The sequence below is a fragment of the Leucopleurus acutus genome (assembly GCF_964270905.1).
Source record: "Leucopleurus acutus genome assembly, chromosome: 2".
In the NCBI taxonomy this organism is placed as follows: domain Eukaryota; kingdom Metazoa; phylum Chordata; class Mammalia; order Artiodactyla; family Delphinidae; genus Leucopleurus; species Leucopleurus acutus.
In genome coordinates this window covers 94668881-94813059 of record NC_139143.1, presented here as the reverse complement: position 1 = coordinate 94813059, position 144179 = coordinate 94668881, and the positions used below count along the sequence as shown (strand labels likewise).

The 144179-nt window shown below is 41.4% G+C and overlaps 1 protein-coding gene and 2 pseudogenes across 3 annotated transcripts; 2 read left to right on the top strand and 1 right to left on the bottom strand.

The window, feature by feature from the left end:
* Positions 1–79085: 79085 nt before the first annotated feature.
* CTTNBP2NL (CTTNBP2 N-terminal like) lies at positions 79086–142699 on the top strand (the record flags this gene model as incomplete). Its single annotated transcript, XM_082833654.1, has 6 exons — positions 79086–79116; positions 90901–91024; positions 93908–94015; positions 136264–136494; positions 140020–140127; positions 141218–142699. Exons 3-6 carry the CDS (start codon positions 93917–93919, stop codon positions 142697–142699), a joined length of 1920 nt encoding a protein of 639 aa, XP_082689780.1. The 5' UTR covers positions 79086–79116; positions 90901–91024; positions 93908–93916.
* LOC309972666 (small kinetochore-associated protein-like) lies at positions 102560–103132 on the bottom strand (annotated as a pseudogene). The gene has a single exon. The product of its transcript is annotated as a small kinetochore-associated protein-like (transcript).
* On the top strand, positions 127989–129410 carry LOC309958045 (26S proteasome regulatory subunit 4-like; annotated as a pseudogene). Its single transcript has one exon. The product of its transcript is annotated as a 26S proteasome regulatory subunit 4-like (transcript).
* Positions 142700–144179: the final 1480 nt, after the last annotated feature.

The following is a 144179-nucleotide window of genomic DNA, read 5'->3' as shown; positions in this document are numbered from 1 at the left end:
CCTGAAGTGTAAGCACAATGGCCAGGAGGGTTTGCCCCAGCCTCACAGAAAGGGGAGGAGTCAGGCAGAAGACCTCACACTTGGCCCCTGGTCAGCAGCTCTCCAGAGCTGATACCTACGAGGCCATCAGAGAGACGGGCAGCCCAGTGCTTTATGCCATCTGACCTCAGGCTACCCAGGCCTCACAGCAGCCAGGGGACCCAGTGCCCCCTCACCTTAGAAATAAGAACCACCAGCCAATAGATTGAATTGGGGCTGTAGCTTGTTTTTCTAGCAATTGCTGGTGTTCGTGTTCTCTTTGTCAGCCTAGCTGAAGCTTTTCTATAGCCCTCGGGTTATGGCGATAAATTTCCATTTAACCATGACAGACGACTCTGCTGCTCCCCTCTCCCTCCCCCGGACCCCACCTCCTTGTTCTGAAGTCTCCCTCTCAGAGGTAGCTCGAGGGCCTTCCCTTTATGTGACACAAGTAGGTACTGGCATTTCCAGTCCCCCAAAGCTGGTATCACTCCAGAACAGGCTGACTGTGACCTGGAAGGGGAAAGAGGTTGGGGTGGGAGAAAGATGATGAGAAGAGGAAGATGAGAGCTGGCTTGCAATGTGGGCCAGCCTTCCCCAGGTAAAGTCACTGCTGACACTGGTGAGAGCACAAGAGCCGGAAGAGGCAATTTGAATAATAAGAAGCTGATGGGCAGAGGGGAAAGGAGGAAGAGGCAAAAGATGTTCATTCGTTGCATTGATTCAAGGGGAAAGACAAGTGATTAAATAATTTGCCCCCCGAGGAAGAGGTTCCTGCTTCCGCTTTCCTTCCTTGGCAGGAAGCAGAGATAACTTCTTAGCCCAGTAGCTCTGCCTTGCTCCATCTGAGCTGGGGTTCATAAGAGGGGAGAGGGGTGTCGAGGAGTGGGGCTCTACGGCCAACTCTCAGCGATGCGAGCTAATGGAGGGGAACAGCCCAGAGTGGAGGGTCCCCCTGACGGTCTCTCTCTCTCTCTCGGCTTTGGAATTTACACATGGAGCTCAGGTATGCTCAGCTCGGTTGGGTCTCACTCTTTGAGCCCAGGCCAGGAGACTGAGGAGGGGCTGGGGGTGCAGAAAGGCGGGAGGGGACAGGTAGAAGCTGACATGGGCTGGAACATCTTCACAGTGAGTGGTCTTCATTCTCAGAGTCAGAAGTCATTTGTGACACGGTACAAAAGGGAAAGAAGACAGCCTTTGTGTTGTGCCTGCTATGTCTTATGCTTTCAGTTTGACTAACTTCTTGCACCCCTGACACTTGCCAGGCACAGAATTGCAGGATAAGGAAGACACAGTCACTCAGGCATACCTCAGTTTAGATGGGGAGACATACTGTCGAGTCATTTCCATATGATATGGTAAAGGCTAAGACTGGTGGATGTACCAGGGCTGAGGGCAGTGCCGAGAGTTTCTGGAAGGTTTCCCAGAGAAAGAAGGTGGGCCCTGTAGCCTAGTCCTGGACCTGACCCCATTCGTCTAAATTGGTTCAGAAGATGCCCCTAGGTCTGCTGCTCTAGATGCTCTAGCCCTCGCTCCTTTTGCCAGTTCACAGATCTCCCAGATTTTACCGTTCTCCCTCCTACTCCCTTTTGCAGCTCCATGATCCCTGCGGAGGGCGAGGAAACCTCACACCCCAGGCCCTACCTGCTGGAACAAGGTGTACTCCAGGGACTTGACAGGAGATCAGGATCCTAATTCGAGCCATCCCTCACAAAGATTTCCACAATGGGACTTGGCCCTGGCAAATTCATTACCACGTTTTGGCAGGTAGAAGGCAACTCTTGAAAGCATTCTCTTTCAGTGCACTCTTTAAGATATATATTCTTAGGGTAAAGTACAAATTCAGACTGGGGAGACAAGAAGGTCCAGCTGCCCCTGAGCTTCTCCTGCCCTCAGCAAAGTAGGAGACGTCCTCCCCACCTTTTCTCCTCCCACGTCCTTCTCTCATATTTGGCCGGGTACATCCACTGCCTTTTCAACCAAAGATTTAGTAGCAGCTAATTCAAAGAGTATGAGAAGACCTTTTCTCTTATAGGAAGTATCTCAAAGAGAACTGAAAATCAGGAACTCCCAAGGGGGCTGAAGGAGTGGTTAGGAGGTTGTATCATTTTCCCAAATTTCTAAGAACGACTGCCTGTCCTCCCTTGTCCTGTCATGTGATTCCAGCTCTTGCTTCCCAGGTAAGCTTTGCACCTGCAGGGTCTCTCACCAGTTCCTGGAGAGCCCTGCCTAGGCTCTGCTTCCCCTCTCCATGGCAACACACCTGAAGGGAAAACCTCAAATATCTAGGAGGGAGAGACCCCCTTCTTCCCTCTCACCTGAGCAATATCAACTTTCTGCGCTGATTTTTACACCCAACTTCCTGGACTGAGCCAGGCTGCACTCTCCATTTGCTCAGATGAAGCATATGGTTTGACAGCTCCCTCCACTGTACCCCCTCCCCTCAACACACACGTCATACACACACATAGAAGGGTCCCCGGAAGGCAGCCCAACAAGTGGATCAAATTTAGCCAACTTCAGCAAATTTTAAACACTCATAGTCTCTTTCTTCCCAATAGTTGCAGCCAAAGGTGCCAACGGCCAACTCAGCAGCACAACATTTCTCAAAGTAACTACTTTACACATGTGCACGTACATATATTCACAGAATCCTTCCTTGATCTGAGCTGGGGTTACAAAAGGAAAGGGGGCATGCAGAGTGTGGCCAGCATGGGCATGGCCATGGCCATGGTTAGGAGTAGAGCGATGGGCTGACCCATAGTGAGGGCTTTCTTACACCCATTTATTCTCTTTCTTGGCTGAAAACGATTTAAAATATCTGCCACTTTCTAGAGTTGAGATCCAAGTGCCAAGAGTTGGGGAGCATTGCAAGGTCTCCTTTCCCTTAACATTCACTTTCTGTAGGAACTGAAGATTGCAAGGTACCTGAGACACCACCTAAGCCAAAACCCTGAAGTGCAAAGGTGGAAGTAACTTAACAAGGTCAAAATTATTGTAGAACCTAAAGCAGACCCCAGGTCACCTGGCTCCCAGAACCAGGTCTCTGAACTGTCACACAGCCGTTGGTTCTTCCCAAATCAGGTGCAGGAGGGAGGAAAAGAAAGATAAATACTGACAGATGGACACATTCACAATAATAGACAGGAGAGCTCTTTGGGGAAGCTATATTGCAGAAATCCATCAGAAAGCATTTACTGATCAGCTACTACGTGCTTAATGTTTTTCAAGGCACCGTGGAGAGTGCAGAAGAGGCGTAAAGCAGGGAAACCCCTAATACAGTGCCCTGTCCGGAGTCACATCATAGATGCTCATTAAAGATTTGTTGCGTCTCATGGAGCCCTCATAATAATAACCAATATTTATTGTTTACTGTGTGCCAGGGACCCTGTTCTAAGCTCCATACATGCATTTACCTCATTCCTTCCTCACCACAACTTTAGAGTAGGTATTTCCACCTACCATTTTTCAGATGATGAAACTGAAATGCAGAGAGGTTAAGCCCAAGGTCATATACCTGGTAAATGGTAGTAGGACTGTGCATTCAGCCACCAGATTATAGAAGGCACAAGACATCTACATTCTACGTCCAACTGCGGCACTTAGAAGCTGTGTAACTTGAGATCAGTCAGCAAGTTGCTTTACCTCTCTGAACCTCATTGGAAAAATGGCTAGAACACTGATTCCCTCATGCCACTGCTGTGAGGATTAATCAGCTCTTGCCTAGCAGGACCACGAACACTCACCTTCCACGCGTGTAACATGCTTTCTCCCCTCAGGGAGCTCAGTAGAGGGAAGAAGAACTAACACACACACACACACACACACACACACACACACACACACACACACACACGAAACCAAAAACAAAGAGTGCCTCGACTTCCTCACTGTCATGACCTCCTTCATAAGGCTATTGTAAAGACACACTGTGTTCATACAAAAGAGCACTTAGCAGAGAACTTGGCACAAAGTAAGTGTTTAGTAAATCTTGGCTATTATCATGATTATTGTCACTATATCATCGCCATTATTATTACAATAAGTCCCCTACATCCGAACCTTCAAGGGGCAAACTTTCAAAGATGCGAACATGAGTTCCATCAAGGTCAGGCGTGAGTGAAATTGCAGCTTGCCCTCCGTCTCCTATAGCTGACGTTCCTTCAGCTCTCCCATCTCCCACCTCCTCTCCCTCCTCCAGTCAGTAACTCTTCTTGCCTGTTCCCTCGATACCAGTCCCCGTATGCCAGCTGCTGTACTGTACTACTGTACTTTTCAAGGTACTGTACTGTAAGAGTAAAAATGTTTTCTTTATTTTTTGTTTGTTGGATTTTTATGTATTATTTGTGTGAAAAGTATTATAAACCTATTACAATACAGTACTATATAGCCAACTGTGTTAGTTGGGTACCTAGGCTAACTTTGTTGGACTTACAAACAAATTGGACTTAAGAACGCACTCCTGGAACAGAACTCGTTCGTATGTCGGGGACTTACTGTACAGGTTATAGAAATTTACTACCACTGGACTTCAGAAAACTGGGATGCAGTGTTGGAAAAAGCTTTACAAAATGTCCAGGCTGGGCTGTGGATGATGGCCGAGATTTATGAGGCCACTGAGAAAGATAGTATTGTTACTTCAGACTCACAGAAGCCAAAGAAACAAGATTCCAGCCTCCTAGTGGCCGCAGGAGCATATGTGCAGGCCTTGAGGAACACGCACTGCTTCCGCCTCAAATGTGGTTGGTGGGATAATAGCAAAAGTCCTTCTCAGTGGCCTGGCTTTGAAACCACCAGCCCTGGGAAGTGTCTGGCCTTCCTGGAAGGCATCAAATCAACTGGTCCTATGCTCATAAAAAACTTAGAAAGCTGCTTCCCAGGAGCCTAGCAGGGCCACCCGCTGCTGCACCTCTAGAAGGGGTACCTTTTCCCAAGGAGCCCCCAGATAGGTCCTCAGCAGCACTTTCTGCCCCTCATCCATCTCCCCAGAGCCCCAGCCAAGCTGGCAACCGTTGCTGGTTAGACGTGGGATTTGTGTGCTGTTTACCGTGCTGCCTTATTATCCTTGAACCTGAAAGCTTTACTGGGTATTAAATTCCAGCATCGGGCTGCTGTTTGTGCTCCCAAGTGAAGGATGGAGAAAGAGAGCTTTAATGCTCTGTAAAAAGTAGGGTCTGAATCATTTATGAACAGGCATCACAGGAGCCCAGAGCCAGTGTTAGGACAGGGCTGCTTCCAGGAGGAAAATGTTTGCTGTGGAAGGTCCAGCTCTGCCCTCACCCCAGCAGTCCATAAGCCCTTGTTAGCAGGATCACATGAATTGTTCCCTTCATCATTAAAGGACATCCCGGCAGTTGGGTATATTGTGAGGGGAGGCTGCTCGCTGTATTAGGAAAAAGCCAGAGCCGGCAATTATCTCTCTGTGATAAGAGAGAAGCTCTGTCCTGGCTGCTATGGCTTATTTAGCTTCAGCTTTGTTCTTACTGGAATGTTTTTAAAGCTGCATGTGACTCTCCTGGGGCTGGCTAACCAGGCATTGGGGGAAGCCTGCCGGCAGGTGGGCTGTTTCAAGTGAACAACCCAAGTGGATTGTGGATTCCAGCCACTTTTTTCAGTCTCAGCAGCCAGTCGGGGGAATGTGCAGATGCAGAGTCAAATAGCTCCTATGATTTATTTTTTTTCTTGGAGCTATTAGCTCAACTCCTTAATTAGTAAGGTTATAATCAGAAAACAGAATATTTCGTTTTAGAATCATGGAATCATAGTGCTGAAAAGAACAGGAGAAAAACAGAACAAGACAGAATACCATGAGCATCCGGGGGCAGGTCCTTCTCTGCCCAAACTACCCCCTTCCCTTCTTCATCCTCGAGCCCCTTTATAGGCTGCAAAATACAATGCAACTCTCAGTCCTTTTCATGGCTTAAAGGACTTCATAATTTCCAGCTACCGTGGGCTAACTGCCTACTTCGTATGCATGTGTTTGTGGTGACTGAGACCCTGAAGTGCAGGAAGGGACAGAGCTACCCCCAGAGAGGTCTTGGTAGTGCTGGTCCAGAACCTGGGCCGATGGCTTACTGGTCCCTCAGCACCTCTCTGAGCGATACTGCAAACCCAAGCAAGACCGAGAAGTCTGGTCTCAGAGCACTGGACAGGACTCTTTCCACATCTGAGAAAATGGGGTGATCTCCCTGTTCTGCTGACCTCACAGAGCTGCTGGGAAGCTCACAGAGGTAGTGTTGGTGATGGACCCTTACATCCCCAAAAGCAAGGGTATCACTTGTGCTCTGGCCATATCACCAACAAACTGCAGGACTTGGAGTAACTTCATTTTCCCGCCCTTCAGTTTCCTCACCCTCAATATGAAAGAGTTGATGATTCCTAAGATGTCCCCAACCCTGTGATTCTGGGCTGGCCCCAACCCCGAGCCCTAAGACTCCTGGGCCTAGGTAGCCTTTGGAGGGGCCTGAAGGGATGGGAACAGGGGGAGCATCAGGGGTATCTGTCCAGCCTGCCCCATAGGAGACATCCTTACCCTTAGCAAGAGCCTGGGGCCAGCAGCTGGGCGCTAAGGACAGTCACCCACAGACTGCTCCCAATCCAGTCCCAGGCAGTCTCTCCAACAGTGAAGGGAACGTTGCAACAGCAGGAACGTCAATGGCTCTCCCTTGGGCTCAGGGGTCAGGCTCGTGGGAGAGGTGTGTGGACCAAAGCGCTATCCTCATCTGGTATCTGGTTTTCCCCCAGAGGAAAATACCCTCCTCTTCTCCCTACCTTTTTAAGCTTGAAGTTCCCTCCTAAAGACTCCTGAGGAACACTCACCAAATGCCAAATTCAAGTCAATCTGGAGCTCTGGTGAAGTTTGAGCAGTGTCTCAGGCAGGCAAAGGGAGTGGGGAGAGGGGAGGAGTGTCCTGGGGCTGGAGCAGCAGGTTCACAGACCCCTGAGCCGAGGGTAGAGAGCATCCATCCTGGGGTAAGTCCTAAAGGAGGTAGGTTAGTGCAGCCCAAGATACGAAACCAGGAGAGCTCTCTGACATGCAGAAAGCTGAGAGTCTGGGCAGGAAAAAAGGCTTCGACAAGAAGAGTCTTTTATCAGAAAGCAGAGTAATCCTGGAAAACTGTCCCAGGAAGTGGAAAGGATTGGCCATCTGCCAGCTCGCCCACCTTGGACCTCTGTTGGTCATCTGAGACTGCAGCAGGTGAAGGGGGGGACCTCAGGACGCCAGGGCAGGAGCGCTTCCCAGCCAATGAGCCTAGGTTCCTGGTAAACTGAGTACTCCTCTGGAGGGATGGTGTGGGGAATAGAAGAGGAAGCTGTTGCTTTGAAGACTTTGGGGAAAATATCTACTAACTTCTCCTTTCTGGGCCTGAGTTTCATCCCTTGTCAAATAAGGGGATTGGATTTGGTGTTTCCTAAAGTCTCTTCCAGCTCTGACATGTTGGGATTCTATGATTAATTTTTTAATAATAATAAATAAATGTTGAAACAATAAGAAAAATAATGAGAACAGAAGAGGAAGGTGTGAGAGAAAAACTTGAAGAAGGAGAAAACGAATGGCAGGCCAGCCCAAGGTGAGGAAGATGGTCCACTTCTTATGGCATTTGAACTTTGGAGAGTGGAAAAGGACTTTTGGAGCTGTTGCCCTTTGTTACATTAAAAGGAATTAATTTATCAAGGCCCAGAACTTCTTTATAAGTCCTCAGCCCAGTCACAGGAGGCTGGGTCAATTGGAGACCTTTGCCTCTGGGCCTAGAGATTGCTTTGAAGGTCCCTACAGACCCAGACCCCTAACCTGGAGAGCTCAACTCTCAGAACAGAAGACCCTCAAGCCTCTAATGATATTGTCCACACAAGAGAAGTCTGAGTGGTTCCTGGACCTGTGGCCGCAGCCAAAGTCTGTAGCTCACTGTCATACAGAGTGAAGGAATTCAGAAAGAGGAAAACATATATGGTATATTAACACATATATGTGGAATCTAGAAAAATGGTACAGATGAACCGGCTTTCAAGGCAGAAATAGAGACACAGATGTAGAGAACAAACGTATGGACACCAAGGGGACAAGGGGTGGCAGGGTGGGATGAATTGGGAGATCGGGATTGACATATACACACTAATATGCATAAAATAGGTAACTAATGAGAACCTGCTGTACAGCACAGAGAACTCTGCTTCACTTCGTTGTACGGTAGAAACTAACACAACATGGTAAAACAACTCTACCCCAATTACAAAATAAATAACTAAATAAAAATAAAAAGACAGGAGCAGCAGACAAAGCAATAACTGTAGCAACTGCTGATCCATGGTCAGGTATTGGAGAAATCACCTCCCATCGTATTGAAAACAACAAATAAAAAGCTCCAAATTGAAAAAAAAATAAAAGTCTGTAGGTCATGACTAAGTGGGACAGGGCCAGCCCAGGCGGGAGGATTAATGACAGTGATTGAATATTTTATAAGTGGAATATTGTGTATTTTCCAAAACCAAATGGAATGTCATTTTTTTTTTTTTCAAGAGAGATGGTGGCTGTCACTGTCTTCGTTTCCCATTCAAACCACATACTCCATGGCAAGCAAGATGAATGGGCCTGGGAGATTCCTGAGGAGAAGGGGAGAGACAGAAAGGGAGAAAGAAGATCTTTCTTCATTTTGTCCCCTCCCCGCCAGCCTACCCCACATGGCTCCTCCCTCATCACCCAGTACTTGAACCCACTGTCCCCTGGACAGCTCTAGCAGCTGACTGGGGATACATCCCCTTCCCTGACCCCTGTGTGGTCTCTGTACCACATGGAGATTAAGTCACAAGGTCACTTAATCCATCCCTATGTTTCCAAGAAACACAGAGCATCAGACGTGGAAAATTTGCTCCCAGATCCTCCTTCATGTTCTCAGCCCAAGGTCTTATTTTCTTTCGAAATGCCTCCCTCTGGTCCATCTCACTGCAGATGAAGGTCATGTCCTCTAAATATTGACTTGGGTGGAGAATGAACTATAACTGGCCTCCCTTCCCTAGGGCAGAAGCTCTGCCTATTCTTGATATGAAAGTCTTTGGAGTTGAAGTGCTTCAGAAACCCTGGATCTTGCATTCCCTCCAAACCCATCCTCTTGAATGCATTATTGGCCTGTACAAATGGAACTATTTGATTGCCACTGGAATGGTGAGAGGCCCCTTCCTTTCTCAATACCCTATTACATGCTCCAAGGCCACCCACAGGCTCCACTACTTCGCATTTGCCCTGCAATGTTTCACGCCAGTTGACTTTTCATCTCCAAATCCCTTTTCACATTAAACACAAACCCACACACTCTGTCCCATTTTCCTTTGAAATAAATCATAAGCCCATGCCAGAAACGACTCAGGGTGTTCTCTGGAATTTGTAAACAGCATTAAAGTCTAGTGGGAAATGTCACAGAGTGTTGGTCTGAATTTATTAAGTAATTTCTCAGCTTAAAATATATCTTTCCAGCCTGCTGTCTGACAACATTTACCTCTAATGGAATTTTATCCGCTCTTGATCACTAAGCACACTCCCATCCCAGAGTACAGATTCCTCACCTCTTCCTGTTAGGTTCTCCAGCCGGGTAGATTGCAGACACACTAGCCATGCCCCTGTTTCTCAGAAGAGAAGCTCCAGGATTCTGGGCACCCAGGACTGCCTCACTGTTCTACATTTCTGAGGGCACAAGCTTGCCATCACACTGCAACACCCAGCTCACACCAAGGCAGACCCAGGAATGGCCTGAGGAAGGAATATTAGTCCCCCCAGATCTCCATCAGCCCCCAAGCTACGCCAAACAAACATACTATTTAAGGTAGAACCAGGACTTACTGTTCAAAACAGCTCCAAGGCAAGTCCCCTAGCCTGCCTCCTCCTCTAAAACAGATTGTCATCGTAAGCCCCTTTTAAACAGAAATGTTGGCACTGCCTTTAAGATTTTTGAACTCTGGTTTCAAGCAATCAATCAAATTATACATCTGTAAAGAGCAGCTGTTTTGTACAAAGTTAAAATGAAGTGAGGAAATGAAGAGGCTATCAGCTTGCGTACTTCCTAGATGTGTCCCAGGCACTGTTGTCCTGCACTGTGGCCTCAGGCCTACTTGGTTCCGGGCCCATCCTGACCAGGGCAGGGAGTGTTTCAGCAGCAACAGCCCAGCATCTGCTGGGGCCTGAACTGGTCATGGTAATCTAAGCCCAGTATCCAGGAGAGCTAACCCCTAGGCCTGTCACAACTTTGAATGTCAGCTTTTCCCTACTCCATGGTACATAGAAGATAGTATAACATACTGGTCAAAAATATGGACCCTGGAATCAGAGTTGGAGTCCCCGTTCTGCTACTTAGTAGCTGTGTGACCTTAGATAGGTTACTTGACCACTCTGTGCTTCCGTTTCCTTGTCTGTATAATGATGATGAGATTAGTGCCTATCTTCTGGAATTTTCTTGAGAATTAAAATAATGTATGTAAAATGCATAGAATGATGCCTGGTTATCATTTTTAAATAATTCTTTATTAATGATAATAATTATTTGTTTTATTATTTTTTAAATACTTGCTATTAATTTATAATCTGGCTGGCACTGTCCCCTTTGCTTCTCTTCTTCTAATTAGACCTACAAGTTCCTCATACTCTGTAAACTGTTTCCTGTCTAGTGACTGGGGAGAAGATCAATACATGGCTGTTCACGTTGAGGTGTGACCCAACACCTGCTTCCAGATGGGGCTCTTCTTCTTGTATATCCTGCTCTGAGAATGCAAAGGCATAGTCAGCTCTCAAAAAGTTTGCATTTCTAGAACATAAAGGAAAAGCTGGCCACCCTGCCTTCTTCCCCAGAGACTCCAGGGAGCCCCTCTTCACATGGGCTTGGCCAACAGCTCCCATGTGGTGTGTGAGGAACTAGGGCAAAGGGAGTTGAAGGCCTTTGGAGATACTAAAACTATATTTCTGAGGGTGCAAGCTTTACTGAGGTATAATTAACAAAGTTGTGATATATTCAAAGTGTACAACATGATGATTTGATATATGTCCACATTATGAAATGATTCCCACAATCATTAATCATTAATTAAAAAGTTAATTAATACATCCTTCACCTCACATAGTTACCTTTTTATTTTTTCCCCTTCTTTTGGTGAGAATGCTTAAGATCTCACCAAATTTCAAGTATACAGTACAGCATTATTAACTGTATTCACCGTGCTGTACATTCGATTCTCAGAACTTATTCACCTTATAACTGGAAATTTGTACCCTTTGACCAACCTCTCCCTGTTTCCCCAACCTCCCAGCCACTGGCAACCACCATTCTACTGTCTGCTTCTATGAGGTTGACTTTTTACATTGAAACTAGTTCCAAAGGCCAATCTCAGAACAGAAGTTAAAGCAATGGTTAATCAGAATAATTACAGAAGTGTGGAGAAACTAGTGAAGAACAAGAAATCTGAGTCAAAATATAAATGAATTAAAACCCACTGGGCCAGGTCAAGAAGTTAAGTATATAATAAGGGCCTGATGTAGAGCACAGGGAACTCTACTCAATACTCTGTAATGACCTGTATGGGAAAAGAAACTAAAAAAGAGTAAATATATGTATAACTGATTCACTTTGCTGTACAGCAGAAAGCAACGCAACATTGTAAATCAACTATACTCTAATAAAGACTTTTAAAAAAAAGAAGTCAAGTATAGAATTTGAAATTTTCTATTAGAAATTTTGTCCTGTTCTGGAACATATGTTCTATTTGCATATAGTCATTCTCTATTCTAAGAATACACCTACAAAGGAGATGGAATAGCAGGTGCATGGGCTGAAAAAAGTCTTACTTAGGGTTCCTTTGTATCTGGACCCAAGACAGTACCCCACCTTCTGTTTGACAACATTGCTTTAAACATGTTATGGTTAATTATATGACTTTTCCTCACATCACATTTTAATTTGGGAAGACATCCTTGTTTCTTGAGGAGATTTGCAAATTGGTCTAAACTCACTGGAAATACATTGACAGACTCATAGTGGATGAGTTATGTGTATTCTAAATTCATCCTATTTTTTCAACTTCAGAGGTAGCTTTCTAATCTCGTTTCCAGCATCTAAAGGATATTTTGAGTCAGCTGGGATATGGAATAAGCCATACATTTATTTATTTAATTTACACTTTGGATTTTTAAATAAGTATAAGGAATGACGAGACTATTTTAAACGTTTAATTCTGCCTCTTAAACACTGATTAAAGGAGTAAAGTGTGAGGATAGTGCTACACATCAAGACAAGCTCTCAGGAGGCAGGAGGAAGGCAGGTGGTGTCCTGAACAACCATAGTGAGGAAACCTGACCTGGGTAGTCTAAGTGTGTTCCCCAGGGCTGTAAAAATCCAATAGTGAATAAGCAAAACTCATTCACTCAACAGTGAATGAGCAAAAACAGAAAGAGCAGAGAACTGGAAGACAGGTAGGAAGGTCAAATGCAAACAGGCCAGAGCTGAAAATAAACCTAAGATCAATTATAAATGAATTAAACCTACCAGCTCAAATTAGACAGCCAATTTTGCATTTGACATTTGTGAGTATTCTTGTTAGTTACAACTTTTATTCGTGTGTACGTGTGTGTGTCTATGTTCTCAGAACGTATTAAGTATGTATTTTTTCAACATTCAATAGGAAACTTCCTTTTCTTAAAAAAAATTTTTTTAAAAAAAAATTTATGTGGTATTTCCAGTCTGCAGAGTTGGTTTTGCAAGTCATTCTCAAATCTTGGTCTGCACCAGAATCCCTGGGAGATTTTAAATCAATATGGCTGGGCACCTGCCCGGCTTTTTACAAACTGCTCAGTGAGTCTGAGAACCACCGAAGCTTGTGAACCATCACCCCAGAGAATGGCTCCCTCCACACCCTGTAAGTGATGTAACTACTACTTGGGGCTTTAACTCTCTTACTTCCCTCCTTCATTCATACTTGGGAACCCATTAAAATATAAGGAAAGTCGCATGATCAATAAGAACCCCTTGAGATGTTTTTCCTACCCTCAAGTTACTTATCTGGAGAAACTAGTAGGAAGAGAGAACACATACATGGAGAGTTCATCACTAACACAAGACAACCTGAGATGGGGGATCACTCTCGCTGAGCTGTCTGCGGACTTGACCACATGGTGTAAAAGTCCATCTTGCACGTTAAGCTTGGTCAAACTGCATGTTATGTATGTATGTATTTATTTATTTATTTTTGCTGCACTGGGTCTTCGTTGCTGCGCGCGGGCTTTCTCTAGCTGCACCGAGCGGGGGCTATTCTTCGTTGTGGTGTGCGGGTTTCTCATTGCAGTGGCTTCTCTTGTTGCGGAGCACAGGCTCTAGGCGCTCGGGCTTCAGTAGGTGTGGGTTGTGGGCTCTAGAGTGCAGGCTCAGTAGTTGGGGCGCACAGGCTTAGTTGCTCCGCAGCATGTGGGATCTTCCCAGACCAGGGCTCGAACCCGTGTCCCTTGCATTGGCAGGCGGATTCTTAATCACTGCGCCACCAGGGAAGTCCCCAAACTGCCTTTAATTGTTCAGCTAAGTGCCTGTGATTTACCTATTCCTGTCCGTGTGTACCTCGAAACCTGGAACTCCTCTCCCTATAGGGAAGGAGAGTCTGTGTGAGGAACAGTTGGCTGGATAGGACTGTGCTTTTGAACCATAAAGGAACCACAGTCCAAAGCATCCTGCATCCTCATCAACAATCCCAAAGTGAAAGTCTGAAAATGAGAGCAACTCTCCCAGCTGCTGTGGGTGGAAGCAATGGAAGTGACCAGAGGGGACTACCACTTATTCCAGACATCCTGTGCTCTCACGCACACTTTCATGCATACTTGCCTTTATCTAAGTTAAATGATGGCTGGGGGGTTGGTTCATTTTGTTTTAGAATTTCCTGCCCCACCTTGGGCTAACTGAAGACACCTTGGATATCATAAAACTAACACTGGAATTCATAAAACTACACGTTTGGGATGGGATGTGCCCAAAGCTTACAGAGGTGAATTAATATACAAAACACGGAAGATACAAAAAAGAAGGAGCAAAGAGAAATAGAATGCCCTTGGAGAGAAGAAAATTTAGGTGGAAAAAAGACATAGAAACGGAAGCAGGAAGTTTTTTTAATGGAAAGAAAGAGGGAAGGTAAGAGGGAAGGGAGAGAGAAAAGGGTAGAGGGAAAGAGGTGGGGGGAGGGGAGCAGGTAATGATTGGGTAGGTAAATAATTAGGGACAAGAGTAAGGAAAGGGGAAAATAAATGTTCTCTAAGTAAAACTACCTGCATCCACATGAAAACAAGGGTACTTTCTGCATTCTTTCAACCTCTTTGTTGGTTGTTTCGTTTTAAAAAGCAGCAGGGAATGTCAAACAGCTGTTTTTACAGCTTCTGTCGCTTTGTCAAAGCCGGCCTGTGCAGTCTGACTGCGGGGCACACCCAGACAGCAGCGCGGGTAGTAAGGCGCTGCGTTAGCAGATGGGCCGAGTCCGCAGACAGCTCAGCGAGAGAGAGATGGTGCCTGGCTCCCATCAAGCTCCTCAGATCCGGGAACCCAGACCCCCTGGGAATGCTGCTGGAGAGAGATAAGCAAACACTGCAGGCGGCATTTCTCCTTCCTGATTTAAAAAAAAAAAAAAAAAATGCACCTCGGGACAATCTTCCCTCAGTAGCAACAGCACAAAAACACGAAACTCAAAGTCAGATGACATGGACTTGGGCCCAAATTCTACCATTTCTGAGCTATGTGCCCTCGGGCCAATTGTTTCACCTCTGAAGGTCTGTTTCTCCATTTATAAAATGGGGATGATACTTCACAGGGTTCTCATAAGGACTGACTAATGTAATAACACAGCGCACAGCCTAGAATAGAGTAGACATTCAGTAAATATGCTAAAACCCCATATTTGATTTAAAAAGAGAGAGAGAGAGAGAGAGGTGATAGATACGGAGACAGATCAATAGAGAGAGAGACAGATGTAGAGATGATAGAGATGGAGGTCAAGATCATGACTCAGGAAACGTCCTTCAAGTGCATGTCTGGTTTCTGATAAGTATAAGAAGGGACTTCTCACACTGTCTCCTCTTCTCCCACTCTTTGCCAATAGCGAGGCCACCTGGAAATCACAGTGGTGGACTCTCTTTTTTACTCCCCCTCCCAAATAAACCCTCTGGCAGCACTGTTCTTAACCCTGCCAAGTCCAGCAGAGGTCTTTACCATGTAGGGGAGCACCACGTAGGAGAAAGAGGCTTCCTCCCCTGGTGATCTGCTCCCTCCTGAGAGTGACTGTACAATTCATGGTTTGTCTGTGGTGGGGTGAGAGTGGCGGGCACACAGGGAGAACAACTAGGAAGGGGAAAAGACAAAAGCACCAGATTCCAAAGGGAGAGAACCAGAGAACCTTGGGTCAACGGTGTGGCCAAGGTTGTGGTCAAAGTTCGAGGAGGGTGTAACCAGATTAGGGCCTTTTCCTCACAAGACCATGAGTCACAGGGCTCCTGCCAGCTCACCAGCACCCTTGGCATCATTCTCATCCCAGAAGACAAGTGAGTGTTTTCCTCGGGACTGGGAGCATTATCTAGTTTTGCCCTTTTCACTGACACTGTACGTGATAGTCTGAAAGCATGGCGCTTGGGCCTGGCTGCTTCGGGGAGGCCTTTGGAGCCTGTTCTCATCACCACCTTCACTTGGGCACACCCGTAACACTTACAGGGCCAAGAACAAGACAGTCAAAGCTATAAATCAAGCTAACAAACTGTGAGATAAAATCTACTCTATCCTTGACACATAGCTTCATAAGCCTGGAAAGTTTAAATCTAGAATTTGAAGGCTCCTTGGAGTTCTGCTCTGGCACGTGGAGTTATGGGGAAAGATGACCTCCACCCTCCAGACTGCCTCCACCTCTTCCCACACTGGGTTTTGACTCACCCTTAAGGGACCTCACATACATACACACACACACACACACACACACACACACACGTGGACATCCAGCCCACATGTCCAAGTTCTGTGCACACCTTCCAATGACACAATCCACTCTTCAAAGATATGCTGGGGTAGAAGCTTATGCAGACACTCTAAGCCCGCTTGGGGCCATTTGAGCAAAGTATTGCAGGTTCCCAGGTACCTGAAGTACGGCGAAGAAAGGGAGTCATGGGACTTGGATAGGCATATCCTCACGGCACCAAGGATTCCTTGCTCTTTGGGGAGGGTTATGGCTGGAAAAGTGGGACCCTCTAAAGTGCAAGTTCCAGAGCAGAGCCTCCTCTTGCCCAGAGCATCCGGCATCCTCGTCAGCATCATGACCCGTAGCACGCCCATTCCCCGCCTAGGCGGTGTAGAGAACACCTCCCTCGGCTTTGCTCCCCACCTGGGCTCTCGCCGCACCCGTCCAGCCACACTCTTATCAACTCCAGGCAGAAACGCAGAGTCACTCAGGCCCAGAGCTCCTCTGGGAAGAGACTGAGGGGCAGGGAGAGGGAGAGCCAAGCTGGAGACTGAGGCAGGATGGAGCAGAGCTGGGACTCCTGGGGCCTGTCCCATTGTTAAGCAGGCCCCCCACCAGTGTAATAGAGCATGGCTGCTGTGCTTTTCTCAGTGTTGAGGCTCTAATAGGCTCCCCCCGTGGGCCACTCAGGGCCCACACTGCCTCTGAGCAGCTGCTGGGCTGAGCGAGGGAGCGAGAGGCTCGTCTGCAGACCACGTGCCTGTCGCCTTCTGAGGAAGCCATCGCAGCACATCCTGGAACAGGCTCCCGAGGAGGCATCACAGTTTAGTTTAATTCGTCAACTTCACAGCTGCTGCTTGGGAGGGAGGGGGCCTGGGGAAGCAAGTGCCAAGCTGCTCAGGAATCAAGAGCATTCCCCAGGCCAGCCAGCAGGAGAGGGCAGGGCTCCAGATCGCCTCTGGCTTCCTCTGCAGCCTGTCACAGCCCTGGGGGCTCCCCAGAGGTGGTCAGCCACTTGCCCAGACCTCTGCCGGCCCCGAGGGCGCTGGGAGACTGGAACTCAGGGAGAGAGCCGGTCTTCGGGGTGAGGAAGACTGAATTCAAGAGCCCCCGCATCATCCGCCGGTGTGATCCATGGCAAGTTACTTCACCTCTCGAAGCCTCTATTTGCCTATCTGTGAAATGGAAGTGAAAGTAATTCTTATTCCAAGTCTTGATATTCAACTAGGAGTGTGCAAGGTATTAAGATATTGAAATATTTGGTAAAGAGCAGCGGTTCTCAAAGTGTGGTTTCTAGACCAACAGCATCATCATCACCTGGGAATGTGCTAGAAAGGCACATTCTTGGGGTCCACCCCAGACCTACTGAATCAGAAACTCCAGAGATGGGGCCTCGTAATCGACATTTTAACAAGCCTTCCAGGTGAGTCTGAAGAAAGCTGAAATACAGAGTATTTCCACTGCCTTGAAAATCCTCTGTGCTCTCTCTATTCATCCCTCCCCACCCCCTGGCAACCACTGATCTTTCCAGTGTCTCCATAGTTTTCCTTTTCCATCATGTCATATAGACGGAATCATGTAATAGGTAGCCTTTTCAGATTGGCCGCTTTCACTCAGTAATATGCATTTACGCTTCCTCCACGTTGTTTCATGACTTGGTATCTGCTTTCTTTTTAGTGCTGAATAATATTCCATTGTCTGGATATATCACAGTATATCCACTCACCTACTGAAGGGCATCCTGGTTGCTTCCAAATGTTGGCAATTATGCATAAAGCTGCTATAAACATCCATGTGCAGGTTTTTGTGTGGATATAGGTTTTCAACAACTCTGGGCAAATACTAAGGAGCGTGATTGCTAGATCATATGGTGAGAGTGTATTTAGTTTTATAAGAACTGCCAAAGTGTCTTCCAAAATGGTTGTACAATTTTGCATTCCCATCAACAATGAATGAGAGCTCCTGTTGCACCAACCCCTCGCCGGCATTTGCGTTGTCAGTGTTTTGGATTTGGGCCACTCTCCCATGTGTGTAGTGGTATCTCTTTGTTGTTTTAATTTGCATTTCCCTGATGACGTATGAGGCGTAGCATATTTATATATGCTTATTCGCCTTCTATATCTTCTTTGGTGAGGTGTCTGTTCAGGTCTTTGACTCATTTTTCAATCAGATTGTTCATTTTCTGCTTGTTTAGTTTTAAGAGTTCTTGGTGTATTTTAAGTAGTCCTTTATCACTTGTATCTTTCGCAAATATTTTTCCTTCAGTCTGTGGCTTGTCTTCTCATTCTCTTGAGGTAAGTTGATGTTTTTTATTTGTTTTGTTTTGTTTTAGTAACACAGTGATAAAGGGCAAAAGTAATAAATATTTAGGGAAAGGTGTGACAAGAATTCTCAGACACCCCACAGTGGGAGTTCTGAGGCTCAGGGACACGGGCCATATGGCTCTAACAAGTCCCCTGGCTCCAGTCCCTTATTTCCACTTATCTCCAAGACAAGGCTCTGTCCTTAGATAAAGAACTCTCCAGCCCAAATTCCCCAGAACAATTTTCTGCTTCAACAGACAAATCATCAGTGTTTCTTAACCCTTTGGGGACCACTGACCTCTTTGAGAATCTGATGAAAGCCGCAGGCTTCTCCCCAGTAAAATACACACACACACACACACACACACAAGCATACACATTACATGCCAATTCAGGTGTCCACAGGCTTCCCAAAGCCCATGCAACATTCAGTGACCCCAGATTAGGAGGCCATGCTGGAGATGGGGAAGAGAAAGACTTGAGATGCTTGTAGTCAACCAGTCAGGGCACCAATGGGCAAAGTACAAGCCATTTCCTTCTCAAGACAAACCCAAACTCACAGTCCCTATCTTCCAAGTCCTCTAGGCTCTTCCCTTGCCTGTGCCTTGCTCTTAAGATCTGGGGAGGAAATGAAGAAGAATCAGTGGCCAGAGCCTGGAGCCATCATTCAGCCCTGGTCACACTGACCTCATGCAACCCCGAACCAGAGCGAATGAGCTGTCCTCACCCCCACCAGCCCTGGTGGTGGCTGTTCTCCAGCTGCAACAAAGCAACCCTATGGCAGGCGGCGCCTCCCCTCTACCCCCCGAGGCCTTCTAGGAGTCCAGCTGGTGGTCCGGCTGCCCGGGACCTTCAGTTCAGAAAGAAGTGCAGGAAGTAGGGGAGGCAAGTGTGGCACCAAGAGTGCAAAAATGTGAGGGGACACTCACTCTCAGGGCCCTGCAAAAAGACCACCGCGGTGCATGTGGCCCGTGTCCTTCCCTGGATACAGAAACAGCTGACTGCAAAGGCTTCAGCTCAGCTAGGTTGGTTTGTGGCAAATCACAGCCACCTCAGAGCAAAGCTGCCTGGCAATTCACCAGCTGCAAGCCCACCTCTGGTGACCTTTGAGAGTGAGGGAGGGTCGGCGCCTATATGGAAAATACAGCAGAGACGTTGTTAACACCTTACACGGGGCACTGGAGGAGCTTGGAGCTTGCAAGGAAAGTGTCTTTCTCCGCAGCCCCGCCTGGGGTGAGTGTGAGTCCGCTGTGGAGGGAGGGGGAGACTCGCCTCCATGAGAGCTGGGCGTGGCTGCTTGGGCCCCCTCCTCACCCAAGGAGGAGTCCTCTCCAAGAGGGTCCCCCAGTGCCATTCACATGCAGCCTCGGGAGCTTGCCCGAGTCCTTCCACCCTGCAAAACCGAGCTCCCAGCGTTCCCACTCCGCTCACCCTCTCCCGATCTGTCAGCTGCCTAAGGCTTCCCCCATCTGCCCAGGCTAGGGAGATGCCAGCACACTACAGGAGGGCCAGATCCCACCCACCTCACTCTCTGCCCCAATCCTCTGGCGGTGGTGGCTGGGGGGGGGGGGGGGGGGGGGGGCGGCGGTGTTGAACAGACAGGAACTGAGAAGGGCAGGAAAAGGGATTATCAACAGCTCCTCAGGTGCAAAGATGGCAAGCCCCTGAAAGCTAAGAAGGGTGTGAAATTCATCCTTCAACTCTTTGCGGAAATGGAGGTCCTCACCGGCTGGATCTCCCCATCCAGGCACTCCGGGAGGTATGGAGCAGGTGTGGCAGGAAGCTCTCAACTGAGGGTGAGACCCGCTTTCCTGGACTGTGTACGTCTTTGCTCTGCTCACCATCGCCCCATTACCCAGACCTCACCCCACTCCCCTGACACTGTTACTGGGCTGGACCTTGGAAAAGGTGATGTGGAGGCCAATGAAGAGGTAGGGGACAGACACACACACAGAACAACCTAGAAGTCGAAGGTTTTTTTCCTAACCCTCATCCCTTAGGATGGTTTCCAGGGTTGGGAGAGTGAAGGTGATGAACTTACAAAAGAAAGTTGACCTATATAGAATGACGAGATTGTAAATAATTTGAAATCTTCATAACGAGAGCTTGTCACAGCTTTAAAGGCTTCAGGAAGACAGGACAGAAAAGTCTGGAAGTCAGCTCTGTGGTTCATGACGCGGTGCCACTCCCACCCCACTCTGGGGCATCACAAGATGTTCTGCCTTCCTGGGCCACAGATTCATGACATAAATATTTATTGAGCATCTTCATTGTGCCAAGCATTGTGCCAAGTATTGGAGATCTAGCTAACATTCACTACCTGGTTTTTAGGTACAGACGCTGTTCTAAGCACTTTGCTTATATCTCCCTATGAGGTAGACACTACTATTATCCTCACTTTATATATGAGGACACTGTGGCACAGAGAAATTCAGCAATGTGCTTATGTCTCCCAGCTAGGAAGTGGTAGGACACTGACTGTCTGATCCCAGACCACGCCCTTAACCACTACTGAACACTCCCTCTCAAGGCAAAAACAGACACACTGTCTGCTTCATGACCTTACAGTCTAAGGAAAAGTAGAGCCTGTGGGCCTGTCCTTATAAATAAAGTTTTATTGTAACACAACCTCACTCATTTGTTTACCTATTGTTTATGTCTGCTTTCACATGACAATGGCTCCATTAAGTGGTTGTGATAGAAACTGCATGGCCCACAAATCCTAAGATATTTACTCTGTGGCTCTTTACAGAAAAAATGTGCCAACTCCTGGTCTAGTGAAATAGAACCATCTTGCTCTCCCATGGGAAATCAGGAGGACCCATGAGGTGATGAGAGCGACAATGCTTTGAGCTCTTTGGTCTAAGAAGTGGTCAACACGTCAAGCCAGAGTATATCCAGCCTGTCACCCAACATTCCATCTATTCCATCTCCAGGATAACCAGCCAGGATGATTTTGAATCACTCTTCTCTTAATTGTCCCACTGTCACTCAATATCCTGGGCCCAGAGGACACAGATGGGGCACCCACTGGCAAGAGTCATAACTAGTTATAGCTAGAGGGAAGAGATCTGTCCTCGCAGGCGCAGACACTGCAGGCAGCTTGGGAGGGTGGTGAGCTCTGCCTCCAGCTAGAGAGGTTGCTCATTGATCCACCTAATCATTCAGTATTTGTTAAGCACCCACTATGTGCCAGGCCCCAGGGTGGGCGCTGTGCCCATAGGGAGTCCCACTATGGATACAGTTCAGACAAAATCATACATTAGACAAGGATTAGACAAAAAACGCCATACTGCACCTTCTCATTGTAAGACGCTATGCTTCCGTGTTCTCTAGGGTTTGCTCCCTCACAAGGAAGTCCTTCATATTCAGGTGGTACACAAGAGAGGATCAAATTTGAAGAAAGCTGCCGCCTTACTTTTCTTCCTTCCAAGGCAAGTTTCCAGCTTTTTCCAATTCTACCCCACTGTATTGCAGAGTACCTTGCTCAGCAAATAGCTGCTGGATATGGAAATATAAATATACATATATATATATAAAATAAGCCTCAAATTATTTTATTCAGCTTTGATTAAATGGCACCTAATTTAAAAAAACAGCATTAAGAGAAAACTTTAAATAAAGAAACTATTGGCACAAGTGTCTTGAGGATGTAAAACCTGGAGTTGGCATGGGCCTTTGCTTAGATAGGTGAAAAATGTTAGAAAACATTTACATATCAGATACAAAATTTAGGTTAAATCCATACTTTTTCGGCATCTTGTCATCATAAAGTTGAGTTTCCATCTAAGTCTGTTCGTGAATAAAGGCAAAGAACTTTCCTGTAATATTGACTCATTTAAGAATTCCTAAGACTTGTAATCATGAGACCATTGATGTTTGTTATAGGAGTCAACATGTGTTGCAATGTTTGCTGTAGAAAACTGTTCACTTAAAGGAGTTAAAGTGTGTTTATCAAAGGAGGTTGAATTTTCTCACCAGCCTTGCTATAATTAATCCACTGACAATGACCTCACTGGTCTTGTTATAATTCAACCAGTGAAAAAGACTCGGCGGAGCCTCTTAAAATTAGGAACATGACTAAAGGCATTCCTTCCCTCAAAAAGAAGAGTTATTTTGAAAGTAAAATAAATGTGGTTCTAACAGATTAACTTCAAAATACCATGCAGAATCTCAATTTTCCACAACAGGGGAATTCTCTTGTAAGGAGGCTTAATGAGACTCTGCTCGAAGATTAGTTTTCCCTCTCTAATGCCAATGTGTGTGCACATCTTCAGGTCACAGAGGATATTTCTAGAGGCTCAGCCCCTGCTCATTCCTCCTGCTTCACTCCAAGACTGAGAAAAATACAGAACATTCAACTTCTCCACAAGCCACTAACCAGGATCCTCATTACCTTCCCTGGAGCTCAGCCCCATGGAAGGGCTCTGGAAAGCTGTCCTGGGGAGGCTACAGTGTTGGGAAGCTCCAGGGAAGGCCCAGTCCACAGCCTCCTGAGCCAGAAGCCTGCAACCAGAGAAGTGATTTGCTTTTTAAGGCACTTTTTTCTCCCAGTTAGGATCAGAGGAATGGTGCTGGCTGTTTTTGAAAGCTTCTGGGGTCAGACACAAACACTAGTAGAATGACAGTAGGAAAAGACAAATATAGCATTATTATGCCAGGCGTCTCTCGGGGGAGCTGGCTAGATGACCCCAGTGTAGCCGCCAGAAAACCATGTGGTGGTATCCATCTCGGCCTCCCAGGCCTGGCCAATCCACACATGTCCCAAGAAGAAGTTCTGCTGAAGGTATGTGCGCTCCAGAATGAGACTCAGAGTGAGGCTGGGTTTTCAATGATCTGTTGCTCAATTGAAAATAGTTAAGACTGTTCTCTATTTCTGGGCAAGGTTAAACTGAGAACCAGCTAGGTACCAGGGAGGCATCAAATCCTCGTAGATTCTCAGGTGCTGAAGGACACCCAGGCACCCCAGTGAGAGCACCCAGCTTCAGATGAAAACCTCCAGGAAGCAACTTCTTCCTCTTCCCCTCTGCCCTTCTCTGCTTTCCATACAATATTTGTTTTTCTCTTTCTGACTTACTTCACTCTGTATGACAGACTCTAGGTCCATCCACCTCACTACAAATAGTTCAATTTCGTTCCTTTTTATGGCTGAGTAATATTCCATTGTATATACGTGCCACATCTTCTTTATCCATTCATCTGTCGATGGACACTTAGGTTGCTTCCATGTCCTGGCTACTGTAAATAGAGCTGCAATGAACATTGTGGTACATGACTCTTTTAGAATTATGGTTTTCTCAGGGTATATGTCCACCAGGGCTCTTGTCAGTAGTTGGGAGGGGGAAGGGGGTAAGAGGCACTCAGGAGCCTTTTTGGTGTCTCTATTAGGGTCCTTCCTAAAATGGATAGAAGTGGATAACTTACTGCCCTTTCTTTTTCCATCCTCTTTTCGCACATGGAATTGAGAGTTAATTCTAAGCATCTGCTCCTAGGGGACCCTAGTTCAGCACCCCAACCTGAGGCATAAAGGTATCTCCCCTAATTCTGGAGAGTTCCTTCCTTCCCCACCCCCAGGTCATCTATAGCTCTCTTCAGGCAGCCACCAGAAACAGAAGAACTGGCAGAAGCAGAGACAGATGTGGACAGGCCCAGGAGCCGACACAGTGCCATCTTCCCTGCCCCATGTACCTCACAAACCCACGCGGACCTGCACAGGAAAGCTCCAGGGCAGCAGCCACCTTCTCCGCAGCATCACCCCAACTTCCTCCACCTCAGTACCAGGGCTCTTCTTGTCTCTGTTCCTCCTTTCAGCCCAGAACTGGATCAAGGGAGCAAAGAATGAAGATGATGTTTTCAGTGAGGTTCTCTGACCTCTCTGTAGGGGGGCCAGAGAGGAGGCGTCCCTTCTGGAACTGACCAGGGCTCCTTCCTTCTCCTGCCAGAAACAGCTAGCAGGAGGGAACACCGGTGACCAAAAGAACTCTGTGTTCCTCCCAGAGGAACCTGAGGGCAAAGCACAGATTCTTCCAGAAGTAAGCAGATATCACAGGATAGGGGCTACTCTTCACCTGTTGTTTCCTCAAAGAAGCAGGCATATTTTTCAAGTCAAAAAAGGAGATATAGCCTACTCAAGGACTCTTTTTCTGATGTATTATATTTGTTTAGATAAAGCCTTATAAAGGTATGCAAATTAAATCACATGAAGTTATGTATTTATTGAATAAAGAAGAATGTGGTGGCCAAAACTGAAGAGGGAGACTTTGGGACGGGGCTTTCCAGAGAGCAACTCATAGAGGAAGGGATCTGGGACCTTCTTAACTCTTGAAAAATCCCACCTGCTATGTGCCTCCATTGTTGCATTTATCACATTATATTTTAAAGCATTTTCCCCTTTGCTTTTTGCATATACCAGGAGCTCTTTGAGACCAAAGCCACCACACTATTTATCTTTGAATCCCCTGTGTCCAGTGCTAGGCCTTAGAGGAGCGCCATAAATACTTGTTTGGTGATTCATCTATGCACTGGGAGACTGTAAGTTGTGCCCACCAGGAAACAAATGCTCTCTAAACTTAAGGTCTGTGTTCTTTCATTTTTCTTTTTCACTTAATTTCAAAGTAAAATTTCTTAAAAAAAACAAACACACACACACACACAATCTCTCTTGGTTGAACCACAGAGAAAAGGATTTGTCCACGCTTAAGTGTGTATTGGTAGTAGTGAAAGCAAGATCAAGGTCCATTGTAAGGGGAGATGAAGACTGCATGAAGAAAGTTGTCAAATTTCATGCAAAAACTCTTAAGAGAAATTTATTTAAGAGTGTCCAACGAAGCCTCAGGCTATAGAAATTCCAAGAGCTATTTAATACAAAGGAGCTAGGAAACCAGTCTGAGAGTGGAGGCTCGTCAAAAAGGCAGATGTTTGATCCAGGAAGATCTAGCGCCAAACTGCTACGAAGAATCTCCATCAAAGGGTCCTTAGACATTCATCAAAGGGATCTTTTCTAGGTGCAGCCCATCATGCTGGGGCACCTACTCCCGGGGCATCATATTGGTGACATGGATAGACTGGGAGACATTGTAGCTGCCTATCTGTTACTGTAGAGAGGAGCACACCACTTTACATGTTTGTCCCCTGCTACATGCAAGGAGAGGGACCCACACACACGCGTTTGATGACCTGAGGGAGTTAAGAAGGACGTGAGCCTATCCAGGCAAATAAGGTACATAGCTGTTTCCCTTTAGTTAGTTAATACAATTCTGTTCCGTTTGCGGGAATAAACAGACCTCCTCACCAGGGAACACAACAGCACACTTATCGAGCACTTTCTATGTAGTAGACACAGTGGAGACAGCCATGTTTTAATTAGTGAGGTTACACTTGGGTAACGAACCCCCAAAGCTCAGTGACTGAAAACATGAGAAGCTGGCTTCTTTCCTGTGACAGCTCAGGAAGATGTTCAGGTCCGTCCCCATAGTTTGGCAGCCTCCAATGTCACCGCGCCATCACCATCACGGTGGCAAGGGTGGGGAGCCGTACTCTCAGTCTCTTGACTTGCGTGACACATTCCAGTGGGAAGGAGGTGGCCTCTCCTAACTGCCAGGGAGGCTGAGAGAAGCAAGGAGCTAAGAAGCCCTTTCCAGCCGTCCTCACCCTCAGCCAGCCCTGCTAATTAAGCACATTTCGTCACGGGGGCACAACAACCTTCTCCAGGCTGGATCCTGGGCTGGCTTGGTCCTCCTCAGCTGCCCGTCATCCCCTCCCACTGCAGTTCCCAATACACCTGCAAAGCTGGGGTTCATTGCCCACCCCAAATCACTCCCTCACTCACTAAGTCAACATGGATTGATTTCGCATTCTATGCCAGGCATGAGGTAGGTGCTGGGGACACAGTGCTGTATGAGCCATGCATGGTCAAGGTCTCCACGGAACTTACATTCCCACGTGCAGGAGACAAACAAGAAAAAGCCAACCAATCATTAAACACATGCTTTTCTAGAGCAGTAAGAGTTTTAAAGGAAATAAAAGTCATATGAGTGAAAGGTCTAGGGTCAGAGGGCTACTTTGGATGGAGAGGTCAGAGGTCAGGGAAGCCCTCTCAGAGCCCGAAGAGGAGAGGACGAACAGCCATACGGACAGCGTGGGAGGTTGCCCTGGGCAGTAAGTCCTAAGGCCTTGGGCAAAAATGGGTTTGGCATGTCTGAGGACCTACAGGAAGGCCAGTGTGGCTGGTCTCCCATGCGAAGGGGAGTGGCCTGAGCTGAGATCAGAGAGGTCAACGGGGCCATATAACAAAGGGTGCGCCATGGCAAGAGGCCATTTGGTCACAGAGCAAATGTCTACTGAGCATCCATGAGTCCAGAGACTGAAGACACCACAGTGAAGATGTAAATCCCTGCCTTTCTGGAGCCCATACATGCCAGGGGAGACACGAAGCCAACAAACAAATGAACAACATCATGTCAGGTAGCGGTAAGAGTTCTGAATGAGATGCAGCAGGATTCCAGAGTAGATTGATGAGGCTTCTGTTACAGATGGGATGGGAAGGCAGGGCCTCTGGTGAGAAGAGCGGAGACCTGGAGGAAGTGAGGGGAGGAGCCAAGTAAGTGTCTGAGGGACTGGCGTTCAGAGAGCTCTTAGGGTTGCCTGGTAAAGTACAGGATGCCCAGTTACATTGGAAATTCAGATAAATAAATATTGCACAGGGCACACTCATACTAAAAATTGTTTATTGTTTATTTGAAATTCAATGTCCACTGGGCATCCTGTATCTTTATTTGCTAAGGCTGGCAACTATAAGAGGGAAGGAACAGAAAGTGTGAAGACCCTGAGGCGGGAGCATGCTTGGCATGTTCCAAGCACAGCATGGAGGCTCCTGTGGGGCAGGTGGTGGGAGGTAAGCCTGGAGGGAGAGGCAAAGGCCAGGGCGTGCAGGGCTGCGGGGGCCCTGGTGAGCAGCTTGGATTTTATTCTAAGTGGAATGGGAGACCTTGCTGGATTTTGAGCAGCTGTGTGAAGGATAGAAAGAGAAGACACAGAGTTGATGTGTCTTCCTTCCAAAAGAGTCAAACAGGGGAGGTAGAAGATCAAGCTTATTCCAGGTCCCAGTGTCCTGCAGTACTACCCCTGCCACTGGGTAGCCAAAGAGATGAGACCTGGGGAGTTTGGGGAACCACCGACTCAGATGGGGCCATCATTTTATGTGCAGGTATTAGATATTTCGTCTCTCAACTCCCCCTTCTCTCCTTCTCGAGGACTCTCTAATCAATGGAGGTTAGAGGGTTAATCAGAGTGCCCAGGGCTCAGGTCCCCACTATTTCCTTATGCCCTAAGACAGCAGTCTCCAACATTTTTGGCACCAGGGACCGGTTTCATGGAAGACAATTTTTCCACGGCCGGGGTTGGGGTAGGGGGTAAGGATAGTTCAGGCGGTAACGCGAGTGATGGGGAGCGATGGGGAGCAATGGGGAGCAGCGGATGAAGCTTTGCTCGCTCGACCACTGCTTGCCCCCTGCTGTGTGGCTCAGTTCCTAACGGGCCTCGGACAGGGGGTGGGGGGTTGGGGACCCCTGCCCTAAGGAAATGCGCAGTTAATGCTGCAGCCCACAGGCCCCAGGGCATAGTCCTGGAACCCACTGGCCCAGCCTCCGTGCCACTACCTACTCCACAGCGTCTCTCCATTCAAAATGGAGCAAAGACCACCCTGGGAGAAATGTGCAGTAGACAGATCCTCCTCCTCTTTTCTTGACCTGACTGCTCTTCTGACAAGTCAAGGGTGGCGACAGAAGGAAAGAAGAGGCAGGGTTTCCTTGGGTCTGGCCACTGCTATTGATTCTTTCTCCTCTTGTAAGCAGTCCTGTGTCTACAGTCTGGGCTCTTGGTGCTCCAGCTGTCAGCTTTAATCAATAGCAAGAGTAAATACAGGCAGACGCTGACTCTTCCCAGGATACTCTGAAAGCTTCTCACACTCAGCTTGAAAATGAACGTTTTCTGGGATTGATTCGGGACATGTGACTCTATAAGCATCCAGATTCCAGCTGAGAGGAGACAAGGAAAGAGCTGGGACAAAGGGGTCCTTCCCTCAAAGATGTGATGGAGGGAGGTTTCTTTATGATTTCTCAAGAAGCTCTAGACCTCAGTTTCCAATAGAGGCATCTGATTCCAATTTCAGTGGTTGAATGATCCTCTACAAAGAGTATTAATATGAGAGTCATAGATCTACCTAGAAGGGGTTCTCCAGTGATTTGTCTCTGTCCTTGGCTTTGTCCTGTAAAACACCTACTTCAATAGCTTGAATAGAAGCACACCATTAAAGTTTACAGATGACCCAAAACTAGGGCGTGGTGTGATGTAGGGGAAAAATACTAAGCCAGCCAAATAAACTTGGACAATTTTCTTAACCACTCTGAGCTGCAGTTTTCACATCTGTAAAATGGCATAATAAATCCTACTTCGTTAGTTTGTCCTGCGGATTAAATTAGATGCCCTATGCAAAGCACTTATCCCAATGTCTGGCACAAAGGACACAATAAATAGTAGTAATTTCCTTCCCTCCATTTTGTCATCTGTAAAATGGGGACAATAAGAGTATAAATGTCATTAAATGTGAAACTCAATTGAGTCAGGAAAGGAAAACTTAGCTGTTGGAGAGCTACCACATGCTAGAATAATAGACCAGAATCAAGAAAATGAACATTAATAAGCCATGCAACTAAAAACTAATAACAACACAGAGAATACAAACTTGATAACAATTCCCATGAAAAAGGCCCAAGAGTTTTAATTAGCCACAAGCTCAGTCTGAAACAAGAGTGGGACACATTTACCATGAGAAGCTTATGCAATTGTAGATTACATAATAATAATAATTAACATATACTGAACACTTACTATGTCCCAAGTGACACTCTTAGTTTTGTACTTTACTCATTTAATGCCCCCAATTACCCTATGAGCTGCTACTTTCATCACTAGCTTACAGATGACAAATCTGAAGGAAAGAGAAGTTAAGTAAATTGCCTATGGTCACAGAGCTTATTAATAGCAGTGCTGAGACGGAAATAGCAGAGCTGTGCACACTTCAGACCACATCTGGAGTTACTGGGTTCGTTCTGAGTACCATGTCAGATACAGCCACATGGTCCCTACCCAGATGCCACCTCAGCCCTCAACTGTTCTATGCCAACAGGTTAGGAGGGAGAGGTTAGGGATGGCATAGCTTAGAATTAAGCCACCCACTTAGGTCCAGGCTCTAAAGGCCAAGCCATGACATCAAGACATCTACACTGCCCTTCAGATCATCTTACTGCTTATCAGACAAGAGACCCTGTGCCTCACGGAAGGGCCTTAGGTGCCCTATTGCCCCTGAATTGTCGCATCTCTTCCCCCTTTCTCCTCTCTCAGCCCATTCACTTGAGCCCCATAAATTGATGGCTACCTGCCATTAAAAATGATGGTACACCAGGAAATGAGGCAAGCTGGATATTTCTTTGAAGTCTCATACCTTCTAAAAATTCATGCAAATTTTGTACTCTCCATGATATATCTAGGTTTGTTTTAATATAAAAATGATATTTTAGGCAACTTACCACTGAGTAAAATTGATGCTCTGGAGTGATGAATCACAGTTTTCATAGAACTCCTGGCACACAGCTACATGTCCCCAGTTTGAAAAGCTCAGAACTGCAGACGCATATTTCATAACACGGAAAGATGTCCAGGGCATATCATAAGGTAATAAGAGGTTACCACACAGTATGTACAGTAGGCTTCTATTTTTTGTATCCCCTCTGGAAGGCTACGCGTTACCCCTGGGTTGTAAGACTGTGGGTGATTTTTATTTTGCTTCCTATATAATTTTTCTAAAATAAGCATATATATTATTTGTGGGGGAAGAGTATGGGGTTTTGTTGTGGTGGGTTTTTGCAGGGGGGTTGTTAGTTTGGCTTTTTAAGATTTAAGAGTTCATGACCACCTGAATTTTCCAGACACTTGCTTCAGCTGGCTGTACCTTTCAGACCCTGAGATCTTTGCCCTCTGAAGCAGGGGAGCCAAGTAAAATAAAACACCATATGCTCAGATTTAACCAGACATCCTCCCCGGTGCCCCACCTTGCTCTTTGTCAACTTTGCCAGCAATGACCTTGAATACCTAGGATACTCACACAAGTCCCTCTCACTTTTGAGGTTTGCTATGGGACACCCCAGTGGCCAATTCCAACTCTGCTTAATCTTACAGTAAAATGTTTCTGTGTCCTGCCCACACCCTCCCAACAACCAGCTCCTGCCTTCTCACCTCCAGCCTTAATGCTGCTGGCTCTTATGTACCCTGCAGGTCAAGGAGTAAAGCCCTCCCTGCATTGGACTGTGTAACTCACACCGGATGCTGCCTGAATAGTGTCACAACTCACTGCACATTTGGAACCTATGGCTCAGCTCTCAGCTTCTTCCCCAGAAGTTGCCCCACGGCAAGTTCAGTTTCCCAGTCTTCTGTCCCTACTTCGTACCAGCTACAGGCTGGGACTTCAGCTGGGCTATCAGCCAAAACATCTACACTTGGCTTCTCCATATGGTTTTTCACTTGGGTCAGTTTGGGCTTCTTCACAAAACGGGAAGTTCCAAAGAGAACAAGATGGAAGTGCATGGTATTTTTATGACCTCACCTCACACAGCATCACTTCTGCCATCTTTCATTGGTCATGGCAGTCATGACGGTCTTCCCAGGTTCAAGGGAAGGGAAAATAGACCCCATCCCTTGATAGGAAGAATGTCATCACATTGCAAGAAGAACGTGTGGGATGGGATATGTTGTGTCAGCCATCTTTGAAAATTGTGATCTACCACAATTACATAGCCAGCAAATTGGGTAGAGCCAGTGTTTGAACCCAGATCAGCCTAAATGCAAAGCCTGTGCTCGTAAACCATGGCAGTACACTACCAAGAGAGATTCATAATGCCTCAAGCTCTGAGTCTGGCATACAGAGTACAACACATCATGAAGACATTAACCAACAGCATGTCCAGAAGAGGGAGGCCAAGATGATGAGATGCCCGGAAACAATGACATATGATTTAACAAATAGTTGAGGAGATTTAGCCTGAAGAAGACAAAACTTAAAAGTAACTTGGAAGCTCTCTCAAGTCCACTAAAGATGAATATGCGGAAGAAGGAAGACAGATTGTGTCTTGCCTCCTCCAGCGAAGGAGGAGACAGGCAGAATCCAATCCACTGCAGCAGTTCAGTACACATGGCAGACCACTGGCTTTGAAACCTTACTGGTTTGCTAGGCAAACCAGGTCTACGTCCTGTCTGCACCTCTTAGGCAAATCACTTATCCTCTCCAGGTCTCATTTTCCACATCTGTAAAATGGAGATAATAAAACCTATCTTACAGGGTTGTTGTAAAACTTAAAGATGATACAGGTAAAGTAACCTGACATACAGTAATTACTCAGTAAATAATAGCTGCTATTTTTGTTATTGTTGTCATTGTTGTTCATTAGAGCTATTCAACAATGAGATTGGCTGCCTTTCAAAAACATGAGGTCCCAGAAAGAAATTTTATACTTAGCAATGAGAAGTATCTAGATGGAATGTTGGACTCAAAGCCAGGAAGCTCTGGGTCCTTGCCCACCTTGGGCTCACCAGAGATGAAGGCCAACCCAGGGGGACTTCATTGTCCCTTGGGTGGACTTAGCCTTGGGGCCTGCTGAGGCCCTGATAGCACCTTCTCAGAGAGAACAAGAGGAAGCCAGGAAGGCATTGGGCTGAGAAGACAGCACTGGATCCCTGAGGGAGGCCTGGGTAGAGGCAGCAGAGGTCTTTGGGCAAAGGCAGTAATAGAATCAGAAAGATGTTAGCGGGATTCTGGAAACATCTGTCTAGATTGGATCTACCTAAGCAAGGCTCCTGGGGAGTCTGCAATGCCAAGGAGAAGGACATGGTGAGAATGTTAGGAGCTGGGACCCCAGACAACAAGGGTGACCCCAATAAGCACTGATTACAAATCAGGAAACCAAGACCTAAATCAGATCTTATAGACTGGCAAACAACATAGGGGCAAGAGAGAAGGTAGTGAAAACAAGGAAGGAAGGGGGAACCTGATAAAAATAAACAAACAAACAAAACAATTTGTATAGCACTCACCATGTGCCAAGCATGGTTTTAAACATACTATGAATGTTAACTCACTTCACCATCACAGTGATCCTATAAGATACGTGTTGTTATTATTATCCCCATCTTACAAGTGAGGACACCAAGGTATAGAGAGGCTGTTACTTGCCTAAGTTTTAACAGGTAGAAGTTGTCAGAGTCAGGTTTGAACCCAGGAAATCTGGTTCCAGCGTTGTGATCTTTACCACTCAACTCTTATGCCTGTCCAGGTGCACATACCACTTAATTTAATTTTAAAGGTAATTATGATTGCCTCTGTTTTCAGAGGAGGAAAATAGAAGCTCAGAGGAATAGAGAAGCTTTCCCAATATGAAACAGCGAGTAGAGAACTGAGGCAGGATATTAACACAGGTCTGTCAGCTCCTGCAATTACATGCAGTCCTCTGTTTAACAGGCACAAGGACTTAGGACCCACCAGAGGATGTTTGGTACCAGCTAAGAGAAACAGGACCAATTGATTCCACTTGCTATAGCCAGGCTATGAGCCAAAGGTGTCCTGGCCTGCCTTGGGCTGAGTGTGTCAAATTTCAAGGTCATGGCTGGGTCTCAGTGCCCTTTTACAGGGACAATGTCCCCAAGGTAGGACAGCAGTTCCCTCCCCCCAACTTGCCACATCTCCCCCACAGATGCAGGCATGCCTGGGCTTGGTGTCACGTGATAAATTCCAGTCTCTGACAGCAAAACTCCCAGGCCCCATCCCTGTCTGCCTATTAAGCGGCAAGACCTTTCCCTGACTCAACAGGGAAAACCTCGGAGGAAAAGGAAAAAAGACTGGGTTTCCAGAACATTAAACTTCCATTGCCACTACTGCCTGCCAATCTCCCTGCTAATCGCTTGGAGCAAAGAAAGCCAATGCACATTGGAGGGCGCGGGAGGTGGGGTAGATGCTCACTGCATCACTGCCTGCTGACAGTCCTTGTTTCTCCAGCAGAAAGGGACCTTGAAAGGTCAGTCCATCCCTCTTCCTGCCCTGGCCCAGACTCACTTCACGCAGAGAAAGAAACCTGGCCTAGCCAAAGGGACAGTTCTCCCTCCATATTTGGTAACAAAAATATCCACCAGAGTTTATTCAAGAACCAACAGATATTTAGTAAGCACTGTCCATGTGCCAGGCACTGGTCTGATTAAATAAGGCTCCAACCCTCTGTCTCCATAGTTTATCATCAGGGGCTTAAGGACCAACGAAAGGAGTAGTCCTCAGATTTGAGGATATAAATACTGAAAGCCTTTCTCTGTCACTGTACTCCACCGCCTCCACCAGGACCTCACAAAGCACACATTCCTTCTGCCTTCTTTGCTGGCTTTCTTTTTCTGGGAAGGATTTTCACGTACAGCAACAGACTGCTCCAACACAAAGGTTCAGTGGAGTTCGACCAGCAGTGAGACAGAGTGAAAAGATCACTGAACTGGGTCACAATGTGAACCTGGACCAGTCACTCAACCTCAGTGATTCTTAGTTGTGTTATCTGTAAGATGGGATTACTTATACTACCTTCTTCATAAACTGTTCATCCTATTCCAATCTCTTTAAAGAAGCCTAGCTCACCATGCTGGCATATATGATAAGAGCACATTTTAGAAAGTGCACAAAAAAGAGTAATCCTAGGGTGTGGGGAAATGGGCCCTTTTGTGCACTGCTGGTAGGAGTATAAGTTGGTGCACCTTTTTTTGTGGAGGGGAGGAGGTGACAATACATTTGAAAGAAAAATTATTAAACTCATCCTTTTCCTCAACTTCTTCTTTCCAGGAATTTACCTCAAGGTGTGTGAAAAGATACACATCATAACAATGGTCATTACAACATCAATTATAATTATTCCATTTTTATTACATCATACCTACAAAAAGTATATGTAATAGATATTTACAGGGAACCCTCCTACACTCTTGGTGGGAATGTAAGTTGGTGCAGCCACTATGGAAAACAGTATGGAGGTTCCTTAAAAAACTAAAAATAGAGTTACTATATGATCCAGCAATCCCACTCTTGGGCATATACTTGGAGATAACTATAATTCAAAAGGATACATGCACCCCTATGTTCATAGCAGCACTATTTGCAATAGCCAAGACATGGAAACAACCTAAATGTCTATCAACAAATGAATGGATAAAGAAGATGTGGTACATATACAATGGAATACTACTCAGCCCTAAGAAAAGAACGAAATAATACCATCTGCAGCAACATGCATAGACCTAGAGATTATCATACTAAGTGAAGTAAGTCAGAAAGAGAAAGACAAATACCATATAATGTCACTTACATGTGGAATTTAAAATATGACACAAATGAACTTATCTATGAAACAGAAACAGACTCATAAAGAACAGACTTGTGGTTGTCAAGGGGAGTGAGGGGAGAGGGATGGACTGGGAGTTTGAGATTAGCAGATGCAAACTATTATATATAGAATGGATAAACAACAAGATCCTACTGTACAGCACAGCAAACTATATTCAATATCCTGTGATAAACCATAATGGAAAAGAATATACATACATATATATATATATATATATATATATATATATATATGTATAACTGAATCACTTTGCTATACAGCAGAAATTACATAACATTGTAAATCAACTCTACTTCAGTAAAAAAGAAGAAATAGATATTTACATTTTAAAGAAGTGCTATAATAAAAAAAATACATAGCCAAATATCCAACACCTATCTTAATAGAATATTCACAATACCTTAAAGCCCCCTACATGCCCTATCCCTTCCTACGCATCTCCCTCCTCCCACTCCAGTAACCCACTACCCCAAATTTTGTGCTAATTATTCCTTTCCTTTCCTTTTCTTTATAGTTTTATCACACATCTGTGTATCTCTTAAAAAAAGAAAAGTTTCGTTTTTCCTATTTTTGATCTCTATCCAAATATGGTCAATTTGTGTACTTTTGTTCATGATTCTAGTTCTAACTTGATTTTTAACCCCACAAATTAGATGATGGTGATGATGATTTTATACAATCAATATTTATTTATGCATCTATGATATTCTTTCTTCACCATTCATTCTTGCACTTCAAAACTCCTCCTGGGATCATTTTTCTTCTTCCTGGTACATATTTGTATAAGTTCTTTTAGCAAGTGTCTCTTGGTAATCAATTGTATCACTTTTCTTTTTAAAACATTTTTAACTTGTTTTTATTTTGCCCCTCACGTTTAAGAGAAAATTTTACCAGGGGTAGAATTCTAGCATACTTTCACTTAGCACGTCAGAGCTATCATTCCATAGTCTTCTGGCTTCTGTTGTTGCTGTTGATAAATGAGCTGTGGGTGGAATCCTCGTTGCTTTGTAGGAAACCTATCTTTTCTCTCTAGTTACTTTTAGGATCCTCTCTTTTTCTTTAGTGTTCTGTTTTTCAACAAAATATGGGCTTCTTTATCTTAATCCTGTTTTGGATTCACTGGGCTTGCTAAACTGAGGACTGATGTCTTTCATCACGACTGGAAACTTTTCAGTCATTATCTTTTTTAATGCTTCTCTCCCATTCTCTCCGTCATCCTTTGACATTCCGATTATACATATGTTATATCTCCTCACTCAGTTCTTTATATCTCCTCACTCTTTCATCTCTTGTCTTCCTAGTGTATTCTAGGTGATTCTTCAGAGAAACTTCCGGATCACTAATTCTTTCTTCTTAATTCAGTTGTGTCTAGTTTATTATTGCATACATTGAGTTGTTCATTTGAATGATTATACTTTTCTACTTTCTAAAATTGTATTTCTTCCCTTTTACATCTGACTAGTTATTCTGATAGTCTTTTGTTCCCTCATTATACTTCCAATACTCTCTTTTATTTCATAAACAACTTAAATATGTTCATTTTGTATTCTGTATTGGCTAAGTACAAGTCATTACAGCCTTTGAGGAATTTGTTGCATATACTGAGCCTCATTCACTGTCATTTATTTCCTCATGTGTTTGTTGAATTTTTATTGTGAAGTCCATGTGCCTTGGAACTTTATCTGTGGGAATTCTCTGAGGCCAAGGTTTAAAGAGTGTTCTTTCAGAGAGGATTTTTTTTCAAGAACTGAGGATCTCACCAATCCAGGATAATTCAAATTTTCAGAATGGAATTTTAGGTAACTTCAGGTTTAAGATTAGGAATTCTACAAGAAAACATTTTTCTTTATGTTCTTTCTTCTGTTCCACCAAGAGTCAAGGATGATAGCAAGTATCTTCATGAACTTTCTCTTTATGTGGAGTGTGTTTTTTCCAGAGTCCAGGCTGCTTGGGCCCAGGGCTGTATCTCCCATCTGTCACGTATATGGCCCATATTACCTATTAAACTCCAAATAGACTCCAAGACAAAGACCAGCTCTATAGTTTACTTATCCTTTCAGCTTCATATTTTCTTGTGTTTTTTGTCTCTAAGAAATTCTCTTTATTTTGTGTCAACTCAACCATGAACTCATGCATTTTCAAATGAGGAGGAAGTATATATATTCCATCATTTGGGGAGCATACTGTCCCTGGAGAAGTTTCATGGAACATCTAGTCCACTATATTTAATGAAAAGGTAAGTGTAATTATATTTATTGGCAAGGGAAAATGTCAACGCAAAGAGTGAGTATAAAAAATTTTTATATAATAGTGTTCTCTTTGGATCATAGTTTGTTGAGTAATGCTTGCTTTGTCTTTTGTGCTTTTTTCCATACTATTTAAATTTTTGTGATGGGAATATATTATTTTAACAAAAACAATTGTCTCAGTTTTACTCACACTATTATGCAGATATGCAAAATATTTGTGGCTTTTTTATTTCTCTGTAGCATGCTTAACTGCACTTCTAGAAACTCCATTCTAGCAGGAATTATAAGACGAAGGAATAGGAGTCTAGTGGACCAGACCCAGTATATGGGTCTCCCCAGATTTGCTTGGCCCTACTTGCCTCTCTCCTCCACCTCATGTCCAATGTGTAGCCCTAGCCACCACTGCCTCATCTCCTAAAATTACGTGCTGTCTCAGCCTTCTCCAAAGTGAGGGCTTCAGCAAGTACTCCTTTGTGCCTGCCATGGCAGGAGCCACAGCAGCTCTGGTGTCCAGGTCTGACTCAACAAGACCCATGAAAATTCTGTTTCCTCACACCACTTCCAGACTCAGATAAAGGGTGTGTTTTTACTGCTTTGTAACAAATTATTTAAAAACTTGGGGCTTAAAGCAACAAACACTTATTACCACACCTTTTCTGTGGGTCAAGAATCTGCAAGTGGCTTAGTTAAGTGGTTCTGGCCAAGGGTCTCTCATGAGATGGCAGTCAAGATGATGACAAGAATTGCAGTCATTGAAGGCTTGACTACACTTCAGTGAAGTTGGAAATTGGAGATCCATGTCCAAGATGGCTTACTCTCATGGATATTAGCAGGAGACTTTAGATCCTTACCACATAGGTCTCTCCATAGGCTGCTTGAGTATCCTTACAACATGGAAGCTGGCTTCTCCAAGAGCAGGTAATTTAAGAGCAAGGAGGAAGATGAAAGGACCTAATCTCTGAAATCACGCACTGTCATTTTCACTTTATTCTATTTGTTAGAAGCAAGCCAATAAGACCAGTGCACACTTGGAGAGGAATTAGGCCTTCCTCTTAAGGAGAGTACGAAAGCACTTGTGATAAACAGACCTATCACAAGCAATGAAATTGAAACTGTAATTAAAATCTTCCAACAAACAAAAGTTCAGGACCAGATGGCTTCACAGACAAATTCTATCAAACATTCAGGGAAGAGCTAACACCTATCCTTCTCAAACTCTTCCAGAAAATTTCAGAGGAAGAAACACTCCCAAATTCATTCTACAATGCCACCATCACCCTGATACCAAAACCAGACAAAGATATCACAAAAAAAGAAAATTACAGACCAATATCACTGATGAACATAGAGGCAAAAATCCTCAACAAAATACTAAAAAACAGAATCCAACAACACATTAAAAGATCATACACCATGATCAAGTGGGATTTATCCCAGGAATGTAAGGATTCTTCAATATACACAAATCAATCAGTGTGATACACCATATTAACAAATTAAGGAATAAAAAGCATATGATCATTTCAATAGATGCAAAAAAAGCTTTTGACAAAATTCAACACCCACTTGTCATAAAACTCTCCAGAAAATGGGCAGAGAGGGAACTTACCTCAACATAATAAATGCCATATATGACGAACCCACAGACAACATCATTCTCAATGGTGAAAAACTGAAACCATTTCCACTAAGATCAGGAATAAGACAAGGATGTCCACTCTCGCCACTCTTATTCAACATAGTTTTGGAAGTCCTAGCCACAGCAATCAGAGAAGAAAAAGAAATAAAAGTAATACAAATTGGAAAAGAAGAAGTAAGACTGTCATTGTTTGCAGATGACATGATACTACACATAGAAAATCCTAAAGATGCTACCAGAAACTACTAGAACTAATCAATGAATTTGGTAAGGTTGCAGAATACAAAATTAATGCACAGAAATCTTTTGCATTCCTATACACTAACAATGAAAAATCAGAAAGAGAAATTAAGGAAACAATCCCATTTACCATCACAACAAAAAGAATAAAATACCTAGGAATAAACCTCCCTAAGGAGGCAAAAGATTTGTACTCAGAAAACTATAAAACACTGATGAAAGAAATCAAAGATGATATAAACAGATGGAGAAATAGTCCATGTTCTTGGATTGGAAGAATTAATACTGTGAAAATGACCATACTACCCAAAGCAATCTACAGATTCAGTGCAATCCCTATCAAACTACCAGTGGCATTCTTCACAAAATTAGAACAAAAAATTTTACAATTTGTATGGAAACACAAAAGACCCTGAAGAGCACAAAGCAATCTTGAGAAAGCAAAATGGAGCGGGAGGAATCAGGCTCCCCGACTTCAAACTATACTACAAAGCTACAGTAATCAAGACAGTATGGTACTGGCACAAAAACAGAAGTATAGATCAATGATACAGGATAGAAAGTCCAGAGATAAACCCACACACATATAGTCACCTAATTTATGACAAAGGAGGCAAGAACATACAATGGAGAAAAGACAGCCTCTTCAATAAGTGGTGCTGGGAAAACTGGATAGCTACATGTAAAAGAATGAAATTAGAACACTCCCTAACACCATACACAAAAATAAACTCAAAATGACTTAAAGACCTAAATGTAAGACTGGACACTATAAAACTTTTAGAGGAAAACATAGGAAAAACACTCTTTGACGTAAACCACAGCAAGATCTTTTTTGACCCACCTCCTAGAGAAATGGAAATAAAAACAAAAATAAACAAATGGGACCTAATGAAACTTAAAAGCTTTTGCAGAACAAAGGAAACCATAAACAAGATGAAAACACAACCCTCAGAATGGGAGAAGATAGTTGCATATGAAGCAACAGACAAAGGATTAATCTCCAAAATATACAAACAGCTCATGGAGCTCAATATCAAAAAAACAAACAACCCAGTTAAAAATGGGCAGAAGACCTACATAGACATTTCACCAAAGAAGACATACAGATGGCCAAGAGGTACATGAAAAATGCTCAACATCACTAATTATTAGGGAAATGCAAATCAACACTACAGTGAGGTATCACCTCACACCAGTCAGAATGGCCATCATTAAAAGAAAGCTACAAATAATGAATGCTGGAGAGGGTGTGGAGAAAAGGGAACCCTCCTACACTGTTGGTGGGAATGTAAACTGGTGCAGCCACTATGGAAAACAGTAGGGAGGTTGCTCAAAAAACTGAAGATAGAGTTACCATATGATCCTGCAATCCCACTCCTAGGCATATATCCAGAGAAATCCATAATTTGCAAAGATACCTGCACCCCAATGTTCATAACAGCACTATTTACAATAGCCAGGACATGGAAGCAACCTAAATGTCCATGAATGGTTAAAGATGAATGGATAAAGAAGATGTGGTGTATATATATACAATGGAATACTACACAGCCATAAAAAAGAATGAAATAATGCTATTTGTAGCAACAAGGATGGAACTAGAGATTATCATACTAAGTGAAGTAAGACAGACAAAGACAAATATCATATGGTACCACTTATATATGGAATCTAAAGAAACGATACAAATGAACTAATTTACAAAACATACTCACAGACATAGAAAACAAACTTATGGTTACCAAAGGGGAAGTGGGGGAGGGATAACTTAGGAGCTTGGAATTAGCAGATACAAGCTACTGTATATAAAATAGATAAACAACAAGGACCTACTGTATAGCACAGGGAACTATATTCAATACCTTGTAATAAACTATAATGGGAAAAATTATGAAAAATAATATTTTCTTTTAAAAATAATACTCTTCTTTCTTCCTCCACATCCCAGTCCCAAACATTCAATCTTCCCCCTTAATAGGCAGCTCAGTTTGGAACCATTTTGCTGATTTTGAACTTAGCAGTCCTTCCAGGTTGTGAGTTCTTATACTTACCCCTTTGATCCAGAATAAGAAAGAGCTCTCTCCAGCCCCATTGTCTCACCTCACAGTTAGGAAATAGAGATCAAACACAAGGATGTTTTAAGACATAAAAAGAAAAGATGTATGTGAAGTCACTTTGCAAACTGTAAAGCACTGTAAAACACTGTAAAAATATCAAATATTATCTCATGAAAGAAGACTTCTCAAACAGCTGAGAAGAGTACTTCTACTAATGTCTCTCTAGATACTTGTCTTTTGAATGATGACACTTGTCCCCAGGGGCCAAGAAGAATCAGGTCAGTATCAGGAGGGAGGCTTCTTTAAATCACTGGTGAGAAAGGATGAAGAAAGAGGGGGCACCTGTGGAAAGTCATTTTCAGATGCATCTCATCTGCCTGGACAACCACTGGCTTCAGGCATCCACTGGTGGGGCAGATTAGAGAAGCTTAAAGAAGGCATCCAGGGAGGTGCAAGTCACAATGTTGAGATGGTGGCAAACCAGAACCCCAAGACCTTCAGGCAGACCGTTTCTGCAGTCAGGGGCAGAGATACACCCAGGCCACACTCTAAATTCACTCTGCCGGGCAGAAGAGGAGCTGATTCATGTCTCCAGCAGGTATGACAGAGAAAATTCAAATTGATCAAAAATTAAATATTCATAGGACATTATTCATTAAGATTCATCTCACTGAGTGGATGAAATGAGGCAAGGGAAGAAATTAGCTTGCTTGAGAGTGTCAACGTGATTATGTGATTAAATTGCAATTTATAATTCCTCCTTCAAAAAAAGCATTACTTCTTTTTTTTTTTTTTTTTTTTTGCGGTACGCGGGCCTCTTACTGTTGTGGCCTCTCCCATTGCAGAGCACAGGCTCAGCGGCCATGGCTCACGGCCCAGCCGCTCCGCGGCATGTGGAATCTTCCCACACCGGGACACGAACCCGTGTCCCCTGCATCAGCAGGCGGACTCTCAACCACTGCGCCACCAGGGAAGCCCTAAAAATAATTTTAAACCACCAAATTAGATGACCTCTCATAAGCCCCTTCCAGCCCAGAAACTTGATTCTGATTCTCTGACTTCAGTGGTATAAAAACAAGATGTACTCCGAGCTAGACAGTCTCCATTTTCTCCCCTTACCACTCGCTTTGAGAAGAGATGCAGTCTGTTTGTCTGTCTGCCTTTCTAGAATCCAGAGTCTAGCTAAAATACTATGTATGGGCACGGAGCCAGATGGCTGTTTATCTCACTCTGTCTCTCTGTCTTCTCCCATCTTGTCTTCTCACTGTCTCTATAATTCTGTGTGTCTCTACTGCTATTGCCCAGTGAAGATGTAGAGGCTGGCTCCAGCAGCTGAGAAGGGTGGTATTAATTCCAAGCTCGTTTCCAAACACCAAGGAGGCCTGCCCGGGTTAATTAGTTGTGCAGGCTTTTCTTCAAGTGAGCGAGCCGGCAGGGTTTTTTACAGCTCTGTCACTGTGGTTATTTTTCGTTTTCTGTTTTATTTGGAAATACATTCATCTGACAATAAATAGCACCCGCCATGACTAAGGCCAATAAAAGCAGTGAGCAGCCCCTCCAGGGGTTTGGGGGGGCCACGGTCAGAAGACTTTGAGGCCCAGTCTCCCTACCCCGAGAGGTTTTTCCAGGCCCTTGGAGAGGCAGGGAGGATGTAGGTGAGGCCAGTGAGAGGAGGCTAGAGGAAGAGGCAGGACCAAGGTGTGTGGACATGGCTACATGTGGGTGAAGAAGCAACACCCACTGGTGAGCAGAGCCCACAGCAAGGGGGCAGGGGCCTGAGGGTCTTACATAAAAGGCATTGAGGGTGGGTCTGCCTCATGATAGAGTGAAGGCAGATGATTTGGTTCCAGGCCCCAATGCTGTGTGATCTCAGGGAAGTGTCTAACCTCCATGATTCAGTGTCCTCGCTCTTATAATGAGAAGGATAATAATCACTTTCTACTCAAAGTGGTTATGGATACCTAGGAGACAATGGAAATAAATATGCTACACAAACAAAAGAGATTCTCCTCTTTCAGATGAAAAGAATCGCTCAGGTAGACGATCCTGGAGTGTGTGGTCAGGACCCTAGGCCACCCCGGGAACAAATTAATCTGAAAATGTTAGAGAAGGGATTTGATGAGGAAGCATCAGCCTTCTGTCCAAAGGGTCTGTACTGATGACTTCAAAATGATCACAGAGTTTGGCCCATTTACAAGTTGACCACAATCTCACCATGGCTAGTTCAGCTCTTGCACAAGCCCCAACAGGGCAGATTCTGTTAATCCAAACAAAAATTATTATGGGAAGTATTTCACACTGATCTACAAGTAGTTACTTAGGGCTTTAGGGATGATAAAGGGGGAGGGGGAAGGGTGCAGAAGGACCACAGTATAAAACCAAAGAGGCAGAACAAAATATTGGTAGAGGGTATGAGCTTGGGATTTAAATCGCCTATTTATATCACTTTATGACTATAAACCTTAGAGAAGCTATTTAACATTTTTACCTCCTTTTAGTTTTCTCATCTATAAAATGGGCATAATAATGGCACCTGGCTCCTTGGATTGTGGTGTGAGGACTGAATGAGATGAAGTAGGTGACATGCTGAGGACAGTATATGGCACATGGCAAGAGTTCAATAAACACTAGCTATCCTTATAACACATAAAAACTAGGCAGGACACGGATAAATAACACACACATGTATGAACTTACTACCAATTGAGAGCCTGAGTGCACGCTAAACAATTTCATTCTGATGGGATTTAATCAAGGAATGCTTCCAGGAAGAAGAGCAACTTCAGCACAGTTAAAAGGAGAAGAGACAGGATATTCTTGTGTACTGCTGGGCAGATCTTCACATGTTTTCCCATTAACGCTAGAACTGCAGCCAAGGACACGAGAGCCAAGTAACCCGCAGAGAAGTACTAGCAAGCCACCAGCAGATGGAGCCAGCCTCCTCCACACAGAGCTGACGGAGGCACCAGAACCCCTGAAATCAACCAGCATCCAGCCCACCTCCAGTCAGAATAGAAAAGGACCGAGAGACAAAGAGAGAGTCCCCAGGCCTGTGTGGACAGGTTAGGCCTTCTTCTCCCCTGTGGAGAAGAGATGGGAGTGCTTTCCTGCCCCAATACAAAGGGAAAGAGAATGCACAGACCCTACCATGCCTCAGAGGCTCAGAGCATTGCCAAAGAGTCCTTTGCTTCCGGGAGCCAAGGGCTGCAGCCCAGTGCTCTGCCTGTTCCACTTCTCCACTGTAAGAAAGAAGAGCAGAGCTCTTGACATTCATAGCCTGCGGTCTAGGATTATACTTGAATATAAAGACTGATACCCACTTCAGGCCTGGAGATTCTGAAATTGGGAGGCCCACGGCAACAGCCTACCCAGCAGAGCTTGAAGGGATTTGGTACAGCATGAGTGGGAAGAAGATGGGAGACAGCTCTCCCATCCTAGATCCAGGTGGCCCTTGAAAGGCTACAGTCACTCCAGCAAGCCCTGTAGCTCCATGTGGAGATGCACAAAAGTCTGCTCCAGGGCAGAAGCCAAAGGTTTGCCCAGGTTGCTGCTGAATCAAAAGTTGGATACCTAAGCGAAAGAATGGAGTAGTTGGGAGCCTAGCTCACTGGTGAGGCCAAAGGGAGGTGCAGCTGAGGGGGCTGGGGGTAAGAGGAAAGGATGGTCCTCAGTGATTGAGGAGGGCTGTGGTGAAATCTTCAGCTTCTAACAGAACCAGAAAGAACCAAGAAGGGGTAAAGGATGCACGACACCTCCCTTGCCCTCATAGGTCATGTCAAGAGGCCTCTTACTCCCCATCCCTCCATCCAGCCTCAAACAGAGATGCTAAGGCCTTGAAACGGAGGAGGATGGGTGCCCTCAAGCCAGTCCCCACTTCCCTTCCACTGCCCCAAACAACCAGGGCCCGGCTCTAGCTTATGCTGGCGGGGAGGGAAAAGAAGAGCTTCGAATCAAGTTTGCAATGGAAGTTTTAAAAATGTAAAAGATTGAGTCTTAATTACCGGAATGAGACTGTTGTAGTAACCGAAAGTGGCTGGAAAGTTATGGAACCGGACCAAGACATCGTTAAGGGAGATGCTCCCAGCAGGAAAGAGAGATCTGGCTCCGTATAGCCAGGGGCAGTTACTGGAAGAAATAAAATTGTTTTGTGCTTATATTCCAACCAGTTGAGACTCCCCAGTAAATCAGGCCCAATTACATGCACACAGGAAGTAAGAGGACCTAGGAGACCTGTGTTCCTATGGTCAGAGCACCCTGAGGAAGGATAATGACTCGCACAGAACACATCCTGCTCTTTCCCGTTCAGGTGCTGTCTCGCATCCCAGGGTAGAGACCTTAAGTGAAGGAGGGGAAATCTGTCCTCAGGCTTTTAACGAGACACTTAGAAAGAGGAACACGACAGTTTCTTCTTACAGGAATCATCACTGGATGTGCTCGCAGGCAGCTGAAAGAGATGGTGCAATTTGCTTACTTCTGGTGCATTCCAGGAAGCATTACCTCTGCCTCATACTAACATCCTCCAGTAGTCCCCGCCTGGAACAACCAACAACCACAGAGGTCTTCTGAGTTTCCAGGCTGCAAAAGGCAGGAGAGGAACAAGTCAGGGGACACTACTGGCCCTGGGACACAGAGGCAGCACATCCAGAGGGTCAGAAGACTGCCATAGGGGCTTGATTCCCTAGTGGAAAATGAGAGGAAACAAAGTTTCTAAAGAGCAGGGTGGGAACTGGTTCATAGAACAGGATGTTCCCTTGGCTAATTTCCACCTAGGGGAAAGGGAGGAACATTACTGAATGCCTGGACTGTATCAGGCACCATGTTCATCCTCACCTTGTTTAATCCTCCCACAACCCTGTAAGAAAGGCCTTCTCTCCATTTTACAGCTGAGGAAACTGAGTCAGAGTGGTTGCCTAAGGTTACATGTTGCTGGGATATGAACCTCAGGTCTGTCTGTATGGCACACATGGAGATTTGCTACTATTGCCCCTTCAGTAAAGGACTTGCTGCCCTGCTGCCAAGAGTATTGGTTCTAGTTGCCCCCAGCAGTTAGTTTCTTCAGGCACCCGTCAGCTTTTGAGACACCGTCATGCTCTTCTCAGGGGTGGCTGCCAGCCAATGGATGAGCAAGACCGTGATACACAAGCCTAGCCCTTTTCTACCAACATGGAACTCCTCTAACAAGAATTTTGCCCCAGAGTGCCCCATTGGACTGGCAGAGGCTTTGTCAGGTCTGCTTCGTAGGCTGAGACCTCCTCCTGGCCAATCCTGCTTCCTGCCTTTTCCTTTAACAGGTGTTACTCCCCTTTTGTACACTTAACTCCATTTTAGCATCTGGTTCCCAGAGAACCGAGCTGGAGCTCCCTTGAAGCAACATTGCTGCAGCCCAGAGAATGGCTTCTTATTGGTAGCCTTAGCTTCACCCTTTTCAGAGGAAAGCTACTAAGGTATAAGGATTAGAGGAATTCCCCAACAGTTAGTTATCCTTGACTATTAGTTGCTCAATGGTCAAAGTCAGTGGCTAGCATTCAACTGTACTTTGAACTCTAAGTCCAAGTAAACAATTGCCCTCACTTTCTCCATTTCTCCCATGTCAGTTCCACCCCTTTATTTGCCATAAAATGGGGTTGAGATATAGTTTTATTGTATGTTGTGCTTAATGAGAATGCTTTATGATTCCTGTCTTTCATTTAAAAGCAGATGAGCACAAACAAACAAACAAAAAATGTATAAATTGTACTTCATCAAAATTTAAAACTGTGGGGCTTCCCTGGCGGTGCAGTGGTTGAGAATCTGCCTGCTAATGCAGGGGACACAGGTTCGAGCCCTGGTCTGGGAAAATCCCACATGCCGCAGAGCAACTAGGCTCGTGAGCCACAACTACTGAGCCTGCGCGTCTGGAGCCTGTGCTCCGCAACAAGAGAGGCCGTGATAGTGAGAGGCCTGCGCACCGCAATGAAGAGCGGCCCCCACTTGCCACAACTAGAGAAAGCCCTCACACAGAAATGAAGACCCAACACAGCCAAAAATAAATAAATAAATAAAATTTAAAAGAAATTAAAACTGTGAAGCAAAGAGAATACTTCCTAATTCATTCTATGAGGTCAACATTACCCTAATACCAAAACAGATAAAGACATTACCCAAACAAAAACCAAATAAACCTACAGACCAATATATAATACACCACAACCACATGGGATTTGTCCCAGGTATGCAAGGCTAGTGCAACATTTGAAAATCTATTAATGTAATCATCACATCAACAGGCTAAAAAAGAAAAATCACATGATGATATCAATAGATGCAGAAAAAGCACTTGACAAAATCCAACAGCAATTCATGATGAGAACACTCTGTAAGATAGGAATAGAGGGAAACTTAACCTGATAAAGAATATCTATAAAAACCTACATCTAATATCATACTTAATTGTGAGAAACTTGAATCTTCCCCACTAAGATCAGAAAGTAAGGATTCCCCTCTCACCAGTGCTTTTCAACATTGTACAGAAAGTACTACTTAATGCAATAAGACAAGAAAAGGTATACATTTTGGGAAGGAAGAAATAAAACTGTCCTTGTCCACAGATGGCATGATCATCTATCAATGTGTAGAAAATCTGAAAGGACTGACCAAAAAAAGGAAAAAAACCTCCTGGAACTAATTAGTAATTATAGCAAGGTTGCAGGATATGAGGTTAATATATAAAAGTCAGTCACCTCCCTATATACCAGCAATGAACACGTGGAATTTGAAATTAAAAGCATGATGTCATTTACATAAGCACCACCCAAAAATGAAATACTTAATTATATCTCCTACAAAATATGTACAAGATCTATATAAGGAAAGATATAAAACTCTGATAAAAAAAATCAAAGAATTAAATAAATGGAGAGTTCCATTTATTTAATAAATTCCATGTTCATGAGTAGGAAGACAATATCGTCAAGACATTATTGTTCTTTCCAATAGTTCCTTCCAACTTGATCTATAGATTCAATGTGATCCCAATCAAAATCCTAGAAAATTATCTTGTGGTGTTGATAAACTGATTGCAAAAGTTATATGGAGAGACAAAAGACTCAGAATAGCCAACACAACAGTGAAGGAGAAGAACAAAATCAAAGGACTAATAGTAACTGACTTCAGGACTTCTTAAAGCTACACTAATCAAGACAGTGTGGTATTGGCAAAAATATATATATACAAACAAGTCAATTGAACACAAAAGACAAAAGAAAGCCCAGAAATAGACCCACATAAATATAGTCAACTGATCTATCATAGAGGAGCAGACGCAGTACAATGGAGCAAATAAAGTCTTTTCAACAAATGATGCTGCGACAATAAACATCCACAGGCAAAAAAATAATAATAATTTAGACATAGACATTGTAGCCGTCACAAAAATTAACAAAAATTGCTCATAGACCTACATGTAAAACAAAAAACTATAGGAACTCCTGGAAGGTAACACAGGAGAAAACTTAGACGACCTTGGATATGACAATGACTTTTTAGATACAACATGAAAGGCATGATCCATGAAAGATGTAATTTATAAGCTGGACTTCATTCAAATTGAAAATATCTGTTCTCTGAAAGACAATGTCAAGAGAATGAGAAGACAAGTCACAGCCTAGGAGAAAATGCTTGCAAAAAACCATATCTTATAAAGAACTGTTATCCAAAAGTACAAAGAACTCTTAAAACTCAATAAGAAAACAAACAATTACGAAGTGGGCCAAGGACCTGAACAACACCCTACAAAGAAGATATACTGATGGAAAATAAGCATATGTAAAGATGCTCCACATCATACGTCACCAGGAAATTGCGAATTAAAACAACTAAAAGATAACACCACACACCTAGAATGGCCAAAATCCAAAAACACTGACAAACCAAATGCTGTCAAGGATGTGGGACAACAGGAACCCTCATACATTGCTGGTGGAGATGCAAAATGGTACAGCAGCTTTGGAAGACAGTTTGGTGGTTTCTTACAAAACTAACCATACTCCAACCATACAATTCAGCAGTCGTGCTCCTTGGTATTTACTCAAAGGAGTTGAAACCTTATATCCACACAAAAAAACTGCACACAGATGTTTATAGTATCTTTATCCATAATTGCCAACACTTGGAAGCAACCAAGATGTCTTTCAGTAGGTGAATGGATAAATAAACTGTAGTACATCCAGACGATGAAATACCATTCAGTGCTAAAAAAAAAAACTGAGTTATCAAACCATGAAAAGACATGGAAAAACCTTAAATGCATATTACTAAGTGAAAGAAGCCATAATGAAAAAGCTACATACTATATGATTCCAACAATATGACATCACAGAAAAGGCAAAACTATGGAGACAGTAAAAAGATCAGTGGTTGCCAGAGGCGAGAGGTGGGGAAGGATGAATAGAGCATAGTCAATTTTTAGGGCAGCAAAAATACTCTGTATGATACTATTATGATGGATACATGTCATTATACATTTGTCCAAAACCATAGACTGTACAATACCAACAGTGAACCCTAATGTAAACTATGGACTTTGGGTGATCATGATGTGTCAGTGTAGGTTCCTCAATTGTAACAAAAGTACCACTTTGGTGGGGGATGTTGATAATGGGGCATAATACACTTTTGGAGGGGCAGGGAATATATGAGAACTCTGTACCATCCTCTCTATTTTGCTGTGCACCTAAAACTGCTCTGAATAAAAATGAAGTCTTTTTTTAAAAATTTAAAACTTTTATGCTTCAAAGGACACTATCATGAAAGTGAGAATACAACCCACAAAATGGAGAGATATTTGCAAACATATATCTGATAAGAAACTAGTATCCAGAATATATAAAGAAATCTTATAACTCAGCAATAAAAAGACAGATAACCCAATTAAAATGGGCAAAGAAATGTGAATAAATATTTCTCAACAAAAATATACAAATAGTCAATAAATACATGAAAATGTTCAACATCATTAGTCATTAAGAAAATGCAAACCAAAACCACAGTAGCATACTACTTCACACCCACTAGAATGGCTATAATTAAAAAAAAAAAAAGAAAGAAAGAAAAGAAAAGAAAGAACAGTAAGAAGCATTGGAGAGGATGTGGAGAAATTGGAACTCTTATGCATTGCTGCTAAGAGTGTAAAATAGTACAGCCACTTCAGAAAATGTTTGTCAGTTTCTTAGAAAGTTATACATAGAATTACGATATGACCGAGCAATTGACCTCTTCAGTATATACCTAAGAGAAATGAAAACATATATTTATATAAAAACTTGAGGGACTTCCCTGGTCATCCAGCAGTTAAGACTCCACCCTTCCACTGCAGGGGTGCGGGTTTGGTCTTTGGTTGGGGAACTAAGATCCCACATATCATGCAGTGTGGTCAAAAAGAAAAAAAAAAAAAACTTGGGACTTTCCAGGCAGTCCAGTGGTTAAGACTCCATACTTCCACAGCAGGGGCTGCGGGTTCAATCCCTGGTAGGGAAACTAAGATCCCGCATGCCGTGTGGCATAGCCAAAAAAAAAACAAAACAAAACTCATACACAAATGTTCATAGCAGCATTATTCATCATAGCCAAAAAAGTGAAAAGAACCCAAATGCACATCAACTGATGAATGGATAAACTGTAGTATATTCATATAATGGAATATTATTCAGCCATGAAAATGATTGAAGTATTGATATATGCTACAACATGGATGAACCTTGAAAACATTATGCTATGTGAAGAAGTTATAAACAGAAGGCAATATATTGTATAATTCAATTTATATTATATGTTCAGAATAGGCAAATTTATAGAAACAGAAAGTAGATTAGTGTTTGCTGGGGGCTGGGATGAGAGAGAAATGGGAGTGACTGTTTAATGGGTGCAGGGTTTCTTTTTGGGGTGATGAAAATGTTCTGGAGTTAGATAGTGGTGGTGGTTGCATAACTTTGTAAATATACTAAAAACCACTGAAATGTGTACTTTAATGAGTAAGCTTTGTGGTATGTGAATTATAGCTCCACAAAAAACCCCTGAAACTGTAAAATTTCTAAAAAAAAAACAAAAACAGAAACAGAAAAAATCTTTTGTGATCTTGGGTTAGGAAAAGATTTTTTAGAAATGGCACCAAAAGCACAATCCATAAAAGAAAAAAATTGATAAATTGGGCTTCATCAAAATAAAATGTTTGATCTATGAAAGACACTGCAAGAGAATAAGATAACAAGCCATATACTTGGAGAATCTCTCTGTAGAACATGTATCTGATAAAGGACTCATGTCCAGAATATATAACAAACTCTAAAAACTCAATAATAAGAAAGCAAACAACCAGTTTTTTACATGGGCTGAAGATTTGAACAGACACTTCAACAACAACAAAAAATTGGCAGATGGAAAATAAGTATATGAAAACATACTCAGCATAATTAGTCACTGCGGAAATGCAAATTTAAAACCATAAGAGGTACTGCTGTGTATCTATTGGCATGGCTAAAATTAAAGAGATGGCCATAAAAATGTTGGCAAGAATATGTAACAGCTGAAACGTTCATGGTTCAACCATTTTAGAAGACTGTCTGGCAGGTTTTTATTATTTTTAAGTTAAACATATTCCCGCCATACTCCAAGATATTGACCCCAAAGAAAAGACAAAACAAGCGCATAAAAGACTTGTATAAAAATGTTCATAACAACTTTATTTGTTACAGCCAAAAACTGGAAACAACACATATGCCTATCATCAGTAGAAAGGAGAAACAAATGGTGGTCTATTCATACAACTGAGTACTACTCGGCAATGAAAAAGCATGAACTATTGATACACACAACAATACGGACGAATCTCAAAATACTTATGCCCAGCCAGATAAAAAAGGAGTACATATTGTATGATTCCATTCATGTAAAATTTTAGAAAATGCAAACTAACCTATAGTGACAGAAAGCAGATTAGTGGTTGCCAGAAGCAAGAAGAGGAAGAGGCAAGAGAGGGTGGAAAAGAGAGAATACAAAGGGCACAAGGGAACTTTCAGTGATGGATGTGTTCACTGTCTTGACTGTGGTAATGGTTTCATAGGTATGTTAAAACTTATAAAGTTGTGGGAGAGATAAATTAGGAGTGTGGGATTAACATATGCACACTACTATATATAAAATAGATAACCAACTAGGACCTACTATATAGCACAGGGAACTATACTCAATATTTCGTAATAGCCTATAGGGGAAAAGAATCTGGAAAAAGATAGATATATACATATGTATAACTGAATCACTTTGGTGTACACCTGAAACTAATACAACAGTGTAAATCAACTATACTTCAATAAAACAATTAATTTTTTTAACTTATAAAATTGTAAATTTTAAATATGTGCAGTTTATTGTATGTCAGTTATAACTCAGTAAAGCTAGAGAAAGAAAGAGCATTCATGAGTGAAGATATAACTTATTGTACAATATCCTACAAGGTGGGAAAAGTCCCACTTAGATTCTGTTCCCAAGACTTTTAGTGCTTTAGGATGGAATGATCCCAGAAGGCCCAGAGAGCTGACCCCTCCCCAGATCTTTTATACAAATTTTTCCCTTATGAGAGCTTCTGGGGAAGCTGACCCTTCCCCAGATCTTTTATACACATTTTTCCCTATCTTTTCCACAAATTTTTCCCTTATTAAATTTTTCCCTATTCCCTTCCCTCACATCTTTCAAGCCCAACTCAAATCTAATCTACTCCTTGAAACTTTCCTTCACTTCTCCAGGCAAGGTTTGTAGCTCAGTCCGTGCTCTCCTAGCACCTGAGAATCCAGTAATGTATCCCCTTGACATCCTAGGAGACTCATGGTTTCATCTGTTCCCCCCAAATCCTAAAGGTCCACCACTTGCACTGACTTCTCATTTTACTGAGACACAAATTTGATTCCAGCCAGTTATGAAGTCCCTACAGAGGAGGGACTGGAGGTAGGTAGGGGCTAGGTGAACTCATCATCTCAGCTTTCATAGCCCAACTCAGCTTGCTTGGTCTCTACTTGTTATAAAAGCTTTTTTTTCCCTTTAGGAAGAATTGACTGCCCGATAAAAAGCTATCAGCTTGTGGTGGAAATGATGAGTGAGTGAAGCAGTCCAAAAAAGTGATGGTTCTTAGCCAGAAAATAGCTTTATAAATTAATCTTTTATTAAGAATCTGGGTTTAAGACTGTGCGCCTGGTGTTTCGTGAATGTGGCTGGGGCAGCAGAGGGAGGTGAGTGGAGGCTGCATCCAGTCCCTCCACCTTCCTTCAATACTTTGTTTTTAAACGTTGGATTTTTATTTGAAAAAGAAGTTTGGTTTTGCATTTAAAAACGACAGCATTGGGACTTCCTTGGTGGCACAGTGGTTAAGAATCCACCTGCCAATGCAGGGTACACAGGTTCGAGCCCTGGTGCGCGAAGATCCCACATGCTGCAGAGCAACTAAGCCCGTGCACCACAGCTACTGAGCCTGCACCCTAGAGCCTGAGAGCTACAACTACTGAGCCTGCGTACCACAACTACTGAAGCCCGCGTACCTACAGCCCATGCTCCACAACTAGAGAAGCCATCGCAATGAGAAGCCCGTGCACCACAACGAAGAGTAGCCCCCACTCGCCGCAACTAGAGAAAGCCCCCGCATAGCAACAAAGACCCAACACAGTCAAAAATAAAAAATTATTTTTAAATGACAACATTGGGGGACCTTCAAGATGGTGGAGGAGTAAGACGTGGAGATCACCTTCCTCCCCACAAATACATCAAAAATACATCTACATGTGGAACAACCCCTACAGAACACCTACTGAACCCTGGCAGAAGACCTCAGACTTCCCAAAAGGCAAGAAACTCCACACATACCTTGGTAGGGCAAAAGAAAAAACAGAGACAAAAGAATAGGGACGGGACCTGCACCTCTGGGAGGGAGCTGTGTAGAAGGAAAAGTTTCCACACACTAGGAAGCCCCTTCACCGGTGGAGACGGGGAGTGGGGGGGGGGAAGCTTCAGAGCCACGGAGGAGAGCGCAGCAACAGGGGTGCGGAGGGCAAAGCGGAGAGATTCCCGCACAGAGGATTGGTGCTGACCAGCACTCACCACCCTGAGAGGATTGTCTGCTCACCCGCCAGGATGGGTGGGGGCTGGGAGCTGAGGCTCGGCTTCAGAGGTGAGACCCCAGGGAGAGGACTGGGGTTGGCTGCATGAACACAGCCTGAAGGGGGCTAGTGCACCACAGCTAGTCGGGAGGGAGTCCGGGAAAAAGTCTGGAACTGCCTAAGAGTCAAGAAACCATTGTTTCAGCGTGTGCAAGGAGAGGGGATTCAGAGCACTGCCTAAAACGAACTTCAGAGATGGGCGCGAGCCTCGGCTATCAGCGTGGACGCCAGAGACGGGCATGAAACGCTAAGGCGGCTACTGCAGCCACCAAAAATCCTGTGGGCAAGCACAGGTCACTATCCACACCTTCCCTCCCAGGAGGCTGTGCAGCAGGCCAGGGTCCTGTGATTCAGGGACAACTTCCCCGGGAGAACACACAGCGCGCCTCAGGCTGTTGCAACATCATGCCGGCCTCTGCCACTGCAGGCTCGCCCCACATTCTGTATCCCTCCCTCCCCCCGGCCTGAGTGAGCCAGAGCCCCCTAGTCAGCCGCTCCTTTAACCCCATCTTGTGTGGGCGAAGAACAGACTCCAGAGGGCAACCTAAACACAGAGGCAGGGCCAAATCCAAAGCTGAGCCCCGGGAGCTGTGTGAACAAAGAAGAGAAAGGGAAATCTCTCCCAGCAGCCTCAGAAGCAGCGGATTAATTCTCCACAATCAACCGGATGTACCCTGCATCTGTGGAATACCCGAAGAGACAACAAATCATCCCAAAATTGAGGCACTGGACTTTGGGAGCAACTGTAGACTTGGGGTTTGCTTTCTGCATCTAATTACTTTCTGGTTTTATGTTTATCTTAGTTTAGTATTTAGAGCTTATTATCATTAGTAGATTTGTTTATTGATTTGGTTGCTCTCTTCCTTTTGTATATTTCTTTTCCTTTTTCTCTTTTTGTGAGTGTGTATGTGTATACTTCTTTGTGTGATTTTGTCTGTATAGATTCGCTTTTACCATTTGTCCTAGGGTTCTGTCTGTCTGGCAGGTTTTTGTTTTGTTTTTGGGGGTTTTTTGGTAGTTTTTAGTGCTTGTTATCATTGGTGGATTTGTTTATTGGCTGGGGTGCTCTCTTCTTTCTTTATTACTTTTTTATTTTAATTTTTTAATTTTATTTTTACTTTCTTCCTTTCTTTTTTTTTCTCCCTTTTCTTCTGAGCTGTGTGGCTGACAGGGTCTTGGTGCTCCAGCCAGGTGTCAGGCCTGAGCCTCTGAGGTGGGAGAGCCGAGTTCAGGACACTGGTCCACCAGAGACCTCCTGGCCCCATGTAATATCAATCAGCGAAGGCTCTCCCAGAGATCTCCATCTCCACCAGATCAAACAAATGAAGAGGAAAGAGGCAGTCTACCTGAAAAAGAATTCAGAGTAATGATAGTAAAGATGATCCAAAATCCAGGAAATAGAATGGAGAAAATACAAGAAAGTTTTAACAAGGAAGTAGAAGAACAAAAAACAAACAAACAATGATGAAAAACACAATAAATGAAATTTAAAATTCTCTAGAAAGACTCAATAGCAGAATAACTGAGGCAGAAGAACACATAAGTGACCTAGAAGATAAAAAAGTGGAAATAACTACTGCAGACAGAATAAAGAAAAAAGAATGAAAAGAACTGAGGACAATCTCAGAGACCTCTGGGACAACATTAAATGCACCAGCATTCGAATTACAGGGGTCCCAGAAGGAGAAGAGAAAAGGAAAGGGACTGAGAAAATATTTGAAGACATTATAGTTGAAAACTTCCCTAATATGGGAAAGCAAATAGTCAATCAAGTCCAGGAAGCACAGAGAGTAACATACACAATAAATCCAAGGAGAAACATGCCAAGAAACATTAATCAAACTACCCAAAATTAAATACAAAGAAAAAATATTAAAAGCAGCAAGGGAAAAGCAACAAATAACTTACAAGGGAATCCCCATAAGGTTAACAGCTGATCTTTCAGCAGAAACTCTGAAAGCCAGATGGGAGTGGCAGAACATATTTAATGGGACGAAAGGGAAAAAACTACAACCAAGATTACTCTACCCAGCAAAGATCTCGTTCAGATTCAATGGAGAAATTAAAAGCTTTACAGACAAGCAAAAGCTAAGAGAATTCAGCACCACCAAACCAGCTTTACAACAAATGCTAAAGGAATTTCGCTAGGCAGGAAACACAAAAGAAAGAAAAGACATACAATAACAAGCCCAAAACAGTTAAGAAAATGGGAACAGGAACATACATATCGATAACTACCTTAAACGTAAATGGATTAAATGCTCCAACCAAAAGACATAGACTGGCTGAATAGATACAAAAACAAGACCCATATATATGCTGCCTACAAGAGATCCATTTCAGACCTAGGGGCACATACAGACTGAAAGTGAGGGGATGGAAAAACATATTCCATGCAAATGGAAATCAAAAGAAAATTGGAGTAGCAATTCTCATATCAGACAAAATAGACTTTAAAATAAAGATTATTACAAGAGACAAAGAAGGACACTGCATAATGATCAAGGGATCAATCCAAGAAGAAGATATAACAATTATAAATATTTATGCACCCAACATAGGAGCACCTCAATACAGAAGGCAAATGCTAACAGCCGTAAAAGGGGAAATAGACAGAAACACAATCATAGTAGGGGACTTTAACACCCCACTTCCACCAATGGACAGATCATTCAAAATGAAAATAAATAAGGAAACACAAGCTTTAAATGACACATTAATCAAGATGGACTTAGTTTATATTTAGAGGACATTCCATCCAAAACCAGCAGAATACACTTTCTTCTCAAGTGCTCATGGAACATTCACCAGGATAGATCATATCTTGGGTCACAAATCAAGCTTTGGTAAATTTAAGAAAATTGAAATTGTATCAAGTATCTTTTCCAACCACAACGCAAGTTATTTGTAGTGAGGTGGATGGACCTAGAGACTGTCATACAGAGTGAAGTAAGTCAGAAAGAGAAATACAAAATACCATATGCTAACACATATATGTGGAATCTGAAAAAAAAAAAAGATGGTTCTGAAGAATCTAGGGACAGGACAGGAATAAAGATGCAGACGTAGAGAATGCACTTGAAAACACGGGGAGGAGGAAGGGTAAGCAGGGACGAAGTGAGAGAGTGTCATGGACATATATACACTACCAAATGTAAAACAGGTAGCTAGTGGGAAGCAGCCTCATAGCACAGGGAGATCAGCTCGGTGCTTTTTGTCCACCTAGAGGGGTGGGATTAGGAGGGTGGGAGGGAGACGCAAGAGGGAGGAGATTTAGAGATATATGTATCTGTATAGCTGATTCACTTTGTTATACAGCAGAAACTAACACACCATTGTAAAGCAATTATACTCCAATAAAGATGTTAAAAAATAAAATCTTAGTTGTATTTTACAGCATTTTATGGGGAGAAGTTATACACTACAGTGGCATTAACAGGATTGGAAATTTGAAAAGGCTTTGGGCCTTGCCCCTCAATAATGTCAAAACCTCCCAGTAGCTCTTGTGAGTGCTCATCCCATTGCATTATAATTATGAGTCTAGACTCTAGAGCTGTATCGTCTGGGCTCAAATCTCAGTTCACTTCATAGCTGGGTGGGTGACCTTGAACAGGTTGCTCAACCTCTGGGTACCTCGATTTCGTCATCTTTAAAATGGCAAGTAAAATAGTACCTGCCTAATAGAGTTGATTTAAATGATTCAATATGGCAATACATACAAAGCACTTAAGTCAGGGTCTGGCCCATCAAAAAGTGCTCAATAAATGTTAGTAGTTAGTCTGAGGATTTCCTCTGGGGCAGAGTTTATTAGGGACCTTTGCAAAATTTTCTAGCTCTCCAGCGGCTCATAGAGTTCTTGGCACACAGTGTGTGCTCAATAAGAGTGAAGAGAATGGGTGAATGACTCAGCAAGTGGGTGAGTTATGGCTCTGCCACTTTGTTCCTAAAGCCAAAATTCCGTCTGGTATAACGGAGGCATTTGGCTTGGCTTCTCTGGTATCCAGACAGCACTGATGTGGTCAACGTCCCCACCACCGCCACTTTCTCCTTTGCTATCAATCTGTAACTATGAGAATCATGGTGCTGTGACTGGGAAGGGGCAAGAGGAACAGAAAGGCTGGTGGAGGATCATAGTGGTTCCCCACTTGGCCATCGTGGTAGAAAGATGACACCTAGAATCAGACAAAAGTCAACTAGAGCAGAGCTGCCTTGGGGTTCAGCTGGCACCCTTGCCCCCCCTAGAGTTTATTCTCAACCCAGCACCCCGAGTGACCCTATTAAAACCTAAATTAAATCATGTCACATGCCTGTACAAAACCCTCCAATGGCTCGTCATCTTATTTGGAATAAAACCCAAAAGTATCACAATGGCCTACAAGGCCCTACATGCTCCAACCTGTGCTCTCTCTCCTGTCTCATCTCCTACCTTGCTCCTCTCTGCACGCTCCACTCCAGGTTTCTTGCCGGATACTGACCTTCTGGCAGTCTTTCAAACATACCCAGAAGACCCCTGCTTGCGGTCTTTTCACTCTCTGTTCCCTCTGCCTGGTATGCTTTTCCCCAGCAATTCATGGTTCACTCTATCACTTCATTTAGGCCTCAGCTCAAATGCTACCTCCTCAGAGAGGACTTCTTTGTCGACCTGTCTAAAACACAAGAGAGCGGGGACTTTGTCTGTTTGATGCATTTCTCTATCCCCAACACCTTGTCGGGTGCCTAGCACATAGTACTCAATAAATACTTACTGACTATTAAGTAAAGAAAACCCCAGGAATTCACCTGCTTTCGGCTTCTGTTTCCCTCCCAGGGCTGGGTCCTCCCCACATGGAAGCTTCTCCCCGTAATGGTCTGTCTGTGTCCAAAGATGGTTCCTGCACCCCCAGGAGAATAAGGTGGATTCAAGTGTATTATTGGAAGAAGAGGGAGCTGCTCGTTGGTGCGGAGACTCAGGGGTCTCTGGCTTGACAAAATGAATTCACCTTTGCTGGTGTTTTCAAGAAAAGATATGAAGTATAAGGTGTTAAAGAGACAGAAGTACGGATTATCATGATCCATTAACAACTAAAGTGATGGAGGGGGACAGAGACTGAAAAGAGAGAAAGAAGGAAAAATCTGAATCATTGGTGATGTTCTCCCTGGGGCAGGACTCAAGAATACGCATTTTAATAAGTCCCCTGAGTGATTCTTAAGTAACCAGCTTAAGACACGTCCTTAGAAAGGCTTTTGGAGATTTAGTAAAGTATAAGGCCATACATTACGTGAGAAAGGCATGAGCCATCCCAGCCAAATAGACCTGGATTCAAATGCTGCCATCACTACTTATCATCTGTGCTGTTATTTAACGTCTCAGATCCCATTTCTAGTTAGAGTCGATAATGACATCTATCTTATTGCACTGTTGTGATGATTAAATCTCAACACATGTAATGTGCCTGGAACATAGTAGATACTTAATAGGTAGTAGTTTATTACCGTTGTTTTTTATGGCCTCTGCTTTCTGAGTGCTTACAACCGCCCTACAATGTTGTATTGACATTCTTGCCCCTCTACTACATGACCTCACAGAGGTGAAAACATATAGTCAAAAGGCCCAGGTCTTCTGCATATAGCAAAGTCTTCAGCCCATACCTTCCCTAGAATTCTTCTTCCCTCCTCTAGCATAGCTCAAGGAGCATATTTTTGCTTTTACCCATTAACCATTAATAATCCTTATATTTTTAGTCTTCACTCTACCAAGGCTGTCACATATATTTCAGGACAAAAGCTTGAGAAGGACATGGAACAGACCCCACGATCACTCACCCACAGACGTCTGGCAAAGTGGCCTATGTGCACGTCTAGGACGTGGGTGTGCTTGGACTTAGAACTCCCCACCGCTGTGCACTCTCCACTAGGCTACATTCACCATCACCAACACCTCCTACCTTTGAGGGCAAAGAGGAAAAAGAGGCAGGGAGTATCTCTCTCCTGTTGCTTCCCGCCCCTCCTGCTTCCTGCCCCTCCCCTCGGGAGTACTGGTTGGAGAATGAGAGGGCAGCCAGTGTTGCGCTCCTAGCTTGGCTGCACAGACTGCAAGGACGGTCTTGAAGAGCCTCTCCCATCCATATCAGAGGTTGGCTAGCGTCTGTCTTCCGGTTCTACTCAAGGCTGCCAGCCTTCTGCAACTCCACACTCCCACCTGCTGGACGCTGTCTTGCACGGATCCTGACTACCTGGGCTGTACTACTGTTTTCTGTGAATCCCCTACTCCACCCGCCCCTCACCAGGGCTGCTTTGGGGGCCACAGAACGGGCTGAAATGGGGGAAGCACCCCTATATCTTTCCCAGTCTTACTGTAAATCTTAATCTATGATATTGCGTGAACTCTTTACTCTCTCTAAACTTCAGTCTCTCCCAGGTTGTAACCAGAGGAAGATTCAGCCCTGACTTTCCTGCCCTCCCAGCATGAAATGGACTAGAATAGGACACCCACTCTGCCAGATGGAAAGAACTGGGGCTTTGGAGAGGAAACTGCTATAAATTTGAGAACTAGGGGGATAAAAGCAGCAGCATTCTCAGTAAACAAATGAAGAAACTAAGTCCCAGAGAGTCAAAGTAAGCAGCTACAGGGAACAGACTTTATTTATTCATTCATTTATTCAATTACTCAGTCAGATATATTAGTTGAGGCCTTACAGTGTGCCTGGTACTCTGATACACGGATGAGAACTCCGTTGCTGGACTTTAAGTCCCTTTGCTGGGCCACTCATTACCTTTCTCCTCTCCAACTCCTTGTCACAGTTTTCCTTCTGAATGTTTTTCCCTGTGCTCTTGGTAACCCTCATTCCACTAAAAACAAATTCTACATCCACAACACCCTCCAAGAACTTTCACTATATCCTCCCCCTCACTGTAACTAAAACCTGGCCTTGCCCCAAGGACACTTGTTCCCTTGCAGCCCTCTGGTGTGGAGGCCGCTCTCCCTCCCACATGAGTTCCATTTTCCAGCCAAGAAGGGTACACTTGGGGTCAGCACTCTCCCCTCCTGCCCCCCACCCTCGCTAGCAGTTTCACACTACGGCTTTTCTACCCTCATTTAAAGCCCTCCTCAAACAGAATGGTTCATTGCGCTCTACCTCTTCCTTTGCTGTCACTGACCCTGGCCCACACCAGCTGAGGACTGTCTCCACTTACCCTTACACATTAACTCCCACCATGGTCCTGAGACAGCTCGCTGACACCAACCCGTCTGACATGCTAACCTCCCCCTAATTTTATCCTGATTACTTCAAATAACCTTCTATGCTGCTTTCAGCCACACTTTTCAAGACTACACTTGGACCATTACTAGCATTGCTCTATCTCTCAAAAATTAAACTTCAGCATCCCACTTGGACCACAATCCCTCCAGCTCTGTTCTATTCTTCCCACTTCACCACTCCCTGACCTCACTGAGTTCCAGCACCTTAACCTCTTTATTGCCTCACAGTTTATCTTCCTTCCTCCCTCAACCCCAGGGCTCAGTCCTTGGAAAACCAAGCTAGACCTCTGGTCGATAAGCTGAATGACTTCTTGTCAGCCTCGTCAGCACCCTTGCTCCCTTTTCCTTCTACTCCCAAGCTCTGGAAAGCCCTGACTCCAAGTCAGTCCTACAACTGCGTGCTCTGCCCTTAAGCCTGGACTCCTGGGTCCTGCTGGAGAACACTGTCTACGCTGGCACACTTTGGTCTTCTGAAAGGTTCTTCAAGGGCTATTACAAATCTGCCTCACTCTCCCCAAGGCCTCAGCAGATAATCTGTCCTCGTACTTCACTGAGAAAAGTAAAGCCAAGAACTCCCTCAGCTTCTCATCCTCCTTCTCTCATAAACACATTCTGCCTACCTACCACATACCCTTCTGTATGGTCCCCAGGCTCGAAGGATGCTCCTCGCCTTGTTCAGAGTCAGCCTTTCCACCTGGGCCTAAATTATCTTCTGTGTCCTCCCCACCTCTGAAATTTCTATTCCCTTCTTTTATCAGTGTATCAGTCAGGGTCCACTCAGGAGACAGAATACAAACCGGAACTGGAAGAGAGGGATTTTAATATAAATAATTATTAACTATAACAGGGGATTACCCTCTAAGGAGAAAGAAAGAACTCAATGAGATACACAAATACCCGATATAGGGAGCAGCCAATACCTCTAGGACTGAGAGAGAAGAGGCCCCACCCCCTCGGCTGATATCTAACCTGTGTTGGAAAGGGTGAGGCCTTGACCCACTGGACGGCAGAGATGTTGTGCCAACAGAACTCACCAAGAAGTCACCCTCTAAGTTACCTGAAAAAGCCATCTGCATGGAAGGTCTGTGCTGTAGAGCTTGTAAGGCCACCATACACTGCCCAGGAAGACATCTGGAGTGCCAAAGGACCTCCTTGAGGAGGTGCTGCCCTCAGAGCTTGCTGGGAAAATACCTGTTAGGATGGTGGATTAGAAAGCCACACTCTGGTATGCTGGGAGAAGGTGCCCACAGGGAGAAGCCATCTGCTGCTGGCCACCATGTGTGTTGCTGGTTACCACACTTGCAGCTGGCCACCATGAGCTGCTGGTGCTCTGCTGCAAGAGCCTGCCAAGAGGAACACACAGGAACCAGGAAGAGAAGCTCTTTCTTCCCAGCATCTCTTCAGTGCCCTCCACTGACAAAGCTTAAATTAACCTTGTGCCAGCTGGCAAAGGAAAAATGTAAACAGGGTCCAGCTCCATTTCCACAGAGCATGCAATGAAGAGTGTACTTGGAGCAGAGAGGCAATACATTGAAAACTGACTTAGTATCTTCCACTTCCCTTTCTTTACCAGCTTCTTTCACTCAGCCTATGAATATGTGCAAGTATTATCAATTAAACACACACACACACACACACACACACACACACACCTCCAGTCCCTATGTGCCCCATTAGTTATGACAATCTTTCTCATTTCCTTTTAAGTGAAGCTTCTGGAAAATATAGTCCTCACTTGTTGTTTTCTCTCTACCATATTCCTGTCACTCCTTTTTCTACTTTAACCTGGCTCCATCTACCACTATTCACATAAATTTCTAGAGACAATCTCATCAGTGAAACTCAAAACATAATTTTTAACCTCATCTTTTTTATTTAACATCTAAGCACTTTAGGCTGATAACAACTTCTCTCTCTTTCCTTGGACTCTGTGACATTCCTTGTAGTCGATTGCATTATTTGGTCAAATTTTTCTCCTCTTCCAGTTTTGCCATGGTTCACCGTGGGCAGAGCGTACTTCCCTGCCCCTGTTTACTTTCGTCCTGGCTATGGGACTTGCATTGGCCAATGACATGTAAATTGAACTGAAAATTGGTCAGTTCCAAACAGAGACTTTTCTACTTGCACTCTTGCACTCCAGCCCTCAGCCATACAAAGTAAATGCCCAAGGCTGCCACTTCATCAACCTGAGTCCAGAATGAGAAACACATGGAGTAAACCTGAACACAATCCGCAGCCTGGATCTGAGCTGCCAGAATTTAAGGAAAAGAAAACACCTGAAAGGAGTAGGGGGGGAAATCCTCAGGGTTCATCTCCCAACAAGAGAGGAAAACTTCCTAATTTACAGGTCATCAGGTAGAATATTCAGAAGGGTATTGCTTCGGTCGTGGGCAATATTAGTCATAGATTAAAAACAGTTCTGGGGGCTTCCCTGGTGGCGCAGTGGTTGAGAGTCCGCCTGCCGATGCAGGGGACATGGGTTCGTGCCCCAGTCCGGGAAGATTCCACATGCCGCGGAGCGGCTGGGCCCGTGAGCCATGGCCCCTGAGCCTGCGCGTCCGGAGCCTGTGCTCCGCAACGGGAGAAGCCACAACAGTGAGAGGTCCGCGTACCGCAAAAAAAAATAAATAAATAAATAAAAAGAAAAAAAATTACCAGAGCATTAATGAGACAACTTCAAATGACCTATTATATATGGAATTGGACCCCAAAGGAAAAAAGGCAGAGAAGAAGTCAGAAAAAATATGCGCAGAAATAATAACAAAAATTTTTCAAAAATTTGTGAAAATCATGAGTGCACAGATACAAAAATCTCAATGAACCTCAAGCACAAGAGACATGAAAAGCCAAAACGCCTCATAAAATTGCATCAAAACATAAAGTGCTTAGTGATAAATTTAACAAAATATATACAAAATTCATATATGGAAAACTAGAAAACATTACTGAGAGAAACTAAATACCTAAATAAATGGATTGAAAGGCACAATATCATTGTCAACTCTCTCCAAAATGATCAATAGATTCAACATAATTCCAATAAAAATCCCAGCAGGCTCTATTTGGTAGAAATTAAACTGATTTTAAAATTTATGTGGAAGTTCAAAGGACCTAGAATAGCCAAAAACATTTCTTAAAAAGAAGCTGGAGGACTTATATAACTTGACTTGAAGATTTATTATAAGTACTGTAATCATTATAATGTGATATTGGAGTACGGATAGACAAATATACAGAAGAAACTAAATAGACCAGAAATAGACCCAAAGAATGGCCAAGAAGCACATGACAAGATATTCAATCATCAGTCATCAGACAAGTGCAAATTAAAACCACTGTTAGGTACTACTACACATTTTCTAGAATTACTAAAAAATTAAAACTAGTAACATTACCAATTGGGGTGAGAATACGGAGCATTTGGAAATCTCATATATAACTGATTAGAGTGTAAAATGATATAACCACTTGGGAAAGAAGTAAGCAATTTCTCTTAAACATACACTTAACATTTGACCATGAAAATATATATATACACAAAGACTTGTACACAAATGTTCATAGCACTTCATTCATAATAGTCCCAAACTAGAAATAACCCAAACATCTACTAACAGGTGAGTGGATAAACAAACATGGTATATTCATACAGTGAAATTTTACTCAGAAATAAAAACACTGACCCAGGCAGCAGCACTAATGAAGGAAGATACAAAAGAGTATATAGTGTGTGATTACATTGATGTGAAGTTCTAAAATAGTCTATGGTGATAGAAATCAGATCAGTGGTGGCTTGGAGCGGGGAGTGCAGGGGAGTAACTGAGGAGGGGCACAAGGGAATCTTAATATGATGGCAATATTCTATATCTTGAATGGAGTGGAGGTTACAGGGGTGTTTACATTTGTCAGTATTTCACCAGAACTCCCTGTGGGCTGCTGAGGTTGTAGCATCTGATTGTGGCATATGTCTGGGAACTATACAGTCAAAATGGGTGCACTGGTTATATGTATTTTCCACCTTATTAGGTAGTTTTTTTTTTAAAGGAAATAGAAAAAAGTCTAACTAAATTCATCCCTCTCTCCTGATTCTCTGCCTATATCTCTAAACAGTGCTTCTGAATCTTCTTTATGAACTCTTCACTTGGTTTGCCTTTGAAACATAGGGATTACCTCATGTTCCATCCTCCATGCTCTTGTCTCTCATATAACCCTAGTTAGTTCCCTCATTGCTAATGGTATAACTACCACCTATTTGAGGGTCATTCTCAAACCTATATTTCTTGCACAGACTTTTCCCCGGAGCTCCAGACAGGTATAACCAAGATGCTTAATAAAAATCCTTTATCTTGAGCTCAACATGTTCAAAACTGAGATCAATTACTACACATAACCTCAAGCCTTCCTTTTCTACCATATTCTTTTTTTTATTTATTTTATTGAAGTATAGTTGACTTACAATGTTGTGTTCTACTATATTCTTCATTAAGTTGATACACTGTACCAGACACAGTAAACACTGCATATATATTTGTTGAATGAATGAAAGATGGAATTACTAACAGTCAAAAACTCCTGCAGTTCTCCCTCTCCTATATTAATTAAGCACATGACCAACTTGTTTTGCCTAACCCTGCCTTTCCCTCCCTTTGGGAAGCTAGAAAGATATAACCTTCTTCTAGGCTGGCTGTGTGACACTAAGCAAATTCTCACCCCTCTCGGGGGCTCAGAGACATAATATAAAAAACATGGGTTTGGAATTAGATAGGGGCAGATTCAAATTCCTGCCTATTGTTGATATATCTTTAGTATGTTCTTTTTATTCTTTGAACTTCACTTTCCTTATCTATGAAGGAGAAAGGCTAATATCTGTATTCTAAGGCTGTTCTCAGTATTAAATAAAATGCAAGGTTACCACTGTGCACATAGGAAGTGTCACTATATGTTAGTGCCTTCCCTTCCCCCTCCCCACTACCACCTCTACTCCCACCCCAGAAGGAGAGGGAGGGAGAATGGAGTTGGTACACATCTCTGAATGGTACCTCCTCAGACTGACAGGCTTTATTTCAAGATAAGGAAAGATGCTCTCCCCCTCCCCCTCCCCTCGAGCACCGTTGTCACCAACAGAACTGCCTGCAATTGGTGTTCCGGGAATATGCAGCCAGCTGCAGAGGTGCTGTTTTCTGATCATGCATCTGTCTGGGAAACTAGAAAAAGAGAGACTGTGTTTACAAAGTATATTTTTCCCTTCCCCAGGTAAGCAGGAGAAATAATGGAATTCAAATTGGAATGAACATGAGATAAAACTCCTGCCCACCAGGTGTTTATCCCAGTTCATAAAAAACAACTACTTTAAGGTAATGAAGGAAAAAAAAAAAACTACTTTAAGGTAATGAAGAAAAAAAAAAAACTCCCTGTTGGGAAAGCAAATGAAACCACATGTTTCTGAAACAGTTTGAGAGAAAACAGCAAACTCAAGGAGCAGACAGCAAATGCATGTCAAGCAGGGTCAGCACAGGCTGCCTTGCTCACAGACACTCCCCACAGACAAGGCTCCAGGAAAGGCTGGACCCCTTGAAATCATACCACCCATCAGGAGAGCACATGCACCTTCTGTCAAACCCACAGGCCTTGGCGGAATGCGGGAAGGCTCCCCTTTTATCCTGTACCCACACCCCAAGAATTCCACTCCATTTCTGTTTCTTTAATGCTGCCCTACCAACTCTGTTGCTTAGGACACTGTCCCCCCTGTTCTTCCTTTCCCTGTTGTCCCTAAAGATAAGCACACAGGCCTTTATAGTTGGAAGAGGTTGCTGCTAATCACTAGAAGACAATGTACAGGGAGAAACAAAGCCAACAGAAATGAAGACGTTTATTTACCTAATGAGCCCTTGCATGTAAGGTGACCAAATGTCCCTGTTTGCACAGGACAGTCCTATTTTACACCTGTTGTCCTGATGTCATGATTAATAGCATCCCTTTACTCTCAAAATTATCCATGTGTGGTCACAGAGTAGAATAAGTATTTCTATTTACATGGCAGTCACTTACTTTATGTCAAGCATATAAACATTAACTTATTTAACCCTGAAAGCAGTTCTATGAGGTAAAAAAACATTTTTAAAATAATGAAGCCAAGGCATAGAGAGGTTGAGTAGCTTACCCAAGGTTACCCAGAGTCAGTGTCTGAGCCAGGATTTCAGTCAAGGCAGTCTGGCTTCAATGTCCTTGTTCTTAACCACGATGGTAGGCTAGCTATGACGAAGCTTTAAGAAATCTCTTGCTCTTTCATTTAATAAATATTGTTCATTCCTTCTATGTGCAGACACTATGCTACAAATCATGAATACAACCATGAACCAGGCAGAGTCCCTGCTCTCAAGGAGCTTTTAGTCGGGGGAGACACAGACACAAGTAAAAGGACAGGAAGTACAGGGTGCATTGAGAACAAATAGAATGGGGCGGGGCAGGGGGGTCAAGCGGCATCTAATCTGGCCTTAAAAGTTCACAGAAAGCTTCCTGGAGGAAGTGACATCTGAGAAGAGTCCTAAAGATAGAGTAGTTAGCTGGGCTGGAAGAATGAAGAAAAGGCCGTGCAGGCCGAACAGCACATCAGAAGGTCCTGAGGCCAAAGAGATCATGATGAAGTAAGGGAATTCAAGTAGTTCGGTAAAGCTCTAGTACTGCCTGGGGCCAGGGCAGTTGCAAAAGTTGGAGCTGAAAATTCAAGTAAGCGGAGGCCAGACCAAGAAGGGATGTCGCTGATATCCTCACGTTACACTTTATCCTGAAGTTAATGGGAAACCCATGACTCTTTAGGAACTTAAGCAGAGAAGTGACCTGATCAAATTTTCACTTTAGAAATATCACTGTGGTTTCTGTGTAGAAACGAATTGAAGAGGGAAGAGCTGGAGTAGAAACCCAGACAGAAGGCTGTTGTCAGGATCCACAGGAGAGGGGAAGGTGGCTTGCACTAAGGTAGTGATGGGAAATGTGGAGAGATGGGGTGGATTAGGAAGGTAGAACAGGCAGGACTTGGTGATTGGCACGATGTGGTGAGTGGGAGGAAAGGAGAGTCATGGATGCCGTGCAGCTGTGCTATCCTATTGGGGTCTGGAGCTCGAGTCATAGATTTATTTGAGAGTCATCTGAGCGGAGGTGGTAACTGAACCATTGGATCAGGTGGCTCACCCAGGGGACAGTGTAAAGTGGGAAGGGAAGGAAATGGCCATAAGAAGAATGGGAAGGAGAGGCAGGAGACCGACCGAGAGAGGATGATGTCATCATGGCCACCAAGAGAAGAAAGAAAAGGAGAGCAGTGTCTAAGGCTGCAGGGAGCACAAGTTAGGGCCCAGACACATCCACGGGGTTTATCAACAAGATGGTCATTGGAAATCTTAGGGGAGCACTTGCACAGTGCAAGCGGGAGTGAGGCTACAAAGGGATGAGGACAGGGTGGGAGGTGAGGAGGAGTCTCAGAAAGCTTGGCATTAAGGGAAGCGAGAGAGTGGGGGAGGTGGAAGTGGGGTCAGGTCCTGGAACAGACACCCAGCTCCCTGCTTTCTTCCTGTGTCCTCTCCCTCCCTAATCCTGCCCACCAGTTCTGCTGACAAATTCTGTAGGAGAACAGATGGCCGTAATAGAAATAGTTAAGAAATCTCACTAAGTGCATATTGCCATTTCCGTATTTTATAGTACTAGTCACCTGGAGAAGCCCCTCATGGGCTTTATTCCTGAGGGCATCTTCTGCTAGGCTGGCAGCCATCAGGGCAGAAGTAGCATTCATCTCCATTAGCAACCATCCAGGAGACCATCTGTCTCAAGGGGATTATCTGTATTCCTGAGAACCTCCCACATGGGTCCGTGGATCCCTTTTGGACATTTCCTCAATCCCAAGATCATTTATTTGAGTAACTACCAGAGCCCAGGCTCTCTTCCAGGAACTGAGGGTTAAAAAGTGAGGAGTAAATCACGGTCCTAGAGGATCACCCTAAGGGGATTTTTCAGGAGGCGCACCTGAAATCTCTGAGCTTTCCAGGCACCTCCGAGGGTATGCCCCTAGGTTTCCCCTAGAAGGGTTTGCAGTAGGTTGAAATAGGTCATAAAATGTTATATGTCCCACCACAGAACTCAGGATTGACACCACAGTTGGACACTAGGAGAAATTATTTATAGATCACTTTTATAAATACTGCACTTTCATTCATTCATTCATGCATGCATGCAATGAATCAATAAACATTCATAGAACAACTACTGTGTACCAGGTACTGTGTTAAGATACTGGAGATAAGAATCATGAACGAAATAGACATGACCTCTGTCCTCGTGGTGCACACAAAAGAGTTATGAAAAGACACATTCATCAAAATAACTGTACAAATGTATAATTACAAATCATGACACATGCTACAAAAGCAAAATATTGGCACCTACTCACTCTGTTGGGCTAAGGAAACTTTCCTGACAAGGTAACATTGAGATGATGTCTGAAGGCTGCATGGGCTTTAGGTAGAGGGTAGGAAGGACAGCCCAAGAACACAGAACATCAGCAGAGACGTTGAGGAACAGAAAAGCAGCCATCGTTGGAGAAAAAAATTATTCTGACACTTGTTAAAATGGTAACAAGACTTCCCTCAGGACTACTGGAAAAGTGTCAAGACTGTCACGGTAGGGGAGAGAGATCAGGTTCAACTCCAAATGCAAACGGACGAATGGGGATTTATAGCCCAAAAGCAGAGCGAGGAACTCCTCAGTGGATGGAAAATCACTAAGAGGAGATATCAAGGGCAGGGAGATTCCTGCTAAACCGACTTAACAGGATTCTTGCTGAAGACAGGCCAAGGACTTAGACATCAAAGGTGAGGGATGAAGCACTTCATCAGATATGATGGGTGTGAACTGACTTAGCAGGATTCTTGCTAAAACTGGGCTGTGCAGGCCCAGAAAGGCCAGGGGGTGAGGGGGAGGGACCAACGTCAAGACCTAAACTAACCAAACCTAACTTGGTCAAGGAGAGAGTCTTTAACCCCAGTTGTCTAGGGCAGAGAAAGCAACGGGAAGAGTGGTAGTAGATGATTCTGGAGAGAGAAGCAGGAACCAAATAATGAGGGCTTTGTGAATAGGGTTATCCTAAGACCCCTGAAAAGTTTTAATGGGGAGGAAGGGTTGTGACATGATTGGATTGTGTTTTCTTAAGATCTACTCAGCCTGCTCTGTGGAGGATGGAATGGAGGGGACAAGAAGAAGGCTAGAAGACCACTTAGAAGGCTGCCACTGCCCTGGAGAAACAAGGTAATGGGCAGACCAAGGTGGTGATGGAGGTAGAAATAGAAGTTACGGAGTTGAGGTATTCAGGAGGTGAAATTGACAGGTCTGGGTGATAGAGTGGTGGCAAGGAGAAAAAGCATCAATAAGTCTCCCATTATCTCGCTTCCTCTTTACTACAACCCTGTGAAACACATTATTATTTTCTCAATTTATGATAAGGGATTTGAAACTCATAGTAGTTAATGACATGCCCGGGTCACACAGCTAGTAGGTCTGGCTCTCAAGTTACTCCCTTTCCATGATGCTACACAGGAGTCAACAAGCTGTTCCTTGTGGAAGATTCCACTCCTTTTTGTGCCTCTGAAAGCTACACCTAGTCAATACCTCGAGCATTTGTACTTCACCCTCAACATTCCCTGTTTGCTTATGCAATAGCGTAATAAATAAAATATTATCACAGAAGCTGATGCAGTTTGAGTCAGTTGACCTCCAAGGACAGTACAAATAGATTCCTCTGCTGGAGAAAGTATCTTCATGGGCTTATCTGGCTATGAAGAGTGAGGGTCCCCGGAGAGAACTGAGATGAGAAAAGCTTGGCAATAAGGAATTAAATCGCTCAGGACGACAAAGAGGAATTTTGCAGCAGGTACCATGGCCATCATTGTAACCTTAGCACCTGGCACACAAGAGCCAGTGTGTATTTTTGTTGAAACTCTGCAGGTAGGGCCCAGCAATCTGTGATTTATCAAGACCTTCAGGTGATTCTGACACACCCTCAAATCTGAGAACCTCAAATCCTTAAAAACCTTTTTAACACTGCCCATACCATACCAGGACCCCAAATCCTCAGTGAACAGCTGTTATACACAACAGTCTTCTGTTAGTAATGCTTTGTGCCCAAGCATTACAAAAGACAAAGACAAGCCATTCCAGAGCTTCTGACAATGACCAGCAGCAAGGCAAGTCCACGCCAAGGCAGAGTTGGGGCCAAGTTACAGAAGCAGCTGCAGCTCGAGCGGTCCCAAGAGCAAATGTGAGACAAACCCTCAAATATGTAGTAAACATTCACTATTTGCTTCCCAAATATCCATCCTCATTTTTTTTCGGTAATAAATGAATGAATGAATGAACGAATGAATTTTCATCTGTGGTTATAGCTTTTCCCCACACTTAATGCATAGCTCTAGATAGAGCACATGACCTAGATCTAGCCAATCAAAGCAGCACATGCCTTGGCCACAATGATTGAGTTCAGGGTTGAACACACAGTCTAAGGCAGAGCCAAGAAGACAGAGTGGGATTTTTCTCAGACGTCTGGGAAAAAGGGAGGTTCTCCTTCCTATTGAATATGACTGGATATGATGCCGGAACTCCTATGTTTATTGCCAGTTGAGGAAGAAAGCATGTCTGAAAACAGGACCAACTCTACAAAAGTAGAGTTGAAAAATACAAAGAGAGCAACCTGGTGCTGGTAACATTTTTGAGAAGCCAGTTCAATCCTCATCTAAGGGCAGTCTACTCCTGGACTTTTTTATTGCATGAGCCAATAAAAACTAGTGTTGGCTAGTTTGGATGGAGTTTTCTGTCCTTTACATCTGGAGGAGTCCTGAATTTGATGTAGTACAGTGGGTTGAGTTATTTTATTTGGAAATTGTGGCTACAGAAAACAGGAGAACTTGGGTCAACCAGTTACACAAATCTACCTCCCCTCAAGACTATGAGTACCCTGAGGTCTGGAACTGTGTGTTATTTCTTGGGGTAATGATAATAGACACTCAATGATTGTTTTAGGAATAAAGCGGGGGACGAGAGGAAGGCAGGGTGGCAGAAAGAAAAGGGGACGAGAAATGTATAGATTTCTCCCAATGGTGCAGGAACCCTCAGTCTCCCGGTCACTCTGCTCAGGGTAGACTAGACCCTGCAGCGGACCAGCAGAAGCCATGAAGCAGTAAATGAGGGCATAGAAGCTTCTGGCATCAGGGTCCTCCAAAGGGCCACTTACCAGGAAATTGCCTAGAAATGATGGCGCAGCCATAACTGGGTCATTACTTTCCCTACAAATATTTCTCCCTCTTGCGAGCAACAAGGACCCATTCAGCCCACTATATGGTGCCTCAGCTGAAATAACAGACCAGAGGGAATGTGTAATTGGCTTTCATCAGATTGAAACCATGAGGCAGCCTGGCCAAGCCGAAGCTCTGTCTCTGGCCGTAGCACAGAAATTATTTACTGCTTAATGTCAGGCCATGTGTGAGGAAGAAGAGGGAATAGAAGGGGAAAGGAAAGAAGACCAGCCTTCCGGCTAGCTTCAGCCTTTCTGGCAAGGTTACTCAGCCCGGAGCTTTGTCTGAAGAGAGAGACAGAAGGGGATCTGGCTCCAGACTTTTAGGGAAGAAGGCTGCTGGGGCAGAGAAGGAACAGGAAGAGAGACAGAAAAGGGAGGGGTTGGAAGAGAGGGAAAAAGTTAACCTTTAATGAAATAAGTCAATTTACAAATAAAAAACAGTAGCCAACTGATAGCTTCCCCGCCCCCATGGGCCTGAACGAACACTTGGAAATAACAAACATAACATCAGTTCATCAACTCATCATCTGGTGTGTGTTTTTCAATTATAATTGAATAATTTCAAAGATTAGAATGAAAATAAAAACTTGAGACTCATCCAAAGGGACATAGAGTATTCTTCCAGGGACCTATGACTAATCTGTATTTTGGAGAGAGAGGAGGAGTTTAAAATGACCCAAATCCTTGGGAACTTTGCTGGGTGATTTGGGAACTCCATGATTTTTCTCATCTACTTCCAGGAATTTTCTACCTGGGCTAGACTGTACCCCACTTACCTTTCCTTTTTGTCCCTCAGTGAGATTTGTGTACCCCATCCTGGCCCACCAACTTCAGGGGAGCATGTGTATTCCACACAGGATGAGGGAGACAGGACTCAGGGTCCTCTGGGTGCTCTCCCCAAGGACCCTAACAGCAATATTGTTGGGCAGTTCCCAGGGTGCTGCCCTGTTATGCATTTCCCCAAGCAAACTGTCCCAGGATCCCATGGCCTTCAGCCTTGGTTTTCTCATTGCCATTGTATCTCAGGAGCCTATCTTTGGATCTGAAGATCCAAAACACCACATGGCCTTAGTTTCCTGGTCCTGGGGAAGGGCTGCCAGGCAATGCTAGTAATGGCAAGAACAGTGGATCACACAGTCCTAGGCTCAGTCCACCTCTACCACCCACAGCTCCATGAGGCAGTGGTGGAATGGAAACAGAGACAGAAAGACCTACCTCTTTGATCTCAGGCAAGCTTCTCAGTTACCCCTGTCTTAAACTAGCTAAACCTCAGTGATCTCATCAGTAAAATGGAGGTTATCGTAATTATTTTAAAGATTTGCTAGGAGGATGAAAAGAAATACTGTGCCTGGTGTGAAGCAGGCACTAAATAACTGGTTGATGTCGTTATCATTGTTACTATTATGTGACCTTTGGCCAGACACTTAGCCTCTCTGAACCTGCTTTCTTATGTGAAAAACTATAAGTAATAAGAATTATCTCTTAGGATGATCGCAAGAATTATATATGTAAAGGAATGTATAGATTATATATGTAAGGATTACAAAGGCAACACATGTAATATATGTAAAGCACCTGGCACAGTGCCTGATACATAGTAGACACGCAATGTTAGATTTCTTTCCCATTCCTTCCCAACCTTCCTCTGTGAAATCCAGGAGAAGAGTTTCCCGGCTCCCTCATGGTCAAGCTGGCCCCAACACTTAGCTAAAAACCAGAAGAATCTGTCCCTGAAGGTGGTTTTTCCGAACTTCTGGTCTTTGGAGCACCCTACCCGCTGCGCTCTCAGCCCACAACCTTAAAAGAAAAAACTGTCTGGGGAGAGGCCTCCGCGGAACGCGCGGGGACGGCCAAGAGGGAAGCTGACAGCTGCAGGACTCGTCGCTGAGCACTAGGGGGAGCAATACGATCGAGAACACAATGAGGGCCACGCCCAGAAATCTCAACTTCCCCTGTGCCCCAGTCGCCCAGGTCGGGCTGATCCAAGCTAGAAGAGAACCTTAAGGACTACTCAGAAAGGCCTTTGTGGGAGCAAATAATGAGAGAAAATGTAGGGAGCCACGGAGAGCACACTGTCCTTCCCACTTCAGCCTGGTCCCGGCCTCGAGAGCTCTCTGCCGCTGCTAGACTGCAACCGCAGGATCCCCTCCTGGAGGAGCCAGGTGGGGGCTTGAGGAACAAGAGGTAAGGGAGCCAGGCCAGGTCACTTTTCCCAGTCACTCCAACTTTTACATCTAGCTCACCCAGCATCTTAGTAAGTCTCAGTGGGTCACAGCTAGAAGGAGTCCTATAGAGCCCCAGATGCTCAACCCTTAGATGTTCAGCTGGAGGGCAAGGACCCAGAGAGGAGGAAGAGTTTGAGCAAGATCTCCCAGGTAGTTTATCGTCACCCCTCATAGGGTTTATCAAATACTTTCACGTCCATTATCTCGCTTGGATATTCACAACCACCTGGAGGAACTATTATTGCATTTTACAAATGAGGAAACTGAGGTTCAGGTAAGTGTCCATAGCTCTCCTCTTCCCTACTAAGTTTTCATTGCCACCCACTGTTCCCTTCTCTCTTGCTTTCCCCAGGAAGATTGCTACCCAGCTCCATGTATTACATAAATCAAAATTTTAAAGATTTATTGCATTCCCCATCTTCCTAACCCATCTAGTATGATGGAGAGATGACAGAGCATAGTAATTGTGAGGGTGGACTTTGGAGTCAGACCTGAGTGAATATATTCCATCTTCATCACTTATGAATTCCATGACTATGGACTTCTTTGTACCTCAATTTCCTCACCTGCAAAATGGGAGTATTCACATCTATCTCCTGGAATTCTCTTAAGGGTTAAATCAGATGTACTGCGAAGCAATTTCATAGTGCCTGGCATATTGTAAAGGCTTGAGAAATGCTTCTAGCATATATAATCATCATACAATTATAGAACTGAAATGATCTTTAGGAATTAGTTCACTACTTTCATGCCATTACCAATGAAGCTAAACGGAGTTAAGTGGGGGTGTTACTGTGCGAAGTAGTTTTGCATACTGGTTTGAATGGTTCCCATCCCCACCCCCCAGAATCCATGTCCATCTGGAACCTCAGAATGTGAACTTTTTTGGAAATGGGATCTTTGCAGATGTAATGAGTTAAGATAAGGTCATACTAGATTAAGATGAGTTCTAAATCAAGTATGACTGCTGTCCTTATAAGAAGAGGAGAGGGGGCTTTCCTGGTGGCGCAGTGGTTGAGAGTCTGCTTGCCGATGCAAGGGACACGGATTTGTGCCCCAGTCCAGGAAGATCCCACATGCCGTGGAGCAGCTGGGCCCGTGAGCCATGGCCGCTGAGCCTGCGCGTCCGGAACCCGTGCTCCGCAACAGGAGAGGCCACAACAGTGAGAGGCCCGCGTATCGCAGGAAAAAAAAGAAAAAAAAGAAGAGGACAGGACATATAGAGACATCAAGTCACAGAGGAAAGAAAGCCATGTGAAGACAGAGGCAGAGACTAGGGCAATTCAGCTACAAGCCAAGGAATGCCAAGGTTTGCCAGGAACCCCCATAAACTAGGAGAGCAGTTTAAGTCCCATAAACCCACCCCTACCAACACCCCTCACCCAGGAACCGACCTTGTCAACACCCTGATTTCAGACTCCTGGCCTCCTGACTGAAAGAGAATACATTTCTGTTGTTTTAAGCCACCCAGTTTGTGGTAATTTGTTACAGCAGCCCTAGGAAACTAGAGTTTGTGACAGAGGGAGACCTCCAGCAGAACTCGCAGTGTTTTGTTTTTTGTTTTTTCTTCCAGTCTAGCCCTCTTTTACTCCATCATTGCCTCCCCAAACCAGCAATAAACATTTATGGTAGACCTACCTAGGAAGTTTACTTATTTGGAGAAAAATTAACACACACTATAATCTTTAGCACTTCTTACTAAATTGTTACCTGACACACAGTAAGCATTTAATAAATACTTACTGGCAAGTTGATAAAATAATAGATATAAAAATGGTATGTTGTGTTATACAAATTTAAGAAATTAGTACAAACCCACTTTCTACCTCTGCGTATGTACATCAGTGTGCCAGACTCTAAATTAATTTACACATTTTATATATTTGAAGAATCACAAAACTTCAGGTTCACAAGCCCTGCCCATGCACTAGCTCCTGGGGTGATGAATTAAAAAGAGAGTAATCTGAATACCCTCAGGACTCAATCCTAGACGGTGGGGATGATCTCATTCTTGCTGGGTCCTCCCACACTCACTGAGGAATGGACAAGTGGGAGCTCAGGGAATCAGGGGAGCTGCCGATTGCTGTAAAGGAAGAAAGCACCAGGTCAGCCTGGGAGTAGAATGGGTGGTGGTGGGTTAACAAAGGGAAGGAGGGGAGGAGGGATGAGCTGATTCACTGGGACAACTCTTAGAGTGACTCAGAAGCCAGCAGAAAATAGCCTGTTCTCCCACGTCTGCCTCATTGTCGGGCAATGAGGCACTTCCTCATTGCACACCCGTAAGGCAGGGCAAAAGGGAGGAGGAGGAAACGGAATTTTTCAAATTCATGGGCCTAGTCCAGCACTTAAACTCTGTGTTTTTAACCATTTCAGACATTTGTTTCAAGTGACGTCAGTATTTGTTGAGCACCTACTATGTGCCTGGCCCTTCATCTCGCCTTTCAGATCATCAGTCTCCTGAACACAGGGAATGATGTCTTTCTGAAGTTCTGTATTTCCTATTTGTTACTTCAGAAGCACTTGGGCTGCTGTTGAGCACCTCAGTACAGTCTTCTTGTCCTTCATATATAGAGATGAACTTCTCCAGCCAGCAGTCAATAGGGGGAGGCATGGAGCTTGTTTCGGTCTCTAATGCTGGATTTACAGTCATCCAGGCCCACTCTGGACCAGCTCTCCTTGTGAGAGCCAAGTGTATGGTGAGCAGAATATAGCACAGGTTTGAAATCACACATCTTGTTGGAAGTTCTTTATCTACCATTTACTAGCTCTATGGCTTTACTTGATTTCTCTGAATCTCTATCTTCTCATCTGTAAAATGGGCACCAATGATGTCTATCTTACAGGTTAGGAAAGATTTTTCATTTGGTAGTGAAGATTAAATCATTATATGAAAGTACCTGGCACAGTGATGACATTAATACCGGGTTACTTCCTTCAAACATATCAATGATTGCAGACTGACCACATCCTTCCACCAGATGGTAAACTGCATGAGGACAGGGCTGCATCTGTCCTGAGATAGTCTGCCTAGGTGAGTACTAGGCCCCTAGTACTGTCTTGCTTAATAAGAATTGTTAATATTAGAAATAATATATTAAAATTAATTTACATTATTTATGCATTATAAATATTTAATTGTAAGTATTTATTATATTATATTTAAAACAATGTGGTTATTATTCTCTTAACCAGTTGAATCAATCTGTGAACTGGAAAAGGATCCAGAAATCTTGACCTAAGGAAGGGGTGCATCCTCTCCCTTTTCTGGGTTATTTGGTGCTGGTAAGGCTTGCTGCGACCACCAGCAAGATCTGCATTCCTGTGTTCACGAGGGACAGGCATGCCTTGCATCCTCTACTGTCCTGTGTCCCAGCGTCACTGCAAACCTGGCCCCACAGTATAATGGGGCCAAGGACACAAAAAAGTCCCCTCATTTGTAAAACATAACGTAGAAAACCATGACACACGAATTTTATTCATTCGACTTCTACCTGGAAGGCAGGTCTGGCTGGGTTTGGGCTACCCGGTGTCCCCGCTCCAGGGGCTCCAGAGCTACTATTCTCTTCCAAATGTAATGTGAAAAGAGAAGGGGGGGGGGTCTCCGGGTTTTTTATCTTTGCGCCCTTGTTTCTAGCACAGGCTTCGTACGAGAAAAGAAAGAAGGCAAGCCACGTTACCAGGTTTTCAACAACCGGTTTTCTAAAGCAGACCCAAAGCGCACTTCATTTATTAACATTTTGGATGAAATGAAACGTTAATGTGCCTGATCAATCAGGGCACCCGAAACCCGCCGTTCCTAAGCTGCCAGTACCATGAGGGTAAACACGAAGCACTCGCCACCGTCCGGTCCAGAAATAGCTTTGAAGGTGGAAACTTGCAGAAGCCTGGCAGTGAGGGTCGTAAGCCCACCCCCTAGCCCGGGCCGGAGGACTACGCTTCCTCCCGGAAGTGACGCGAGCTCAATCCCAGCTAGGCTCTCCCCAAACAAAAGGGATCTTGGGGCCCCGGGAGGAGCCTAAAAGACATTGGAGAAGCCCCTCCTCCAGCCGGAGCGGATTGGTGTCGGGGATGGAGAGGCGAGAAGGAGATTGGCCCTGCCGAATGCCAGGGCCCTCGCCAGGCGGTCGAGGGGCGGGGCCTCGGGGGGCTGTGGATGGAGCGGGTGGCGGAGGCGGCAGGGAGCGGATCCCCGAGCGCTGGGAAAAGGTAGGAGCCGCTGGCGCCCGGGCTTGGCGGCGGCTGGGAGGCCGGGTTCTCGAGAGAAAATCAGGGGTAGGACCACCGGTGTCCTCCCGCAGCCGTCCCAACTGCTGCTCGCGCCCATCCCCTGAGGGGGCGGAGCCGTCTCCTCTACCTCCCGGTATTCCCTGAGGAGGCGGCTCCTCAACCTTCGAGGGTGCTCGCAGCCACTTATTGCCCCCCGTCAACCCCAGCTCCCCAGAAGGGGCTGCCCTCCTGACACCCTCCGTTTAGAGGGCCCCCTCGCCCAGCCCCTCAACCTTGGGAGAAGGCGTACGGGTTCCCATTCTGTAGACTGCTGTCCCCACCCCCATTTGTCTGGCCGCCCCCGGGAAGCCAGACATCCCTTCCTACACCTGTCCTGCTCGCTAGGGTGGGACCAGAGCTAGTTTCATCCGTAAGATAAAAATCAGTGTTTTCAAAAAAGAAAAAAAGAGAGATGGGGCGATGCAAAAATCAGACACCCGACCTAGACTGCCAGCTCCACGGACGAAACGGCCTTCCCCCACTTGGGTTCTTCCCATCCCCCATTCTCTGATCCTCAGCCTTCCGCCTGAAGCCCCTAGGATCCTCTTTTCTCCTGTGGGGCATCGAGGGCTCACCTGCTTCGGGATCTTTTTAGTCTCTGGAGGAAGGAGAAATAGTAACCTTCCCCGCCCCCCTTTGTACCTTTATTCCTTGAGGGAGAACCCAACCTCTAAGGGTTTTTTTAGGTTTGAGTTGCGTTTCATTTTTGCTTTCCATCCTGTTTCTTCCCTGAAAACTGGATGAAAAACCACCCTTTGGTATTTCATAGTGTGGTGGGCGTGTTGGATATCTACAGAGTTGGTCTTGTGTGGGTAGGAATGCAGTGTATATTGTTGGACTGTCAGTGAATAACAGCCTGCTTTCAAGTGAAACAGTACAGATAAGTAAATAAAGAGCTTTAGATTAGGAATGAGTATCTCCTAGTCTCGGGTAGGCTGGTCTGTTGCTCAGGGAAACTGCAGTTAACCTGGAAGGTATAGTTCTGTTGAAACAAAAGGCAGGAAGTGTTTGAAGAAAATTCAGGTTCAGTGGTCTAGGTTTATGATTAATCTGGTCCGGTGGCGTTTGGTTACTCTCTAGCCCCTATTTTATGGTGGGTTTTTCCCTTCAGGTGAAACTGATATATATATATATATATATATATATATATATATATATATATATATAATGTTGTTGATTGGTTTTACAAGACCACTATCATCTACCAAAATTCAGGGGATGAAAATTAAAAGCACATTTCAAATCTCAGCGATAAGGATAAATAAAAGCAAGGTAAACTCCAGCTATTCACACACATGTGACTACCAGAGAGTGTCCCTATAGTGTGCTAAAAAGGCCTTCATTTCAGCAGGTGCAAAATATTGATACTTTTGGCCTAATGTTAATGCCATTGAATCCCTAGTAATCATCTATTGCTAGCACTTTCATGTATTAAATTTGCCGTATTTTTTTTAGCATTGTTTCTTTTGCTTTCGGTCTGAAGTCTTACTACTGTTATTTATAGCCAAAGATAATAACCATGGGATGCAAGGAGTTGGAATCATGGGGGCAATTATAACAGCTGTCTTTTACCTTCCTGATTAGAGTCTCTGAAGGTAGACTTTCTGAAGGTAATTAATTTTGAATAGTTAGGTTTGAAGTTTTCAGAGCCAGTCTCAGTGCTCACAGATCTGCTCAGTGATTGTTTCCAGATCTCCGATAAAAAGGCACAAAGAAGAAACTGTGGAGGGTCTCTCCAGCAAACACAAAGTGTACTGCGATCGGTGGATAAGGTCCCCTAGCAATAGCAGCAGAAAAGAACTAAAAGCAGAACAGGAATTCCCAAAAAGATATATCTTATTACATGAGCAGAGAACAGAAAATAAACTGAGGTAAGAGACTAAGGAAACCAAAGTCGTGGTGATTGCCAGGGCCTTAATGAGCAGAGAGGAAAAAGCAAATAATGCTCTTTGATTACTTGGCACAATAAGCAGGATCTGTTTGATACACATTTGGGTCTTGGAAATCTTTCCTTTAACTTTTTCAACACCTGTTTGGTTATGTCAGATGAAGAAAAACATTTGTATGCAGAGATTTTTTTTAAGGTATATTTGTAATCTGCCTCATTAAATTATAAATTCTTTGAGAGAGATATTAGCATGTTTTGTTTCATCTTTGTACCCTTCACAATGCCTAGTATATAGTTTGACTTCATGAGCGTTTGTTGAACTTAGTTTGAAGCTGACCCCTTCGGGTAGACTAGAAAGATAATTTACTGATAAGATGTGGCACATCTTGTTAGTATAAACAGTCCATAGAGAATTTAGTATTAAATATTCTTCCTCGTTAGCATTTAAACAAAGGTGAAGAATTAGTGTCTGATTTTAGTTATTGGTTGGTTTTATTTTAAATATTTCAATATATAGCTAAGATGCCTAAGTAGGGGGAAACAAAGCTTGTATATGTCATGATCTCAGACATCTGATACAAGGATTTTTAGGCCACTGAATTGGTGTTTAGTGGCATGATACAAGAAGCAGAGATTTATTTCTAGAGGAAGTTTGTCCAGTCTGTGGTGGTTGACCCCAGGAATAGCTTGTCAGCCTGTTACTAAAGGCCAGTTTTTCTTATTTCCTGGATGTTTGCTGATAATAACTAAAAATCAAATCTTCGTAGTTTTAGTTCAAAGCATTTCAGTGAGAACGTGGCTTATTTATGGTGAGGCTCTAAAGTGTGCTGATTTACAGCACAGACTTTAAAGGCAAACCTGAGTTCAAATCCCTGCTCTTTTGCTGTATGACCCAGGGAAATGGCAGTTTTTTATCTTCACCATATCTCAGTTTCCTCAGCTGTGACTTAAAAATGACTTTCAGAGATTTTTTTTAAAAGATTACATGAACGTGACATATAGGAAGCGCTCAGTAATTGGTAGGTATTATTGCCATTATTATTAGCACTTTGCATGTGAGTTAAAGAATTTAATCGTAAATATTCTTTTACTCCTTTAGCATTTAAACAAATGAGAAGAATTAGTGTCTGAGTTTAGTTATTGGTTGGTTTTGTTTTAAATATTTGAATATATAGCTAAGCTTCCTAATTAGAGGGAAACAAAGCTTGTATATGCCGTGATCTCAGACATCCGACAGAAGAGTTTTTAGGGCAGCCCACGTGTCTTACGGTTGTGTGTGTTTCATAATTTTGTCATGTACCTTATCTTCCTTAAACTCTTTGGCCCTGGAAAAGGAAAGGCAAGGGATTCAACCATCTGATGTCTTCTCTCTGAATTGTCAGTTGTTTCACTCCACAGTGTCTTAAGTACCTTCACCCTCAGTGTCATATAAATGGTTTCGTGGATACCGTGATTATGGTGCAGGGTTGTACCTTCTGTGAGATTTAAGGGATTTTCAATGGTAATTTTGATTGACAGTGATTTTTGCCTTTTGAACAACTCTTCTACTACCCCCAAAGTAAGGAGCAGGCGTAAGAACAACTCAAATGGGTGAGAAGAAACTATGGATAGGGAAGTGAAGAGTGGAGGTGGGGGAGTGGAGGACAGGGGTTTGTGGGCTGAGGAAAACAGGACTACAAGCAGGCATCGAAGTAAAGAATGTAGTAATATGGTTTCTCCCTGCCGACTATTTCCAAACTCTGTATTTCAGGTCCAAAGCCAGAGCTTCCACTCTAAATGTGTGCTTTGCTGCTAAATGAATCGTTTCTGCCTTTTGGAGCCACAAAGAATGTAATCCTTAATTGTTACTGAGTTTAAAGAATATAATCCTTAACTGTTACTGAGTTCAAATAGAAGCTGGGAAGGAAAATAGGAGAGCACAGGACGACGGGGTTTACAGACAAAGAAGATTCCTGACCCTGAGCCTTGGGAGCATCTGCATGGATCCTTTGTACAGAGCTGGTGGGGAAGGAGAGGCTGCAGTGTTCTCTGGGTCTGCTCGCCTAGAAAGGTGAGCCCGGGAGGAAGGAGTGCAGAGGGAGAAGCAAGCAGGGATGAGTTGTTTTAATGAGAAATAAGATCTATAAATTATAACAGAGAGGAGAATGAACTGACGGGTAAGTTGTAGAAAAAAGGAGCACTAAGTTTGGGGGTTTTTGAAGGAAGGCGTTCCCCATTCCTTGGTGTCTGCTAAGTAGTCCTTTCTGTTGTAGTGGGTTGAACAGGAGTGAGAACAGAAACAATCTGGTTCTTAACTGGTTTAATATTTGACGGTACAAACAAGATCTGGTCTAGTCCTAAGTATCAGCTTCTTCTTATTGCCTCTTGTTCTTAAATTGAAGACACGGAAGAAATTTTCGGAAAAGGCTCCACCCCTAAAGACTTCTCTGCTTCTAAACCTTTAGCCTTCACCACACTCACTGAGTCTGAACACGTTCTTCTTGGTGGTCTAGTTACTTCTCATTCAGCATGTCTCGCATCACAGTCATTATTTCCCCCCCAAAACCCGTTCCTTTTCTAACATCCCTGTTTCTGTTAATGGCATCATCATTATAGTCACCCAGCCTTAGAAACCTCAGCTGATCTGGGATTATTTCCCCTCTTAACCTCCTTAAAAAAACCAGTACCAAGTTACTATACATTCTTTATAAAGTCTCTTGCATCGGTCTTTTTTTTTTTTTTCCTATTCTTACTGCCACCATCCTAGTTCACACACTTTAACCTCATACCTGTACTGTTAAAGTTTTCTCCCAACTGCTTTTTCTGCTTCCAGTTTCTCTTCAGTCAAATCAACTCTGTATGTCAAGCTTTAACCTTCCTGAAACTATATTTTTATTGTGAGATTCACCTAGTTAAAAATGTTTAGTGGCTTCTTATTTCCCAGAAGATAAAGTCCAGTTTTGTACACTGTAATTCAAGGTACTGCACTGTACATTTCTTTCCGGCCAGCATGTTTTGATTATCCCTTTGAACCAGAGACTGCTGGGTGCTAAGTTTATCAAGCTGAATAAGACAGAGTATTTGTCTAGAAGAGCAGAATCTTATGAGACAAAAGACAGCTATGTAGATAGATGAATTGATGTAATAGAATGTGATAACTGCTCTTGGGTTATGAATAAGATACATATCCATTATGCATTTAACATGATTTCAAAATAGCTGTGATATTTTTAGAAAACGCGTTTATCAGTATTATGAGTTAAAATTGTAACTTGATTAAAAGCTGTAGAAATTCAGTGGAAGCAAAAGCAATCTTTTCACTATATCCTAAAGTCACAAAAAGCCACTCTAGGCAGAAGAGTGTCCTTTTTCTTTCCCAAGTAGTGTGCAGATAACCATTGGCCTGAATAAGTGTTGTGTGTGTTCCTAAGCTGCCTTTCCTAGGAACTGGCCAGGGCATCTCCTTCTTGGAGCAGATCAACCTACCAGGTTAGAAGCAGTAAACTTGCTTTGATTTCTAAATTAGACACATGAGTGGTAGAAAGTGAGAACTCATTGGAAAAAGGAAAACTTCATTATCCTTATAGATGAAACCAAATATATGCTCTCCAGGGATGAGAAATGAGAGAACTGACCAGTCACTAACTCATTTAAACCATTCAGTATCCTGTTAGAGTATGTATTGTCATCCGCATTTTATAGATGAAGAACTGAAAGCTCAAAGGTTACGTGGATCAAGGAAGTATGAAGTGGTAGAGCCAGGATGCAAACTTAGGTCTGTAGGGCTCCAAAGTCCAAGCACTTTCCACTGCAACACACTGCCTCCCAGAAGAGTTACTGTCCCCAAAAAACCTTGGAGCAAAAACAATTGCTAGGTCTGTTGGTCATTTTCAACTGATATCAAATTGTTAAACTTTTTAAAAAATTAGTGGTCTGATTTAGAAGACAGAAGTTAAAAGGCAAAACAAGATCATCAGTTACAATATTCTGTTACAGGTTTTTGTGAAATTTTTTTACAGTTCAGGGAGAGTCAGGTTATGGGCATAGCTAAAACACAGATACCTTGACTGTATTACAGTTCATCCTCCACACCATATGATTCTTCCTGGTTCGAAATCCTGATGGAGTCAATGACTTCATCCAACATTAAGGTTGAATATTTGAAGGGTTCTTGTATTCCAGGCTGCCTGTAGAATTGAGGCCCATGAATCATTTTACTGGAAATAAAATCAATCTACATATTATTGTTCCCTCATTGTGGTATTTTACAAATCATGGTGACATTATTTCAGAAAAGCAGAAATTTAGGGGAATGATGGACAGATAGATGATACAGACAGATATACATATTTCAATGAAATCATGTTATAATTTCATTGAAATAAATAAAGCCACTGACACATATACCTGAAATGGTAAATACTGCTGGTAATTTTCTGATATTAGAAGACATATTTTTAATTTTAATGAAAAAATGTGTTAATGTAAAAACTATTCTTCATTTTCATTAACGTACATTCCAGTAGCTTAGCTAATGTAGCTCTTCTGGTTTGGTCTTGTCTCAGATGAGAATACTTGAAAAGGTGTAAACGGATATCTAGGTAGACAGACCTGTTTTTAATAGCGTTGTGCCAGATGTCCTCATTTTGGGGGAGAGATGTTTGAATGCTTGTTTATGGGCATGAGGCCACTTCCTCCCTTTCTTCAGGATGTATATAAATGTTGTTGGCAACATGTAGAAGAGACAATGATAGAAACAGATGTACACACATAGTAAGAGAGACGGACATTCACACACACACACAGATACACTAGAGATGTATGGGGCTTAAAACAGAGCTAACCAAAACAAACCCTGATATCCATCATGGTGTCCCAGAAAGTGGATTAGACTGGATCTTAATAATTTTACTATTTAACTATAATCTTCAGTAATTCACTTAACAACTCTGGCCTCAGTTTTCATCTGTAAAATGAGAGTGCTAAATTAGATTATTTCTGAGGTCCCTTCCAGCTCTGTGAATCACATTTTAGCTGATAAAATGAGAAAATCTGATGGGAACAGTGGTTACCAAGTAGCAGTGGTTTCTAAGGAAGCCTCTGGAATCAAATTACTTAGGTTCAAATTCTATTTCTGCCACATACTAGATGTGAGACTTTAAGTTATTTAGCCTTTGTACCTCAGTTTTCCCATCTGTATAAAATGGGGATGATGATGATGATGAACTTGTTGATAATGGTTATAGCATCTATCACCTAAGGTTGTAAGGACGGAATTAATACATGTCAAGTACTTAGAACACTGCCTGGAACATGTTTATGTTTAGCTCAAAAAGTGTGTATCTTTTTTATTATTGCTATTAAGGCTTGAATTCTTCTTAGAAAACTACTCTAGAAAACTCTGAGGAAAAAAATAATCAAATAAAAATAAAACTCTGAGGAAGTGGTGATTAACATTGGTAAACTCAATTATATTACTAATTTCTGTACTAAGTATAAATCTACAATATCTGGTATCCTAGAATCAGCTTTGAGTAGAGTACTGAAAGCATTTTAAGTATTGATCTTAAAGAATAATCAGCTTTATTACAGAACTGGTTTCTTGAGGCCTCCTTCAAAATCCATATTGACAGTATTGGATAAACAAGCACCTCAATCCTTTAGCACTGTTGTAATTTCTTTGTAAGTGCATTATTCATATTATATTTCAGGATCCTGAAATTTACAATCTCCAAAACTGTTTCAAAACCATTCTGTTTTATATAATCCTATACATAGTGTTGCTGGAAAAAGCAGACTGATAAGACAAAGCAGGGCATTCTTTGTTCAGGCACTCTCATGGTAAGGGCGAGGCTTTGATCTAGTTGCTGTAATAGTCTTTAAAAGTAGTAAACGGTTAGCATGTTGTATTAGTTTGCTAGAGCTGCCATAACAAGTACCACAGACTGGGTGGCTTAAACAACAGAAATTTATTTTCTCACAATCCTGGAGGCTAGAAGTCAGAAATCAATGTGTCAGCAGGATTGTTTTCTTCTGAGGCCTCTCTCTTTGGCTTGTTAAATGACCATCTTCTCCCTGTGTCTTCACATGGTCTCTCCCTGTCCTGCGTTTTTGTCCAACTTTCTCTTCTCATAAGGACACCAGGCATATTAGATTAGGGACTACCCTAATGACCTCTTTTTTTTTTTTTTTTCTTTTTTTGGCTGCACCACACAGCATGCAGAATCTTAGTTCCCTGGCCAGGGATTGAACCCATGCCCCCCCACAGTGGAAGCGCAGAGTCTTAACCACTGGACCACCAGGGAATCCCATGACCTCATTTTTTTTTAATTAATTAATTTATTTATTTGTGGCTGCATTGGGTCTTCATTGCTGCACGCAGGCTTTCTCTAGTTGCAGCAAGTGGGGGCTACTCTTCCACGGTGCGCGAGCTTCTCATTGTGGTGGCTTCTCGTGTTGTGAAGCACAGGCTCTAGGTGTTGGGCTTCAGTAGTTGTGGCTTGCAGGCTCTAGAGCACAGGCTCAGTAGTTGTGGCGCACGGGCTTAGTTGCTCCGCGGCATGTGGGATCTTCCCAGACCAGGACTCGTCCTGTGTCCCTTGCATTGGCAGGTGGATTCTTAACCACTGCGCCACCAGGGAAATCCCCCATGACCTCATTTTTCACTTAATTACCTCTTTAAAGACCCTGTCTTCAAATACAGTCACATTATGGGGGTACTGGGGATTAGGACTTCAATGTATAATTTTGGGGTTAGAGGACACGATTTAGCCCATAACACGTTATAACACATAGACACATAAGAATACAAATACTCAGATAATATCTTTTACCTTCAACTGAAAGAAGATTGATTTGTAGTAAAGCTTTTATTGCATAGTATTGTAGAATTCAGTAAAAAGGTTTGTTTTTCTGTCTTGGTTTTAGAATCTGTAAATAATAATAGCAGAAACAGCTCTCTTTAGTAAACGTACAAAAGATCTGCTTTCGTGATCAGAAAATTTATTTTCTGATAATATTTTGACATGTTTTTCTTTACTAACCTAATCCTAAAATGCCAAAAGTGGAATGAGAGATACAATTTGGAATGTTGTCACTGTTACCCCCAAACGCATAAATAACCTTTATGAAAAACCAAAAGTGCCAGAGGGTGGGAAGGCTTAAATCTTGAGATAGTCAAGGTAATGTGTCAACATCTTCCGCCCTCAGATAGGAGGTTGCTTTGGATACATTTTTTAAAAAATAGCTGTGCACTTTTGTCCATTTTAGATTTGGTATTTATAAATGTGACATGTTTATTTTTTTAAATTTCATATATACTGGATTTTTAAGGAAGTACATTATCTAATGGAAAGCTGTCAAAACAGCCACTTTGTATGTCAGTGTTGACTCTTTGAATTTTTAGAATTAACTGGCCTCCCAAATTTTGGTTTTGTTTATATGTACTGGAAAGAGTCTTTACATAATTGGAGCAAGTTTGCTTTACATCCGTGCTAATACCTTATCACTGATACTAAAAACTTACTGAATGGCCTGAATCTTAGTCAGTCGTAGCCCAAGTATAAATTTCTTTAATCTGATATCTGAGTACATAGTAAAGAAGTGATTTTTATCCAGTTTTGCAAGAGTGGTCTCCTGGGTAAAATAACTGATTTCTTTTTTTTTTTTTTTTTGGTGCTAGCCAAATGGATTTTTAAAAAAAGGTTTATGTAGGTTTTTTTGAGGTGCTTCTATGTTCAGAAATACCTGAGATTCACCTTAAAAATGTTTTTTCTCTTTCCTGTCCCACATCACCCACCACATAGAAATAAAGCCTTCAGTTCCACATAAAGACATACAGAAACCCAGATACTAGATAGACAAACATCTACGTGTACTCCACCCTGCCCTGCCTTACTCCTTACATAGCTGTAGAAACTGGGGTGTTTCTTTTTCTGCCACCCAATCTCCATGTGGTAAAAAGGCAACAATGCCTGCTATCAAAGAATGAGTTCCAGAGCAAAAGCTGAGACTTCCTCAAGAAGGAAGAGGCACAACCAGAACCAGAATGAGTGGATGTTGGGTCAAGGGAAAAGGCTAGAATAAAATGAACAGAGCCCAAGCCAGAGCAGCATACCTCCGTGGCAAAATGAGCACTGTTGTTCAGGAGGTGCAGAGCCAGTGTCCTCGATACCCATAATTCTTGTGGCTGTTGGCACATGGAAGTTCATACAGAAGAGATTCATGGACTTCCCTGGTGGTGCAGTGGGACACGGGTTCAAGCCCTGGTCCGGGAAGATCCCACATGCCGCGGAGCAACTAAGCCCGTGCGCCACAGCTACCGAGCCTGCCCTCCAGATCCCGTGAGCCACAGCTACTGAGCTCACACGCCACAACTACTGAAGCCCGCACGCCTAGAGCCCGAGCTCCACAAGAGAAGCCACCGCGATGAGAAGCCCGCGCATCACAACGAAGAGTAGCCCCCGCTGGCCGCAACTAGAGAAAACCCGCACAGCAATGAAGACCCAATGCAGCCATAAATAAATAAATAAATATTTTTTAAAAAAAGAGAGATTCATGCTCTCCTGGCTGTTGGCCCTGACTTGGTGGGAAGTAGCATGTGAATAGACCATATTGTAAGCTGGGCAAACTCATGTTTGAAATCATTTATTAATAACTTAAAAACAAGTTTTATACTTAGTCTATAAATAGGCTCAGTTTTCCAGGGTATTGAAATATGTGTAACTTTTTATTATATACGTTTATATATTTTTTTAATTGAGAAAACAATAAAGCTTAATATAGCTACAGCTAGCTGTACCACAGTGTATGATAATATATACAGACAACTTGTCCACAGGTGGTTTTTATTTCAAATTTATAGACTGTAGCATTCCTTAGGCAGAAATATCTACATCTAAACTCTAAGGAAAGTTGGGTCTTGGAGAGATTCTGCCGGAATGAGTGAGCTGAGCATCTGGTTGAAACGATCTTGTCTTTCACAGTTACTTAATGGACAATGACAAGTAACAGCTCATTTAGAAAATAAGTGGAGAATGAGTCTATAGACTACAATATGACATGCCAGAAATCTGGCAGTCATATTTCTGATAATGAATATGGAGTTAGAAACAGCCTTTTTCTGAAAATCTTAGACCATATAATTTATATATTGGCAGAAATTGGAGTCGAATGGACTTGGTACTTTAAATACCTTAAATACAAGACAAAATTTATGTTTTATCAAATAAAAATTAGGGCCTATCTTTTTTTTTTAAGTTTGCAGGGTCTAATACACTATTAGAAAAACATGAACCAAAAATTACATATAATTCAACATTTAATATTTGAAAATAAATGGGAAAAAGTAGAATCTGGGATGAGTAATAAGCCCTACAAAGTTGAGGTGGTGACAGATTGATTTGTTTGTTTATTGACTGGCAAGAGATGAGGGGATGAGAATTTTCCTTACACGAATTTGGCAGTTTGAAAAGTTCAGTTGTAATTATGTTATTATTTTTATCTGAGTGCATGGTGCATAAGTCATGGTGTTTCGAGCAAATAGGCTTTTATCAATTCAGGGAGAGAAAGTCAGTTTCTTCTGGTGACATTCATAAAATAGTTCTTGAAATGACAGTGAAAAGATTTTGAAAGACCTCACTTTCCCTAATTATGATTGCAAAAGGGAAGTCAGATTTCTGATATTTTTGCTATATTACTCAGCTTCAACTTGAAGAAGTGGCTATTTTCTTCTTTCTTGTCTGTATCAACCAACAGCTGTCAGGCTTCATCAGCTATAATGACAGTTGACATTCTTGGGATTTACCAATTGTTTATAGTATGGTCACATAGACAATAAATTTCTTATTATTTTGCAGCATTGGACATTTTTCCACCATGCTGACGACATTTTAAATATATTTGTCAATTTCCCCAAATTTTAACTGAAGAAAACCTTAAGAATTTATACTTGAGGACTAAAGTGTGACTGCCAGTTATCAGGTCAGTATCACTCCCATCCCCATCCCCACCCTCATACCACCCCCAAGAATATCACTGCCATACTAAAACATAATGCAGTTTTACTATCGTTCATTTATATTTCAGACAAAAAGTTCTGCAATGTGTTGTGTGTTAAAATTAGATTCAAATGTAAAGGGCAGCAAAGAACTAAATTTTAATATTTATAAAGAATGGTTATAGGAATATGCGAAAACAGACCTCTTGGGTTTGAATTACACAGCTGTGGCCCTTTTTTTCCCTCCTGTGTTGTATTTGTATTATATTTATTTCATGTAGACACCAAGGTAAATAAGTTAATACATTAACAAAATGTTCCAGATTTTAAAATTTGTGTGCAGAAGTTATTTACAAGTGTAGAGGTAACACGAATATTGATCTTTATGCCATTGACAAAGAATAGAATTTTTTCTTGCCTAGGCTAGACTGTTTTATAATTAAAGTGACTTAAGATTGTTTCAATTTCACTCTTTTATGAGGATGTATATTTATCACAACAGATCAAAAACTGATTTAGGTACAATCTGTTTTAGTTCTTTGTATATTTACCTGTAATTTTTATTTAATTGATTTCTCTAACAAGTAATTCTTGATTTTCACTCATGAAAGCTTAGAATGGAACCATGAAGGACTTTAGAGACTATCTAGTCTGTTTTATTTTACCTGTGAGGAAACTCAATGCCAGAGCAACTAGGTAATTTTTTTTTCTCAAAGCCATATAGCTGTTTAGTAGCAGAGCTGAGACTAAAATTCTATACTCTTCACTCCCGGTCTATTATATTTTATTATATCACACTGCATCTTTAAGCCACAGTTTTTAGATTTCTAAATGAGAATATTTAAGGAGTATAAAGATATTGAAGGGAAAAAAAGTAATATGTGTAAACACTATCATTTTTAGCTCTATTCCTAGTTGATTTACTCAGTGCAGTTGGTATTTATGGAGCGCCTTTACCAAGTGCCCATTATTCTGCTTAATATCAGGGGAGGGGTGAAAAAAGGAATAAAATGATAGGATTTTTTCTCTGCCTTATGATCTCCTTGAGAGAGATTAAAACATGAAACCATCAGGAATTGCGGGAAGGGTTTCATCTAAGAAACCAGTGTGACTCAAATGGTAGTTTAAATTCCTCATCATTATTCACTCCAGGATGCTATCATCCTTCTTCTTTTGTGGTTCCCAACTACAAAAGGGCAGCCAAAGTCACTTATTTCTGAAGTAATTGATCTTGGCTGCCCCCAATGTTGGTAATGCCTTTCTTGGAATTCTTTTGGAAAGTGAGAGAGGATAGTAGTTCTTAATAATTAAACCATTGATCAGCTTCTATCAGGAACTTGGCAAGATGTTTTATATTTATTAACTCAATCTTTACAACAGTCCTATGAGTTAGATATCATCATTTCACTTTCACAGGTAAGAAAACTGAGAATCAGAAAACTTGCCCAGTCACACAACTAGGAAGATGTTGACCTGGCATCTATCTGACTGCAAAGCCATGTGTTTTTTCCAGCATACCATCTTATGTTAAGTGTAGCTTTATTAGGTTTGTTGTTTTTTTAATTTTTTTTTAGCTCTTATTTTTAAAGTAACTGTTGTGAGGGCTCTCTAATACTGAAGTGAGAATGTGAGAATCGCTTACTAGTCGCTGACCCTCACCAGTTAGAAAGTTAGCAGTTAGAGCTGAAGTTACATTAAACATGTTTTACCATGTGGCAAAAGATTTGTACAGTGTGTTCTGGAGCAACATCTAACAACACAGTGAAGTATGCATTTTCTACACGCTCTCATTCGCTTAAAGGCAGTAGCTCTGGAAGGAATCAATGCCTCTTTTGTGTGCCTCCTAAAATTTAATGTGCTCATAGGAGTTGGGAGTTGCTGGAGGGTGTGTGAACTAGTCATGTTGTGATTCACTTTAAAAAAAAAAACTATATGAGAGTGGCAATTTAGAAGTAAAGAGTGGGAGAGGGAAAATAGTACTTGCTGTACTTTAGAAGTTATGAAATGTATCTTACCATACACAATGGTCAGAAGATCCTTCCAAGAATGTACGCCTTCTAGCTTCTATCTATGTGTGGTTTGTGAGAAATTAATCTTATGGAAAGGACTGAGTTTGTGCCATGTAATTTGCCATTTAACATATTTTAAAAGATGCAAGATTTCATAGAAATGTGAACTTGTTAAGTCAAATAAATTCAGTTTATAGTAGCCTGGCCAATTAAGATGTTTAAACAATATATTTTAAGCAGTCATTTAAAAGTACATTTGTACATGGTTGCATTTAAGTCTTATTTTACTATATGAAATATAAATATTGTGATAGATGTTCTCTGTGAAAGTAGACAATTTAAAAGAAAAATTTCTCCCATACTCCCACCAAACATTATCTTTGCTCAAATTCATTTCAGCCAGTTTCAAAGGGATCCCACAATGTTTTATATACAGTTTTGGAATTTAGTTATCTAAAACTGGGATATCTTTTCGTGGTCAAACAATTTTTCATTGAAATAGTATTCATTGTAACAAAATTTTACCTGAACTTCTAGTGAACAAAATTAGTGATTAATTCTTTCTGAGACCTTCTAGGATGTTTGTATATATGCCTGGAGGAAAAATGATGAAAATTTGATCGTTGTGAATGGTGATGAAATCAATAATTAAAATGAATTTTATTTTCTGTTACTGCTCAGTTTATGATTAACTCAGAAAGTTCTTATTTTTCCATTTAATTATAACCATTTCCTTTCTTAAAGTATTTTCTACTCTAATTGTTGCTCTTTTCTCATCTGTCTCACTTTATTTTTTCTTTAATAGTATCAAATTAACTCTGTCTTCTGAAGATTGTCTGATTATTGTCCTTGTTTTAGGCTTTCAGGATGAATCTGGAAAAACTCAGCAAGCCAGAACTCCTAACACTATTCAGTATTCTTGAAGGAGAGCTTGAAGCAAGGGACCTTGTTATAGAAGCTTTAAAGGTATGTTTAAAAAAAAAAGAGAGAGAGAGAGTGGTCATCATATATTTGAAAGCCATATCATTGGTTAACTAGGATATTTCTATAGCCCCAGTTGAAGTTGAGAGGCCTGGGTATATATATCAATACTTGCTATAGCAGCCACCTGTATGGTATGATGTGGGGACACTGATGAAGCCTTTCTGCCTCCACATAGTTCCTTTAGTCTCTCTACCTGATGTCTAGACTTTGAACTTCATTCTTTAGCTTAGTAGCGTTAGCTGTTTCTGAATGCCAACCCCTTGAGAACTTGATGAGACCTGTTTCTTAAAAACTCTATATACACACATATACCATAATTCAGGATATAATATCTGATAGATCAAGGACCCCATTAAGACCGTGAATAGATTCCCTAGATCCCAGATTATAAATCCTTACTTTTTTTTCAGTATTTGATATCTGTTAAAATACACAGGGCTGGGGGGTGGTAGATGACAACTCTACTTTCCACTCAATTTTGCTGTGAACCCAAAACTACTCTAAAAAAGTCTACATAAAAAAAAAAAGATCAAGAGGGCATAACTCCTTTAAAGGGTCTTGAATCTTTTACACCTTGGTAAGGACGTTTCCCAATCTGTCTTGAAATCAGATTTGGAGAGGGGAAGAAAAGAGCTTAAGGCTATCTGTGTGAGTAGTAGGAAGAGGATACCCCCATAGGTGAGGAGAAATGGCCAAAGAAGATGAGACTTGGGCATGCTGAAGAAAGCATAGTCTCTGCCGAAAACTATTGCTTTTTTGTTTTCCCTTAGAGCTTTGTAATGTGTGATACGGAGTATTTCTCCGGAGTGCATGAGGCAGTTCCCTTCTGGTATGGGGCTAGAGTCTGACTTATTTTCCTTTTCCCACTTACTTCAGTCTTGTTTTACATGGTGTCCCTGGGGATCATCTGTTTATGACTTTGACACATATCTAGTCACATGATAAATTATTCATTGCCCGAGTCTTTGCCTGTCGTGCCCCTAAGCATGACTGTGTGACCTTGGTAAAGTCATTCAGTCTGTCTGAAACAAAGCTTCCTTGTCTGTATTAAAAAGAAATGATTAATAACTAGTATTTCTGTGTAACGTTATAATTTGCATGGCATTACAAATACTCCGACAGTGTAGGATTCATTTCTTCTTCTCCCTTTATTTATATTTTCTCAGTACATATCATGTACCCCATATCCAAGGAACAGTCAGTAGTAGCTAATCATTTGAATTGATGTCTCTAGTGTGCCCTCAACAGTGCCTGACTTTTCAATGACTCCCCTGCCAAAATATATTACATAAAAATGTTCCCTCTGCTTGGTGACTCATTTCTGCCACATCCACCGGTCTTCCCCTTTTGTCACTATTGGGGATTTCTCATCCTTTCCCTGTACGTCCCTGAAAACTATTCTGTTTCTCATAACCCCATCCCACTATTACCAGTAGTCCTAACCTGATTAAACCCAGAACACCCTCCCATTTATTTTCACATGTTTATCTGATCGATCAAGAGAAAAGAAAAAGAAGGATTGAGGAAAGTTTGAGTTCATTCCTAATCCTCACTCCTAATGCCTGTTGTTTTTCCTACTTCCTTCCCGTCTTCTCATCTGAGACCTCTGACTCTCCTCTCCACAGGAATTATCAGCCTAGACCTGGAAGAGTTCCACTGCCCAGGCTGAACTAGAAAGTGCATTGTTCGTGTCCTTTTAGAGCTCAGAAAGCATTTTCCAGGAGCAGCATTATTATAAATAGCAATCCGATTTTAGAAAACTACAATAGCTTGGCAGCGTGTGTTAAATAAATAGACTCACCTGAGGATCTGTCCCTGTTTACACTGGGACTCCAGGAAGAAGCTTCCTGTAAATATCGCAGTTGACTTATACAAAAACTTCTGGGCCTCAACCCTCTCATAATTGGGGTAGGGGTTGGGGAATGGCTGCCTCTAACAGAAAAATTAGAGGATGACCTTATTTTTCTCTTTGCTTTTTAGCTTTAGAAATGATACAAACCTGTGGAGCTTTATGTTTGTTTTATTGAGCATATAGATGCTCAATAAATAGTTGTCGAACAGATGAAATATATGCCATTGTTTTAAAAGATTGCCATAATATTTCAAAATGAATGTTGTGAATTATTAAATTTTACAGCCTGCCTTATGTGTGCTTAAACAGACTGCCTTCTGGTTTTAATGTTAACAGATGCTAAGGTGCTTGTTGCATATGTTTTCCTAAAAAAAAATTTTTTCTGCGTGAATCCAATTTTAGTTACTTTAGGCAGCTTCTGACAAGTTGAAAGAGCAGCTTGAGAAGAAAGAGCTATAATTAAGAGAGCATTTTGATATAAGATACCATTCAGAATCAGGCACAAGTGTTGTATTTAGTCTGTGCATACAGCCTATAAGTGGCAAAGTTCTCTTCTGAGGCTTAAACTATAGGCAGTTTAGGTGAAATGAATAGCTTCACCAGAAGTAATACATCTTTAAATAGTCTATTGTTAGATAAAATAAGTAGCAGCTGGGGGTCAAAATTGTTTCAGTCCTTTGAGAAAAGCAACTGCCGTACCAGATTCTTAAAGTTAAAATGAAATCTTGTTTTATTTGTGGAGTAGGTTTTTGTTTTGGCTTGGGTTTTTTTGTTTGTTTTTGGTTCTGTAGTATGTCAAGATTTCACTGCATTCTTTCTACATAGCTCTTGCTTAACAACAAACACTTGCTCTTCTTGGACTAATATGGCAGCTCACTAATTTTCTTCCTTTTAGTATTCTTTCTTAATTCATGCTTAGTTGATTGAAAAGGTTTTGGTCTTTGTCCTAAATAGCTTTGATTGGTTTTTCCTTTATGTTTAAGTAAAAAAACTTATCTTTTTTCTCCTTACCTTTAAAAGAGATTTTTCTTGGACATAAAATCTATTCTTTAATCTTGCATCTCTGAACAAAACCATATGGTTCGCTGTTGCTGTTAAATAAATAGTAGGTCACATTGGCAAGGGTTAGATTTATATAAGGATGTATTATAAAAGTTCCTGTAATTTGTAAGTAAATCCTACCTATAAAGTTATAATTGTAAAAGAGCTTCATTCATTTTCCAAAATGTCTGCAAAGTTTCAGATTGCAACTACACCCTTGTAGAGCCCCCATAATTCTTTTTCTCCCCCAAATTTTACAGAAGAGTGAGCCTCCTCACTCTTCTGTTGCAGCCTAGACATGTTTGGCATAGAACCAGAGAAGTCAATAGAAAATAATGTAATATTCAGCCTCTTCTGTATTTGAAGTCTAATTGTTACAGAGGCCATTTATACAGTATTTGGTCCTAATTGAATTTTATATAAAGTGATTTTCTATTTTAGGAGGGATTACATCAGAGAAAAGCCTTCTTCATGAAAGTCTCTCCCTTTGACCTGACCACTTTATGTTCATGAATGAGAACACTATGGGAATCCCTTCCACAGTGAAAACAGATTACATTGCTCATGAACTGTCCAGGGGAGTTTGGGGTGGAACCACACAGTTCAGCAAGAGAGGCCCGGTTCATTAATTCTAAGAAAATCTAGGAAAAGCTTCCCAGCAGGCTCTGACTACTCTAGAAGAAGATGAGGGAACCTTAATTTTTAAAATTTGGAAAATAGAATTGACTGCCAATAAAAAGTCAGATTAAATAGTTTGAGTCTTCCACATTGGGTATATTATATCTGCATGTGTCAGATCTGATGCAGACTACACTTAGCTATGACTAAGTAGAATCTACCCTGTATTAGTATCATTTTATTTTAAAGCATTCTTTAAATTGCTTCTGCAATAATAAATGGTAAAGTATAACTTTCACATAGAATTAGCTTAAAGAGTCTTGAATTCCTTTCCACTGATACCTCAGTCATAAAACAGGTATAACTCTTTTAACGTCTAGGATATAACTTTGTTGGTTTTGGCCAAAGGCCATTGGAGAATTCCCCAGGCAAGAAAATTTACAGACAAAAATGTTGTAGACAGGACAAAGTTAGAAATATATTTAGAGTATGAGACTGTAATATTTAACTACTGTGAGTTTTTTAAACAGCCAGAATTAAAAATAAAAAATCTAAATGTTACATATGTGTCTGTGTTAACAATAAATGATTTACGTTTGCCAAAAATATTCTTAAAATTATAATGATTTTAAGGATCTTGTGGCAGTGCCAAAAATATAGAACAAACAAAAGTTATGGAAGGTGCTGTGGCTCAAGAAAAATACAAATACAAGTTCACTGTAGGTTGAATCTGACATCTGCTTTTGGTCATGGCCTTGTGCTTATTATGGAAGCAGATTATTATAAAGGCTGGTCTGAGATGAGGAAAGTAAAATTGAATTTAGCAAAAAACATGCATTGTCCTATACTAGTAAGCTTGTCAAGTGTGTTTGCATTAAAAAAAAAAAACAGATCCATAAATATACTTAAATATACTCAAAGTTGAAGCATTCTTTGTCACCCATAAGCCTGGACCTAACAATTCTTTGACCAAAAAAAAGGATCCCATTTTGATAGATGTTTTTAGGAAGAGCTTTTAGGATTGGAGTAGGTAGTTTAAATCTTTAATAAACATCACATGAACATAAGCTTATAACTGAAAGAAGTCCAGTTTCTGCATGGATAAGAACTGGGATATTAAGAAGCAAGTAGAACTTTATTTAGGGAATTGAATTATGGAGTTTTTAGATTTACATTCATAGCCTTTACTATGAAACATGTTTTAGAAGGGAATTAATCAGTGGCCATTTGGGGCCAAGTTTTTGTGTGTTTTATATAGTTGGAATTGCTGATACTTTTTATTCCTACTCTCTGAGTAATGTGCATACATGAAATCCTAGCTTTTCAAAAAAGAAGCATAAAGATAATTACTAGGCACTCTACAAAACTATCAACTAGAGCATTCAGTTAAGTATAGCTGTTAAGAGCATGAGCTTTCATATCAGACATACCTAGGTTTGAGCTCTGCCATTTAATTGCTGTGTGATCATAGACCAGTTACTTACCCTGTTAAGCCATATGGTAGAATGGTACGGTTATCACAAGAATTAAATGAGATAGCACATGCTAATCGACATACTCAGTGCTCATTTACTGTTAGTTATTATTATTAGAACATAAGTTTTAAAGTTCATCCATTTAGGAACAAAGATATATTCCATAAAGCAAGATGTACTGATAATATGCTGTCCTTCACATTTTAAATTAAATCTTTGTTATCAGAAGGGCTTGCACTGTAGCTTGTTTTTCTTATGGGAATTGATGGTTTTGAGTTGATCCATCCCCACTCTCACATCCAAAAGCATGTATTTTGAGACAGCTGGCAAGGGTTATGGGTGTACTGTGGGGCATGGAACAGATGTCATACTGCATTCCCTTCTCTTTCTCTTTATAATGAAAACAGGAAGTACAGACACTGGAAACTTTTCAAATTGATTTTTTTTCCATTGATTTCTTTGCTTCTCTGTTGCTCGATTTGACATATTTGTTATATTTTGGTTTTTTTATTTCACTTTATTGAGGTAAAATTGACATACAATAAGCTGCATATATCTAATGTATACAAATTGATGTTTTGATATACGTATCCCACATGAAACCATTACTACAATCAAGATAGTACACATGGGGCTTCCCTAGTGGCGCAGTGGTTGAGAGTCCGCCTGCCAATGCAGAGGACACGGGTTCGTGCCCCGGTCCGGGAAGATCCCACATGCCGTGGAGCGGCTGGGCCCATGAGCCACGGCCGCTGAGCCTGCGTGTCCGGAGCCTGTGCTCCGCAGCGGGAGAGGCCACAACAGTGAGAGGCCCGCGTACCCCCCAAAAAAAACACAAAAAAAGATAGTACACATATCCATCACCCCTCAAATTTTCCTTGTGCCCCTTTGCAACCCCTTTAGCTAACCTTCCCCTCACACACACCCCCACCCCAAAACCACTAATCCTCTAGAGATTAGTTTACATTTTCTGGAATTTTATATAAGTAGAATCATACAGAACGTAACCTTTTTTTTGGGGGGGGGCTGGTTCTTTGACTCAGCATAATTATCTTGAGATCCATGTTGATGTTGTATTGATAGTTCATTCCTTTTATTACCAAGTAGTGTCCATTGTATGTATGTACCACAGTTTGTTTTGTCTGTTCATCTGTTAGTGAACATTTACATTGTTTCCAGTCCTGGACTATTGCAAATAAAGCTGCTATGAACATTCATATATAAGGCTTTGTATGGACATGTGCTTTTATTTCTTTTGGATGAATACCTAGAAATGGAATGGAATATGTTTAACTTTTTAGGAAACTGCCAAACTGTTTTCCAAAGTAGTTTTACCATTTACATCCCACCAACATGTATAAGAGTTCCATTTGCTCCACATCTTTACCAACACTTGATATGGCCAGTCATTTTAATTTTAGCGTTCTAATAGGTATGTAATATCTCATTGCAGTTTTAGTTTGCATTTCCCTATTGACTAATGATGTTGAGCATCTTTCCATGTGATTATTTGCCATCTGTGTTGTTTTCCTCATAAAATATTTGTTCAGATCTTCTGTCCATTTTTTAAATTGAGCTGTTTTCTCATTACTGAGTTTTGAGCATTCCTTATATATCTGGATTCAAGTACTTTAATACACCTTGCAAATATTTTCTCCTGGTCTGTGGCTTGTCATTTCATACTCTTGATTGTATCTTTTTAAGAGCATAAATTTTTCATTTTGTTGAAGTCCAATTTGTCAATGTTTCTTTTATGGATTTTGCTTTTAGTATCACATAACTAAGATTTAGTGTCATATAAGAAATCTTTGCCTAAACCAAGGTCAGAAAGGTTTTCTCCTATATTTCTATAATTTTATAGTTTTAAGTTTTACACTTGGGTCTGTGATACAACTTCAGTTAATTTTGTTATATGGTACAATATATGGATCAAATAAAAATTTTTTTTGCATATGGATATTCAGTTGTTCTAGCCCCATTTGTTAAAAAGACTGTCCTTCCTCTGTAGATGGCCTTGACACATTTGTCACAATCCATTTTCTGTATATTTTTGGGGTTTATTTCTGGACACCCTGTGCTGTTTCATTGCTCTATTTGTCTACCTTGATGCCCATACTACATTGTCTTGATTACTGTGGCCTTTTATGAAAGTCTTAAAATTAGGTAGTGTTAATCCTCCAACTTGTGTTCTTTTTGAAAGTTGTTTTGGTTATTCATGGTTCTTGGCATTTCCATATAAATTTTAGAATCAGCTTATCAATTTTTCCAAAAATCCTATTCAAATTTTAATTGGAATTGCATTGATTCTATAGATCAGTTTGGAGAAAATTCCCATCTTAACAATATTGTATTTGCTGATCCATGAACATGGTTACTTCTCTCCATTTACTTAGATCTCTCAGCAGTGCTTTATAGTTCTGATTGTATAGGTCTTTAACATCTTTTGTCAGATTTATCACTATTTCATATTTTTATGATTATTATAAATGGCATTGTTTTAAATGTAAATTTCTGATTGTTTATTGCTGTTATACAGACATGAAATTGAATTTGTATATTGATCCTTTATCCTGCAACCTTCCTAATCTCACTTATTAGTTCTAATAGCTTTTTTATAAACTTCATTGAATTTTCTACAATCATGTTTGCAAATAAAGACAATTTTACTTATTTCTTTCTCATCTGATTTCCTTTCATTTCTTTTTCTTGCCTTATTGCATTGGCTAGAACCTCTAGTACAATGTCAAGTAGAAGTAACGTGGATATCTTTGTCTTATTCCTGATCTTAGGGAGGAAACACTCAGTCTTTCATCATTAAATATGCTGGCTGTAGGTTTTCATAGATGTTATCAGTTTGAGGAAATGTCCTTCTATTCCTAGTTTGCTGAGAGTTTTTATCAGGAATGAATATTAGATTTTGTCATGTGCTTTTCTGTATTTATTGAGAACTTAATTTTTTTTTTAAGATTAAAATCTCCAAGGTGTATTGTTTCATAGGTGTTATTACTATCTATACCTTCACCCCATTTATTAAGCCATTTCAGGTAACTTCAAGTTCATAAATTTACAGTGAGGTTATAGAGCCCAACCAGGATGGGACAGAATGTGTTCCAAGTTACGGGGGGACTGCAGGGCTCCCAGTGATATCTCCCATGGAGCACCTGTGCTCCACTGTTTCTTCCTGCACATCTGAATGTGACCTTTCGGATTCTCTGGCTGTGGCTGATTTAGTCTCCTGATTCTAATCCTGTGCTGCTTTGTTGCATAGAAGGTTGATCCAAGCTTCCAGGCCCCCTCTCTTCTTAGGCCTCAATTATGTACTGTGAGGTTCAGGATAGCTGGCCAATCTGAAGACTGGGAATGCTTGCTTAAAGGAGGAACTGCCATTCCAGCATAAACTGTCCTTAATGCTACAGCAGAAACTGTTTTCATTCTGGGAATGGTGAGTCCTAGAAGATCATGACCAAGAAGCAGATGTCCTAAGGGGCTTCCTCTGAGAGTTTATCCCCAAGAGGGAGCCATGTGGCCACCTGCTTTTTATCACATTTCTAATAGCTGCTCCATTTCCTCAAGCGCTGTTGTCAAATCATTTACTTTACTGTTACATAAGGTCTGTTGTTGCAGGAACTGGGCCCTTTCTTCTTTCATCTTCAGCTTTAGCTTTAAGACCTATTCTGGGTTGAGGCCCTTGCTCTCCAAAATTGCCAAACAGTTGTCCTGAAACTTCCCCAGCAGCTCCACCTTTTAGGTCAGGTCCTTTAGCTCTCCCTGAGTTTCAGTCAACTTTTGGTGCAACTGCTTGTTGATGGCCTCTAAGAGCTGGTTCTTATCCTTGAGCTCTTCCTCTGATTTCAGTTTACTCAATAGTTTGTAGCTCTTCCTGGTGCCAGTGTCTGTAGCTTTAACCTGCCCATTCTCTCGTCTTGGTTTGATGATTTTTGTAACATCGTTAATCTGAACCTCCTGAATGAGGTCTGGAAACATCAACTTCTTTGGACTTAACAGGAAAAAGGTTCTTAGAAGTGGCTCGAGTTTGTGCATTTGTGGGCAGGCCACTGCTGATAGCACAGAGGAGAGCTGCAGGGTGTACACTGTCTTAACCACTCTGGTCATCATAATGAGGTGGCACTGCTGGGGCCTACGCACCTGCTGCTTCTGCCCTCAGGCCTCATCCGAGAACTTAATTGGTTTGTATGTCCTTGCTGTTTTTCTGAAATATTGTCTGAAAAAGAACTTCGTCCCCTTTCTTATTGACCTTCTCTTAGATCAAGTACATTGATGTGGAGTAACTTTTTCAGCTTTGTTCTACAACTTTTTAGAAACTAGAATTCTCTAACTTTATAATTTTGTGGAGTAGAGTTTAGTAATTAAATTATTTTCCCAGTGGCAAAAGTTAATTGTAACTTAAAAATCATAAACATTTCCAAAAGAGAAACCCGAAAAAAAACCTCTGCTGCTTTAATGAACTGCTCTCCTTTAAAGCAACTTTTATCCTTTGACTTTAATAGTTTTGATAGTTTATTGGCTTCTTATGATAAATAATTTTTCCAGAGAAGGAAAACAACATGTACATTTTTTTCACCTTCTGACAGAATATTATTATCTCTTTCCTAGGAGTAACAAAAGCAGTTTATCTATTTGAAACAAGCTTAACTATTATCTTTTTAAGTTAAATCATTTAAATTGTGTTTTAGTATATCACATCAATAGTCAGGAAATAGACATCAAAATGTACTATTCCTTTATTATTTCCCAGAAAACATTATTTTTCTCAGTGTTAATTTGGACCACAGGAAGAAAATTTATTTTAAAGGAGGCTGTATTTATTACTGACATCCCCTATATCTGAATGCAGCTCCAGAGCCAGTTATTGAAGAATAGGTAGAAATACTGTTATTTCTGTTTTGTGCTTTTGAATAAAAAGAATTCAACATTGGTTTCTTTTATTGAATTTATTAATCTCAGGACACCTATTTATTGAGGAGAGTTGCTGCAGTCTATATGGTTTTATGTGAAAGTATATTTAGAAAAAAACATTTTCTGTAAGTTACTTCAGATTACCCACCAAACATCCCATGATAACATAGTTATATTGATCTAGCTCCAGTAAATTCTTTATAAAAATTAAACTCTTGGTTAATGGCTATATGAATTGGGTGGTACAGCCACATGGTGGACTATTATGTGGCTATTTAAAAATATGATGCAGGGCTTCCCTGGTGGTACAGTGGTTAAGAATCCGCCTGCCAATGCAGGGAACATGGATTCGAGCCCTAGTCTGGGAAGATCCCACATGCCACGAGCAGCTAAGCCCGTGCACTACAACTGCTGAGCCTGCGCTGAAGAGCCTAGGAGCCACAACTACTGAGCCCGTGTGCTGCAGCTGCTGAAGCCTGCATGCCTAGAGCCCGTGCTCTGCAACAAGAGAAGCCACAGCAATGAGAAGCCCATGCACCGCAACAAAGAGTAGCCCCTGCTCGCTGCAACCAGAGAAAAGCCAGCACACAGCAACGAAGACCCAATGCAGCCAAAAATAAATAAATAAATTTATTAAAATGTATATATATATATATATATATATATATATATATATATGAGGAACTTCTAATGACATGTAGTGTTCCTACAATGTAATGCTAAATTTATGAAGCAGATCATAACATTAAATATATCCTTTAAAATCGAATAGAATAAAATACCTAGGAAGTAAACCTACCTAAAGAGGCAGAAGACCTGTATTCTGAAAACTATAAGACACTGATAAAAGATATTGAAGACCACACAAACAGTTGGAAGGATATATTATGTTCTTGGATTGGAAGAATCTGCCTTGTTAAGATGACCACACTACCCAAGGCAATCTAAAGATTCAATACAATCACTATCAAATTACCAATGGCATTTTTCACAGAACTGGAACAAAATTTTTTAAAATTTTTATGGAAACACAAAAGACCCCAAATAGCCAAAACAATCTTGAGAAAGAAGAACAGGGCTGGAGGAATCACACTCCCTAACTTCAGACTATATGATAAAGCTACAGCAGTCAAAACAGTGTGGTACTGGCATAAAAACAGACACATAGATCAGTGGAATGGGATAGAAAGCCCAGAAATAAACCCATGCACTTATGGTCAGTTACTCTACAACAAAGGAGGCAAGAATATACAGTGGAGAAAAGACAGTCTCTTCAATAAATGGTGCTGGAAAAACTGGACAGCTACATGTAAAAGAATGAAATTAGAACATCCTCTATCACCGTACACAAAAATAAACTCAGAATGGATTAAAGACCTAAATGTAAGACCGATACTCTAAAACTATTAGAGGAAAACATAGGCAGAACACTCTTTGACATAAATTGCAGCAATATTTTTTTGGATAGGTCTCCTAGAGTAATGGAAACAAAGCAAAAATAAACAAGTGTGACCTAGTTTAACTTAAAACCTTTTACACAGCAAAGGAAACCATAAACAAAATGAAAAGGCAGTCTATGGAATGGGAGAAAATATTTGCAAACAATGCAACAAGGGCTTAATATCCAAAATATACAAACAGCTTATACAGCTCAATATGAAAAAAAAAAACAACCCAATCAAAAACTTGGCAGAAGACCTAAATAGACATTTCTCCAAAGAAGACATACAGATGACCAATAGCCATGTGAAAAGATGCTCAACATCGCTAATTATTAGAGAAATGCAAATCAAAACTACAATGAAGTACCACCCCACACTGGTCAGAATGGCCATCGTGAAGAAGTCTACAAATTATAAATGCTGGAAAAGGTGTGGATAAAAGGGAACCCCCCTACACTGTTGGTAGGAATGTAAATTGGTGCAGCCACTGTGGAGAACCATATAGAGGTTTCTCAAAAGAACTAAAAATTGAGTTACCATATGATCCAGTAATCCCAGTTCTGGGCATATATCCAGACAAAATTATAATTCAAAATGGTACATGAGGGATTTTCATTGTGGCGCAATGCAGGGGACATGGGTTCGATCCCTGGTCCAGGAAGATCCCACATGCTGTGGAGCAACTAAGCCCGTGCGCCATGACTACTGAGCCCACGCTACTGAGCCCACGTGCCACAACTACTGAAGCCCATGCACCTAGAGCCCTTGCTCCACAACAAGAGAAGCCACTGCAATGTGAAGCCTACACGCTGCAACGAAAAGTAGCCCCCACTCGCCACAACTAGAGAAAGCCCGTGCAAAGCAACAAAGACCCAACGAAGCCAAAAAAACAAGGTACATGCACCCCTATGTTCACAGCAGCACTATTCACAATAGCCAAGACATGGAAACAACCCAAATGTCCATCAGCAGATGAATGGATAAAGAAGATGTGAGATATATATGTGTGTGTGTGTGTGTGTGTGTGTGTGTATATATATATATATATATATCTCCACTAGATGTATACTCAGCCATGAAAAAGAACGAAATAATGCCATTTGCAGCAACCTGGATGGACCTAGAGATTGTCATACTAAGTGAAGTAAGTCAGACAGAGAAATACAGATATATGATATCACTTATATGTGGAATCTAAAAAATGATACAGATGAACTTATTTACAAAACAGAAATCGACTTGCAGACATAAGAAACAAATTTATGGTTAGCAAAGGGGAAAGAAAAAGGGAGGAAAAAATTGAGAATTTAGGATTAACATATACACACTATTATATATAAAATAGAAAAAACAAGGACCTACTGTATAGCACAGGGAACTATATCTTGTAATAACCTATAATGGAAAAGAATCTGAAAAAGTTTATATATATACTGAATGACTTTGCTGTACCTGAAACATTGTAAATCAACTATACTTCAATAATCAATCAATTATTGTCAGAACAAGTTTTTTTAAAATAAAATAAATATATACTTTAATCTCAGTTATAAAGAATAACATATATTTATTATATATATATAATTATGTAACATTTGTGTGTGTGCATATATATGTGTGTGTGTGTGTGTGTGTGTATATATATATATATATATGACTCAAGCAAATAGATTGACATTTGTAGTTTGAATGTGGTTGTCCCTGGGTGTGGAATCATATTATATTTTAATTTTTTTCATTAAAACTTCTGTATTATATATAAATAATTTAAAATCAGAAACATTTGTTTTTAAATAGCAGTAATCTTATACAACAACTTCTTGCTCAATATCTGTTTAGTAAAACTCACTCTAAGAAGGTAACTTAACCATATATTATTTACTTCGTTAGGAAAAGATATTAGAGCTATATAGAACCATAGTTGAATTCTTCCTTTCTTGTTGTTCCTGATATTGTTAATATTATTCTTTTCCAACCCAGTCTAAATGACTGAATTGCCTCTGTCTGAAAAACCTAAGTTACCAAGATATCCAATAAAAAGATCACAGAGTTTAGGGGGACAAAAAAGAAGGCTGCAATAAAGATATCATACCAGAGTCTAAAGAGCTGTCTTTCAAACTTTTTTTTTTTAACTTCTTTATTGGAGTCTTTCAAACATTTTTTTTAACATCTTTATTGGAGTATAATTGCTTTACAATGGTATGTTAGTTTCTGCTTTATAACAAAGTGAATCAGCTATACATATACCCCCATATCTCCTCTCTCTTGCCTCTCCCTCCCACCCTCCATATCCCACCCGTCTAGGTGGTCACAGAGCACCGAGCTGATCTCCCTGTGCTATGCGGCTGCTTCCCAGTAGCTGTCTTACACTTGGTAGTATATATAAGTCCATGGCAATTTCTCACTTCGTCCCAGCTTACCCTTCCCCCTCCCCGTGTCCTCAAGTCCATTGTCTATGTCTGCATCTTTATTCCTGTCCTGCCCCTAGGTTCTTCAGAACCTTTTTTTTTTAATGTTCCATATATATGTTGTAGCATATGGTATTTGTTTTTCTCTTTCTGACTTACTTCACTCTGTATGACAGTCCCTAGTTCCATCCACCTCACTACAAATAACTCAATTTCGTTTCTTTTTATGGCTGAGTAATATTCCATTGTATATATGTGCCACATCTTCTCTATCCATTCATCTTTCAGTGGACACTTAGGTTGCTTCCATGTCCTGGCTATTGTAAATAGAGCTGCAGTGAACATTGTGGTACATGACTCTTTTTGAATTATGGTTTTCTCAGGGTATATGCCCAGTAGTGGGATGGTTGGGTCATATGGTAGTTCTATGTTTAGTTTTCTAAGGAACCACCATACTGTTCTCCATAGTGGCTGTATCAGTTTACATTCCCACCAACAGTGCAAGAGGGTTCCCTTTTCTCCACACCCTCTCCAGCATTTATTGTTTGTAGATTTTTGGGTGATGGCCATTCTGACTGCTGTGAGGTGATACCTCATTGTAGTTTTGATTTGCATTTCTTTAATGATTAGTGATGTTGAGCATCCTTTCATGTGTTTGTTGGCAATCTGTATATCTTTGGAGAAATGTCTATTTAGGTCTTCTGCCCATTTTTGGATTGGGTTGTTTGTTTTTTTTTTTTTTTCAATATTGACCTGCATGAGCTGCTTGTAAATTTTGGAGATTAATCCTTTGTCAGTTGCTTCATTTGCAAATATTTTCTCCCATTCTGAGGGTTGTCTTTTCATCTTGGCTATGGTTTCCTTTGCCGTGCAAAAACTTTGAAGTTTCATTAGGTCCCATTTGTTTATTTTTGTTTTTATTTCCATTTCTCTAGGAGGTGGGTCAAAAAGGATCTTGCTGTGATTTATGTCATAGAGTGTTCTGCTTTTATTTTCCTCTAAGAGTTTTATAGTGTCTGGCCTTGCACTTAGGTCTTTAATTCATTTTGAGCTTATTTTTGTGTGTGGTATTAGGGAGTGTTCTAATTTCATTCTTTTACATGTAGCTGTCCAGTTTTCCCAGCACCACTTATTGAAGAGGCTATCTTTTCTCCATTATATATTCTTGCCTCCTTTATCAAATATAAGGTGACCATATGTGTGTGGGTTTATCTCTGGGCTTTCTATCCTGTTCCATTGATCTATATTTCTGTTTTTATGCCAGTACCATACTGTCTTGATTACTGTAGCTTTGTAATATAATCTGAAGTCAGGGAGTCAGATTCCTCCAGCTCCGTTTTTCTTTCTGAAGATTGCTGTGGCTATTTGGGGTCTTTTGTGTTTCCATACAAATTGTGAAATTTTTTGTTCTAGTTCTATGAAAAATGCCTAGGGGTTGCATTGAATCTGTAGATTGCTTTGGGTAGTATAGTCATTTTCACAATGTTGATTCTTCCAATCCAAGAACATGGTACATGTCTCCATCTGTTTGTATCATCTTTAATTTCTTTCATCAGTGTCTTATAGTTTTCTGCACACAGGTCTTTTGTCTCCTTAGGTAGGTTTATTCCTACGTATTTTATTCTTTTTGTTGCAGTAGTAAATGGGAGTGTTTCCTTAATTTCTCTTTCAGATTTTTCATCATTAGTGTATAGGAATGCAAGAGATTTCTGTGCATTAATTTTGTATCGATTAGCTCTAGTACTCTTCTGTTAGCATCTTTAGGATTCTCTTTGTATAGTATCATGTGATCTGCAAACAGTGACAGCTTTACTTCTGTTCCGATTTGGATCACTTTTATTTCTTTTTCTTTGATAGCTGTGGCTAAAACTTCCAAAACTACGTTGAATAACAGTGGTGCGAGTTTACACCCTTGTCTTATTCCTGAATTTAGAGGAAATGGTTTCAGTTTTCCACCATTGAGAACAATGCTGGCTGTGGGTTTGTCATATATGGTCTTTATTATGTTGAGGTAACTTCCCTCTATGCCTATTTACTGGAGGGTTTTTATCATAAATGGGTGTTGAATTTTCTCAAAAGGTTTTTCTTCGTCTATTGAGATGATCATATGGTTTTTCTCCTACAGTTTGTTAATATGCTTTATCACATTGATTGATTAGCATATATTAAAGAATCCTTGCATTCCTGGGGTAAACCGCACTTCATCATGGTGTATGGTTGTTTTAATGTGCAACTGGATTCTGTTTGCTAGTATTTTGTTGAGGATTTTTGCATCTGTGTTCATCAGTGATATTGACCTGTAGTTTTCTTTCTTTGTGACATCTTTGTCTGGTTTTGGTATCGGGGTGATGGTGGCCTCGTAGAATGAGATTGGGAGTGTTCCTCCCTCTGCTATATTTTGGAAGAGTTTGAAAAGGATGGGTGTTAGCTCTTCTCTAAATCTTTGATAGAATTCACCTGTGACGGCATCTGGTCCTGGGCTTTTGTTTGTTGGAAGATTTTTAATCACAGTCTCAATTTCAGTGCTTGTGATTGGTCTGTTTATATTTTCTATTTTTTTCCTGGTTCAGTCTTTGAAGGTTGTGCTTTTCTTAGAATTTGTCCATTTCTTCCAGGTTGTCCATTTTATTGGCATATAGCTGCTTATAGTAATCTCCCATGATTTTTGTATTTCTGCAGTGTCAGTTTTTACTTCTTTTTCATTTCTACTTCTGTTGATTTGAGTCCTCTCCCTTTTTTTCTTGGTGAGTCTGGCTAATGGTTTATCAATGTTGTTTATCTTCTCAAAGAACCAGCTTTTAGTTTAATTGATCTTTGCTGTCGTTTCCTTCATTTCTTTTTCATTTATTTCTGATCTGATCTTTATGATTTCTTTCCTTCTGCTAACTTTGGGATTTTTTTGTTCTTCTTTCTCTAATTGCTTTAGGTGTAAGGTTAGGTTGTTGATTTGAGATGTTTCTTGTTTCTTGAGGTAGGATTGTATTGCTATAAACTTCTGTCTTAGAACTGCTTTTGCTGTATCCTATAGGTTTTGGGTAGTCGTGTTTTCATTGTCATTTGTTTCTAGGTATTTTTTGATTTCCTCTTTGATTTCTTCAGTGATCTCTTGGTTATTAAGTAGTGTATTGTTTAGCATCCATGTGTTTGTATTTTTTACAGTTTTTTTCCTGTAATTGATATCTAGTCTCATAGCGTTGTGGTCAGAAAAATACTTGATACGATTTCAATTTCCTTAAATTTACCAAGGCTTGATTTGTGACCCAAGATATGATCTATCCTGTAGAATGTTCCGTGATCACTTGAAAAGAAAGTGTATTCTGTTGGTTTTGGATGGAATGTCCTATAAATATCAATTAAGTCCATCTTGTTTAATGTATCATTTAAAGCTTGTGTTTCCTTATTTATTTTCATTTTGGATGATCTGTCCATTGGTGAAAGTGGGGTGTTAAAGTCCCCTTCTATGTCAATTTCCCCTTTTATGACTGTTAGCATTTGCCTTATGTATTCAGATGCTCCTATGTTGGGTGCATAAATATTTACAATTGTTATATCTTCTCCTTGGATTGATCCCTTGATCATTATGTAGTGTCCTTCTTTGTCTCTTGTAATAGTCTTTATTTTAAAGTCTGTTTTGTCTGATATGAGAATTGCTATTCCAGCTTTCTTTTGATTTCCATTTGCGTGGAATATCTTTTTCCATCCCCTCACTTTCAGTCTGTATGTGCCCCTAGGTCTGAAATGGGTCTCTTGTAGGCAGCATATATATGGGTCTTGTTTTTGTATCCATTCAGCCAGTCTGTGTCTTTTGGTGGGAGCATTTAATCCATTTACATTTAAGGTAGTTATCGATATGTATGTTCCTATTCCCATTTTCTTAATTGTTTTGGGTTGTTATTGTAGGTCTTTTCCTTCTCTTCTGTTTCCTGCCTAGAGACGTTCCTTTAGCATTTGTTGTAAAGCTGGTTTGGTGGTGCTGAATTCTCTTAGCTTTTGCTTGTCTGTAAAGGTTTTAATTTCTCTATCAAATCTAAATGAGATCCTTGTGGGTAGAGTAGTCTTGGTTATAGGTTTTTCCCTTTCATCCCTTTAAATATGTCCTGCCACTCCCTTCTGGCTTGCAGAGTTTCTGCTGAAAGATCAGCTGTTAATCTTATGGAGATTCCCTTGTATGTTATTTGTTGCTTTTCCCTTGCTGCTTTTAATATTTTTTCTTTGTATGTAATTTTTGGTAGTTTGATTGATATGTGTTTTGGCATGTTTCTGCTTGGATTTATCCTGTATGGGACTCTGCACTTCCTGGACTTGATTGACTATTTCCTTTCCCATATTAGGGAAGTTTTCAACTATAATCTCTTCAAATATTTTCTCAGTCCCTTTCTTTTTCTCTTCTTCTTCTAGGACCCCTATAATTTGAATGCTGGTGCGTTTAATGTTGTTCCAGAGGTCTCTGAGACTGTCCTCAATTCTTTTTTCTTTATTGTGCTCTGCAGTAGTTATTTCAACTATTTTATCTTCCTGGTCACTTACTCATTCTTCTGCCTCAGTTATTCTGCTATTGATTCCTTCTAGAGAATTTTAAATTTCATTAATTGGGTTGTTCATCATGGATGGTTTGCTCTTTGGTTCTTCTAGGTCCTTGTTAAATGTTTCACATATTTTCTCCATTCTATTTCCTGGATTTTGGATCATCTTTACTATCATTACTCTGAATTCTTTTTCAGGTAGACTGCCTCTTTCCTTTTCATTTGTTTAGTCTGGTGGGTTTTTACCTTGCTCCTTCAACTGCTGTGTGTTTCTCTGTCTTCTCATTTTGCTTAACTTACTGTGTTTGGGGTCTCCTTTTTGCAGGCTGCAGGTTCGTAGTTCCCATTGTTTTTGGTGTCTGCCCCCAGTGGGTAAGGTTGGTTCAGTGTGTTGTCTAGGCTTCCTGGTGGAGGGGACTAGTGCCTGTGTTCTGGTGGATGAGGCTGGATCTTGCCTTTCTGATGGGCAGGACCACATCTGGTGGTGTGTTTTGGGGTGTCTGTGACCTTATTATGATTTTAGGCAGCCTCTCTGCTAATGGGTGTTGTTGTGTTCCTGTCTTGCTAGTTGTTTGGCATGGGGTGTCCAGCACTGGAACTTGCTTGTTGTTGAGTGGAGATGGGTCTTAGCGTTGAGATGGAGATTTCTGGGAGAGCTTTTGCCGTTTGATATTACGTGGAGCTAGGAGGTCTCTGGTGGATCAATGTCCTGAACTCAGCTCTCCCACCTCAGAGGCACAGGCCTGACACCTGGCCGGAGCACCAAGACTCTGTCATCCACACGGTAATTATTCTTTCCAGTGGTGGACCAACAGTGGGTCAGGGAGAGTGGTTTGTCCAAGCTAAAATCCAGCTGGAGGAGGTCATGGAGAGGACATAATGGCTGGTTGAACGGAGAGGCAGACCCAGGCAGTTCCGCGACTCGACTGTCGGGTTAGCAGGGGCGCCTTCCCCACATCCTCCAAACATTTTATTAAGTACATTTCACCATTTTGCCACAATCCAGGACACACAAACACACCCACATACATATATTAACTAAAACAAAAATTTCACTAAAATGTACACTGTATGTTTTTTTATACTCTGTATAATATTTACACTATACCATGCTATACTACACTGTTTTCTTTTGTACTTTATTTTTCTTTAAATGCTGACTGTGACCCCGATTAACCTAGTTTCATGATCCATATCTAGAAATTTTTGCTATAGATGTACTTAGACCTATACAATAAAGTGTAAGTGTAAGGATATTTATTGCAGCATTGTCATAGCAGCAAAATGCTGAAAACAGCTTACGTATTAGGATTCTGGTCAGTAAATTATGGTATATTGTACAGTAGAATACTATGCAAACCTTAAAGAGAAGATCTTTATGAGAGCTAGATCTTATAACATTCTCCAACGTATAGGAAGTTAAAGAATAAGGCACAGAACAGTGTGCACAGTAAAAGAAAAAAGAAACAGTGTTAAGTTGTAACTGGTGAAGCCAGAAATACATCTCACAAAGCCTCTTCCTTCCTTCCCCTTGACTTGGTTCCCTTGAGAATGGTAGGAGCCCCCAAAATGGTCTGCCCTGGGAAGGGAATGAAATTAGTGAAAGGAAAGTACCAGGTTTGGTGGTAGGGTACTCTGGCACAAAAGAGCCAAAAGAAGCAGGAAAGGCTGGTCATATGTATGGGATGTTTATAAATTGCGTATCTGTAAAAAAAGAAGACTACATTCTTAAGTAATTAAGTATCTTTGTTGCATTCAGAAAAACATTGGGCCTCATACAACAGTGAACTCAGTAATTGTCTGATCAGCTATTTGCTATTCTCTAAGATAATAGTAAATGAAAAAATAAGACATAGCTTTTTATCACATGTCATCATTTACATTACAAATTGTGGCATTTAGGGGGTTTAAGAGTAAAGGTGCCAGAAAAATAAGCACATTTATCATTTAACTGGCATCTTCCTGTGGGCTGTTTTTCTTATGTCTTTGAGGAAAGAAAGGGGGAATTCAGATTGTAAAAATGCTACCTATTTAGAAAATATACAGTTCTCTGGCAGTTGGGGAAAGCTTCAGAAAAGAGTACAGCAGTGGGGAATTTCATTGCATTTTTCAGCCTGAAACTAAAACAAATAAAAAAGGGAAACAGCTTATTCCTGTTATTTTGACTTCCTCTTATTGTGTCTTCCTTCCATGTGTTAGCCTTGTGATTTGGGATTAATCAGAGGTTATTTCTAGTTGCCCCCATAAAGAGAAAAGAAACAAAGACAAAGAGCTGCTTCTAAAGTTAAAGCCTGTGGTCCATCGTTTAGTATTTCAGTTCAGCTAGTTGTCAGATTAACTTGAAAGAATAGGAGGAAACCATCTTGTATGTTCACTGAAAATCTTTATGGAAGAGGAGCATTTATAGAATCAAACTGAGAATTTTATCATATAGGAAATTATTTCCTTAGAACAGCGCAGCAGTAAATCTATTCCACCAAACTATTCTTGTATCTGCACAAGGATGCTCATTGCAGTATTGTATAATGCAGTATTTGAAAACTACGAACAGCCTAAAATATCCATCAGTAAAGTATAGGTGTGTAACTGGTACATCCTTAATATGGAATATTATGTAATTGCTTCTTTTTAAAGGAGGAAAATAAGCTATGTACTTACTGACTTAGAAAATTCTCTAAGACACAATAAGTGAAAACAAGTTGCAAAACAGTTTTAAAATAATACCTCTGTAATTACACACACACACACACACCCCTACACACACATCTGTGCTTGGAAAAGGTCTGGAAGGATGCCCATCATACTAAGAAGCTTTGGAAAAGAAAGAGAGATTGGGTTATGTTTAGGAAGGACTTCAGCTTTATCTATGGAATTAAAATTTTATGAGAAAATAGTCATTCACTAATGATGAAATTAAAATAAAAATTATATTTGTAAGAAATATAGTGTGAGCAATGGGATGGCAAGGAGTTAAGAACAACATTTACTTTTTACCCATCTTCTAGATAGTTTATACTTCTCACAGAAGTCTGTGTTAATTCGAATATATAGTTAAGGGAGTAGAGACAAGTATAGCATGCCTAGGGAAAGCACGAGCTTGCTACCTCTATATCCCTGATTTTCTCCCCAAAAAAGCAGACTAAATTTCTGCCTAATTTTCAAATTCTGCCTTTGTGCAGGATACCTAAAAGTTATTCTTCCAGAGTAGATTCTTTCACAGGTCATGGACTCAAATTAAGTAAAGCTGACAACATATGTATGAGAAGCCACATGATTAAAATTTTAGGAAATTCTAATATCATAGCAAGAGACCTACAGCCCTTCAAAGTACTTTTCTTGTCTTCAGTTTCATGTATGTAGTTCATAATACTTCATCATTTAACAACAAGGGGCTTCCCTGGTGGCTCAGTGGTTAAGAATCCGACTGCCCATGTGGGGGACTGGGGTTCGAGCCCTGGTCCGGGAAGATCCCACATGCTGCGGAGCAACTAAGTCCATGCGCCACAACTACTGAGCCTACGCTCTAGAGCTTACGAGCCAAAACTGCTGAGCCCACGCGCCACGACTACTGAAGCCCACGTGCCTAGCCATGCTCCACAACAAGAGAAGCCACCGCAATGAGAAGCCCGCACACCACAACGAAGAGTAGCCCGTGCTTGACGCAACTAGAGAAAGCCCACACGCAGCAACAAAGACCCAATGCGGCCAAAAATAAATAAATTTATTAAAAAAACAACAACAACGAAAAGTATTTTCTGCCTCAAAAATCAACTTCACCCAATGAGTGCTAAGATACACATAAGTTCCAAAAAAATATTTTAATTTAATTCAATACCTAACATGTTGTCTGTTCAACAAAAGACTGAATTCATTGGTAGAAATGAGTAAGAGATAGTGTTATTATTTAATTCAGAAGTCTCTTCTTACTGATTTGAAACTTCATATATAGAACTTCTCATATAAGCATACCTAATAAATTTTTGTACAGTTGAATCATACTTAACGTGTTTTATCTTTTTCTTTGTACTAGATTAGTAATAATTTGTCTACTGTGCTGATACGCTTCACAGATTATATATTTTCATCTCTCATTTCTTTATATTTCATATTTCTTTTTTTCAGTAAATATAAGCTTCATGAGGGGCAGGTACTTTGTTTATCTTGCTGCATTGCATCCCAGATATCTAGAACGTGGTAAGTTCTTCAGAAATATTTGTCATCCGAGAGAGTAAGTTAAGGCCCTTTAAGTTTAACTTGAATGTATTCAAGCCTCAAAAAATAGGTTGCCATTATACTGTGAGAAAACCATAATTCAAAAAGAGACATGTACCACAATGTTCATTGCAGCTCTGTTTACAATAGCCAGGACATGGAAGCAACCTAAGTGTCCATCGAAAGATGAATGGATAAAGAAAATGTGGCACATATAGACAATGGAATATTACTCAGCCATAAAAAGAAATGAAATTGAGTTATTTGTAGTGAGGTGGATGGACCTAGAGTCTGTCATACAGAGTGAAGTAAGTCAGAAAGAGAAAAACAAGTACCGTATGCTGACACATATATATGGAATCTAAAGAAAAAAAAAAGTTTCTGAAGAACCTAGGGGTAGGACAGGAATAAAGACACAGACGTAGAGAATGGACTTGAGGACATGGAGAGGGGGAAGGGCAAGCTAGGACGAAGTGAGAGAATAGTGTTGACATATATACACTACCAAATGTAAAATAGCTAATGGGAAGCAGCTGCATAGCACAGGGAGATCAGCTCGGTGCTTTGTGACTACCTAGAGGGGTAGGATAAGGGAGGGTGGGAGGGAGGCACAAGAGGGAGGGAATATGGGAATATATGTGTACATATAGCTGATTCAGTTTGTTATACAGCAGAAACTAACACAACATTGTAAAGCAATTATACTCCAATAAAGATGTTTTAAAAAAATAAAATAAATGCAAGAACAAAGGCCAAAAAAATAGGTTTCCATTTATTAATTCATAGTTTTGAGAAGAGAGGCTTAACTATAGTAATATAGTTTGCCAACTAAAACTTGTCACTTGCCATCTGGTTCTACAAGAATGAAGTCACTAGCCACTGCCGTTGCTGACCTTCAACACACCCTGAAAGGAGTTCAGGGCAGAGCTCAGGAATGAGGCACTCTGTGCCCTGCAAGAAACTGGCAGAACAGGCCTTCAGGTAGATATTTTCAGGAGAAAATTTTACAAGCCCAATTTCTCGCATCTTTTCATATCTAGAAAAGCACTGAAATCAGTAGCGGAGACATCTGCTCCTCTGTGACTAGCAGCAACCTTCTGCCAAAATGTGTGCTTGACTGCACATATTCTCCTTCACCAAAATATATATATGACCTTCCCACTTACCTCTTCGGAGCATTTCTTCAGAGCTATCTGAGAGACTGTCTCCCAGGCTGTAGTCCTCAGTTTGCCCCAAATAAAACTTAACTCAGAGCTCTCACATTGTGCATCTTTTTTCGGTTGATAAGTTTCATAGTTTTACTATTGCTGATAATTCCCACTCAGTGACATTATTTATATCTCGCCCCTGTACTAAGAAAGAACAATTTGTTCTTCAGACAGGAAATTATTACTTTGTGTTTGTTTCCATATTTTTAGTAATGGATAACAAATAATTAGGATATGTACCTTTTTTCACTATGTATCTGTATTCAACTAAAAAACAAAAAAATCAAGTGACATTTTACCTCAGTGTCCTTTCCTATCAAATTGAAATCTGCATTCCCTAAGAGGTTAGTAAGGAGAGTTTTGAGAGCATCAGAGAAAATAGTACTTTTTAAGAGTACAGTGTTGCTTATCTTTCTTCATCTATCTAGATATATTTACAAAAAATATTGTTCCCCACACTTTTCAGCTAAGGACCCCTGTGGGCATCTGTCTACATTACACGTCCTTTCTCTATCTTTCAGAATATATTTCTTTATCCCCCGCTTCTCCAGTGTTTTTGTTTTTGTTTTTGGCTTTCACAAAATCTTCATTATCCCGCATTTCTCTGCTTTCCAAATTGATAGCTCTGAGTTCTTTTCTCTTTAAAATCTTCCTTTCAGTCTCTTGTCCTTCCCTTCCTGACAGTATCTTTCATCAGTGGGACGAATGACTATCATCTACACAGCAGACCTAGAAATCATTAAAGGAAAAGAGTGCTAAAACAAAGTCTTAGAGGTTTAGAATAGAGCCAGTTTTCCTGTTCCTTATGGGATTAAAATGGGGAAAGGGTCTAGCTTATCCCATTCTTGTCTTTGGTGACATTTAAAGTTTCCTAATGGTATCACCCCTTTTTGAAATAAAAAGGAAGGAGGGCTCATATATCTCCAAACAAAGATCTCCTGTTCTTCTGATCCAGGCATATTCTGATCCCCTTCAGTGGACTTTTATCATGAAGATGAAGGCATTCTTGGGTTGGAATAACTTGGAATTAACAGTAGCGGTGATCAACTTTCACATGCTCAGTTTCACCGTATATTCAGTGCTTTACTGTAGTGATGAACATTACCAGTTCACATTTTAAATTATCATTAAACAACCTACAATGCACTTACAGCCCACCTTTTACTTTTCAGTCTTGGCTTTTTTACCCCTCTCCCCATTCTATTCTCTAAAGAAAAGGGATCCTTCCTTGACTGGAGTCCCAAGCCACCTGTATGACTGCTGGTTGAAACTGAATAGCTAGCTACCTCCCTGTACATAAGGCTGCAGTGACAATAGAAATTGCCATCTTCCCATCCTCTGACTTGTGACACGGAGCTTGTTAGGATGTATAATTAGCATTGTCCTTGCTTCCGCTTGCCTGCCCTGATGTCTTGTTCTCACTGCGTTGTGGTTCTTAAACCACACTGGTCCCCTTTTATCATTCTTTCCTGTCTCTATACTCCCCTTGACCCTCTTCTCCCCCACAAGCTTCTTATTCCTGTTTACTTGGTACACTTTTACTTCTCAGCCAAGTAAGAACCCTTTTCCCAAGGCCTTACATTTAAGCAGCTTGTTTCTTGCCGTGCTTCCTTGTAGTATCAGTCTGTGTTTGTAATTTAAGAATCTTGCTTCAAACAAATTTTTAGAGTTAAGACCTATATCCCACAATTATACAGCTTCAGATCCTCCCTCCTCAGAATCCCCTAACTAGAGGAAGACACTCTTTCTCATCTTATTTAGTAAGCTCTTTTTTACTATTTTAACACTGAAGTTAGTTTCTACACTGTCTGTTAATATATAGTGAGTAAAAGAGCCAGAGCACATCTCTAATAAAGATGATCTTCAAGTTCATAGTCACTTAAAGTATCACAGAGTTACAGTGTGCGGTCTGGGTCTCCTTCTGTAACACTTCAGAGACAGTTTTTGGATTGTGCCCCCTCAACCTCATGGTGTTTCCTGTGATTCATTAAATTGCTAATAGTCCCATTTATCTGCCAGAACCCACCCACTTCCAGGGTTGGCCTTTTCCTTCCTATTCCTTATGAGTGTAAGGGCTGAGTCTTAGAAAGTTCTGATCAAACAGATTGTACTTAGTGTTCCTCTAAACATTAATGGTATTGTTTAGAATACATCTAAATACGCAGAAGCAGCTTGTTTTTTTTTTCTGCTCTTAGGCCTTAAACTTGCCTGGCAAATTTTAAGCTCCTTGAGAGCAGCAGGTTAGTCAAATCTATATCCCCCTAATATTACCCACATCACTTAGCATATATAGTACCCAGCACACATTAAGTATTCAATATAAGCATTCAAAGCATGTGCCCCTGTGAATCAGCCATACATCCAGAAAATCTTCTCAGGCTTCTGCAGTGCTATTTTTGATTGTCTAACCCTGGTAACACAGACTTTTTTTTTTTTTTTTTTTTTTTACATTTTGTATATTTGATGTTAGGCCAAACTTCTCCTGGTCTGTAGACTTTTATAACATTCATTAGTTTAAAATACTAATCCTGATTCCTTATTACTTCTATTAGAATTCACATGTTTATTACAGCTTAAACTGTTTAAAATTATAGATTCAGGAGTCATTCTTCTTAGGTTCTTCATTCTATTCTACTGTTTTTCAAACGTTTTTGGCAGGGACACATAGTAAAAAATAGACTTTGCATTGTGACCCAAGGGACACACCAACATGTGCACATACACACACAGATATACACACACCTATATTCTTATGCCAGAGGAAAATTTTCTTGAAATAGTACTCACAGCATTCAGTGCTCTACAATGTTTTCAATTCTGTTCTATTTCATTTTTAAGCTACTGATCGAGACCTACTAAATTGAAATTCATTGCTATGAAGTCCTGGGGAATATCTGTTTATGTGTATTACTCATTCAGTTAACATATTCAGTACTTACTGTATACCATTTACTGTTCTTCTCCACTTCTTAACTGGCTTTCTGACCTTGGGAAAGTCACATGTTAATGTTCAGTTTCTTCTGTAAAATGGAGATACAGTGCTGTCTACCTGCAGAGGAATGCTGCTAGGATGAGATGAGCTATGTAAAGCACTGAGCACACTGCTTAGTAGGTAATGAGCACTCGAGTGTGAGCACCTCCCTTGTTGCTTCTCCTGTTGTTATTACTATTAAAATTACTTTGGTTTGAACTTCCCATCTTTCTGAAACACAATATATAAAGCATATGTTACATATAACTCAATTTTCCTTTAACTCTCACTATATATATTTATGTTTTTTTTATTGTTGTTTTTTTTTTTGCGGTACACGGGCCTCTCATTGTTGTGGCCTCTCATTGTTGTGGCCTCTCACTGTCATGGCCTCTCCTGTTGCGGAGCACAGGCTCCGGACGCGCAGGCTTAGTAACCATTGCTCACGGGCCCAGCCGCTCTGCGGCATGTGGGATCTTCCCGGACCGGGGCACGAACCCGTGTCCCCTGCATCAGCAGGCGGACTCTCAACCACTGCGCCACCAGGGAAGCCTCTATGTTTTTAAACTAGAGATATATTTTAGATATAGTGAAATGCACAGATCTTAAGTGTTCAGTTCAATAAGTTTTGACAAATGCCACTCCATTTGACCTACACTCCTATCAAGACATAAATATTCTCATCACACCAAAAAGTTATCTTATGCCCCTCCCTGGTCATTTGTGCCCCCCTATATCCAGATGTAACCACTGTTCTGATTTTCTTCACCATAGATTAGTTTTGCCCATTAGAACAGAGTCACAGAGAATACATTCTTTTATGTTTGGCACTTCTTTGTTCGATATAATGATTCTCAGTTTCATCAGTGTCATTGTGTGTATCAGTAATTTGTCCTTCTTATTGCTGAATAGTATTCCGTTTCATGAATTCGTCACATTTTACTTATCTGTTCTTCTAGTGATTGATATTTGATTGTTTCCAGTATGGGGCCATTATGAATAAAGCTACTCTGGATAATTGTGTAAAAGTCTTTGTGGATATATGTTTTCATTTCTTTTAGACAAATACTTAGAAGTGGAATAGCAGGTAGGCATTTTCTAACTTTATGAGAAACTTCGAGATCAATTTCCAAAATAGTTCTACCGTTTATACTTCCACCAGCAATGTGAGCATTCTAGTTACTCCATATCCCTTATAACATTTGATGTTGTCAGTCTTAAATTTTAGCCTTTTTAATGGCCGTATAGTACTATCTTATTGTTGTTTTAATTTACATCTCCTTGATCACTAAGGAGTGATCACTTTTTCATGTGATCTCCCTGATCACTAATGAGTGATCACTTTTTCATGTACTTTTCGGCCATTCATATATATTTTTAGGTCTGTGATCCATCCTTCTTTTTGTGTATGGTATGAAGTAGGTGACAACTGTCATTTTTTTAACATCTTTACTGGAGTATAATTGCTTTACATTGTTGTGTTAGTTGCTGCTGTATAACAAAGTGAATCAGCTATATGTATACATATGTCCCCATGTCCCCTCCCTCTTGTATCATCCTCCCACCCTCCCTATCCCACCCCTCTAGGTGGTCACAAAGCACCTAGCTGATCTCCCTGTGCTATGCAGCTGCTTCCCAGTAGCTATCTGTTTTACATTTGGTAGTGTATATATGTCAGTACCACTCTCTCACTTCGTCTCAGCATACCCTTCCCCCTCTCTGTTTCCTCAAGTCCATTGTCCACAACTGTGTCTTTATTCCTGTCCTGCCCCTAGGTTCTTCAGAACCTTTTTCTTTTTTTTTTAGATTCCATATATATGTGTTACCATATGGTATTTGTTTTTCTCTCTCTGACTTCACTCTGTATGACAAACTCTAGGTCCATCCACCTCATTACAGATAACTCAGTTTCATTTCTCTTTATGGCTGAGTAATATTCCATTGTATATATGCGCCACATCTTCTCCATCCATTCATCTTTCGATGGACACTTAGGTTGCTTCCATGTCCTGGCTATTGTAAATAGAGCTGCAGTGAACATTGTGGTACATGACTCTTTGAATTATGGTTTTCTCAGGGTATATGCCCAGTAGTGGGATTGCTGGGTCATATGGTATTTCTATTTTTAGTTTTTTAAGGAACCTCCGTACTGTTCTCCATAGTGGCTGTATCAGTTTACATTCCCACCAACAGTGCAAGAGGGTTCCTTTTTCTCCACACCCTCTCCAGCATTTATTGTTTGTAGATTTTTGGATGGTGGCCATTCTGACTAGTGTGAAGTCATACCTCATTGTAGTTTTGACTTGCATTTCTCTAATGAATAGTGATGTTGAGCATCCTTTCATGTGTTTGTTGGCAATCTGTATATCTTCTTTGGAGAAATATCTGTTTCGGTCTTCTGCCCATTTGTGGATTGGATTGGATTGTTTGTTTTTTTGATATTGAGCTGCAAGAGCTGCTGTAAATTTTGGAGATTAATCCTTTGTCAGTTGCTTCATTTGCAAATGTTTTCTCCCATTTTGAGGGTTGTCTTTTGGTCTTGTTTATGGTTTCCTTTGCTGTGCAAAAGCTTTGAAGTTTCATTAGGTCCCATTTGTTTATTTTTGTTTTTATTTCCATTTCTCTAGGAGGTGGGTCAAAAAGGATCTTGCTGTGATTTATGTCATAGAGTGTTCTGCCTTTGTTTTCCTCTGAGAGGTTTATAGTGTCTGGCCTTACATTTAGGTCTTTAATCCATTTTGAGTTTATTTTTGTGTATGGTGTTAGGGAGTGTTCTAATTTCATTCCTTTACATATAGCTGTCCAGTTTTCCCAGCACCACTTATTGAAGAGGCTGTCTTTTCTCCACTGTATATTCTTGCCTCCTTTATCAAAGATAAGGTGACCAAAAAAAGAAAAAGAAAAGGTGACCATATGTGCGTGGGTTTATCTCTGGGCTCTCTATCCTGTTCCATTGATCTATATTTCTGTTTTTGTGCCAATACCGTACTGTCTTGATTACTGTAGCTTTGTAGTATAGTCTGAAATCAAGGAGCCAGATTCCTCCAGCTCCGTTTTTCGTTCTCAAGATTGCTTTGGCTATTCGGGGTCTTTTGTGTTTCCATACAAATTGTGAAATTTTTGGTTCTAGTTCTGTGAAAAATGCCATTGGTGGTTTGATAGGGATTGCACTGAATCTGTAGATTGCTTTGGGTAGTATAGTCATTTTCACAATGTTAACTCTTCCAATCCAAGAACATGGTATATCTCTCTATCGGTTTGTGTCATCTTTAATTTCTTTCATCAGTGTCTTACAGTTTTCTAGATGTAGGTCTTTTGTCTCCTACAAACCTAGGTAGGTATATTCCTAGGTATTTTATTCTTTTTGTTGCAGTGGTAAATGGGAGTGTTTCCTTAATTTCTCTTCCAGATTTTTCATCATTAGTGTATACGAATGCAAGAGATATTTGTGCATTAATCTTGTATCCTGCTACTTTACCAAATTCATTGATTAGCTCTAGTAGTTTTCTAGTAGCAGCTTCAGGATTCTATATGTATAGTATCATGTCATCTGCAAACAGTGACAGTTTTACTTCCTTTCCAATTTGGATTCCTTATATTTCTTTTTAATCTCTGATTGCTGTGGCTAAAACTTCCAAAACTATGTTGAATAATAGTGGTGAGAGTGGGCAACCTTGTCTTTTTCCTGATCTTAGTGGAAATGGTTTCATTTTCTCACCATTGAGAATGATGTTGGCTGTGGGTTTGTCATACATGGCCTTTATTATGTTGAGTTAAGTTCCCTCTGTGCCTACTTTCTGGAGAGTTTTTATCATAAATGCAGGTTGAATTTTGTCTAAAGCTTTTTCTGCATCCATTGAGATGATCATATGGTTTTTCTCCTTCAATTTTTTAATATGGTGTATCACATTGATTGATTTGCGTATATTGAAGAATCCTTGCATTCCTGGGATAAAACCCACTTGATCATGGTGTATGATCCTTTTAATGTGCTGCTGGATTGTGTTTGCTAGTATTTTGTTGAGGATTTTTGCATCTATGTTCATCAGTGATATTGGCCTGTAGTTTTCTTTCTTTGTGACATCTTTGTCTGTTTTTGGTATCAGGGTGATGGTGGCCTCATAGAATGAGTTTGGGAGTGTTCCTCCCTCTGCTATATTTTGGAAGAGTTTGAGGAGGATAGGTGTTAGCTCTTCTCTAAATCTTTGATAGAATTCACCTGTGAAGCCATCTGGTCCTGGGCTTTTGTTTGTTGGAAGATTTTTAATCACAGTTTCAATTTCAGTGCTTGTGATTGGTCTGTTTATATTTTCTATTTCTTCCTGGTTCAGTGTTGGAAGGTTGTGCTTTTCTAAGTATTTGTCCATTTCTTCCAGGTTGTCCATTTTATTGGCATATACCTGCTTGTAGTAATCTCTCATGATCCTTGTATTTATTCTCTGTCAGTTGTTACTTCTCCTTTTTCATTTCTACTTCTGTTGATTTGAGTCTTCTCCCTTTTTTTCTAGATGAGTCTGGCTAATGGTTTATCTATTTTGTTTATCTTCTCAAAGAACCAGTCTTTAGTTTTATTGATCTTTGATGTCATTTCCTTCATTTCTTTTTCATTTATTTCTGATCTGATCTTTATGATTTCTTTCCTTCTGCTAACTTTGGGGTTTTTTTGTTTTTCTTTCTCTAATTGCTTTAGGTGTAAGGTTAGGTTGTTGATTTGAGGTGTTTCTTGTTTCTTTAGGTAGGATTGTATTGCTATAAACTTCTGTCTTAATACTGCTTTTGCTGTATCCCATTGGTTTTGGGTAGTCGTGTTTTCATTGTCATTTGTTTCTAGGTGATTTTTTATTTCCTCTTTGATTTCTTAAGTGGTCTCTTGATTATTTAGTAGCGTATTGTTTAGCCTCCATGCGTTTGTATTTTTTACAGATTTTTTCCTGTAATTGATATCTAGTCTCATAACATAGTGGTCGGAAAAGATACTTGATATGATTTCAATTTCCTTAAATTTACCAAGGCTTGATTTGTGACCCAAGATATGATCTATCTTGTAGAATGTTCCATGAGCACTTGAGAACAAAGTGTATTCTGTTGGTTTTGGATGGAATGTCCTATAAATATCAATTAAGTCCATCTTGTTTAATGTATCATTTAAAGCTTGTGTTTCCTTATTTATTTTCATTTTGGATGATCTGTCCATTGGTGAAAGTGGGGTGTTAAAGTCCCCTGCTATGATTGTGTTACTGTCAATTTCCCCATTTATGGCTGTTAGCATTTGCCTTATGTGTTGAGATACTTCCTATGTTGGGCGCATAATCATTTACAATTGTTATATTTTCTTCTTGGATTGATCCCTTGATCATTATGTAGTGTCCTTCTTTGTCTCTTGTAATAGTCTTTATTTTAAAGTCTATTTTGTCTGATGTGAGAATTGCTACTCCAGCTTTCTTTTGATTTCCATTGCATGGAATATGTTTTTCATCTCCTCACTTTCAGTCTGTATGTGTCCCTAGGTCTGAAGTGGATCTCTTGTAGATGGCATATATACGGGTCTTGTTTTTGTATCCATTCAGCCAGTCTTTGTCTTCTGGTTGGCGCATTTAATCCATTTACATTTAAGGTAGTTATCGATATGTATGTTCCCATTACCATTTTCTTATTTTGGGTTTGTTATTGTAGGTCTTTTACTTCTCTTCTGTTTCCTGCGTAGAGAAGTTCCTTTAGCATTTGTTGTAAAGCTGGTTTGGTGGTCCTGAATTCTCTTAGCTTTTGCTTGTCTGTAAAGGTTTTAGTTTCTCTGTTGAATCTGATTGAGATCCTTGCTGGGTAGAGTAGTCTTGGTTGTAGTTTTTTCCCTTTCATCCCTTTAAATATGTCCTGCCACTCCCTTCTGGCTTGCAGAATTTCTGCTGAAAGATCAGCTGTTAACCTTATGGGGATTCCCTTGTATGTTATTTGTTGCTTTTCCCTTGCTCCTTTTAATATTTTTACTTTGTATTTATTTTTTGATAGTGTGTGTCTTGGCGTGTTTCTCCTTGGATTTATCCTGTATGGGACTCTCTGTGCTTCCTGGACTTGACTATTTCCTTTCCCATGTTAGGGAAGTTTTCAACTATAATCTCTTCAAATATTTTCTCAGTCCCTTTCTTTTTCTCTTCTTCTTCTGGGACCCGTATAATTCAAATGTTCTTGCATTTAATGTTGTTCCAGAGGTCTCTGAGACTGTCCTTAATTCTTATCATTATTTTTTTTTATTCTGCTCTGTGGTAGTTTTTTCCATTATTTTATCTTCCAGGTCACTTATCCGTTCTTCTGCCTCAGTTATTCTGCTATTGATTCCTCCTAGAGAATTTTTAATTTCATTTATTGTGTTTTGCATCATTCTTTGTTTGCTCTTTAGTTCTAGGTTCTTGTTAAACGTTTCTTATATTTTCTCCATTCTATTTCCAAGATTTTGGATCATCTTTACTATCATTACTCTGAATTCTTTTTCATGTAGACTGCCTATTTCCTCTTCATTTGTTTGGTCTGGTGGGTTTTTACCTTGCTCCTTCATCTGCTGCATATTTCTCTATCTTCTCATTTTGATTAACTTACCTTTGGGGGCCTCCTTTTCACATGCTGCAGGTTCATATTTCCTGTTGTTTTTGGTGTCTGCCCCCCAGTGGGTAAGGTTGGTTCAGTGGGTTGCGTACACTTCCTGATGGAGGGGACTGGTGCCTGTGTTCTGGTGGATGAGGCTGGATCTTTTCTTTCTGGTGAGCAGGACTATATCTGGTGGTGTGTTTTGGGGTGTCTGTGGACTCAGTATGATTTTAGGCAGCCTCTCTGCTAATGGGTGTTGTTGTGTTCCTGTCTTGCTATTTGTTTGGCATGGGGTGTCCAGCACTGGAGCTTACTGGTCGTCGAGTGGAGCTGGGTTTTAGCGTTGAGATGGAGATCTCTGGGAGAGCCTTCGCTGATTGATATTACATGGGGCCAGGAGGTCTCTGGTGGTCCAGTGCCCTGAACTTGGCTCTCCCACTCAGAGGCTCAGGCCTGACACCTGGCCAGAGCACCAAGACCTTGTCAGCCACACAGCCAGGTACATGGGGAGTTTCTTGACTTTTGGGAAGTCTGAGGTCTTCTGCCAGGGTTCAGTAGGTGTTCCGTAGGGGTTGTTCCACATGTAGATGTATTTTTGATGTATTTGTGGGGAGCAAGTTGATCTCCACATCTTACTCCTCCACCATCTTGACAGTCCTCCCTCTCATTATATTTTAAGAGATGTATGGTCCCCTGAATAAAAGAGATTAAGATCTAATGCAGCATTAAAAATTATACTTTCGACTTCTGGCAGCAGCGGCTCAAGTGGCCGAAGCAAGATGCGTCAAAGAGTGGTGGTCATGGTCCTGGAGGTGGAGAGAAGGATGACAAGGATAAGAAAAAGAATTATGAATCTCCTATACCAGCTAGAGTGGGGCAAAAGAAGAAGAGAACAAAGGGACCAGATGCTGCCAGCATACTGCCCCTGGTGACATCTCACACTCAGTGCTGGTTAATATTGAAGTTAGAGAGAATTGAAGACTGTCTTCTCATGGAGGAAGAATTCATTAGAAATCAGGAACAAATGAGGCCTTTAGAAGAAAAGCAAGAGGAGGAAAGATCAAAGGTGGGTGATCTCAGGGGCACCCCAATGTCGGTAGGAATCTTGGAAGAGGTCATTGATGACAGTCATGCCATCGTGTCTACGTCTGTGGGCTCAGAACACTATGTCAGCATTCTTTCATTTGTAGACAAGGATCTGCTGGAACCGGGCTGCTCGGTCCTGCTCAGCCACAGGTGCATGCTGTGATAGGGGTGCTGATGGATGACACAGATCCCTTGATCACAGTGATGAAGGTGGAAAAGGCCCCCCAGGAGACCTATGCTGATATTGGAGCATTGGACAACCAAATCCAGGAAATTAAGGAATCTGTGGAACTTGCACTCACTCATCCTAAATATTATGAAGAGATGGGTATAAAGCCCCCTAAGGGGGTCATTCTGTATGGTCCACCCGGCACAGGTAAAACCTTCCTAGCCAAAGCAGTAGCAAACCAAAACTCGGCCACTTTCTTGAGAGTGGTTGGCTCTGAACTTATTTAGAAGTTATCTAGGCAATGGGCCCAATCTTGTTCGGGAACTGCTTTGAGTTGCTGAAGAACATGCACCATCCATTGTGTTTATTGATGAAGTTGATGCTATTGGGTCAGAAAGGTATGACTCAGATTCTGGTGGTGAGAGAGAAATTCAGCGAACAATGTTGGAGCTGTTGAACCAGTTGGATGGGTTTGATTCAAGGGGAGACGTGAAAGTTACCATGGCCACAAACCAAATAGAGACTTTGGACCCAGCACTTACAGACCAGGCCACATTGACAGGAAGATAGAGTTCCCCTTGCCGGATGAAAAGACGAAGAAGCGCATCTTTCACATCCACACAAGCAGGATGACACTAACCCTGGATGACTTGATCATGGCTAAAGATGACCTCTCTGATGCCAACATCAAGGCAATCTGTATGGAAGCTGGTCTGATGGCCTTGAGAGAATGTAGGATAAAAGTAACAAATGAAGACTTCAAAAAGTTTAAAGAAAATGTTCTTTATAAAAAACAACAAGGCACCCCTGAGGGACTCTATCTCTAGTGGACCACAGTTGCCTTCCATGAAAAGGTTGGAAGTGTGTGATCCCTCAGAGGTGTGAGGTTGGGGAAGTTTCCCAGGAGTCCATGTTCCAGCTGATCTTCATTAGCACAGCATCCTGAGTACCTTTTGAGCATGATGTGTAGGACGCCCATCCAGCTCTCTTCATATGTTGGTCACGTGCAATGCTCTCTTCCCAATAAAGCGTGCTCTTTCTCAAAAAAAAAAAAAATTATACTTTCAAATTATTATATTCAGAGCATTAATTTGTTCAGGTCTTATAGAATCCCTTACACATTTTCTTCCCCACCTCAAAAAGTTTTTTATTTAGACCCAGTCCAAAATGTATATGTAACTTGTTTCAATCACGTACATAGACTAAAATAATAGAACAAAGACAAAAAAACTCAGCACACCTATTTCAGTTTCATTAGTTGTTTTCTCAGGACTCTCAAATCTGAATGTTGAAGCAGCTACATTGTTCTGTTTACCCATATTCTTATTCTATCAATAAGCAGTCTACTAGCTAGAAGTACTACACTTGTAGCTATTTGTACTAAACTTACCATTTTTAGTCTTCAAAAGAATTTATTACACCGTAGTCAAATAATATGGTAACGTGATCCTCTGAACTTATGTAAATAATTGCTTTTATAAATATCTGTGTTGCAAACTGACCCCAAGGGGAATCTTTTTTTTTTTTTAACCAGGATGATGAACGTTTTATTAAAAATACAAGGGGAATCTTTGAAGCTTATCTGCTTCAAAGTCAGTTTGCTAAATATATATATCGATATTACCTTAAGTGATTATACTAAGTAAATCCTAGATTTCACTAACAGCAAAATAAAATATTGACCTCACTAAAATGATGAGAGTAAGGAGAGGCTAAGACATCAGGAAAGAAGCTGGAAAATATGTTACATGTCTTGGGCTTAAGGCAAAATATAGGATGTAGGAAGAAGAAAGATGTATTAAGTGCTTTTTCCTTCAGATCACTTGCAATCTAAGTAGGTTGAAAGAAAAGACAGAAGAGTGAGAAGTGTTTAATAACAATGCAAGAGATAAATATCAATTGACCACATTATATAATATGTCACATGCCAGTTCAGGATTGATTGCTAAGTAAATAGAATGTTATTGGTTATCCAGGTTCCTGATACATTTTTAGTGATGTGTTACTTCTGAGTTATCTGGGATTGGTGAAGATTTAATGGAGATTTACTAGCCTGATCCAATTTTACAGAATCTTAAGTCTGTGGGGTTGAGTTTAAGTCATTGGCTCTAAAACAGGAAAATCTATATTCTAAATTTGGTTATTGAAAAAAAAATTCATATTTATAATACTTACTTTGTGTCAGGTACTATAGGAAGCATTTTACATTACTCGTTTAATTTTTATAACAAACCTATAGGTAGATTGTTACTGTCATTCTACAGATGAGGAATCTGAGGCACAGAGAAGTTAAGGTTGTTACTTAAGGTAATACAGAAAATAGTAGTGACAGGATATAATCCCAGTTCTGTTAGACTCTAGGGCCCAAACGTATTAAAGAAAATAAACATATAGAAAAGACCAGATCTGAGAATACAGCATTTATGGTTAAGTAGAAGGAGCACTCGGTTTTCAATAATATATTAGACATATTTTTTAAATGATGAAAATTTTCTCTTTTTGCTCCCATGATATATATATATATATATATATATTTTTTTTTTTTTTTTTTTCCGGTACGTGGGCCTCTCACTGTTGTGGCCTCTCCCATTGCAGAGCACAGGCTCCGGACGTGCAGGCTCAGCAGCCATGGCTCACGGGCCTAGCTGCTCCGCGGCATGTGGGATCTTCCCGGACCGGGGCACGAACCTGTGTCCCCTGCATCGGCAGGCGAACTCTCGACCACTGCGCCACCAGGGAAGCCCTCCCATGATAAATTTTGTGCCATTTTCCAGAAATTAGTTTAATTCCAATGAGGCTAAATCCTCTTTTATCAATATTATCAAACAGTAAAATCTGGTTTTCTTTCAGCAAGTAAAAAGGAACTTCCAGAACAAAGGTTATACTTGTAATGTTATTATCATCTTTATCCAGAACGGTTGCTTTATTTCCAGTTGTTCAGGCAGCTATTTATAGTTTATTAGGGACTCCAGAGTATAAATGATTTGAAGATTAATAGATTCAAATTGTGTGTAAAAAGGATTCCTTTTAACATGCTTTTGGTAACATTAATAAAAACCATTTTGGAATCACGTTTTTTGTCTTTCTGATCCCTGCCATAGAAGTATTCAGATATTTTTAAAGGCATAATGTTTATATTGCTGTTTACTTTTATAAGTATCACTTCAGAATTGGCAATAAATGGCAAAATTGCATATTCTAATACAGTTCTGGTATCAGCCTGAGTCTTGAAAATAAAACCTTGTACTTAAATATAAGCCCCCATTTAAATGGGCCATAATTCTTCACCTTTACATTTGGAACCACTTTTCATGTTGGTGATTATCATCCAAAGAATAAAGAGATTGATTTCCTATTTTAAGATTGAAATATATATATAATTTATACCATTATCGGGACTTCCCTGGTGGCACAGTGGTTAAGAATCCGCCTGCCAATGCAGGGGACACAGGTTCGATCCCTGGTCCGGGAAGATCCCACATGCTGTGGAGCAACTAAGCCCGTGCGCCACAACTGCTGAGCCCACACACCACAACTACTGAAGCCCGGGCGCCAGAGCCTGTGCTGTGCAACAAGTGAAGCCACTGCAATGAGAAGGCCGCGCACCACAATGAAGAGTAGCCCTGGCTTGCTGCAACTACAGAAAGCCCACACACAGCAACGAAGACCCAATGCAGTCAAAATATATATATATATACATATATATATATATATATGTATGTATACTATTATCTACATATAATATTATTGAACTATTATTTATGTATATATGATATATACGTGTATGTTATTTATTATAATAAATATTTATTATAGAGAGATGGTGATTGCTTCATATTTCTTTTTGTAGTTTATCATAGCAAAGCTGAAATTTTTGGAGAGCAAACATGGCATATCCAAGGATATTATGTGGTTTTATTTTAAGCTTTCAGTAGTGGTGTGTTTCATTCAGCCTATAACAGTAAAAATAAATGAGTAATAGATGACTAGTATGTTTTGTCTGCTATAGTAATATCTCCTATCATTGAATCTGTCTAACCAGCCAGTTACTTTACTGTTGTCTGAAATAAAGATCATTGTGTTTTCTGACAATGTAGGAATTTCTGTTCAGTTAAAATATATGTTGTCATTGAAGTAAAAATAATGAAATTGCAAGAAATTGATTGATTTTAGCTGTACTCCTGAACTCCTCTCCCCCAAAGTGAAATCCAGATCATTTTAAAGTTCTTATAAAATAGCTGGAATTTCATTAAAATATTAAAACTCAGCCTTGTTAGTTTTTAGTACAGGTACTTAGCCTCTAAATTTTGACCTGAAACATAAACGGTAGTGGTAGCATGTCCAGTCATTCACGTTGATAACCAGCCTCCACGATGGCCCCCAGTGGTCCTCCCTCCTGATATTCACACCCTTAAGTAGTCCCCCATCCACCCACATTTACCAGGGTTGGTCTGTGTGATTGCTAGAATACACCAGAAATGATGGTAAGTCACTTCTGAGATTAGGTTATAAGACAGTGGGACTTCCATCTGGATGTGTCTATGTATGTCAGTCTCTCACTCTCTCACATCACTTGCTCTGTTGGAAGCCAGTACGTGCAAGGAACCAAGGCCTAGACCAACAACTAAGCTTGGAAATGGATCCTCCAGCCCTAGTCCTGCCCTCAGATGGCTGCATCCTTGGCCAGCAGCTTGACTGCAACCTCATGAGACACTGAGCCAGAAGCACCCAGCTCAGCCCTCAGCCCCTCCCAGATTCCTGACCCTCAGAAACTGTATGAGATAAAAAATGTTTACTAAGCGTTTAAATTGGGGAGTAATTTGTTATGCAAGAATAGATAACCAATGCACACCTCCACTAAAGCTCTTCTTTCATTTGTCAAATCTTAACATCTATTTTTAGTTATTGTTGTTATTATTTGTGCTGTTAAGTGTGTAAGTACGTACAATTCACCTGACTGAAGCATTAAGTTGGATGGAAAATACTATGTTCCATCTCCCATTTTCCAATCCAGTGTTTGGTATAATAAAAACAGAATTCACTTTTCCCATATTCGGGTCCCATAACTATTATTTTATACTTAAAATAATTGTTTTATTTTACTTAAATTGTACTTGAAATAATTGTTTTGTGACAAGGAGCCTTTTTTAGATTATTCTGCAGATTCTTTTCATTTATGTGTGAAGCTACCAATTTTGTATAACTTGTAATTACTATGCAAGTGATTATGGGATTACTGTGAAATACTTCAAGAGAAAACAGACAGCTTAACAACTATTCTCAGAGAAGTCTGAGGCCTCACCAAAGAAGCTCCTCATCCATTGCTTGTAACTCTGTGATGCTTATTAATTCTACAGGATAATAACAGTGTGGGTTTTATTTAAAAAGTTATATTTTTAAGGATTAGTTAACTATATCCTGAAACCTGAGAGAGAGAGCTTCTTAGCAGATGCAGCTTCTTAGCATCATCAAGATCGTGAATTGTACTCCCAGCTCTGCTCTCCCATCCCACTTTCTCCATGGTGTTCTGAAAAGGAAAGGTCATAAAAATACTCAGGTTCACTTTTTCCTTTTTGCCCTACTAAGCCAATTTTAGTAACAATAATTGTTACTTTTCCATAGCTAATCATACAGAAACAGTAATCATGAATAAAAGATGTGACAGAAAAGTGGAATTTCAACTTCTTAAAGAGTTTGTTTTTTTCTCTTCCTTCCTTTGTCTGTGTTTTTCTAAACGAGGATTTGCCTTAGGACATTAATAGCTACAAATAGATCCTTTCAGTGAATCCTAGGTTATCAGTCTCATGTTTTTATACCTGAACTTAAAGAAACAGATGTTCTTAATGAAAAGAAAACATTGATGAGTCCCATGTTCTCTGACATTAATGCTCTTAAATATGTAACTAAAAATTAGCTTTTTTGTCTATTCTTGCCATGATTCTTAAAAACACTAATAAAAATAGCCAATTTTGGAATTGGTCTTGTCTTCCTCTATCCTAAATAGACTAAAAGATTATTTTGAAATTTTACTGAAAATTTCCTTTTAATTTGGACCTAAAAAAAAATAGGATTCTGTCTTTCAAATCCCTCCCCCCTTCAATCCACATGCTCACATGTGCACACCCACACACACACACGCACACTTGTAATAAGGTTAGGGGATGGTAATCAGTAACTTAAAGGAACAAATGAATTTCACTCTTCAAATGTTTAGTATACAAATGTTATCCAAATACTCCAATAATGTCATCACTTAAGACAGTTGTAGTCCAGCCAGAAGTAAGACCACCAGGGCTTCTAACTCTGCTTTGAACATCTGCCAACTGATACCAACACAAATTTGTAACACAAGGCTAATTCCTGAGTCTTGAACTTGGACAGTCTCTTAATGAGGAAGGAGGCATCAAATTTTCAGCACTGAAACATGTCAGAGAAACCCCATGTTTGCTTTATTTTCTTGAGGGTTTTTGTTTTTTAAGCATGGTCACTGAATTGTGTATTTTTCTTTTCAAATGGGTTCCCATTTGTGGGTGGTGGTATCTCCTGATGAAATAATTTTTAAAACTTGAGAAATAACAGTAATTTTCATAACTAGATTTCATTTGAAAGCTTAAATTATATAGTACTTTGCTATGATTTTTGAGAAAGTTTCCACAACCCTCTATTAACACTTCATTTTTTTTTTTGTAAAATGTCTCAGGAAACAATTAAATGTCTGTTTAGTAAAGTAACTGTTAATTTCACTCTGTTCACCTGCACGTAATATATGATGCTTATATGAAATAGTACTTCAAGTCTTTCCTAGAAGACATAATAGGGAAGCCTAAGAATCTCCTTTCACTCCCTTCCTGATCATTCGACCTGACTTGGCGCCCAGGCCCAAAGCCGCAGGCCAGACTCCAAGCACCAGCCCACATTCCCAGCTCAAGTTCCCTTTCATCCCCGAAGCTCACCAAGCCCTGAAGGGGACAGAAAGGAGGATGGAAGACAGCTGAACAGAGGTTAGAAGAGGGGGGTGGAATTTGGCAGCAGGTAGAAGGACTTTGTCTGCACCTCTAGTGGTGAGTGCCTCCACCCTCTTGACCGGCCAAAAATTGAGCGAAGTTCTATGTGGACAAATCACAAACAGTCCTCGATTATAATGTAAAAATGTCTTTAGCATCCTTTACTTATCTACAGCCAGCTGGTTAGGTCTCTAAACATATAAACTCTTAAAGGTATTATGCTTACCGTATTTTAGAAATGTAAATGCCATAACACAGAAAAGATGAGATATACCTGTTGGTAATAGAAGTATTCATAAGCTGAGGCAGTAAGTGTGGTGGTTAAGGTCACAGACTCTAGAGCCAGGCTGCCTGGGTTTAAATACCAATTCTGACAGCTTGCTAGATGAGTAACCTGAAACAAGTCACTTGACCTCTCCGTAGTAATTTTCTCATCTGCAAAATGGAGATGATAGCACTACCTTATAGGGTTGTAAAATTTAAATAACCTGAACCTAAACACTTAGATGAATGTCTGACTGGTACTTAGCTTTACATAAGTATTTGTTCCCATTAATATGCTATGCCCCTTTTCTGATGTTGTTTCTATACTTAGATGACCCTGTCTGATTTGTAGTCAAAAGGTTACTTCATACTCACACCACTACCTTTGATGTCTAACTACTAGCAGATCCCCTCCTCAGCAGTATTTGAAAGCAAAATGCTTATTTTCCTTTCTTTCCCAGGCCCAACACAGAGATACTTTCATTGAAGAACGCTATGGAAAATACAACATCAGTGATCCTTTAATGGCACTCCAGAGAGACTTTGAAACACTGAAGGAGAAGAACAATGGCGAGAAGCAGCCAGTCTGCACAAACCCGCTCTCGATTCTTAAGGTGGTGATGAAGCAGTGCAAGAACATGCAGGAGCGCATGCTGTCGCAGCTGGCTGCCGCAGAGAGCAGGCACCGCAAGGTGGGTTCAGCGCTGACGTGCGCCTGCAGACTCCTGAAATGCCTGATGCTTTCCCGTCAGCTGCCCGCTCTCACAGTAACTTAACTGGGAGGTCTCACAGGTGTAAAAAAGCCCCTGAGCTTACCTAAGAGCCAGGAGATAGAAAATGCAGGTTATTCCAAATGTTAAATTTAGGCAGTGTGCCAGACGCATTATTTCAGATGGCATTTCTTCTTGATATGACACTCCAAAACACTTGGTATGTTTTTCCAACTCTTGGTCATCCAAACTTTGGCAACAAACTGGGGCTTGACCAAGCCTTGTAGCTGAACGGAGTGTTCCCTATTTGCTTACTTAAGTGATAAATAGAAAGATTAACAGGTATTTGGGGAATGCTAAATCAGAGAGAGAGAGAGAGAAAGAATTAGAGAATTTACCTGACTATAAACATACAAGCCAATAGACTATTTCATTTATTTCTAGTTTTGAGTTTCACTGCATTTTACTTCTCATGAAACCATAAACAGTCCCTAGGGTTGTTTACCTTAAAGCTGTTCTACCCTGTTAGGAAAGTGTGTGTGTGTGTGTGTGTGTGTGTGTGTGTGTGTGTGTGTGTGTGTGTTAGGAAGGCAAACCTGTGCTTTCCTCTACCTCATCTCCTTGGAATTCTTCTAGTGCTTGTGATTTCATTCCCCGACTTATCATTTATGGCTCAGATTTGGCCTGGAAAAAATGCTTGGCTAGAGTCTGCCTTTTTAAGAACTATTGGTTTAGATTTATATCAACAAGGGGGGACATCAGTGCATTTAGTAGGAAGCATTTTATTCTGAAAAAATTGGGTTAGCAGCTGCAGTTTGATGGACCTTCGTTTACTTTTATGGTTACCTGCTTTAGAGAGCCATCTGCTTAAAATGCATCTGACAAAGTGCTTAAGGGCTTAGGTCTTGCCCATGATTTTTCTTTCCCTTCACAGAGTCCAAACAAAAGGCCAGAGTGGGAGTTCTTAACCACGAATGGGTCTCAGATATTCCATGATCCCCCAGAAAATATACAGAGTGCCAAAAGTTTATGCATTTTGTAGAAAATGAATTTTTTCCCCATATCCTTACTTGAATTCTCAGAGTTCTCCAAGACCCAGAAAAGTTTAACCTCTGGACTAGACTGAAGTAATCTGAAGACATTTATGCCCCAATTTAAAAGGTGTCAATGAGACTGAGGTAGTTGCCTAAATTGGGGGGCTTTTACATAATATTATGAGAAAATCTTCACAACATCCTTGTTTGATAGGCAGGCCTGTTTTCTATTTCATACATGAAGTAACTGAGTTGTACTGAAGGGCTGGCTGGCTGTCATGCCCATTGAAGGTGTAGTGTTGGGATAATTTATGGTTCTAGGTGATTGGGGAGAGGAAGAGTTAAAGAATTCAAAATTCCCTAACACTGAGATAGTGTTAAATATTTTAAGACAGCTGCGTATCTGATCTTAAGTGTTTTATCAACGTAGAACACTGACTTTGTTAGACATCAAACTAGAGGCTTATAATTAGGGTGCATATAGTCCCAGTTTGCCTGAGAGAATTCCAGTTTAAGCCTGTTGCCTTGGCATAGTTGTTAACAATACCTGCTTTGGCTCTCAGACATGTTAGTGGTTTGAACAGTCAATTATGTGGTTACTCTGCTTATTACGAAAAATAGGGTTCCCTAGTCCACCCCTTCCCATTCTCTCTCCTCCTCAGTATTAGAGACAACCTCTTTTTTCTTTTAACTGTTTATTTTGGCAGCTAACTTCCATATTTCTATTCATATTTTAGACACATATTTACTTTCTTTTATTATAGATGTGGATTTCATTATCTTACACGGTGTCCACCTCCCTTCTCTCCACCCCTGCCATCTTCCCAAAACAAACATAATACCCTTTCCTCACCCTCATTCTCTGTCATATCTGTTACTACTAGATCTGGAGCCTGTCACATTCTGTTTCTTTAGAGGATAAACATCTGGTGTATTCCCGGGCAGTAGATGCCTGGCTGAGCATTCTGTGTACAGGAATCAGATTGCGGGGACGAATAACTCTTGTGAAAATACGAACTTGGAGCCAGTGCCCTCGTCTTCCCTCCCACACCTCACCTCCCCGGTGCAGTATCTACCACCTGCAGCTTCCATATGTCCTTGGGGTCCTGCAGCGCACAGCAGCTTCCTCCCCCGTACCAAAGTAGTTACCACTCCTCCAGACACTTGCTTTCTTCAGAATGGTAGTAAAATTTCTCGTCTGCCAAAGTCTCTCTTTTTGACTTTGTGGGGTTTTATTCTTTTCATCCCATTTCTATCATTTTAGACGGCTCTCCGAAGGGAGAGGAGATGATCTACCACCTTTAGCCAAAAGCTGTTCTTTCTATTAAGTTGCCAAAGTTTTCTCTTTTTTTAACCAGTAGGAAATACACCAAAATGTTTTCATTTTTGTATTTAAAAAGGAGTCCCAGAAAGTTTTCTCTCTCCTTTAGTAACAGTTGTTAATGAGGAGAAACAATAGTAAATGGCCATTGGGATGACAGTGCTCTGGCCTAGGGAGGTCTAGGCCAAGGCACCTCTGAAGCATGAGCAGAAGCTATGAAGAAATCCATAGCCATTGGAATATTATGCAGTTGTAGGCAGGATTATGTGGGGAAATGTCCCTTTAAATTTGTATTCTTAAAATTGGGCTTAATCCCTTGACACAAGGATAAGTGGAATGGGGTAGGCAGGTTAATTTAAAAGCCTTGTGGGGCTTCCCTGGTGGCGCAGTGGTTGAGAGTCCGCCTGCTGATGCAGGGGACACGGGTTTGTGCCCCGGTCCAGGAGGATCCCACATGCCACGGAGTGGCTGGGCCCGTGAGCCATGGACGCTGAGCCTGCGCGTCCGGAGCCTGTGCTCCGCAACGGGAGAGGCCACAACAGTGAGAGGCCCGCGTACCACAAAAAAAAAAAAAAGCCTTGTGAAAGATCTCCACTTAAGATCTCAATAATTGAGCCTTTTCATATGCAGGATAAAGTCAAGAGAGTCTTTTCTCCTCTTATCTACTGTACACGAAATGCATATATTAATTAAGCAAGGCACAGTTAGGATGTCACCTATTTGAAATGTTTAATTTTAGGCTTCACTCTCTGGTACCTCCAGTGATTTGAACATCAAGGGAGAGCCTCAGCTTTCAGCTTTCCGTGGTCCTGCCTTGCTTCATCACCTACATCTGTCCCCTAGTCCCACCAAACTTTTATTAATTCTCTGAAACTTTCTCAGCCCCTACAGCTAATGAGTTGCTCTCTTCTATTACATGCCACTTCGTGTTACCTCGGATAAGTATGTACTGTATTGTTTCCTAGCACATAGCTTACATACCTTTCACCCTTCTAGACAGTGTGCTCCTTGATGGCCCTGACTGGGATTTACTTATTTATTTATCTATGGAATGATCTTGGGTGCTTAGAAAGACACTTAGTATTTAATTGTATTCTAAGTGTGACTCCTTGATATTTGAAAATGATTTTTTTTTTTTTTAATTCCTTAAAGGTAATCCTAGACCTTGAGGAAGAAAGGCAAAGGCATGCACAGGACACAGCTGAAGGAGATGATGTCACCTACATGCTGGAGAAGGAGAGAGAGCGGCTGACTCAACAGGTAATTAAGGTGGAGGGGCTCAGAGCAGCATTTGCCTAGAGTAGCATTTCTTGAAGATTATTCTGCAGGGTGTAAATTGGTGTTGCTCAAAAAAAGGGGGCTTTGTGGTCAAATAAGTCTGGGAATTACTGGATTAAACAAAGTTAAAGAGGTTTCTAACTCCAATTTGTTAGACCCTTTAGTATGCAGAAGCACGCTGTGAGTCTTCAAGAACAAGATAGGGTATTCTGTGTTTAGCAAATTTATGTTTTCGTAAAATCTTTTAACATAGATCATTCACTATGGGACTGTCATTCCATAGAACACACTTTGGGGAACACTAACTTTGAACTCTCCAACTTTTTTTGACTTAGGACTCCTAGTAAGAAATACATTTTACATCACAACCCAGTATATATACACATATATACATATGCCTGAAACAAAAATCTCATGAAATTATACATAACCCTTACTGCTTATAATACACATTGATATTTTCACTTCTATTTCATTTTATTTCTGATCACGGCTTACTAAATGGTTTTGCCGTCCATGAATGAGTCTCAGAGTTTGAAAAACACTGACTAAAAGGGTTCCTTCGACCCTTTCCCTCTCACTCTGTGCCTTAAATAGGGTTGAGATGATGATTAAAGCAGATGGCATTTGTATAAGAAGAACGATTCAAATGCAACTACTTAATGTTTGTTTGTTTTTAAGACCAGAGAGAATTATTACAGAAGCTTTAGAAGTTTTCAGCAGCATTCAGCACAACATCTGGTTGATATGCCTTTCTGCTGTTTCGATTGGCTCTAATCCCCTGAACTTTCCATAACATAAAACACAACGATGATTCAGATTCCCACTAATAACCCTGAGACAATAAGAACTAGAAGTGCCTCCTAAATCATCAAAGAAAGATTAATTCGTAGTGTGTACATTTTTATGTTAGGTGTTCTGATACTTGAATATTTGATGTAAGCACATGGCATACATGGTAATCCCATGTGCCAGAAAACAGCTAGCTTGATGCACTCTACTTGATAACAGTTTTTCAGTATCTCTTTGTTTCCTTACTCTAATCAAGATGTGTGGTGGCATTCTTTTGTAGTTGGAATTTGAAAAGTCCCAAGTGAAAAAGTTTGAAAAAGAGCAGAAGAAGCTCTCCAGTCAGCTGGAAGAGGAGCGCTCCCGCCACAAGCAGCTCTCCTCCATGCTGGTGCGCGAGTGCAAGAAGGCCACCAACAAGGCCGCCGAGGAGGGCCAGAAGGCGGGAGAGCTGAGCCTGAAACTAGAGAAGGAGAAGAGCCGGGTGAGCAAGCTGGAGGAAGAGCTGGCTGCTGAGAGGAAGCGGGGCTTGCAGACGGAGGCCCAGGTGGAGAAGCAGTTGTCTGAGTTTGACATTGAAAGGGAACAACTGAGAGCAAAGCTGAACCGAGAAGAGAACCGGACCAGAACTCTGAAAGAAGAGATGGAGAGTTTGAAGAAGATAGTGAAGGACCTAGAGGCTTTGCACCAGCAAAGTAGCCCCAGCGCGCAAGTGAAGAAACCAGTAACCCTGTCTAAAGGCACAGCAACTGAGCCACCTGTGCTAGTGTCCGTATTTTGCCAAACAGAGAGTTTTCAGGCAGAAAGAACCCATGGGAGCAGCGCGGCCAAGGTAACAGCCACAGGGCTGCCTGGTCCCACCACTCCTGCTTACTCTTATGCAAAAACCAATGGACATTTTGACCCAGACATGCAAACTACCAAGGAGCTGATTACAGGCAGCAGTGTAGAAAACCAAGCGCCTCCACGAGAGAAGCCTGTGGGATTGGCCCAAGAGAAAGCAGTAGAGAATGGTGGGTGTCCTGTGGGAATAGAGGCTCCAGTCCCAGCATCTGGTCACCTCCCTTCCAGTGGGAGCTCACTGTCTCCCAGCAGCACTGCCTCTTCCTCTCTCACATCCTCTCCTTGCTCTTCACCAGTACTAACTAAGCGCTTATTGGGGTCATCAGCTAGCAGCCCTGGCTACCAGTCATCCTACCAAGTAGGGATCAACCAGCGGTTCCATGCAGCTCGGCACAAATTTCAGTCCCAAGCAGATCAGGACCAACAAGCTAGTGGTCTACAGAGCCCTCCATCCAGGGATCTATCCCCAACCCTCATAGACAACTCTGCCGCCAAGCAGCTGGCCCGAAACACAGTCACCCAGGTGCTCTCCAGATTCACTAGCCAGCAAGGACCAATCAAGCCCGTGTCTCCCAACAGCTCTCCCTTTGGCACAGACTATCGAAATCTGGCCAACACTGCCAGCCCAAGAGGTGACACCAGCCATTCACCTACTCCAGGGAAAGTGTCTAGTCCTCTGAGCCCCCTGTCTCCAGGGATCAAGTCCCCTACCGTCCCCAGAGCTGAGAGAGGAAACCCTCCACCCATCCCACCCAAGAAACCTGGCCTCACTCCTTCTCCATCTGCTACCACTCCACTGACCAAACCTCATCCCCAGGCATCCTCTTTGACCGCCACAGAAGACCTTGCCAGCAGCTGCTCTTCTAATGCTGTCGTAGCCAATGGCAAGGACGTTGAGATACTTTTGCCTACCAGTAGCTAGTCCCTAGGAGGGAGTCTCCACATTTGACATTCCATCAGATTTTATCCAAGAGCTCAGAGTCAAACCATTGAGTCAGATCATGTTATTTATTTTGATAGTAGCTGAAACTATCTGTATAATACATTTAGTGTATTTCACCTTTTTGTATTTTTTAGGTAGAAACTAAGTAGTTTGGATTTTTATGATTCACATCTTTGTGCTAAAGCTAGAAGGGCACCTCAAAGATGTCTAAGCTTTGCAGTCACCATCGTGTTATGATGGAGAAAGCTAATTGAGTACCAGGTGGTGATTTCCTGTCTATCTGGAGACTAGAATCACTCAACACTCATTATGAATTATGTGGAAGTGGCTCATGCAGACTTTTTATTCCAGATGAACATGTTATAAAAGTGCCTGAAATTAGACTGCCATATGAATGTGATTCTGCAGCAGTAACACAAAATGGATCATTTAACTGCAAAAAATGAGATCCTCTGTGAATTCTGAATGTTAAAAACCAACACTGCTTTTAATGGTCTTTTACTGTTTTTTAATACAAGCTTTGTGTTCAGAAACAAGGCTGCATAAGTAGAATGGGAATCCTAAAGGTGGGTGTGAACTCGCCACAAAGCTGAGCTTTATAGAGCCCTTGAGAAAGCCTCCTGAACATTAAGCAGTTGGGGTGCTGATTTTCTTGTACTTTTGAAAAATTACATCGCTCCCAGTTTCCTGCATAAGTTTTTGAATACAGTGAAATCACATATCCTTCAAAAATATCTTCAGGCATCTACTGTTGCGTAAGGAACTTCTGATTCTGATTGCTATTACTTGAATAGGAAATGGTTACTCATTCTGTATAAAAGTTTTGCAACAGAATGAGATCTTTATTCTGTAATGAAAAAGCAATAACTTAAAGTTCACTGTCTTTGTAATATTATAAGTCAGAATTATACAGGTTTTAGCAAACTGTTACACTTTTCTCCAAGCTGCCAGCACTCTGTGTCTATCTGTGGAACCAAATTAACTTTTGCCTAAATGGAAGTATACATGTATCTGTATAGATAAACACCCCTTTTACGTGTTTAACATACACACACTTAAACACATAAATAATAGTGTGATTATATCTTTGGAGTTTGCAATATAGCATAAAGGACGAGTAGAAATGCATGTTAAGATTACCTACCAAAACAACTAGTTATAGCTGGGACCCAGTCGATCACAGGAGGATTCTTGTCCACCAGGAGGGGAAAATTTCAAATGAAATCAGGTCTTCAGCATCAAAAGAAGACAAGGCCAAACCAACCCAGTGTCACAAAACTCAACTGGTCATATAAATGAGTGAAACAGGTCGGTCACTCAAGTGATGTATGACAGCTGGGAGCAGTGGGAGCTGTAGCAAACTGAAGTGCCCAAGCCCCGTTACAAAGGGCACCCCCTGTTCAGTTTCAGCTGCTTGTTGCCATGCAAGAATGCTAGACCCGGGTTACCAGCTCCTAAA